The sequence below is a fragment of the Ochotona princeps genome, chromosome 23, assembly GCF_030435755.1.
Source record: "Ochotona princeps isolate mOchPri1 chromosome 23, mOchPri1.hap1, whole genome shotgun sequence".
Lineage (NCBI taxonomy): Eukaryota > Metazoa > Chordata > Mammalia > Lagomorpha > Ochotonidae > Ochotona > Ochotona princeps.
This window is the reverse complement of record NC_080854.1, coordinates 37,353,557-37,497,735: the sequence shown is the minus strand read 5'-3', so window position 1 is coordinate 37,497,735 and position 144,179 is coordinate 37,353,557. Positions and strand designations below refer to the sequence as shown.

Below are 144,179 nucleotides of genomic sequence, written 5' to 3'. Positions count from 1 at the left end.
GGCTGGTCTATACTATGCACTAAAAGTATAAGTCAATTTCCAGTAGACTGAAATTAATTGAATTGGTTAAAGGAATGATAATAAAAACTACAATTTTTTAAAACTACTTATTTCAAAAAGCCTAGTATTTGTGAAGCATAATATTAATTATGTGGATGTGATTAACCACTCACTGGTAATTTCTAGTTAATTGTTTTCATCTATTTTAGAACAAGGGTTAGGATTACGATTAAGGTTAGGATTAGGGTCTTTGAGTCTTCTACAAATCTTCAGTAAAATTCATGACATTCTATATATCCGGAGCAAGAATTAGTAATGGGGAGCTTTCTATGTGTCTTCTGTTCACTGGTGCCTTAGTCCTTCTGGTTACTGTGCAGAAGACTGGGTCTTCACTCCTTACAAGGGCTCGTCTCCTTTCTGAGGACCCCAACCTGCCAAGTCCCCAACTCCTGATACAATTACAATAAGGGCTAGAATTCCAACATATGGGATTTAGAAAAAGGCCACAAGCACTTAGACTATTCTTGTATGTCATATGTCATATTCTTGTATGCTTACCTCCCAAAGCGTTTTTCTTAGGATTAAATACACTGTGAGACTTTTTTCAAGGATTACAAAAGAGTCAACCTGTATTTTAATTTTTTGTTAGACCTATGAAAATTTATACAAGTATTTAAATAAAACCATTCGAAAAATAAAAAGGTAAACAGCAAAGTTGAAGGCATGGAAGCTAAAATCAAATAGAAAAGCAGTTGCTGGCAGTGTAATTGCTTACTTGGGGAAATAAACAAGATAACCAACCAGAAACCATTAGAATTAATGAAATTCTGAAGGGAAGTGAATCCACAAAAAAATCAGTTAATCAAAAAAAATCAACTTTTCTTTATTACCTCTAATCAGGATTTTTTTTTTCTTTTTCTCAAAAAATAACATTTTAAAAATCTTTAATCCACCTTATCAACAAAACACAAATTTCATTGAATTGGGTTTGGCAACACTTCTATAGAACTTCACGTCAGGAGCTATGGAGAGTGAGAACTCAATTTGCTTAGAAACGTTGGCAGTGATAAAAATTTTAAATTGTGATCTGCTCTGATCCATATAATGGCTGAACAGAAAACACACAAATGCTTGCCTTCTCTCTTAGGTCATTCCCTGAAATGAATGTCACTAGTTGGCATAGACCACTACCTCACATGGCCTCTATCTGCCATAGATGAAGCTGTGCTTTCAAACACCAAATGGAAACTAATGGTTTCTCCTTGCATCTGATTCTTGGGAAATTTTGTTTGTCGTTCCTTTTTGCTAGATAAGAGTTCTTCAGAAAGCACATGAAATGGATACAGCTTTGTGATCCATTGTTTTTCCACAGTCCTCATTTCCCATGAGCTTATTGAAGATCCCAGTTAAATCTCCATGCTAATGCTGCTCCAATTCTTAATTACCCTTTCAGCGTTAAACATGATCCCATCCTTTAGCTGGGGGAAGGTTTGAGGTTGACTTTCGCTGCTCTCTTTACTGCATGTAATTTGGCATCCGGTCTCCCATAAATGCCATGTCCATGCTTTATGGGATTTTAAAAAAGGTCAGGGAAGTATTTTGGACAGAGGACAGCCTACTGAATGAGAGTTGGATGAGGCCCCATGCCTGGCTAAAGCACCGGGGCCAAGACAAAGTCCAGAAATGATTCACAATGTGTTCACACTGTGTGGGGCTGGCAGCTCTCTCCCAACACCCGGAAACTCAGTTGCGAGCTACTCTCGGGCCACCAAGAAATGTCATCCCAGTGTCTCCTACAGAGCCATCCGCTGGGTATCAGACAGAGGAGCTGGTGCCAGCTCCCTGGGGGTCTCTTACGGACCACTTATCCTCATGGAGGCTTGTCTCTCTTCTCTTGACAATCAGTGACACTGCTCACTCCCTCCTCCCTCCGCCACAAGCATCCTGAGCAGCAGGAATAGGGCCTAGCCCAATTTAAAGGGAGCAGTTCCACTTGACGGCCATCCAGACTTCTTGCCTCTGCCACCTGCATGTTTGTCCCCCATGTTCAGAGCCAACGGGCAGCCTAACCTAGTCCCTCCTACACGCCCACCCTTCTGACCCACTGCTCCTCTATCTGCAGTAATTGATGTGACCCTAACCCCAACTGCAGAAGAAGGGTTCACTTGTAGCACCCACAGTGACTTCAAGAACCTGGGAGGTCATTTCCTCTCTCTCTGTGCCTTCTCTGTCTTATGCCCCTTCCTGTCCGAGTTGAAAAGCCACTGCTCTTGAACACACCCTACAGCCTTCTTTTACACCTTACAGGAGGGGTTTCATGCCCCAGTCCCAGGGAAGTAGCTTTCACATATCTATGTTAGTAAGAGGGAAGCACCAAGGTGTTCAATTAATGCCACTCCCTAATGGATCTCAACCTGACTCCTGTCGTCCTGACTTACATTACATCACGCAGAATTTCAGAGCCTTCTGTTTGCCATCTACCAAATGCTCAGCTCCTTCATGTCCATTTCATGTTTTCTCTTTGAGTAGCAGAGCGGCCACACTGGTGGTCACTTTAACATACCTTCTTCACGATAGTATTGGTGGCCAGTGATCATGCTGGGAGCAGCATCAGTGCATAGAAACGAAAGGAGGCCCAGCATTTTTTCCATGAATTTGCGAGTTACCGCAAGGTTTTTAAGCACACCTGACACATGAATTTACAATAAAAAGTAAACATGAGGAAATTCAGATTAAATTCACCTTATTTTGCAGCAAATCATCCCAAACAAGAGGCATCGTGAAGAGAGCCGGTGTCCTGGCCCGTCTGGGACTTACAGTACTGAAGTGACGAGGAGGTGCCACTGTTCTGTTACACAGGTGACCATCTGGGCTCCAGCAGGACCGGGTGACTTTCCCAGCACTCCCTAGACCAAAGCAGAGCAAGGACACAGCTTGCAGGAATTTCCAGCTCCTCATCTCCAGTCTTTGCCACTGCATCATTCAAAGGTTGAAGCTCCACTAACAGCCAAGGACACACTTTGCTCTCGACTTACATGTCTACTGAAATAAATGGAAACTACCTCCTGGGTGTCTGTTTCATGTGAGACAATGGTCGATAAAGTACTGGAGCCCCCTGTCAGGTCCAGTCATGGGGTACATATTCTTCTGATGTGCATTTGGTACCATGTGTGTCCTGAGCTGGGATGAGATACTTAGCTCGGGGGCCCTGGGAACTTCACACTCTTCCAAAGAGGCACAGAGGAGAGGGATTTGGAAGAACTGGGCCAGGAAAAGTCAGACACTGCAAAGCAACCCACAAAACAAGGCAGGGTCATGGGGACCATCAGTGGGGAGTCCCAGGGGGCTGGGCTCTGTGAGAAGGTCACTGATGAACCCTGAGTGGACCCTAAGCATATGGAAACCAGTGGCAGAATGAATGGTTGGCAGTCAGGACGATAGCTGACAAGCCGGGGGTGAGGTGCCCTGGTCAGCAGGAGGCATGGGAGTCCATACTGAGCTGCCGACACAGCAGCAAAGACCTGCTTGGGAAGTTACCAGCCAAGCCATCTGAGGGGGTAGGGAGGCTTTGAATTATATCCTGGGTAAATGAAGATAAAAACTGAAACACCTTTGAAGTATACATTCAGTCCTTGAATGAATGTTGCAGCACTTGGTGTTTTGAAGAAAGAGCTTTTTGAAAAACCATCAAGCTGAGTGCCAGCTAACTGGGACGGCTTATGGAATAGTGCAGGAAAATTGTGATACAGCCCTTGGGTAAAGCACTATCAGCCTCATACATGGCTACAAGTACCATTGTGCAATCCATGGAGCACATGATCTTCTCTGTTGTTCAGGAGGAAAGATGACATGGAAGAAACCTTGTCTGATGCTCAGAGAATGCTCCAGAAAGCGGGGTTATGGCTTAGCAGTAGCTTCAGACACAAGACAGAGTGCACAGTGAGCCTAGGATGCACCAGTGGGGCTTGTCAACTACAGGGCCAAGGTTGCATGTCCTCAGCATCCCTGGTCAGGGACAGTAGCTGTGGAGCAGAACCTACAGAGAAGACCGGCGGATGAGAACATTTGCAATGCAATAAACCTTTACATATATGGGGATAGGATCCAAATCTACTGGGGAGTAAAAGTTTATTTAGTTTTCATACACAGTAATCATTACAGTAAAACAGATACCTAATTTTATAAAACTACTTTGCAAAAGCAGAAATTCCACTAATTTTGACAGTTTCTTTTCTCTGTAAAATCAGAAACGAGTGAGTCACAGTCCTGAACCTCTACCCAATCTTCCTCTCTTGCTGACATGCTCTCCTCTGCCTGGGCCGAAGGGTACATTCCATCACACGAGGAACTACTTGTTTCTTCCCGGCTGTCTCCAAGCTTGGGTGATTCTCGTTTGATTCACTGTCCTACAAATGGATCCCCATGGAAAGATGCTATATAAAAACATGTGCTGTTTCATTACACTTCTGATTGTCAATGCATCTGACCTCATCTTTGGGGAACTGGTAACATAAATTTACAAGCTAGGCCTTTCAGTGAGACACATCTTGCCATGGCTGGGCCATCATCACCTTCCTTGTAAAACATGATATGGGCCCAGGGTGTGTGCTTCTGAGGCGTGTGCTGTTATTCTAGCCCTGATATTTATATGAACAAATACTCCACAGAGTGTTCTATGGCCTATAAAGCAATGTAAAGTAAGTGCTTAAATAAGACAGATAGACTAGAGATTTTAATTATGATAACCATAAATTAGAGACAAGTTCTATCAAAACTCCTGCAGCTTTTGGAAGGTAGTGAAATGGTTCAAAGCCAGCTGGGCAATTCAGAACTTGGGGAATTTTGGACCTGAGTAGAAAAGCCAGAGAATGATCTCTCACTGATGGACTCGGCAATAGAGCAGCAGCAGCTTTAATCATACATCCTTGAGAAGAATTAGAAGTCAGTTTAAGACAGCAGAGAACTCGGACGTGGCTCAAGGTGCACATGGTGGTTCAGTGTCTAATGAAGACAGAATCCAGAGGAAAGGTGAAGGCAGATGTATCAGATCACTTAGTAAGTCATTTAGGAACAATGTGCATCTAGAAAAAGACAATAGGCCAGCACTTGATAATTTTAATGATCATTTTGTGGAAGCTGGTATTTAATCTAGCTGTAAAGATGCCCACATGCCACACCTAAGTCCCTGGGTTTGATTCCCGGCTCTGACTCCTGGTTTCAGCTCCCTGCTGTCACAGTCCCCAGAAGGCAGCCATGACAGCTCACATCAATGAATTCCTGCCATCCACTTGGAAGATCTGCTGTGTGCTCCCAACTCCTTGCTGCAGCCTAGCCCATTCCCAACTACTGTGGGCATTTAGAGAGAGAGGTGGCAGATAGGAGCTCCGCATCTACCTATTTATCCATCTATCTATTTCCATCTCTCCATTCTTTCCTCTTAAATCAATGGATAGAAGCTAATATTGGATTGTGAAACTTGTTTGTTAACATTGGCAGTTATAGCAGGACACACAGGGAAAGCACAATGGAAAGGGGGGACTTCCTCTGATCAGAAGTCCAAGAAAACCATGGGTGTGTCCGCTGGTTGGAGGAAGTCAATGATGTGTGGATGAGGGAGGGGCTGTAGGCAAGCACGTGAGTGGGCATAAGGAGCGCACAAGGTGGAAGCCACCTTAGCACATGGTGCTTAATTTCTGCTGTGTTAACTTGAGCAATATACTTCTTACATGGGTTTCAAACTGTAGTATCTAAATAAATTTCCTATGATCTCTACAGACAAAAGCATTTCTTTTCTGAAATGCATAGGTTCGTTCTTGTTCAGAGACAAAGAAGGGCAGCTGGAGGGCTGCCTGTCTATTCTATGACATGGTCGTGGAAGCTGGATGCACAGCCTTGAACCCATGCAAACATCTCTAAGGATCATGCAAGTCAGCCCACGTTTAGACACTGTGTGCCAGCACAGGCCTGGAGAGACCATCACTTACCCTTCGTGCTTCTCAGAAGGTGGGCTCCCTGTCTCAGCCCTCCTGGGGACAAAGCAATGAAGTCTACCACTGTATTGTCAATAACTTCATGTTTTTGAATGCCTCAGTTGTCATCCTGGTTCACATCCTCTCTGCCAATCTTCTAGATAGAAAATTCTTCTGAAACTTAGGGCTGAGAAAACTTGGTTACATAAAATTTCACCGAATTTCTTCTTTCACTTAATTAGATTTCTGTGCATAATTTTATCTTCATTTTTGCCTAAGTTGTCAGGGAGCTCCTAAGAGATGCTTGAAGTTGATTCATGCTAAGTCTTATGGCTGATGTATCACATAAGCCTTTTTTGGGTGTTTCTTGCTTTATACTTGCATATGTACATAGTTCATGTACTGTAACAGGAATTCACTTTGTTACAAGCAGTGATAGCAAAAGAATCACACAAACTCGTGCGCTCCAGCACCTGTCTTTCGTGAACCATGCCTATGCAGAGTATGCCCAAGTGTTGCTAGCAATGTTAGAGTCACTGGGACGCTGAGTACATCACTTCTGGAGGAACAGATCCATTCCATAAATTCTTAACAAAACTTTGGTGGAGATTGCATGTTCTTTTATGAGCTTATCACGTTTATTTATTTGGAAAGCAGAGAGATAGAGAAAGAGTTCTTTCACGCTCTGGTTCACTCCCAAATGCCTGAAGCAGCTGAGATTGGGCCAGAAGACAGGAACTCCATCTGTGTCTGCCCATGAGTGGCAGGCACTCCGGGGCTTGGGCCATCTTTTACTGTCTCCTGAGGTGTGCAGTGGAGTGGACATTTGACCCTAAGCACACGGCTATGGGATGGGAGTATTCCAAGGGGTAGGTTCACCTCCTGTATTACAATACCCACCCTGTAAGAGATTTCTTGAATGACTCAAAGTCTTTGTAAATGTTTAACTCTCTGTATATGTGAAATTTGCTAAATATATGTTTTTTATACTTAAGAAAATAATTGCACAAATGACCATTGTACTGATTTTTTAAAAACTAGATCCTTTCAAAAATGTATTATTCTAGTTTTTAGCTGGCTCATTCAAATTACTTAATCAGTTAATCTGAAAACAATGATGACTCAAGTTTCTTCATCCCAGTGTTACTGGAAATACAAAGCACATTTGCTGTTCCCCACAGAAATACTATGGAGCCATCACACAGACACTAGAATTCAAATGAACTAACAAGGGATTGCATTTGCATTTAGGAAGCATGACCTTTGTGTTAGCAGAGGGCTGTGCTCAACACCTTGGCCCAGCCCTTGCTTGGCACTCCAGGGGGCACATCAGCTCTAGGTGGTGGGGAGCAGATGCCACATGATGTGCAGCTGCTTTCCCAAGCTCTTTAGTAGGGAGCTGGACCACAAGTGGCACAGCCAGGATTCGAACCATGTGTGGGATGTTGCTATTTCAGGTGGAAGCTTTACCCTGAATGCCCCAATGCCAGCCAGAGCTGTAGTACAAAGAGAGAGACACTGCTTCTTCGCTACACCTTGTTTTTAGATGATGAAGTCCGTTGGACTCTGCCTGAGCAATACCTACTTCTTTTCCCTCCCTCCCACTGCCGTTGAGCTGCACGTGGTTTACGACACAGCCGCTTTGCCTTCAGTTACAGGTTGGCCTTTACCCCAATCTGCTTTCTGTGTTCAGATTTTTTCCCAAAAATTGAACTCACTTTGCAGAGCTTCTGCCCAAAGACTTCTCTCCTTGAAGAGAAAGCTCTGCTCTCTCACCATGGTGCTACAGTGGTCACCACTGGGCCACAGTATGCAGCCAGTGTCCCTCTTCCCTGGAGAACCCATGCTCCTGTGGGACCAGCCTAGACGCTCAGCGAATGGAGCCCTGAATTACAGCGAAGTGAGATAAGATGCAGCCTACCTCAATTTCAGGTTCTGAATCTGAGTTGTTCTTCTTGCTTCGAAAAGAAAATTTAAGATGAGTCACAAGCTAGAAGCAGAAAAAACAATTTCCTACAAAATTATGGATTTGGAGAGAGGCAAAAATCACACTGTTAGAGCTCTTCTTCTGCCCTGTTTTGGAAAGAACAATGACACCATTGCCATAAATTGTATTAACAGTTTTAATATCCTGAGTGAATTTGTGCTCTTATGGAAATAACAAAACAAAAATAGAAGCCAATATAAATAATAAGTGCATCTGCCTCTATTGAACTCGGTTCAGAAATGAAAGCTGAACCTGATGGATCATGTCATAAATCTACTGAGCGGAGAGGTTTTGGAATGTAGAGTGAGAACCCTCCTTCCCTCACCCCTGACGTCACTGTCACCTTTAACCTCGGCTTCCTCACTTCTTGCGTGGACTGGAGGTGCGTCTTCCAAGAACCCTAAACTGTGCCCATTTTCCGAGAGGGACCCCCTTGCTGGTCTTTAAGCTTCCTCCCTTGGGCCGCCAGGACTCTGATTTCTACACCTACCATCCCTGCAGGTGAGACAGCTGGCTGACACAGCCACACACCATGAGTCCTGATGAAGCTCTCAGCATCCTGGGGTGAGACAAGCAAGCTCAGACTCTCACTCCCCTTCTAGTGTGGGAAAGAATGAACAGGAGGGGAATATTGCTGGAAGTTTTGAGGATGCTACAACAGATGGGAGAAAACAGAAATGAAGTGACAACTACAAAGGAATAATGGAAGTCATGCCAACAGGCTGCTGCCTGGCAGGTGCCGTGTTGAGTCCTGCTTTACCCAAGGCTCCTATGAGCAGGAAGGGGCCAGCACCCCAAAAGAACCAGATGGAAGTGTCTCTCAAGAGTCTTCCCTGCTGATCCACCTCCTGCTGCCTGTTAGCAGTCATGTGCATTGTGCAGCCAGTTCCTTAGCCCAAAACCTGTGACAGGACCACAGCTCTAGTGCATAGCCCCCTGGTGCAGGCCAAAGAGCCTCCTGAGCTCATGAGAGCAGTGCTTTGTTTCAGAAGCACTTTGCAGATGGGATGCAAGTCGAGGACTTTGACAGGATTCTGCTTGGCCAAGGCAGAAGTAGTGTGAGAGACATGTGAACAGGGAGGCAAGGTCGGGTAAATGCTGGGCTGCTGGCTTGTGTCGGAAGGAAGACACCGTGCACAAAGGCATGTGGATCACTCCCAGAAACTGGAAAAGCTGAGGCTGCTGGAGTGACCCAGAGCTCACAGAAAGGCATACTGACTCTACCAGCACCCAGGGTTGTAACTGGTTTGTAATTGGTTATAATACAAACATTACATTCTGTGGCTCACTTTTCCTACTTTACAAAGTGAGCATTGTTACTATATTCTTCACCAAGTGTTGCTGCTACGACCCATCTTCCTGAGGCCTGTGTCTGAGCTTCCACTGGCCCCAGCTGACTTTGGGTAGGTGTCAGTGTCCAAAGGAGGCACACAGGAAGTGTAGGTAGGACAGGTGCTGGCAGATGAAGCATGCGGGTGGCAAGGGTTCTGTGAAGTTTAGCCAAAGTCTTGATTCATTTTAACCACAGAAATTGGTTTTCCTTTTCACACTTATGGTAACACAATCACACCCATTTTAGCAGAAAAACCTAAGTGTGAATAAGCTAACCATGAAAGAGTGTGTGCACTTGATGCAGATGGCAGCCTAACAGAGATGAGCTAGAGGAAGTTTGTGGGAGCAACCAAACTGGGATGGGTTTGATGTCTCTGCTCGAAGTTAAGCAATTTTCTGTGAAAAAAGGTGACATATCAAAGCAGAAGAAGAAAACTTGGAGCCAAAGGTAGAGAGCTCATGATAGCATAAGGAAGCAATTTCAAACATTAGCAAGGCAAGTTTAGAAAGAGGAAGAATTCCTTCCCAGGGAAGGCAACAAGATTGCGAAGCTCATGACTCCTAAAGTTCACAACCATACGAAGTACAAAAATAAGTGAAGTATTTTGGCTAAAATAGTGAAAAATAGCTCCACAAATGAACCCTAGAGGTCACCGTTAGGCTCAGTCAGTAGCCCACCCCACTGTGTGCCCTTGGAGAACTTTGCTGGCATTCCTGCTGAGGGTTCCACGGACCCCAGTTCCCACGAGAGGGGTAGCTCCTCCCCTCCACTTGGGCTAAAGCAAGAGCAGCTCTCTAGATGATGAATTCAGTGTTGGAAAACTGCAACTGATATCATAACGGATGTACAGATAAGACTTTTTAATTGAAACTATGAAATTAATATTCATCACATAAAAATCTGTTACAAACCCAGTAAAGAAGTGATCCCTAAATGAAAATGAAAAAAATTCTCACACAACGCCTGGCTGAACTATCAAACAGAAGGAGCTTGGGAAATTGATGTCTGCAGAATTGTTACAGAGTTCTGCGATGTGAACGGAAAACTGGGTAACTCAGGGTGCTTATCTTGAACTTCACTCTTGAGAAAACTGACCCATCTGAACAAGAATGCGGTGTAAATTCCCATGCTTCAGTGGCAGCGTGCTCACTGGGAAAGTTCAACAAAGACCAACTCATGCTTCAGCATGAGCCGCAGTTCGTGAGCGCATTCTGGAGTGGCCTGTCACCCAGGATTTCTGTGACCCTGGACAGCTGCAGACAGCAGGAGGCCTTCTGCTGCCATGCGATCCCATCCCACCTCCTGGGGGACTGCCAGGCTGGCTGTCGGGGAAAGCACGCATGCTGGAGCAGTGGTTGTGAGTGCATCGGCCTAGCCCATGTTTGTACTGTTTCTATACTTTCTGACCCTGCATGATTGCTGCTGAAAGAGAGCCCTGATTGTACCTAAGGTGTGTAGCGAACAGAACTCAAAGACAAGTTTGTTTCAGTCCAAAACAGGGTTTTTTTTTAAGTCATGCATATGTTTTTCATAATATGTATTTTCTCATAAACTTTTTGAAGACCCTCTCTATATGTAGACTTCAAAAATTTTCACATGGAGGGCCTGCCGTGATTGCCTAGTGGCTAAATCCTTGCCTTGCATCCACTGGAATCCCAAACGGGTGCCACTTTATATCCTGCCTGCTCCGCTTCCCATTTAGCTCCCTGATTGTAGACTGGGAAAACAGTAGAACACAGGACCCTGCACCTGCATGGGAGACCCAGAAGAAGCTTCTGACTCCTGTTTTCAGAACAGGTCAGCTTCAGCCATTGCAGCCACTTGGGGAATGAACCAGCGGGTGTTTTGTAAAAATTTTACATTGAACTAAGTTTGTTTGAATTTGTTTTTCTATAAACCTTTAAAAATGATTTGTTTTTATTTGAGAGGCAAATTTACAGAGACAAGAAGAGACACCAGAGAGAGAGAAAGAGAAATCCTCCATCTGCTAGTTCACTCCTCAAATATCCGCAACAGTTGGAGCTGAGCCGATCTGATGCTTAGGAGCTTCTTCCAGGTCTCCCGCACAGGTGCGTGAGTTCAAGAACTTGAGCCATGCGCTGCTGCTTTCCCAGTCCATAAGCATGGAGCTGCATTGGAAATAGAACAGCCAGAATCAACCAGCATCCATATGGGAGGCCAGTACTGCAAGCACAGAATTAGTGTGCTAAGTCACCATACTTAACACTCCATAAACCTTTTGAAGGGCCTTCATATATTAATCTTTTAAGAAAGTAATTACTGACTCATAATCTGTCAAAAGAATATATCTTACATATTCTTGCCAAAACATATGAAAAGAAAAAGAGAATTGGGCACTGCATCTTCGGAGGTTGCCAACCCTGGGGCGTTCTGTAGAACACAGCTCCCATCTTTATCATTTTTCTCTCTGCATAAGTAGTTTGCATTTCAGACAGGGCTACACACGGAAGGGACGTGGCTCACACGTGGGCTTCTTGCTCAGCCATTCCTTTGGATGGTGAAGAGAGGTGGGCAGCAGGGTTATCTCGAGCTGAGGGAGGAGCTCTACTGTCATGCCTAAAACTCTAAGTAGCACCTCCAGCAGAGCCCTGCTGCCCACTGCTGCACACCTGCTCCCGACTTAAGGGACAAGAGACCACATTCATGCTGCAGCTCTCGTCAGGTCCTCTGCTCAGGTTAGCAAGAAAAGAAAGAAAAAAAAGTGTGGAATTGAATGGTATATTGTCTGTCGGTAAAGGCGTAACTAGATTATTTTCATTTTTCTTGCATGAAAAGCCTAACAATGGTGGGTGATTTGAGAGAAGAGCTGAGACCCACTAACACTGGTATATGTTCTTAGCATAATTGTGTCTTGCTCTATTTCTTTGAGACAGACTTTTTTTTTTCTGAAAAGCTATCTTTTTAATCCCTTGGTTTGTGTCTGAAAATCCCAGTGGCCTGAGAACACAAAGGTAGTTGACTCAAAGACTTTGGAAAACTTTGCAAAGAGACACTCACTGGACCTGTTTCCTTTGTCAAGGGTCGGAATCTGATCTCGGCCGGTGAAGCGGGTGAGGGGGCACCACGGGTGCACTTGATCCAGGCCTTTTCAACCCTGCCCATGAGCGAGCATTAGAACAACCACTCCCACGCTCAAATCCATGACTGTGGTGGGGAGAATTGGTCCTATGGTTTCTCTTCAGCCCTTCGTAGCTGAACCTTCTGGTCAGCCAAGTAGCTCTGAAATATCCCTGAGACCAAATGGTTTCCACAAAGACAATTCAATCTTAACTCAGCCAGAAAACAGTCGGGTTCTTCTGAATTCCCTACAGACATGTTTCCAACCCATAACTGTACAGATCCATCAGGAGGGAAGGTCTGTATGCATCCAGCTGAAAAGGCACTTTGCAAATGTCAACGTGTCACAAAGGCTGGTGCTCCCCACTCCCGGTTTGGATGTGCGATTTCCACAGAACTGAGAGCTGACAGTGTTAAACCAGACCATTGCTCTCCAGGGATTTAACCCCCCCAAAGGGAAAGACATGGATTCTGTAGTGTAGTTCTAGAACACAAGCAGAGAGTTGCAACAGAGGAGTTTCAAAAAGTGATCACTGGATTTCTTCTTGACCTGCCCTCATAGGAAAAACTCCGGCTGTATGGGTCATGCAGCCACAAGTGTGTCAAAAAGTGAAACAATTGCTGTGGGAGCTGGAGGCAGAGCAGATGTTTCTGTGAAAGAACCATCACCTCTGCAGGAGCCCCGCCTTCATCCGCATGAGCACCAGCCTTCATGGTTGCTTCACATGCCAGGGCCTTGAGAACAAGCTCCAGTAAGAGGGGTGAGCTTTGGACCCTGTGCCCACCCAAGGGGACAAGTAGCCACCTGGAAGACACAACTGCCAGTCCCCTAAAGGGAGGCACGGGTTGTCGCTGTCCCGCAGCGATGGACTTGGTGCACGGAGCCGATAATAACACGCGTGGACCCCTGACTGATGGTCAAAAGCCGAGGTTTATTAGTAGCATCAGACTTTATACTCTGAGGGTCATATAGGATAAGGGAGGAAGTGCTGAGCTTATCAACAAAACCATTAATGCTTGTTTGGAACTCCTTTTGTCTTGTATATTCCACCAGGTGTTCTCATATACATATGCAGATGATATCCAATAAGGTATACAAAAGGTAGCCATTTGGTTATTCTCCTCCAAATATTATCCAACCAACTGTAGTCCTGTGCTCACTGACCTTTTCGGGTCACAATGTCCTCCTACAACGGGTGACAGGCTGCACATCTTTTTCCTCCACACGCTGAAACGGGCAGCACTACCTCTGCCTGTGTTCCTGCCAGGGGGTGTCCTTTGGGAAGCCCCTCACACACCAGGCTGATGACGCTCCAGTCCCACCTGCCCTGTGGTGTTTCTACATCTCAGAATCAGCTCTCTCACATTCCCCATCTTCCTCAGTCCAGCAGATGTCCTTCCACCGGGTGCCCTTCTGCTCCCAGCTTTCTCCTCTGGCATCCCTCACCACACGGGGCTCTGGCCACCAGTCTCATGACCATGTGCCTCTCTGCTCCCGGTGTCATCCGACTGGTCATCACAACCCAGTCTGTCGCTTCATCGGGCCCAGGAGGGAGCCAAGCAGAAGCACCTGAGGAGAAGCAGATGGTAGCTGCTGGCAAATGAGCACACAGCGTCCCCAGAAAGGAGCAGTCATCAGTCACAAGTGCTTTATGCTGGGGGGACAGGCCACTCCATCATTTCTGTGATCTCTAGGACCTTGACAAAGCTACAGCAGTCATTCTAGTGCTCATACTGTGACAGTGAAGGGAAGAGCTACCAAAGCCAGGCCAGGCCTGCACATGGGGAAGTACCCTCTGTCTGTGGCTGCCCAGGTGCCGTGCAGGTCACTGTGACCCCTCACATTAATCCTTCCATGCAGATATTGTCACCAACCCATGTGATAAAGCAAACAAGCAACAACAACAACAATGAAAACCGCTTGCCTTTCCCACTGGCTGAATGACCAAGGCAGAGCTAGACCTGGGAACCAGATTTCCCTCAAGTTCTGACGGCTGCTGACACTAACATCACCCCCTCTTGCCAACTTCTCTTCCCTTTCTTAGAAAACTGCTCTGTAGTTCATTCTGTTTGTGCAGAGGTCTTTGAGACGATCCTGTGAGCTGTTCCCTGATGAAGCACCGAGCCTGCTGTGGTTGCCATCTGTAGTCTCCGCCCTATCATTACACAGTCTGTCCCGTCTGCCCCGCCATCCTCAAGGACACAGCCATGTCTTCTGTTGTCAGGACTATCAGCAGTTAATACAAGATAACTGATATGACAGATCGCCTGCAGTTTATAAAAAGACAGGCTCAAAAGTTTATTTTGGTCTAAACATTTTTTTAAATGAATGTATTTTTGTAATATGCAGTTTCTGCAGACTTTAGGAACAGCCTTCACATACATGTATTTGAAAAAGAATTGTAGGGCCCAGCGTGTTAGCTTAATGGTTAAAGTCCTCGCCTTGAACATGCCAGAATCCCATATGGGTGCCAGTCCTAATCCTGGCAGCTCCACTTCCCATCCAGCTCCCTGCTTGTGTCCTAGGAAAGCAGTCAAGGATGGCCCAAAGCCTTAGGACCCTGCACCCACATGGGAGGCCCGGGTGAGGCTCCTGGCTTCAGATCAGCTCAGTTCCAGGTAGATGGTAATCTTTCTCTCTGTCTCTTCTTCTCTCTGTATATCTGCCTTTCCAATAAAAACAAATGTAGCTTTTAAAAAGGAACTGTACAAAATAAACATATCATCACTTTCTTTGGAAATGGAAGCACCCCTGTATGCATTTAACAAAAAGATAAAAAATTGGAAAGAAAAGAGAAGCAAGGAAGGGAGGAAGGGATGAAGGGAGAGAAGAAGGAAGGAAGAAAGTGAAATGTGAAGTAGCAAAAAAACAAACAAAAAATTACCCTACTGTAGAAAGAAAAACCCTACTACAAGAATTTTTCATTTCTTTAAGTCTGTCAAATACTCCTTCCCAGGGCTTGCTGTATTCCTCATCCTGAGTTGATGTTTTGACTTCATGGGAGTAAACCAGCCTCCGTTGCATTCAAGAGGCAAGTATGTGTTCTTGTCTCCAGAAATCATCATGTTGAACAAGCATGAATGAGGCTGTGTCGAGAACCCAGAGACTGTAAAAGCAGACACCTGTGGAGTCCTTGGTGAAGGTCCAGGCAGAGGTCCCTCCATCATGCCCAGCCTTGGCCATCCAGCACTGTCTGCCGTGGTGCCCACGGAGTAGCACAGGCTCTGCTGGAACAACCCTGCTGCCTCCTCGGGCACCCTCCAGAGATGGCTCCCTGCCCTCTGTGCATGCTCTGACGCGCTCAGGTGCTGAATCACTAACTTTTCTGCTTCAGCTTCCCAGACTGATTTGTAATGTATAATGCAAAAATCCTCAACGGTATTAGGCACAGTGAAGAAAATCTAATTTCACCATGAAATAATTGATTCAAGCTGAACTCTTCATTGGATGAAAAAAAAAACAGGTGGATATAAGTTTGAGAAGCAGGGCATTGTGGCACTGTGCACTCAGCTGCTGCCTGTAGCACCAACACTCTACCAAGGTGCTGGCTAAAGTTCTAGCCACTCCACTTCTGATCCAGCTCCCTGCTAATGCTCCTGGGAGAGCAGTAGAGGATGGCCCAAAGCCTTGGGCCCCTGCACCCACGTGGGAGACCTGGAGGAGTTTTCTGGCTCCTAGCTTTGGATCGGCACAGCAGCAGCCATTGCAGTCACTTGGGGAGTGAATCATCAGATGGAAGATCTTCCTCTCTATCTATCCTCCTCTATGTATATCTGACTTTTCAATAAAAATAAATAAATCTTTTTTTAAAAAAATGCCACATAAAACACAATAAGTGAACAGGACACCTTGAAAATCTTCTGTTATTTAGTGAAGGAGTGGAGCTGTGAATCAATTATTACTGGCTGGTAGTGGTTGTGATGTTGAGAAACATTCTGAATTTCTGTTGGGTACAATAAGAAAGATGTCATAAGAAATTAGAGCTATCCTCCAGGAGATAAGTCATGACTTTCAGTTAAATATCATCATGGGATCATTTAATATTAAAAAATAAAGCTTGCATGCCCTTGGAATGTCCATTTTTCTGCAAGGAAAACATAACCAGCTTGGCTTACTTAGCTGTGGAGCGATCTCCCTAACTCCTGGAGAAAATTATTCTGATTCTTGAATTTTGCACAAAATCAATCCTCATACATTTCCAATGGCCAAAATGCATAAGTTTAAAGGTTAAATGAAGAAAGAACATAGAAAATATATGATCCAATTTCTACATTAACTGTCAAACAGTGATCATTAAACAAAAAACTCAACAAAAACAAAAATATGGCATGAAAGAACATGTGGAATAGGGCAAGGCATCTGTTTAATGGAAGCCACTTTGTTTATTTTTGAAGCTTAATGCAAAGATTAAGAAAAGTTTCCTGTACTATCCTTCAAATCTGCATCAAATATGTGATATTATTTCATCATAAAATCAGATAGTCGTGCAAATAAAGAAAGAATACTCATCCAAGATACACTCATTCATTGTCGAGGCATACAGACTCAATTCTATCTTCTTTCTGAAATGTCATCCTGGAGGTTGACACCTGGCAGGGTGCATTGGACACCCACCCCCCGTCAGACAGCCATGGGTTCCAGGTTCTGCTTCTCACTAGTGCACACCCAAACAGGATGGCTCAAGCATGCCGTCCTCGACCCCCAGCTCCGTCTCCACCTGCCTGCCTTTTAGATAAACACACATTTTAGAATGTCCATGTAAATTTTCTGAGTGGAGAATTACTTTAAAATTGCCTCCAGAAGCAGCTGGAAGTGATAGTTGTGTGGAGTGCAAAGTAAGGAAGAGGGTCTTGGAGTGCAGAGGAGCAGTGGGCGGGAGCACAGCTTGGGCACCACCAGGAGGGTTTTCTGATGGTTCCTTTCCTTCTAGAGACTTTTTCTGGCATAATTCTCTTGTTTATTTGAAAGGCAGGGCAACAGCACGGGGTGGGTAAAGACAAAGAGAGACATTCCTGATCTGCTGGTTCACTTTCCGAAAGTCCATGGTTTAGCCAGGCCAACATTATGGATTATGTTCTTCACGTGATGCCAGGGACTCTGGCACTTTGGTCATCATCTGCCACGTTCTGAACACATTTCCAACAGGAAGTTGGATCAGAAGCCGAGTGGCCAGGACTTGAACCATATGCTCTGCCGTGGACGTGGGTATCCCAAGTGGTGGCTCACCCAGTCTCAGGATTCTTGCTGGACCTCTTGGCTGAAGAAAAAAACCATCCAGGTAGTCACCCCTCGTCTCTGTGCTTCTTGCCTGCAGTGAAAGGGAACCTTTTCTCACACTACAGCCAGTGTGAATTTTAAGGGCTTCTTTCAAAGGTGTGTTTAGTGTAAGTGCATCAATGACAAGAAGTAAAAGAGTCTAATTTCTTCTCCCCAAGAAAAATATTTCTGCCTTTTTGTATGTGTCCATATGTACTCATCCAGACTGTTTGTGCCAATTTACAGAGGCCAGACATAAAAACCCGATCCAACAACCTAGAGTGAAATTAAGTTAAGAAAGTGTGGTTGTGAATGACAAACAATTTAATCTTAATTCAATATAGTATTTGTTCACCCAACAGCAATGACCCTGGGTTATATTTGCAGAAAGTAGATGGGAAACAGACTCATTATAAATATTGAGAAGAGGAAGTTTTTCTTTCTAAATCAAAGATGCTTATAGATTTCCTGGAGGCTGACGATACTCTGAGCTTCAGGCTCAGCGCAACTGGCAACACGCCCGGCTAACTTCTGAGGACCAACAGGAATTACTTGTATTTGATCAGCAAGAGACGGGGTTTGGGGGAAAGATGCTGTCATTTCTGGCTCCCCAGAGGACACTGCTAAATCCCCCGGTGTGTTGAGGTGGAAAAGCAGAGGGCACCACAGTGCCAGGATGCTAAAAGTAACACAATTGACAACTAAAAACCCTGGAGAACTACAAATTAGAAGTTTCTCTCTAGCACACATTTTTTTTAGAGTTACAACTAAAAAATAAAAAATTGTTCTGCAAACAAAATTCAAAAACCCTCCGTTTTCCATTCTAATACATATGATGCGAATTTGCAAACTCTGTGAATGCAGTCCTGACTAAGCGTCAGTGCCTGTGCGCACACATTGGCACAAAAAAAGGACCCCAGTAGGGCCCTGGAAACCTGCCCCGAGAAAGAAGACCTTGAGAAGAAGATGTGGGCCATGGGCCATGGGCAGCGTGGGCCAAGGGTAGTCAGGACGGATGCCACAGCTAGTGCTGGGCTGCAGCATGTTGGTCGGCTTAGGACTGAAGACTGAACTTACAGTCCTACTGGATAGACCACCATTTATCTTACTACAATGGTGAACTGTAACGTGAAAGAAGGCTTTTTCTGATCTCAGCTGAGGCCCCCATGTACAGAGCTAGTGTCGACGGTGCTGACTCTTGGTGAGGGGCCTATGCAGCAAGTCACTCACTCACACGCACAGCAAGTCACAGCGAGACACACACTGAGACCTCACCAAGCAAAGTATGAGAGTATGCTGCATGTCTTTCCCACCTCAAAACAAGCCAGGGCTTCGGAGAGACAAGGCTGAGATCCAAGATTCCCTACATGAGTAGAACCCCATATGTTCCCCTGACATCCCCACAGGGACTGTCTGGAAAGAGAATTCATTGTCCCTGGAAGTGTGCAGGAGACCAAATGAATACAGAACTCTCCAGACAAGAGCAGCATTGAAGGGCAGGAGGAGCAGCTCCTAGGGCCCCAGGGAGGAAGAACAGCCCAGCAGTCAGGGCCTGGTGACCTTTCCCAAGGCCAGAGAAGAGCCTTGCACACAAGCAACTGAACTTGAGAATCGCAGCAGGCAACCCTGCTGGCAGGAAGCCGCTCCAGAAGAAAGAGGCCTTAAGGTAACCTGGAATGTAAACCAAGAGTTGCCACCAGCAGACCTGAGAGCACAGGGAACTGCAGGCTGGAGAGAGCATGTCTTCTGGGCATCTCTAAGCAGATAGACACACAGAGAGAAAAAGAGAATGAAAGAGACAGAGACAATGAGTAACACACAGAGACTGGTGCTGGGGCTGCCAAGGGCAGGACTGTAACTCCAGACCACAACAGCCACTCAGCCACAGGGGAGTCTCTCCTCTCTCCCAGGTCCAAGTGCACTCCCCTCTCCAGGAGGAGCAGGGAGGCTGGGTCAGCTGCCCATGTTAGCCCCTTCTGCAAGGCAGGATGGATGCTTGGGAGGCAGGGAGAAACTGACAGCAAACACCTCAGCTTTCCAAACAGCTACGGAGGAAAACAGCCTACTGCAGATAGGGGGAGACACAGCCCTTCAGGGGACAGAAAGGTGATAGCAGAAACAGTGGAATGAAAGAAGTTCAAATTTCCCTTTATAATCGGAAGTAACAGGTGTACAATGTGCATTCTTTCATGAATGGTGGTTAATCCCGGGGTGTCTGGGGTCCCTAAGCATGGCCCTTCCAGGTAGCACTGCATGTTCTGACAGCCTGGGAGCTGCCTGTCCTTGAAGATCGGGCACTCAGAGTGAGGAACACAGGAGAAGGGCACTCATCACCCAAACACCTTGTGCAATCCATGCACTGTGCAAGGCAGAAGATGATGACTGTGGCCTCCGAGCCCCTGCCAAGCCAATGGGTGAGGACTGAAGAGAAGAACAAAGAAATACGGCCCAGGACTGAGGTGGTAGTGACACAGCAGTAACACAGCAGAAACATGGAGAGGGCTGGAGAGGCCCCTGATGACACTGGACTTCTACACAGTGGCTGGTGTGCCAGGAGCCCTGATCAATGCTGTCAGTTGAAGAACTGAGGGTGAGTTCCAGGATGAAGGAGGCAGAACCCTATACTTGATCCATACAGGCCACTCATAGTGACCAGAAACAGGGGAGCCTTCCCGAGCTTACATCTTATTTGACAGGAAAAAAAAGTGTGACTCATCCTAATGTGTCAGGTGCAATAAATGTGAAAAAAAAAAATGCTACAGGAGCACAAATGACTGACAGACTGCTTCCAGGTGGACATGTATTCATGCAACAATCACCGTCCTTTCCCCTAACTTGTAATTGACTCTTAGCATGATACCCCTGCCCTCATAAAATCTCTCCCTGGGGATAGCAATGCCACCACTGTGGCCGTCCTGTTCTTCCCCATAAGCGACCAGGGAAGACCCTCCTCTGACACTGGCTGAAGGTGACAATCTACAGAACAAACCCAGTGAGATTTGATACAGTCAAATAGTATAAGACAGGCTGTGGTCTCCAGGGAATCAGGGAAAGGTAATGGATGTGGCTGTAGATGCTGTCAGACCCTCCACAGGGACTCAGTGGCCACAAGCTGTGTCCACGTCCAACTGTTGCCATTAAGTCATCAGGTGTACCACACATAACATGTGCTTGCATGTGTTCATAATAATGGAGCTGGAGAGGAGATGAGAACATGGGGACTCTCAGAATGGTGGCATTTTTCTGGGTCTAAAACTGACATAAAAATAATTTTTCATTTAAAATGGACCATCCACACATTCAGCTATCAGTCTAGCTACTTCATCAAATGTGTTGCTCTTTGCTGACAATCCTTTCTTTCTTCTGAACTTTTTCATTTCTCACACCAGTCCTGCCTATAATTTTGCATTGTGCCTTTTTTCTACCACATTCTCTGCTCACTCATGCTTCATGCATATCCCCAGCCAACCGATCTCAGAAAGTATTGCCTGCCACAGGCCACAGCATGCGCGCGCACGCGCGCACACACACACACACACACACACACACACACACACACACTATCCTTGGCCATGTCTGAGGCAAGTAAATGGAAAAACTCAACGACTGGTAGGAGGTGGGGTTCCAAAAAATACACGACAAAAACCAGATGAGAGCTGTGTCTGTGACCCTTCAGACAATAATGCAGCTATCACAGAATGTGGAAAGGCATGCTAATTGAGTGTATTTTCAGCCTATTCAACTAGAATCGTGAAAAAGAATATGTAATGGCTGTTGCTGTATGCTCCTAACACAATAGAGACAGAAGTGAGCTTTCTACAGGATTCCACATTTCATACTTGACAAAATCATGAATGGTCTCCCAGCAAAGGCTCCACAGTCTCAACTCTCCCTCAAGTCTCTCTGTTCTGCTCTAGAGTGGAATCTGGCCCAACATGTCACTGTCAGTACTGCCTCCCGATCCTGCCACCTGCAGAGTCCTCTGGCATCCTGCCACCTGCAGAGTCCTCTGGCATCCTGCCACCTGCAGTTGACACAAGGGTTCAACTGTGGTATGTCACATCAAAGTTGAGGGTCTGCTCCCTTGCAAAGATGTCATGGCAGGACAACAGGACAGGGAATTCTGTGACTTGACCAAATTCTGGATGTTGGACAGGCACAGCCAGAACACTGGTGGGGTAAGCAATAACCTGAAATCACAGAATTAAGAAAAGGCAAGAAGTTCTGACTAAAGGTTATAGGTTTTGTCCAGTGGGAACAAAGGCAGAATGCCAGATGACAGTGGACTTGAAGGTGGAGAAGACCGTTGAGATATTTTTAAAACAGCTCTGAGTGTTTTTTTGTCTGTGATGGGAAATGTACATCTTGCTCCAGGGATGGAAGAGAGATGCAAACCACCCCAGTCAGTTCCCAACACAGCTGCTCCTGCAAAGACCTGATTCTCAGCCCTGACACGTGCTGATTCTCATGACCACTGGCTTTTCATTGACTGTCCTGGTATTACCCAATGTAGCCAAAGATGCATTGTCTTCAGTAAGCTCACCCAGACAAGGAGACAGGGAGAAAGGAAGCTGTCCTGGAGCACAATGGCATTCCAGAGGGGCAGGAATTCCACCAGAGGCGAGGAAATCCCCAGCATTCTAGCATGGACCTGGACTCAATATCTCTTGTGTGCATAGACAACAATGGCTTGCATTGTAATACGTTTGCAGACACGTTTTTCTCAAAGCAGAAACTTGGCTGGCTGGGGCTATATAAACCCAGCAGGATGTTTTTATTTTTTCATGGAAGGCGTTTTTCTCCTTGAATCACAAAACCCAACAATCTGCCTTCTCTGCAGCACTTGTGTCCCCCAACCTTCAACCTGCCCACATGAAGATTACAAGTGTGCAAGGCATTGCTTCTTCATGTCTCCCCTGCCACCCCTTGTCAGTCTACTCAAACGTTCTTCTCCCATTTCCCTCTGTATCCTTTGCACTTTACTTCTAGGTTGCTTCTTGGCCTGATTTAATTATTGTCACTTTAATTCTGTTATGAAGTTAAGGCTCTTGAGAACTGCAAGGAAAGGCAGGAAAACTGGGCTACTGGGCCCTGTTTGGGATTCCATTCTCACTTTGCACTTTCCTGTGTCTGTGATTTACTGTTAGGCCAAACACGCGGAGAATTCACTCTAAAACAAAACCAGGGCCCGCTGAAAGCCAGTAGGAGCTACAGGACCTCCAAAGATAACTGGGCCCTGTAAGCTACTGTCGGACAGTGAGAGGTCCTGGTCCCTAGGCCATGGGCGTGTCCTGGGGACATCATCCAGCCACACAGAGGCACTGTCTCTGAGACCCACCAGATGGGAAATGGACAGTTTACACATCAGCACACTCAGCATGTGTCAAACACCAGAGCAAGTGTCATCTTGGCTCGCTCCAGTGCCCTTGTGCTCACACTGCTGTTGAGGCACAGGGCCCCAACAATGAGGCTGCCCTTCTCAGGGCCCCTGAAAGCCTAGCCATCTTCTCTACTAGCACAGGAACCGCCTGTCCCAGATGCTGCCTTGCCAGAGCAAGGGCAGCTGAATAATCCAACTGGTCACTTCCCAAAATGCCCACTCTGACATCAAGCAGTCACTCCCTATTTTCTCCTCGCCTCCAGCCATTACTGACCCCAATCTGTATTCTGTCTCTAGGTTTTACCCTTTACGGTGTTTCACACAAATGGAATCATGCCCAGCACATTGGCTCAGTGGCTCAATTCTTACCTTGCATGCGCTGGGACCCCATATGGGTACTGCTTTGTGTCCTGGCTGCTCTATTTCCTATCCAGCTCCGTGCCTGTGGCCTGAGAAGGCAGTGGAGGATAACCCAAAGCCTTGGGGCCCTGCACCCACATGGGAGACCCAGAGGACACTCCTGCCTCCTGGCTTTGGATCGGCTAAGCCCTGGCCATTGCGGCCACTTGGGGAGTAAACCAACAGAAGATCTTTCTCTTTATCTCTCCTTCCGTCAGTAAATCTGCCTTTCTAATAAAAATAAATCTTAAAAAATAAGCAAATGGAATTGGACACATCTCTTGTGTTGGAATATTATTTCCTTGTGAGAACCTAGCAATTGGGTTCCCCACTCATCCACTGACGGACATCTCTGTGCTCTGTGTCCTTTGAGGCTGCTGTAAAGAATGCCACTATGATCCAGCTCCCTGCCTGTGGCCTGAGAAGACAATGGAGGATGACTCAAAGCCTTGGGGCCCTGCACCCGCCAATGCCACTATGATCATACATGCTCAGTCTCTGGGTGTGCACTTTGGCTTGGTAAATCTTACCCTCTGCTAACCTTTATCAACATCCCATCCTCAACTTCTCTCATGCGTCAGACACAAGAACTTTGGCCCCTGGTGACAGTTTGCAGCAAGACATTCTAGTTCAACCTTTCCTTCTAGAGCTCATTTGATGGTAATTTCCTTTGATGAAGAAGCAGCAGTTACAATCACAGCATCACAGCTGGATGGGGGCAGAAATGAGGGTATAGGGGAGTTTTGGGGGCAGAGTAGAACTTAACTGCCACAGATGGTAGCCAAAGATATCAAAGTGTGTGTGTGTGTGTGTGTGTGTGTGTGTGTGTGTGTGTTTAAATATTTGGACGTAAACAGGCTTAAAAAGGCACGCAAACACAATGAAGACTTGTGCCAAAGCTTGGTCACGGGAGAGTTCTTGAAAGTTAGTTGTAAGAGCTGCCCAGGAACACAGCATCGATATCTCCAGGCCCCTTTCTGTGATGTGGTCAAGATGAGGAAGATGGCAATCATTCCTCAGCTCACCCTCCAGACAGAGGGGAACCTTGCCCAGAAGCGGTAGGGGAAAAGTTGGGTGTTACACCAAAAAGCCATGTGCAAACATGTAACACACGTTTGCAGAGGGCTAATGTTTTCATTGGCGACCTAAGCTGCATTTTTTAATGCACTGAAGGGAAGCCAGACTGAACTATGGCAGTTCCTTTGCATTTCCTCATTCCTTAGCAGAAAAGAGACCACAAGCTAAGCCACGTGTTCAGCCTGGGAAGCCACTGCTAAGGGCCCCCGCCCTGCCAATATCCCTCCCATGTGGCTAGGGTGCTCATTGACAGAGCACTGCCAGTCGAGTGGCATGGGACGGGTGGACATCATCAGGAAAACCGCCTGCTCTTCTACCAATAGACCCGGGCTGTCAGCACATCCAGGTCAGCCATGGCTGGAGTGAACTGGGACGGGACCAGATGTCAGCCCCACTGCCTGGCAGCCATGGAGGCCAGCCTTGGTGGAGACGACAGTTCTCAGAAAGCCATCCGGTCAGCAGTCAGGAGCAATGCGCCAAGCAGACTCCTCCACAGGGAGCAGGATACTCCATCCAGACCCCTCCACTAGGGCCAAGGCAAAGTTCTATGGCTCCGATAGGGAGGAACTGTGGGCAGAGGGCTTGACAACCACTCTTTTGGGTTTTGAGCCCTCTTCCGCAGGAAGTAGGGACTTCTGTCCATGCAGTTAGATCCTTGCCCAGTGCCTGAGCTGAGAAAAAGAACAGGGAAACATGGCAAGAGACTTCAGTTCGGGGCATCGGGGAACCCTGTGGACAGGGCAGTCTGACATCATGGGAACCTGAAGGATTTCCTTCTGCCTCCCCTGCTCTGCCCCTCCCCTCTCCTCTTCTCCTCTCCAACTCCCTCTTTCCTTGCATTGTTTCTGGGCATCTTCTGGAGTGAGGAGGCCTGAACCTGCTCAGGGAGGACGCCACAGCACTCCGAGCAATGGCCCCTGCCAGCTTTTGGACAGATGAGCTAGATTTGTCCTGAGACGCTCGCCAGGTCCTCAGTGCTGTGCCACACTCCTGGGATGAAGGCTTTTGCTCCGTGTGCCAGAGGCATGGATCTCTGGGCTGAAAGGAAACTGTAGCTCAACGCAGTCCACCGCTGGGAGGCCCAGGAAGACTAGGAAGGACTGTGGAGCGACTTCCGTGTTAACCGCAGGTACTCGGTGATGAGGGCAGTGGCTGGAACACTACAAAAAATGACTCAAGGTCAAGAGTAAGTTACATGAAGAATGAACTATTAAACGAAGGCAAGGGGTCCTGGGAGCACCACAGCCTCTCTGCCCAAATCATGTTCTGAGACAGAAGTCAGTGCCAGATCAGGTAGGAGTGCCCACACATGCTCTGTGGCTGCTCATCACACCAAAGGCAGGGTATCTCATTTCTCACCACACTGGGATCCCTTCCCTGAGCCAAGTCCTATAAATGCCATATAGAGAATAGTACTGTGCAGAAGGACCAGGATATTCCAGCTGGCAGGTGCAGTCTGTATATTCCAGGTCAGGAAAAGTCAGCCATAGTGGTTTAGAGACTTGTCAGAGCGGAATAGCAAGCACTCAAAGCAGCTGCAGCTCACTGTGAGAACAACAAAAACCATGTGGACTTATTCCCCAAGGGAGAATGTGTACATCAATAAAACACCACTGAAGAATAAATCGGGACTCACCCTATTTCTAGGGCTGAAAGGGGGCCCACACATCTCTTCTCTGTGGATTCAGAATCTCCTGTCCCCACTGTCTCTTTGAGTGCCCATCCTTCCTTCTGTTAAACAGAGGCTTAGTCTCCCTCAGGAGTGTGGCCTACAGGATAGGTAGGTAGCTTTCGCCACTACCTCTGAGGGACAGGTTGGAGTCCAGCAAGAGCACTTGTGTCTCTCTCTGGTGAAGTCTGGGAAGATGTTGGAGGGCTGGAGGGCTCCCTAGTATTGCCAGAGGTTCCCGCTCTGGTGGCAACGCCAGCTGTAGCACACAGCTGCACCTCGGTGCCTGAGATTACCGTCACTACTCCAGCCACTGAGTCCGTTTTCCTGCCAGTAGGAAGGAGAAATAAGGAGTGAACACTCCCACACTGACTTCAAAAAGAGCCCCAGGGAAGTGGATATGTGACTTCTGCTTGCTTACCACTAGGAGAGCAACCGTTGGGAAAGTGGTGTTGAGTGGGCATGACCCTGTGCCCAGGGACGAACAACTTGATCCCACTGACCAGAGAGCCTGGCAGGGGCACGGTTTGGAGGTCACCTGCCTCCTAGACCCTGGTGATTCTCCCTATGACACAGGAAGATGGTGACTGGGGTGACCAGGATGCATTTATCACACAGTACACATCTCTCTTCTACTTCAGGATGCCCCCCACACACACACACATACACACGGCTTTCCTTCTCTCTGGCACCTGAATTACCCATGAATACACCATGTCCCAGTGAGTGCTGGGACATGCTTCCACTCTGCCTTCCACCACCATGACCTTTGCCCAGGTGCAGGGATCACTTGGTGTGGATGAGCGGCCTGCGAGGAGTGAGCCTTTGGCGAGAGCCTTCTGTGGCAGCAGTCCCTGGCTCCTACACAGCCCAGTCCATGAGTGAGCCACAAGCCTTTGCCATCTCTGGGCTGCCCAGGGGCTCCCCACATGCTGCAGTCCAGTCTGGAAAACAGGGTGACCCTCCATTTCCACTGGGAAATCCTAGAGCTTTCTGCCCTGCAGTTTGCACTCGGGGCACCTCTACAGTGCATCTAGTAGTTTTTCTTGCAAACTCTACAGATGGATAGATTATCCAATTCCCTTTCTCAAGTCAGGAAAGTGAGGCTCCATGGTGGTTAAGTACCATACCTGAGTTCACAGAGTTCTTGAGTAGTTAGAGGTGTTGACTGACCACAGTGGGTAAGGGGCCTTCAACATCATAGCTGTGCACCCCATGCCACCCTGTAAGACTGGTACACACCCTGGCATCATCATTTTGACTAACAAGGAGTTTGGGGCCATAAGTATGGCATAGCAGTTAGCATACTGCTGGGGAATTGAGCTTCTTGCAAGGCATGCCTGGGAGGCAGCAGGTCCAAGTACCAGTCTGCCATCCTCAGTACGAGCATGGGTTGGAGTCCCCGGCTCTTGGTTCTGGCCCAGGCTAGCCTTAATGGTTGCAAGCATTTGGGGGAGTGAACCAGGAAACAGAAGGTCACTCTCTCTGTCTCAGCCACTCAAATAAAATGAAAAATAAATATTCAAAACCTGATGTCTCAGGGGGCTCAACGGCTTAGACAAGAGTAACGATGCAGAGTCAGCCAGCAGCATATTGGCCGTTCTAGACGGATGAATCTGAATGAACCCTGTCCTCTGATGTCTCACAGAAAGCAGGCTGGCAAATCGAAAGCTCCACAAGCATTGCTGAGAAAACGCGAGACAATTACACTGCTACGAGTTACAGTCTGATCAGTAGATCCGTGCCCATCACAAAAGACCAAGGACCAGGTTCCCACTTGAAAGCATCACATCCTATCTCATGTGCCCAGGCTTGTACCCAGGAGTGGCAGGGCTGGTACGACACCTCAAGTCCACCCTCCCCAGCACACACACTCACGTGCTCCCCAGCACCCATGGGGAAACGCTGGGAGAACATGGAGAACAGTGGTTACAGCACCAAGAAACCAGCAGCTCTAGCCAGGGTGCTCAGCCTACTGGTCCACCGACTTTGTCACCTCACAGATGCAGGTCAGCCAGGGACTCTGTGTGCTGAGAAATTATCTGCAGCACCATGAGAATTCTGCTTCCTCTTGCCAGGATGAATTTCTTAAGAATGATTCTTTCAGTGGCTATAACCTCCCAGAAGACCTTGAAAATAAATCATTTCTAACTGCATTCTCCCTAATCTGGGGCCTGAGTGGGGGGCTCTGAGACGCACTCATATGTTCACCATCAACCTCCTTGGGTTTGGGATTTTTCATTCTTTCACTTCTCCCCACCTCCTTAAAAGTTTCTATAAGATTAATTTAAATACATCAAGAATTTTTAATGCATGTAGTTTTCAACCAAGTTCTTTGATTTTTTTATTTGGTTCATGCTTATTACTTCACATGTGTGCTTTAAATACTTCTCCATGTTTAAAAAACTGCCAAAAATACTGCTGGAATTCAGTTTTGAAAGAGGAGCAGAAACAGGATCCAGTTCTGCCAAGCAGGCGTGTGCCAATGTGCACTGCCAAACCTGGCACCCAGAGAGTCGGGCCTTGCCCCGCTCGCACCATGTCTGCCAGCCCAGCGCTGCCAGGGCCTAGCCTCAGCGCTGACCCAATGCCTGCTGCCTCAGAGAAGCTTTTCCAGAGAATTCCTTCTCCCACATGAAGAAAGACTCCTTGTGATGAAGATGTCTGCATCCCAGAACTTCGTTCCCCTTGAAGTTGAATCCGTTGGCAAGACGTGCTGTGTGGTTCTCCTCTTGGAACAAGGAAGTCCATGAGCAGAGGCAGGTGGCTTTTCTGTCTCAAACCACTGATTAAAAAAAAAGTTTCCATCCCTTCCAGCTGAGAATCACACCCTCTCTGTGTCTGTGCAGCTGTCCTGGGGATGGCCAGGTGCAAGCATTTAGCATTTGCTCCTCATTTAGCTGCATAAACACGAGCATGTCCTAGGATCTTCCTGAACATTGATGCACCTGTAAGATTGCAAAACTGTGAATATGGCTCATCCTCCTGCACCCCAGCAGAACAAAATCCTCTGCTAACATCTAAGAGGGTGGATGTGACAGCTTTATCCACGCACAAGGTTCAGGCGGGAGACTATGGGGAGAGGGTAATTGGGACTAAATCCTTTAAGGTACAATTTCTGGAGGTCAATTATACCTCAGTAAACCTATTTGAAAAATTGGAACCAGAAGCCATGGCACCCCAGCAGACAATAACACAGTGATGACTTGGATCTTGGTTTCCAACACCATTCTTCTAGTAAATGGATGCAGGGTTCTGGGGGGAAATAAAAGGCTCAATCCGGATGAGCCAAAAGTCAGTAAATAGACAGAAAACAGGAAGATGCAGACACGGTCGGGGATCAAGAAAGCCCTGTCTGAAACTCCTCTGAATGGCCAAAGCTGACACAACCTGAGTGACAACACAAATAACAGAACATGGCATCAGAACCCAAGGATCAAGTAAACATCCATGAGTCACACATGGACATAAACAAAAGGAAGGAAAACAAACAACTCTCCCATGCAAAGCAATTCTCAATGGTGTATATAATCACTTCTCCATTAGGGAAGTCAAGCTTCACCACCCCTCCCTTGCGGGAAGCTGCAATGTACTTCCAAGGAGTGCAGCGCAGAGGGTAGAGCAGACAGCAACATTGGAGAGGACACATTAGCCAGATGACAGACTCACAACATCCATGAAACATCACGTTGATAATATGACTTCATGGATTCAAACATCTATTTTTAAGAAAACAAATTTATCTTTTGATCTTTTCCACAACCTTTGGAAGTATCCATGTGCAGCAGTGTTATGAAGGCTGTGAAGGGCTCGTCATCTTCCTCAAAATACATGGATGGCTATGGCTAAGACAGAGTCCAGAAAAGGCAACCCAGACCAACGGCATTCTATGACGCACCCAGCCAGGCCTCTGCAAAGCCACCCAAGTCATCAGAGAAGATAAGGAACATGACCCAGACAAGAGCTATCCACCGAGACACGATGCCCAAATATAACACAGAATCCTCAGTGGGATCCTAGAACAACAAATGACCATTGGATGAAATCAAGGGAATCTAAGTAATGTGCAGGGCTTGATTAACTATGTGGCATCACTATTGGAAGAGCTGTGACAATCTGAGAGGCACTCATGCAAAGTATCCCCTAATAGGAACCTGGATAAAAGACCCAGGGACATGCTCTGAACTCTCTTTGCAACTTTCCTGTAACTCTAAACAAATGCCAAAATAACTGTACTTATTTCGTGCAGATATTTTACAAAATATAAACAAAACTTGACTCTAAAAAGTGATAAGGACAAAAATTAGCCATACATGAGAAGGATCTAAACTGGCTACAAATAATTAATGAATGGGAGAATCATGCTGAAGCCAGAGTGAAACGATAGTAATGATAATCAAAATAGGAAAGTAGCAAGCAGAAATGGCAGTTGGATAAGCAAGTATAGAGATTATAAAATACAATTTTAAGAAGTAGCTAAGAAGTGTGGAGTGGAGGTGTGTGGTGCGGTGGGTTAAACTGCTTATTGGGACTTCCAGGTAACCCATATCACAGTGTATGGACTGAGTGTTTCAGATTCAGCCTTCTGGTGGGGCACCTGGAGGCAGCAGGTGGAGACCTGAGTTGTTGGGATCCTGCACCCTCACAGGACACCCTGCCAGTTTCTGCCCTTTAGGCATCTGGGAGTGAACTAACAGATGGAAGTACTCTCCCTTCTCACCTTCTCCCACTTCCTCTCCTCTCCATCTGTATGTTTGTCACTGCCTTTTGATTCAATAAACCATTAAACTGGTTTTTTTTTTTTTTTTTTAAAGAGAGCTACATACAGGACAGTTGAGAAATGTAAGCTCAGGTGTGAGCAGGACTTTTGAAAGAGGATGGCAACATGTGCCGGAAAGTAAATGCTAAAGTCAGAGACGTCTAACAGGGGTGAAATCCCAGATTCCAGTTGCAGCATAAATTTAAAATATCACTTTTTGGAAACCTTGCAAGCTTAAAGCCTGCTTCCTGTGCCCCTGCTGCAGGTAGCTGCTTTGTGTCGGCAGCTCTGAGTTTGAAGTGAACACGGGCAGCCATGTGTTATGGTCCTTCCAGAATTTGTTGCATGCTTCTCCTAGTGGTTGCTATATGGAGAAAACCCATGCAGTCACCATCGTACTCTGCGTCCATGAGTTTGGCCGTTTTAGGTTGTGCATGCACACAAGATGACACAGTGGCTGGCTGATTCCACTTAACACAACACCATCTGTGCTTGTCTGTACTGCTTCCAGTGGCAGGCTTTCCTTCCCTTTGAAGATCTGATAGTACCCCATTGTGTACATAGAGCCAGTTTCCTCAAGCTCTTGTGGGTGGCCCATAGGTGACCTCCATCTTTGGCTTACTGTGGGTAAAACTGCAATGGATGTGGCAGTGCAGGTAATGTGTTACCATACTGATCTCAATTCCTTGGAATAAATACTCAAAAGTGAGATCATTGGATTATGTGTAACTAAAGGTTTATTTATTTTTTAAATTTAGAGGAAACTCCATATTGCTTTCCATAATGACTGTACTAATTTACATTCCCGCTAGTGGTATGGAAGTCCATATTCTCATTAATATTTACAATTCCATTTTTATAATAGCCATTCTAACAGATGTGAGGCAAGATTCCACTGTTTATAATTAGTGATGTTGAATACCTTTACATATATCTGCTGAGTATTTGCATGAATTCCTTGGGGAAATATCTAGTAAGCTTCTTTGTTCACTTTCTAATTGGATTTTTATTGTCAGTGTTGAGTCGCAGGAGTTTCGTGTGCTTTGGACATTAACTTTCTGACAGACACAGGTTGAGCGCATGCTCTCTCCATCCCATTGGTTTGTGCCTCCGTGTTTCTAGATTGTTTCTTTGCTAGGCACGAGCTTTTTTAGTTTGCTGCAATTAGATTTATCTATTTTTTTATTTCTTGCCTGTATTTTGATGTCAAATCCATGAAGTTCCTTCCAAGCCCAATGTCAGAAGCTTTTCCTCAATCTTTCTTCTAGAACTCATGGTTTCAGCCCCTCCATTTGAAGTTTTCATATATTTTGAGTTGTTCTTTTCTATGAATAATGTCAGATTGGAGTCCAGTTTCCTTCTTTTGTTTGTGGATACTTGATTTTTCCAACATCATTTAGTGACAGCTCTACCTTTTGTCCATTGTCTATTCTGCAATGCTTGTTGAAGATCACTTGCTTGATCATGAATGGGTAGTTTCATTTCCGAATTCTCTATTCCATTGCATTGGTAATGCCAGTGCCACATTGTCTCAATTACAGTAGCTCTGTAATCTATTTTGGAACCAAGGAGTCTGATGACTCCAGCTTTGTTCTTTTACGACTGTTTGTGATCTAGTTTCAATCAATAGTTGGAATGCTTTTCTGTTCACCTAATGCTTTAATGCCAACAACCTTTATCATTTTGTTGTTTTTTCCCGATATCATCAGTTTTGTTTTTCTAACTTTTAACTTATTAAGGTTCTTCACTAAGTCTTCCTATTATTCGTATGTAGTGTTTCTTTCTCACGATAACATTGAATAGGGACAATGGAACCCATCTAGGTGATTGGAACATATGCATGGCTCTTTCTGGCAAAGGAGTAGAAGAAACTGAGTTATCTCAGGAAGGGTTGAGGGAGAGACATGGAGGTCTGGTGCTCCCTCAAAACATCACAGACAGTCTCTTATTTTAATCAGAGGTGCCGGTTTTCCATGGAGAGTAATTGATTCTCAAGGACAAGTCCACAGTCAGAGGGCAGGAGGGCCTGAACTGAAACATCCCAGCCTGCACTTGCCCTCCTAAGAGCAAGAGCAGTAACATTTCAGGCTTCTTTCTCCTATGAAATTTCCTCCTATGTACTTCACCTCTCATTTCCTATTATTATTAGGATTTAAATATTTGCTTTTGTGAAACAGAACAAAAAGAAACCAGACTATAAGCTCCGAGTTCCCTTTCTGTACTTGCCACTCCTAAATGATAAACCAATGCTTTCTGGTTGTAGATTCCTGGGGTTTACTCTATGAATGGGAAGCAACAGCCACACTCCAGATAGGAATTAGCTTTGGTAACAGGTGACGCTCCATGGCCACATCCAAGTCTGGAAACCTCATGGGGCTGCTTAAACTTACCTCAGGAGCAAATGACAGCTCTGGATGTGAGAAACACGCTCCCCTCTGAGCCTAGACATAGCAGTCAAAGTATTCCATGGGTCAAATTTAGATCCATTCGTTGGGTGACGAAACTCCTCTGTGTCTGCCAATGGTTTTCTTCAGACAGAGAACTGGTAATAAAGGATGACAAAGGACGTTCCTCCCTCTGCATGGCTGTGAAGAAAAAGAAAGAAATAGATCAAGGGCCTAGAGCAAGCCTGCGTCCAGCATCTGAAGTCCAACACCAGTACTGGATCAGAAGGAAGAGGAGACTGAGCCTGGATATGAAACAAAAGCAGTCATAAAATACAATAGTCAGATATGTCTGTTGACTTACACAATCTGGCCAAACACTCGTTTATGTATTGGCACATTCAAACTCCATAGCAGTCTCATAAAAAGAACTACAAACCTTTTTGCTTGTATGCTTTTTATTTTATTTTTGAAAGGCAGAGGGAAAGAGGGAGAGAAGAAGGAAGAGTAGGAGAAAGGAAGAGACAGAAGTGAAGGTAGCAGTAGGGAGGGAGGGAAGGAGGGAGGGAGGGAGAGAGGGAAGGAGGGAGGGAGGGAGAGAGGGAAGGAGGGGGGAGGGAGGGAGGGAAGGAGGGAGGGAGGGAGAGAGGGAGGGAGGGAGGGAGGGAAAGAGGGAGGGAACGAGAGAGGGAGGGAAAGAGGGAGGGAAGGAGGGAGGGAGGGAAAGAGGGAGGGAACGAGGGAGGGAGGAATAGAGGGAGAGAGGGAGGGAGGGAGGGAGGGAGGGAGGGAAGGAGGGAGGGAGAGAGGGAAGGAGGGGAGGAGGGAAGGAGGGAGGGAGGGAAAGAGGGAGGGAACGAGGGAGGGAGGAATAGAGGGAGAGAGGGAGGGAGGGAGGAATAGAGGGAGAGAGGGAGGGAGGGAGGGAGGGAGGGAAGGAGGGATAAAGGTCCACTGGTCACTATCTAAATGCCTGTAACAGTTGAGGTTGGGACAGACAAAAGTCAGGAGCTAGAAACTTAATCCACATCCAGAAAGTGGGATCTGGCATCTGCTTCTGATTTGCTCTGGACTGCCTGCCTGAGGCTCCAGAACATATCTGCCACTTTGCCACTCTGGACTTAGGCACCATGTGCTGAAAACAGGAAATCACCTGACTTAGAATCTGTTCTTAAAAGAATAAGAATGCAGAAACACAATTTAGCTAGAAAACTTAAGAAAGGCTCTTGTATCTGGCAAGCAAGATGACACAAGTGACCCTCACCAAGGAGGCTCTGGGATCCTTTGAAAATGCAGAGTTATTCAGGAGGAAATGCTCAGGATAGTCACAGGAGGCAAGCTCGGAGTGTGGTGTCAGAAAGAACACAGGCACATTAGACAGGAAAAATGAAAGATGCAAAAGGGAGACCACGAAGATGCTCAATGGGATGGTGACTAAAAGCAGAGAGCAAGGGAGCAGAGGCTGAGCCTGGATGGAAGAAGACACTGATAAAAGGAGGATCCCTTTTCCATGAGAGAGGCTGAGCCAGGGCACTGCAGGCAGCACTGCCCTTGCTCCAGCAGGGTGTGCCTGAAGCTCACTTCACAGATACTTGTATTGAGCTCCCAGCATGGATTGGCAGACCCAGGGGAGCATCACAGCACATCTGTGTCCATATGGGAACAACTCACTTGGCATCATTAGTCCGATGTTGTGGAGAGCTCTACCGAAGGCATAAACTGTGTATTCCTGAAAGTTCAAAGACATGTCTGGACCATGTCCCAAGTCAGACCAGATGACCAGCTTCCAAAAGCTGTTGTCAGCATTTGGTGTTAACGTCTCCTGGCCAGCTCTCAGCTCACATGTGAACGCTAACAAGTGTCGTGTGTTTATGTTGCTTTGATGTTGTTAAATGGAGATAGATCATTAGATTAACACATACCGTTCAAAGTCTATTATCCTGCAAGTTCCCCGCTGAGCCACAGAGGCTTCTGCAAATCTGATTTGAAAGATTGGTTTGAAGCGAAGCTGTGGCAACCTTCCCAGTGCCATGTGGTTTTCTGTGCCCCTGACCTGGCTTTCACCTCCTAGAATCACCTGGGCAAAGTGAGCAGAACCACCAAGTCCAAGCCGAGGAGTAGCTTAAGATTACATCTCCAGATTCCACATGCCACCATGAAGAAATGAGATGGCAACCTGTGTATTCACATCTGTATCTGTAAATAGATGCACCTGTTTAGGTCAAAATTATTTAGCCGGAAAAGCTGCAGGCACAGTCACTGTCCTTGACTTGAGAGAGAGGATTCTAGAAGCTACTCAAATGGAAACAGACAAATAAATAACAGATCAAAGAAAAGTGTTGTCCAGAAAGATTCTACCCTTCTATCCCAATATGAAAGACTAGCCCTTCTGCATTTTGCAAAGTCTACTTTAGGGATCCAGTGCTGTATGTAGAAGATAGCACATATTGGTGGACCTCTGAAAGCAGGATGGAAATAGTGGGTTATTGTTTAGAGAGATGAGAATGTGAAAGAAAGGAAAACAACACAGTGACTCGATTGGCCAATCCCCCCTTCAAATGTTGGGATCCCATAAGGGTGCCAGTTTGTATCCTGACTGTTCCATTTCCCTTCCAGCAATCTGCTTATGTTCTGGGAAAGCAGTGGAGGACAGCCCAAAGCCTTGGGACCCTGCACCCATGTGGGAGGCCAAGAAGAAGCACCTGGCTCCTGGCTTCAAATCCGCTCAGCTCTGGCTGCTGAGGCCACTTGGGGAGTGAATGAGCGGATAGACAATCTTTCTGTATGCCTCTCCTTTTCTCTGTACATCTTCTTTCCAACAGAAATAAATAAACCTTAAAGAAAAAGCAAAGCCAAGCAAGAGGCAGAAGTCGTGGATGATCCTGTAGAGGTCAGTTGGAGGGCAGTGCATAGACAAGGATGAGCATTCCCTGACATTTTACTAACTGCTCACGGAAACAATGCCAACCCACCCCTTCTCAGCTCTACTCCCTCCTCTCAGCACACCTCAAGGAAAACGCATGTTGCCTGCCTTCTGAGTAGCAAATATTCATTGTATACTTAGAATACCATGCTAGTAGATGCTGCAAGATGCATAAAATTGGAGGAGTCAACTTTTTATTAAGGATTTTACCAAGTTGGTTGAGTCAGCTAACCAGTAAGCATCTGCAGTAGAGTGTAAATGCCAAGGGAACAAGAGTACTCATCTGTCATTTTACTTTCTGTGCTTTCCTCAGATGCTTTGATATTTGCAGCCTTATTAACTTGGGAAGATTGCCCTGCTTGGAAAAAGTTATGCCAAAAACCAGTAAAGGCCTGGCATGTAAGCACCCCTTCCACATGCCAGGCCCATCCACCAGCCCTTTTATTTGGCAGAGTCGAGCCATTAGTTTCCTGCAATGATCCCACAGGACAAAGGGCCAGATCACTCCTCTGTGCTCCCAAGCTGGCCAGATCTACAAGCCATCCTACACCCAGCCACCCTGGCCCAGGCTGCTCTTTCCCATGGAGACCACAATCAACACCGACCAACCGTGTCCCTCACTGCCTGAGCCTCCTGATGAACCAACCCTAGTGCTTTTCTCTGTGGTCCTCCATAGCACAGCATGCTCTCTGCTCTGAGACCTACAAATAACACCTATCAAAGACAGTGGTCTCCTGGTGTGTTGTCCCCACCACACCGAATCATACTCATCACATAACAAGCTTCAAACCAAAGGCAGCAATGATGAAGAAACAGAGAGATGAAGTGCACAAGTCGGCTTCAAGGAGGGTGCAGCAGCCAGTCCATAAAACAGCAGGTGTCGGTCGGAAAGGCAGAGCGGAGAGTGCTGCGCCAGCAGCATCACCTGGAGAGCCAGGCTGAAGTCAGTGGAACTCAAAGCAAGAACAGGGCAGACCTGAGCTGTGGAAGGCTTTGTGTTAGACAAGAGAATAATGCTACTTCAGAAGAATTCAAAGACCAGCGATTTTAGTCTAACCTAAGTTATCTATAGGTTCTAACAGGAAGTTCTGATATCCAGTGACCAAAGGATATTTTTATTATATATTTGTACTAAGTGTGACAAAAAAGTGAATATCATCAGTTTATAAAGCCTTGTAAACAGCATTAACATACACAAAGTCCCAACAGCCACAGAGTGTTAAGACAAAGGCCAACGGTAAGTTGCTGCAGATACATGAATGGGCAGCCCAAACGTAAAACACTTCCTGCTGTGGTCGACAAGGGTGTCAGAGGCAGAGTATGGCTGACCCTTTGCCACCAGCGCACCTTCCTCTTGGCCTGGGGGTGAAGGAATGTCTCATTGACCCCCGCAGGAGTGCTTCCCAAGTGCTTTTCCTCTCCATATCACAGAATTCCTGTAAGTCATCATGGGGTAGATGTGCCCTCATTTCCCTTCTGAGTGAGTTCTTGAAGACCAGGGTCCCGTTTGTGGTCTGGTGGGTTGCCCTGGCTTCCTCCTAGTTCTCTTTGCACTCAGGCTCTGGGCTCCCTAAACTGGAAGACCCACCACAGCCTCTCTCCACTTGCCTAAACAGGTCAGTGGCACGCATATCCCCATGGACATCCCCTATAGGGATGTGTACTTTGTCTCCCAAAGTCCTGATAAATTTTTAAAATGTCATTGATTCACACTGATTTCATTTGAATGGTGGGGTTGGGGGAGGAGGAGGAGAGAGAAATGCCTATAATAGCTAAGAATGGGTGGGTTTAAGCCAACAGCTCAGAACTCAGTCTGGATACCCCCTGTTGATGACAGGGGCCAAAGTATTGGAGTAACCATCCACCACCTCCAAGCGTGTACATTTGCAACAAGCTGGAATCAGGAGCAGAGCCTGGCCTTGAACCCAGGCACTTTGGAATGGGTTGCAGAGTCCCAAGCAGCGCAGTGGGGTAATACCACTCAGAACACCAGTGGTACTCCATGGGTTAGTTTCCTGGGTGTCCATATGTGGCTTTTGAAAGTATTCTTGGCAATTTGGGTTCTGGATATCTTTAGTAGTCATTTTTTCAATAGTACCACCCCATATTTTGTTCTTGAAACTGATATGCCTTCATTGGTACCTCTAGGCTGACTTCATTTATTCTGATTTCTATTGTAGCATCTTTTCTCTGCTGCTGATACCGGGAGAGTTGCTCAGTTTGAAAGAACACTGATTTACTCTCTGTCATGCATTTCTTCCTCTCATTATTTTGTTTTAATAAAATGTTTTACTAAAATATGTTTTTCAAATATTTGTCACAAGTACATTCCTATTGAGCTAGGCTGCACATTTTACTTGTTCCATAACTTAATCTTCTTGATTCTTAATTATTGTCTGTGCCATTACTGCTTTTAATACCTGTAAATTAATTTTAAGGTCTAGCACAGGTGATCAGTTGGATCCTTGTGTTTTGTTGAGCTCTTCTGGGTAATATTAGACTTGCAAATCAATGTATGCTTCTCATTTCTGAGCTCATGTTCAATTGAGAAGCTCTCTGATTTTTTTTTTTTTTAATTATTTATTATTTAACTTCAGTAATTACATTGTATTATGTGACACAGTTACATAGATACTTGGGTTCTCCCCACCCCTCCCCAAACCCTCCCACCATGGTGGATTCCTCCACCTTATTGCATAACCACAGCTCAAGTTCAGTTGAGATTTCCCCATTGCAAGCGTATACCAAACATAGAGTCCAGCATCTTATTGTCCCGTCAAGTTCAACGGTTTCTTAGGTATACCCTCTCTGGTCTGATGACATAGCCAGCAGAGTATCATCCCAGTCAATTGAAAGCTCCAACATACCATCAGCAAAAATTTACATCATTATGGAATTAATTGACATAGTAATGAGTAACCAATATGTTAAAAGTAAATGCGGGTTCCCAGCCACCTTCTGTGACCACCTCACCTATACTTCAATTTTCGTTTATACACAACATATAACATTCAAAACATAACATGTTATACATAACATCATATCATCTTAAATTAAGGCAAACATGTGGTATTTAACCTTTTGGGATTGGCTCATTTCCCTTAGCATTATGGTTTCCAGTTTGGCCCATTTGGCCACAAAGAACTGCATTTTGTTTTTTTTAATAGCTGAGTAGTATTCCATGGAGTAGATGAACCATAGCTTTCTTATCCAATCCTCTGTTGATGGGCATTTTGGTTGTTTCCATCTTTTTGCAATTACTGATTGTGCTGCTATGAACATAGGAGTGCATGTTGGTTTCTCATAGAACAAGTGTTCTGGATATATTCCTAGGAGTGCTATTGCTGGATCATACGGTATGTTGAATTTGAGTTGTTTGAATATTCTCCATACTGATTTCCATAGAGGCTGTACCAGCCTGCAGCCCCACCAGCAGTGGAGTAGGGTTCCCTTTTCCCCGCAACCTCGCCAACAAGTGTCGTTGGTGCTTTTATTCATGTGGGCCAGTCTTACTGGCGTTAGGTGGTACCTCATTGATGTTTTAATTTGGATTTCCCTTATTGCCAGGGAACTTGAGCATTTTTTCATATGTTTATTTGCCATTTGGGTTTGTTCCTTTGTGAAGTGTCTGCCCATTTCCCGTGCCCATTTCTTGAGTGGCTTGTTTGTTTTGACATTTTGGTTGTTTTGTAGCTCTTTGTATATTCTGGATATTAGCCCTCTATCACCTATGTCGTGTGCGAAGATCTTCTCCCATTCTGTGGGTTGCCTTTTTACTTTGTTGATTGTTTCTCTAGCTGTACAGAAGCTTCTTAGTTTGATGAGGTCCCAATTGTTTATTTTGGTCTTGATTTCTATTGCATCTGGAGTCTTTTTTAGGAAGTGAGGGCCTACCCCTAAGTGTTCCAGTGTGTTTCCAACATTTTCTTCCAAAAGTTTGAAGGTTTCTGGATGTAGGTTTAGATCTGTTATCCATTTAGATCTGATCTTAGTGTATGGTGAGAGATGTGGATCTATTTTTTTGTTTCTGCAGGCTATCAACCAGTTGTCCCAGCAGCATTTATTGAACAGACCTTCCCATTTGCCTGGGTTGTCGTTTGTCTTTTTGTCAAAGATTATTTGGCTGTATCTGTGTGGGTTTCCTTCTGGCATTTCTATTCTGCTCCATTGATCTTCCTCTCTATCTTTGTGCCAGTACCACGCTGTTTTGATAACCACTGCCCTATAGTATGTCCAGAGGTCCGGAACTGTGATTCCCCCTGCTAACTTCCTGTTCTTCAGGATAGTTCTAGCTATCCGTGGTTTTTTGTGCTTCCAGATGAACCTTTGGATCATTGTTTCCAGATCTGTGAAGAATGTTTTGGGCAATTTGATTGGGATTGCGTTGAATGTATATATTGCTTTTGGCAGTATAGACATTTTAATGATATTGATTTTACCTATCCAGGAGCATGGGATATTACTCCATCTTTTGAGGTCTTGTTCAATTTCTTTTTTAAGCAGATTGTAGTTTTCTTCAAATAAGTCTTCTACATTTTTGGTTAGATTTATTCCCAGATATTTCATACTTTTCTCTGTTATTTTGAATGGTATCTTGCTGGTTAAGTCTTTTTCCATCTTGGGGCTGTTCGCATACACTATGGCTGTTGATTTTTGTTCATTAATTTTGTACCCTGCCACTCTACCAAACTCTCGTACAAGTTCTAGCAGTCTCTGTATTGAGTCTCTTGGCTCTTCTACATAAAGAATCATATCATCTGCGTATAGTGAGAGCTTGACTTCTTCGTTTCCCATTTGGATTCCTCTGATTTCTTTTTCTTGTCTTATGGCCTCAGCGAGTACCTCTAGGACTATGTTGAATAGTAGTGGAGAAAGTGGACATCCCTGTCTTGTTCCAGATCTCAGTGGGAAGGGTTCCAGCTTTTCTCCATTCAGTATGATGCTGGCGTTGGGTTTTTCATATATTGCTTTAATTATGTTGTGGATTTTTCCATCTATGCCTACCTTGGTTAGGGTTTTTAGTAGGAAGTGATGTTGGATTTTGTCGAAAGCTTTTTCCGCATCTATTGATACTATCATGTGATTCTTGTTTTTCAGTTTTTGGATGTGGTGTATCACATTTATAGATTTTCGAATGTTGAACCATCCCTGCATTCCAGGGATGAATCCTACTTGATCTGGATGAATGATCTGTCTGATGTGTTTTTGAATTCTGTTGGCTAGGATTTTGTTGAGAATCTTAGCATCAATGTTCATCAAAGAGATAGGTCTGTAGTTTTCCTTCTCTGTTAGTTCTCTGTCTGGTTTTGGGATTAAGGTAATGTTGGCTTCATAGAATGAGTTTGGAAGGGTTGCCTCTTTTTCTATTGTTTTGAAGAGTTTGTAGAGGATTGGGGTCAGCTCTGTTCGGAATGTTTTGTAGAATTCTGGAGTGAAGCCGTCTGGGCCTGGGCTTTTCCTTGTTGGGAGGTCTTTAATCACTGATTCAATCTCTACTTCAGTTATGGGTTTGTTCAGGTCGTTTGTTGCCTCTGGGCTAAGTTTTGGCAAGTGGTAGAAGTCTAAGAACTTTTCCATTTCTTGGTGATCTTCTGATTTGTTGGAGTACAGTGCTTTGTAGTAATTTCTGATTATGGCCTTAATGGATGCGGTGTCTGTTGTTATGTTGCCTTTTTCATCTTTGATGCTGTTAATTCTTGCCTTCTCTTGTTTTTTCTTTGTCAGTCGGGCCAGTGGAGTGTCTATCTTGTTTATCTTCTCAAAAAACCAGCTTTTTGATTCATTGATTTTGTGTATGGTTTTTTTTATTTCTATCTGGTTGATTTCCTCCCTTGTTTTGATGATTTCTTGTTTCCTATTGTGTGTGGGGCTCTTCTGCTGTTGTTTTTCCAGTTCCTGGAGGTGTGTGTTTAGTTCCTGTATTTGGCGCCTCTCTTGGGCCTTGACATGAGCTCCAATTGCGATGAGTTTACCCCGTAGCACTGCTTTGGCAGTGTCCCACAAATTTTGGAATGTTGTGTCAGAGTTTTCATTGGTTTCCATAAATTTTTTGATCTCATCTTTAATTTCTTCTCTGATCCATTGTTCGTTTAGTAGCATATTGTTCAGCCTCCAAGAGTTTCTGTATTTCCTGGGGCATTTTGAATTGCTGATTTCCAGCTTCATTCCGTGGTGGTCTGAGAGGGTACATGGTATGATTCCTATCTTTTTGAAGTTATTTAGGTTTGCTTTGTGTCCTATCATGTGGTCGATCCTGGAGAAGGTGCCATGTACTGCTGAAAAAAATGTATAATCTGTGGCCTTAGGGTAAAAAATTCTATAAATGTCAACCAAGTCCAGTTGTTCTATTGTTTGTATGAGTTCTGTTGTTTCTTTGTTGAGTTTTTGTTTTGTTGATCTGTCTATAGTTGTTAGTGGGGTGTTAAGATCACCCACTATTATTGTGTGCATATCTATGTCTCCCCTTAAGTCCGTGAGTAATTGCTTCACGTAGCTAGGTGCGTTTGAATTTGGTGCATATATGTTCACAATGGTAATTACTTCCTGATGGATCAGTCCCTTCACCAATATATAATGTCCTTCCCTGTCCTTTTTGATGTGTGTCAGATTGAAGTCCACATCATCTGAAATTAAGACAGCTACCCCAGCCTTTTTTTCTCGTCCATTGGCATGAAATATCTGTTTCCAACCTTTCACTTTCAGCTTCTTTGAATCTCTTCTGGTTAGATGTGTCTCTTGTAGGCAACAGATAGTTGGGTGCTGTTTGATAATCCATTCTGTTAATCTATGCCTTTTGATTGGTGAGTTCAGGCCATTTGTGTTGAGAGTTAAAATTGAGAGGTTGTGATTTTGCCCTGCCATACTTGTTTTTGTGGGTGTTGATATCTGTGTTATTGCCCTTCCTTGTGTGGACTTTAGTGGGGAGACCTTCCTGTTTGCCATCTTTGCTTATGATTCACCTCCTTTTTTTCTGGAATTAGTGCATTTCTAAGGAGATTTTGTAGAGCTGGTTTTGTGCTGGCATATTCTTCTAATTTCTCTTTGCTGTGGAAGTATTTGATTTCGTTCTCAAATACGAATGAGATCTTTGCTGGGTACAATATTCTTGGTTGACAGTTGTTCTGATTCAGGATTTGGAAGATCTTTGTCCATTCTCTTCTTGCTTGTAAGGTCTCTTCAGAAAAGTCAGCCGTGATCCTGATTGGTTTTCCCCGGTATGTGATCTTTTCTCTGCTTCGTACTTGTCTCAGGATTCTTTCTTTGTCTTCGTTGGAGTGGAACTTGAGCACCATATGTCTGGGTGAAGATCGCTTTGGGTCATATCTGCTGGGAGTCCTCTGACCGTCCTGGATTTGAGCTGGATTCATGTTCCAAGTGTTTTGAAAGTTTTCCTGTATAATTTCGTCGAGCACCATTTGCATTCCTGATTCTTTTTCCGCTCCTTCAGGAAGGCCAATAATCCTAATATTTGATTTTCTGAGGTTGTCTTTCATTTCTTGTATGGTCTTATTGGCTTTGTTCAGACTTGTCTCCAGCTGTTTCATGAACTGGGTGTGTTCGTTTTGTGTGTCTTCCGTTTCAGAGATCCTCTCTTCTGCTGTATTTGTTCTGTTGGTTAGGCTCTCAATTTTGTGCTCTAAGTCAAGGATTTTACTTTTCATTTGTTGTATTTCTGAGGCTATGTGGTTCTTGAATTCCTTGAAGTCCTCCCAATTCTTCTCATTGTCTCTGACATATTTTAACATTATTTTTTTGAATTCCTTGTCTGGTAGATCTTCTATGTCTTCATCTCGCATCTCCGAAATAGACATTGGCTTTCGATCCTTTATTGGTAGGGTGTTGGCACTCTCATCTGGATCATTACCTTTTCTGGTATTTCTTCCCATTGTGTTAGTGTTTCTTTTTTGAGAGACCTAGGCACCAGTGTGCTGAGGGGTCTCCAAGCACTATCCTGTAGAGATCGGAGTCTGCAGGCGTGGAGTAGCAGGGTGTGGGAATTTTCAAGGCACTTTTGGTGCGTCTCCAGAACACTGGACCTCAGGGCGCCTCTTCCAGGGCCCAGCGGATTCAAAGCACACTCTCAGCTCGTCCCCTACAGGTATGCTACCACAGGGCGTGGGGGAGTGAAGGCACTCTCTGTGCGCGCACCCTGTTTACTGGATCACAGGGCTCGGAGCAAGGGACTATAGGGCGTGTTCCAGGTGCTCTCTGGAAACGCCTCCTGCGCAGGTCCGCCCACCCCAGCTCTTGCAGGGGACCGACCGCCCCTGCGCTAGCAGGGAACTGCCCAGCCCAGAGGCGTGCTTGGGTTCCTGTGGGATAGCACCGCCCAGCTGAGTGCCACACCGCAAAGGCACAGGGGAGTATCCAGTGTGCCTTTTGCCTTTCTCCCAGACACAGTTTTGGCAGTCTCAAGGCACTCGCCCTGTGTCTCTAGAGGCTGGAGCCTGGGGGGGGGGAGGGGCGGGGAGGCCAATTGTGTTCAGGCTCTGTCCGTGCCCCTGGGGGGCCAACTCCCGAAGCCTCCAACCCACCACTGTCCCCACCCAACTCACTCAAACCTCAGGTTCTTGCAGTCTGCCTCTTCCTCTGGTGGGAATCCTGGCCGCCAGTGCGTCTCCCGACTGCTGCGTCCGTTGCTGGTCTCCGCGCGGGTTGCGATGGAGCCTGGAGGCTGCGGCTGGTGCAGGTCCCGGGGGTTGGCGACCAGGGTGGGCAGATGCCGGCGGGTCCCGGTGATTCAGGGTCCTGGTGTCCGCAGCGGGGCAGGTCCTGGCGAGTCCTGGTGACCAGGGTGAGCAGATGCCAGCGGGTCCCAATCACCTCCGGTCCTCACGGCCACAGCGTCTTCAGGTCGGTCTTTGGGTGGGTTCGGCGGCTTTCAGCGTCTGCCCTCAGAGGTGACTCAGCAGGTCAGGAGCGGAAAGTCGTCTTCCCTGTCCTTTGCTTTGTTTTTCCCTGGTTGCTCTTCCGAGTTGTGTGGATTTTTTTGGCTCCACACTGTCCAGGGAACTTCACGTTCTTCTCCCTGTAGTTCTATGCTGCTCCACTTACGCTTTTGTCGCGTTCTAGCCCTCTCTGTCTGTGAGCTCTCTCACAGTCTTCCTCCTATGTCGGCCATCTTGCGAGTCTCTCCGAGAAGCTCTCTGATTAAAGAATTCTCCCTTCTTCACTGGAAATCTGTGGACAACCCCAGATGCTGTCCTGTGCGCATTTGCAGCACCCAGCCATTCAGAAAAATCATGTGGTATGGCTGACATTTTTTTTAAGATCCACTCTACTAACTTGAAACAGTGAGAGAGAGGGGGAGAGACACATGGAGAGAGGATCTTCCACTTACAGGCTCAGTCCCCAACCGGCTACACTAGCCAGGACTGGGCAAGGCTGAAGTCTGGAAGCATGAGCTTCATCTGGGTCACCATGGAGATCCAGGGGCACAAGCACTTGGGCCACACTTCACTGTTTTGCCAGATGCATTAGCAGGGAGCTAGATTGGGCATCCGGGATTTGAACTGGCAAACCTAAGAGGCCCTTGTGTTGCAGCTCACAGCTTGATCCATTGTACAACACTGGCCCCGTGACTCCCGTTTGGCCTGCGCTTTGAGTCTGTGCTCTCTGATGACAATTTTGACATGCTCTGATAGGATTAGCAAAAGAGCTCATAATTCTCAGCCAAAGGCATTTTGGCTTTTGAGATCATATTAAAAATAATCAACATGCTGACCAGGTGGAACAAACCACTGTTGAACTTCTAAAGCTTGAACGGGATTTTAGAGCAGTTGTATTTTGGACTGTATCCACTTTCTGTGTCTGCAATCAGAAGGACATCAATTTTCACTCTCACTGTCAGGTGTGTGGAAAGAGGACAGAGACGGCTTTTGTTTTCTGAAGACTCCACTCTGCCTGTGCTGTTGGAAATGTCCCGAGTCAATTAAGGTAATCTCAGCCACATCAAGACGTGTATGGCTCTAAGCCACGGACAGATGCTAATGGTGACGTGCCTTGGAATGATCCGCTCGGTGCCCTGCTGTGGGTTGCTGTGCTTGCTTGGGGATCCCCATGCTGTCCCCTGCCCTCTCCCTGTGTCCATCTCTGCTCCCACAACAGAGACTTCCTTCTCGCGCTTCCACCACTGAAGTCCCAGCTCCAGGTCCTGCAGTGTCCAATGTTTGCTGAGTAGTGGCCCTGGCCTGCAGGTGACTGCTTTTCACTCTGTCCTCACACAGTGGAGGAAGAGCAGGGGAAGGAGGGAAGCCAACCCCAACCTCTGGCATTCCCCTTCTTTTTGTAAGGGCACCTGCCCTATTAATTTAGGGTCTCACCCTTACGACTACATTTACCCTTTGCCTCCACCTCACAGGCCCTAAATTTTGGGGTACATATTCTATCCTTAGCATTCCACCCATGGCTCCCAAAATGTGTGCCTTTCTTGCAAGCAACATTCATTCATTCCATTGCAACAGCCTCCAGAGTCTTCACTAATTCCAGCATCAAATCTGAACTCCCAAGCCTCAAATCCTCTGAACAGGGCAGGACTGGGTCTCCAGGTGTGACTCACTCCGCTACAGCTTTGCCCCAGTGGAGACAGACAGGCTAAGCACTTCCAGAACATGACAGCAGTGTAAACAAGAGGGGTGTTCCCATTCCAAAGGGGGCTTTCAGGAGGAAGGCAACATGGATCCCAAGAATGTCCAAAGCCTCACAAGGCTCTGTGCCCTTCCCTCTGGTCCTGGGCCCTTATCAACAACATGTGATAAAACCTTCTGGGGCCCTGGAATTGGGAGCCACCTGAACGGCTTTTTAGGTTTTTCTTCAGAAGTTGAGGGATTTTTTTTCGTCCTCAGATCAATCCCTGCTTTTTAACCCAATAAAATCAAAACTTTCTGCCTTGCCCATGTGCTGCTCAGACTAATACCTGTGTATCCACTTCCCAAAGGGTAGCAGGGGAGAACCCGAGCAGGAAGTGGAAGACAAGTCCAGCATGTCCCGGAAATCAACTCTGAACTCCCCTGTGAGCAGCCCAGGGGCCAAGAGCAGCAGGGTCTCCAGGCACAGTCCACATGGCCGCAGATCACCACGGGTAAGGGTGGATGACTGATGCTTCTGCTCACCAGTCAGGGCCAGTAGAGCCCTACACAGTCCCCACTGGACACTGGTCTCCAGGTCTTAGGGATGGGCGCAGAAGGCCACGTTTCCTAAGAATCACCAAATCTTCCTTTACTTATTCTCTCTGAGATGGGTGGACTCTAGGGTGCTCAGTGGCACAGTCAGCAGCCTACTGCTGACCCCAGGCTGCTAAAGGACCTGAGAGGGTGGGAGGCGCTGGCATGGAAGCCTGGAGCTGGCATGGATGAGGGCTCCCTTCCGTACAAGTCTTCTCTCACTCTTAGGTCAGTAGAGCAGCTTTGCAGGGCAGGCAGGGGGAGGTCTGGGGTAGAGTCTCTGTCTCCAGCCCACCAGGAGGGACAAGATGAGTCCCCAGGCCTGAGGCTACACAGCTATTTGACACTACATGTATGTTTTGGGTAAGTAGCTGGGTGCTTTCCATGACACGCATAAGGAAAGAGCAGCATCTTCAGAGAACATGAACTGCACAAGTTTCCAGAAGATTCCTCAGGCTGTTCCACTCTTGCCATCAAGGGTCCACACACAGGGCCAGCACACCAGTCCGAAAGACAAAGAACAAAGTCACAAACGATCATCCAGAACCTTCCTGCCGCACACGTCCACCCGTCCTCCCACCAGCTGTGGGCCTATGGCCTGCGTACAGGTGATAAGCCCTCTCCACTGCATTGCTTTTAGAAACAGGGCCCTGGCAAAGTTTGAGCTTTCTAATCTCAAATGGCATATCCTTCCACAGGAGAAAGAGCCTCAGGTCCACATGTGGGGGACCGCAGCTACAAGGATCTTCCAGGCACTTTGTGAAGAATTGAGAGAAAAAAGCCTGAGCCATTGATTCAAGACCTGAAGATCTGCAAGGACCCCAAGGTGAGGTCCCAAAGCTGGAAGCCAAGAGCTGGGTCTCCCACTGTTCCCTCTCAGAATCTGTGTGACAGGTGAACTGGAACAACAGCCAGGGATACTGGACTACACACGCAGCTCCAGACCACACCTCCTGAGTAAGGGCCATCTGCCATCAGGGGAGGCAAGGGTTAAGGTGGTGTCAAAAGGCTTCCTCAGAGAACCAGAGGTAAAGCTTCCAGTGAAGGGTGGCGAGGATTCAGTTCCACCATGGTGAAAGCAGCCTTAGAGAACACGTAAATAAATGGGCCGTGTTCCAATAAAACTTTATTTACAAAAGTAGGCAGCATTCCAGATTGGGTCCCAAGCTGTACTTTTCCAATCCTGGCTCTAAAAATATTATAATAAAACTACCCTCCTTTTCTTTCATCTCAAAATTCAGAATGATAAGGCTTCAGAAAGCTGCAAATGTATGGAATTTCGGGCTGGCTGCTTGTTTGAAACTTTGCAATATTTATTCTTGAGGTTATTTTGGTGGGACATTTTCTTTTTGAAATTGTGTGTGTGTGTGTGTGTGTGTAGGGAGAGATGGAGAGAAAAGGGCAGACAGACAGAGAGGGATGAGGCAGGGAAGAGCACCTTCCACCTGCCAGTTCACAACACCCAGAACGGACCAACCTGCAGCCGGGAGCCTGGGCTCCATCTGAGTCTCCCACCATGTGGCAGGGTCCCAAGCCCTGGAGCTGTCTTCCACTGTTTTCCCAGGTGCATTAGCAGAAAACTGGATTAAAGCAGAGGAGCCGAGATTTGAACCGGCACTACTATATGGGACTCTGAAATCAGCCCAGCAGAACCTAAGATCAGCCTTAACCATTCCAAAAGGAAAGAAGTTACACAAAGCTGTATCTCCACCTACTCTTTGAGACAGGCATATCTGGAACAATCCTTGTTACTGTGCAGCCAAACAAGTGGACAGCTGCTGATGCAATTCAGCCTGGTCCCCTCCTGAAGTTCACCCAGGTCCCCTCCTCTCCCTGCCGCCCCTCTCCTGAAGTTTACCCTAGCCCCTCCTCTCTCTGCTGCCCCTCCCCTGAGGTTCACCCTGGTCCCCTCCTCTCCCTGGCACCCCTCTCCTGAGGTTCACCCTGGTCCCCTCCTCTCTGGCACCCCTCCCCTGAGGTTCACCCTAGCCCCTCCTCTCCCTGGCACCCCTCTCCTGAGGTTCACCCTGGTCCCCTCCTCTCCCTGGCACCCCTCTCCTGAGGTTCACCCTGGTCTCCTCCTCTCCCTGGCACCCCTCCCCTGAGGCCTAGGGGCAGCTTGAGGTGCTATGCCATGTTTTGTGGCCTTCCATACACTCAGCCTGCCAGGCTCACTGACCTCAGCTCCGTGTGTCCCATCCCGAAGGCTGGAGTTTGCTTTGGTCTTCACCGGTGTTATCTGGGGATGTTGAACCTGGGTGCAGTGGCCAGCTGAGGAGCTAGAGTGCCCGTGGTCCTCCACCTCCAGCATGCGGAGGGAATCATTAAACACCATCTGCTCTTATTCTTTCAACACAATCCCAAGAATTCTTCTACATCCATTGCTCTTTCATTCCATTTGTCTGAACTAAAAACAGCACGTCTGTGTGATAGAAAGACCCGGAAAATCTGATTCCTCTCCTGTCACATGGGGTACAAGCACATGCACATATATACATGATAGATGAGACCCCCACGTATCAAGCTCACGGTGCCCTGTGGTGGAGGGAATAGCAAAGTCGGTCTTGCCTGTAGCACACTCAGGATATCTCTGCTCCAGTTCCAATGCCACCTGTTCCAGGCAAGGGTAACCCCCCAAGATACAATCTGAGGCAGCCCCTTGCCAGCCGCCAGGGAAGGGGACGTGACAGCGAGTTTAAAGCCACCTCCAATATAAGCCTTCACAAAGAAGTACTTGCAGTCTTGAGAAGCGGTTTCCCAAAGTGAATGTCAGGGAGTGCATGTGCGCATGTGCTTGTTACCATACTGAGTCAGCTGATGCACAGCCAGGCTGTCGGTCAGTCTTGTCCAGTCTAGCCGCTTCTGAATGGATAAAGGCAAGAGGTCCAGGGTGAGCTCCTGGGGCCACCTACAGTTCAGGCTGCCTGGACAAAAGGAGGCCAGAGACCCTTCTCAGAGTCTGTGGTGCAAATCTCCTGAGCTGGGCAAACAGGCAACTTCAGGTCATACAGGCATGGGGACAGGAGTGTAGCTGCGTCTGACCACAGCATGAAGGGTCTGGGAGGTGGGGAGCAGCCAGAGCAGGGCTCCATCAGGGTGCTCACAGAGCCCAGTGGGCATGTGAAAGCCTGCAGGACCAATGGCTGTGCATGCACACTGTCACTCCCACCTGCCACTTCCACCCACAGTCAGACCTTGCTCTGTTAACCTGGGGGCCAAGTGCTGCCGACCCCTGGGGGCCCAAGGCACCAAGTCCAGACTCCTTACACCCCAGAACTCTCATCCCTTCTCAAGTCCAACAGCCTGGGACATTCCTCCATACCCACCCAGGTCCCCGCGAATCGCAGCGTTCTGGCGCCCTCTTGTCTGCACCCGGCTATCTTCTTGGGTGGGAGGCCAACTCTGGTGTGATGTGGGCAGGTGCTGCGCATCCCATTTATACGGCCCCGCACCTTTGGCTGCGCAGCGGAGGTCCATAATCACGTGAACAATGCAAACTCCCAGTGGCCAACAAGGCGCCCAATCTGGCCTCCTTAGTCCCTGCCTCCTCCCAGGACTGCACCTAAAACTAACACCACAGACACTTGGTCCTCCAACTGCTGTCCTTGTCTCTTCCGCCCCCCACCCCTCCTCCTCTCCGGTCCTCTGGGCCCCGCTCCATCCTCTCACCCCCTCCTGCCCTCTGCCCTCCCTGCAGCGAGCTCCCACAGTTCGGGCGGGTACTGGGTCGCCGCCCCCGCAGCCACGGCTGCCACTCCGCCCCCCGCGCCGCGCAGAGCGGCTGTAATAACCCGGGCGCGGGCAGCGGAGCCACTGTGGGGAAGCCTGAGCTGCCGGTTGGGTCGGTGCCTCCTGCCCACCTGCGCCCTGCCCGACCAGGGATCAGCACCCTTCCGAGCGTCCCTACATGACACCCTGCCTGCCCGGCTCAGAACCGCAGTGCGAGCAGCTGGTGCAGGGCGCACGGGGCAGCGGGGCCATGCGGACGCGGGGCTGCGCGGTGCTCTGGGTGCTACTGCTGGCTCAGGTGGGTGGGCAGGTGAGTCCCCCGCGCTCCCGGCCACCGCGCGCCACGTGCCGTCCCACCTGGTCCGCAGCCCCCGCCGCCTCACCGAAGCATGGCCGCCTTTTCCTGCAGGCACCTGCGTGCGCCGTGGGACCCGCACCGGCGGCGCCTGGGAACCCGAGCGATCCGCACCGTCCTCCTCCGGCGGAGCGCCGGGACCTAGCGGAAGAGGGCGGTAAGTCTGTGAGATGGGGAGTTCTAATCCTTGCAGCTTCACGGCTCGTAAAGCCCCGCAGCTGTGGGCTGCGGTGAGCTGCAGGCTGCGGTACACCGGGAGCCTCCTGGCCCGGTGACCCTGCCCTGCTCCACTGTCGGAGCGAACACCTGAGTGAATTTGATCAGGAATGCAAGCCACCGCTGGCCGGTTGTTACCGTAACCTTAGAAAAGGGGCAGGGGTGCACTAACCTGAGGAGCTCAGTAAGAATCAAACCCCTTTAGAAGCCGGTGATCTCAGCTTCCCCCAGGCCCTCCCGCTTCTATCCTGTAAGATTGGACCCCAGGGGAGGGAGGATTATGGTTTTTTTCCTGCCTGCTTCTCATCTTTGTATCAAAGCTAATAAACACCACTAGAATATGGTTGCTCCCAGGCGGCCGAGCAGCCTGCCGTGGCCTGGGCAGCGTCCAGGTCCCCAGCCGTGAGTACGAGTCTGGCGCAGCATGGTTTCACCTGCCCACCTGGTGGACTCTGTTCAGCCGAGGTTTCAGGTGTGTGGCATTGTCTGCAAGCCGACTTTTGATGGAACTCATCCGAATCTCATCCTTTCCAATAACAAATTCCCATCTCCAATTTTAACAGTATTGACCTTGAGAGAAATAGCTAGGTCTGACAGATCCCAAGTATTTTCATAAAATCTAGAAAGAATAAATCATTTAAAATTCTTCAATTAATTTCATCTTGGTAAGATAATGTAAAACCCTTTTCAGGTGTTGCTGGGTCAGCGTAGCTCAGATAGATGCTCTGCCGCAGGACCTCCAGGATGACCACCAGAGAGCGCTAGAAGCAAATGATAGAAAACCTTGACTGTGTTCGGGGCACGAAGTACAAAGCACACTGAGAGCTTCCCTTGTGGGGCTGCCTGGTCCCCGCGCTATTCCAGTGCATTCTGCAGTGGAGTTATTCATATCGGAAGCTGATTGTCTTCACCTGGCTTCAAAGTTTTTTGTCTGTTTATTTGTTTTACTTTTAGCTTCATAAAATCATGAACATTCCAGAGGGACTTGTTTCCTCAGCAAAGCCAAGCCACGGTTTGCAGCCCCAGTGTGTTTTTCTCTTGCGCCCAAAGGCTTGCTTCTTTCTCCTACAAGCACAGTGTTGAAAGCTGCTCTGACCACTTGGCTCCGGAGCAGGTGTCCCCAAGCACAGTGTTTCCATTGACAACAAGTCAGTTGGTGGATTTGGTGGGGGGTGGGATCCGTCCTTGCTGAAGTTCTGGGTTAGCCAACACCTCAGCCCTCACCGTCCAGGAAAGGGTGAGTGGACAACGGAGCCATCAGGTGAAAGCCCCCTCCTCCGTCCGCAGAACGGCCTGTAGGATGTGCAATGGAGGAGCTCTGGGATCATCTCTCATTTGGATGTCTGGGTATTTGTGATAAAAGTGTGTTTGAAATCGCTGCTTTGACCATGATTTTTGTTTACCCCGTGGTGCGAGCTGCATGTTTACATTCTGTGGTGGTCAGAAGCAATAGGAAAAAGATCTCCTTTTCTTTTTGAGGCAATAATGGATAACTAGATTGAGATAAATTCAGGCACAAAGAACACCAATGTTCCCTTGGCTGACTCGACGCAGCTTTTCCGATTCTGTATGAGACGTGAGTGCCTTTCCTCCAGATGGACCTGGACAGCAGAGTCACACTGGAGCCTGTCCAGTCAGGCTCTGAATGAAGGCACCGAGCAGAGCTGTGCAACACAGTGCAGAGTGCGCTGTGCTCTGCTGCGGCGGCCAGCTGCTGCACGTGCACAGCTGGGCCTGCATGCAATCATTTCCAGGGCAGGAGCTTCCAGACTTGATGCCCATGGTCATGAAAACCGCTGGCATCCCATAACTCAGGGTCATGAAAAACCACCGGGATCACGTAGTGCAGGGTAATGACTTCAGCAGTCAGCTGTCACATTTTCTCCTAGAAAAAAAAAAAGCCTCACATACAACCAAGGTCTTATTTAAAGAGATAAAGGGATCTCAAAGATGAGAAGTCACACTTTAAAAAGTGTTTTGGGGAATTCCAATCACTTGAAGTTAACATGCCCAGCATACGGCAGTTTAGTTTCTACTACCCTCCATAGGGTTGCTGTGTGGCAAGACACTGCTCATCTTTAGAATTCTCTGGTGGGGACCTCTTTTCCACACTCAGTTACACCTGACTTGCAGTGCTTATCATTCTCAGGATGACTTCTGAGACTCAGCCAGCATCATTCCCCCGTACAGCCGTGGTGCTTGCTTGGGGATCAGCCCTGTACTTTGTAGACGTTTAACAGTAGCCTTGCGTTCTACCCTATAGCTTCCAGCTACACCACTCTCCAATTCCTTTTCTGAGACAACCCTAAATACCTCCAGACATTGCCAAGTAAAGTTCCAAGATAGGACAGAGACACAAGAGTGAGCTCCAACATTCCGCAGCACATGGGCGAACGTCGTGCGCAGCAGCTTGCGTTCTATAAAGCTCTGAAGGAGTTTGTGGCTTCGCAGCACAAAGAAATCATAATATTTAAGGAGACAGAAATGCTACAGCTACTGGTTGGATCCTCAAATACTGTATACATGTATCAGATCTCACCAGCTGTTATGGGCAGAATTCACCTTCAGGCGGGATCGCTCTTTCTGTCTCTCAAATAAATAAGTGTAAGTTAAAACAAAGAAACAGATAACTCCAGGTTAAGAATGTGGTAGCAGAGAAGCCCTGGCCCTTTTGCTAGCCCACTCCTGCCCCAAGTCTTCCCTGCACATGGACAAGCAACTTCCACTAAACTCTCGGCAGCATAGATTGTATGATAGATAGTGGTGATGAATCAATCTTGATTAAAAATATGGAAGTCAATTATAGTCCTCCAGAAGAAGTGGAAATTTCTTTGAAAGGACAACTGCAGTGTTTGCAGCGTCTGCGCCCACTCCTGAGACCCTTGTTGGAGCTTTCAGGGTTCTCCATGACCTTTTGCAGAAGGCACTGGGTCTCCGGATGCAGAGCTGGAGTGCTGCCTGCGCCCTCAGCCCGTGGGCCTGCACACGTGTCATGAAGGCTGATAGATTCTTGGGATTTTGTTCTATTTAGAAATAAAATAGCTACACTTTAGACCAGGGTTCTTTAAATTCTGATGGGAAGAAGAGTAGCATGTAAGGCTTTCGCAAGCAGACCTGCCCGTGTCCCGGCAGCCAGTGCCGAGGCAAGCAGACCTGCCCGTGTCCCGGCAGCCAGTGCCGAGGCAAGCAGACCTGCCCGTGTCCCGGCAGCCAGTGCCGAGGCAAGCGTGGAGGCAGAGCCGTGCACTCCGCAGGGAGCATCCAGGGAGCCAACACTGCAAGCACATTCTTCAGGGTCCCTGGATTTGCAGGTCAATGAGTGCTCATCGTAGTTTCAGCTGTTTCCTGAACATGTACCGTGTCAATTCAATGAAGGTCTTGGTGGAAACCATTTACTAAAGAGCTGCTTTAGAATTATAAGCACAATTATATATCCTAGCAAATTTTGTGCAATAGAAACCCCAAAGTCTAGCTTTAGTTTTATTTTGTGTGTCTTCCCTCTGAAGTTCCTTCATAGAATCTGTTGAGTTGGTCGTCACAGACTACAAAAGCAGCAGTGGCTTTAGCCAAAGGCCACTTTTAAGATTTTCCCTTTGATTGCACATGCATATGTCTCACAAGTTGATTTTGAGAATGAGAAGGGGTTGACTTTTCCTGCAACAGTGTAAGCAACGATGTCATGGTGTAAGAGTTTCCCTTTGTAAGGCTTCTTGCTTGTTACTCAGCCAATCTTTTCTCTGCACTGCAGAGTATGCCCTGGTGTGGGCCTACGAGGTGGACCCACTGGGAGACTACATGTCCCGTGAGCTCACGCATCGCCAGCGGCAGCGGAGGGCAGTGGCACCGGGAGGGAGCGACTCTCTCCACCTCCGGCTGAAGGGCTCCGGACACGATTTCCACTTGGATTTGAAAAGTTCTGGTCACCTTGTGGCCCCTGGATTTACCGTGCAGACCTTTGGGAAGGGAGGTACCAGATCTGTGCAGACCTTCCCATCAGAAGACTTCTGTTTCTACCAAGGCTCCTCACGGTCCCACAGAAATTCCTCCGTGGCCCTTTCCACCTGCCAAGGCTTGGTGAGTACAGGCGTGTGATGAGAGACATGTGCTGGGATTTCCTTCCAAGCATCTCCACGTGCCTTCTGTTATTATAGGGCAGATTTTTGTGGTCTGTAAAAGCAGAACAAACAGTGCCAATTGGTGCTTCCTGTAATGGGCTGGCTGGGCTGGGCTCATTTGCAATAGTGTGCCCAGTCGCTTCCCTGAGGGCAGTTCAGGGTGAAGCCTGCACAGTGGGACTGTGGCCTGAGCTTGGGAGATGTTCTCACTTTAACTTACTGGGCCATGTGTCACAACCTGGAAAAATGTCATTATTTTGAATTGAGTGCCAGTACTTGATGGATTGGTTATATTGGATATTTGATCAGATGCTTGAAAGATATTGAGTACTTTCCTTTTGTCATTCTGGATAGCAGGTTTAGCAGGCAGGGAATTCATTTACAGTAGGACAATGCTGGCTTTTACCAGACTCATGAGGCTATGGTGCACATGCCACTTTTGGAATATCTGATCTCCACACAGCATGGCCACTCTGCTCTGCTTTGCAGGGACCGTTGGTGAGGAGCACTTGCCAACCTGTCGCTCCACCTGCGCCTCTCAGGTTTACCAAGGCATCATCTCTGTGGCCCACCTTTATTTATTTGTTTGTTTGTTTGTTTGTTTGTTTATTAGAGATCTCCATAAGTTGGAGAAATGATTAGAAGATGCTTAGATGCCTGGCACAGATTAATCACGGAGACGCCCATGAGTGAAGGTGCCTTTCTGGGGTTTGGGCCGTGAGGAAGGCTGGATCCTCGGCTGTTTTTGCACAGTGACCTCAGTCAGTCCTAAATGTCCTTCCCTCTTGGAAAAGACGATTCAAGCCTGGGTCCTAAGTGTTTCTGTATGTGCGTGCAAGACTATTGGCTACTGAAAGGACACTCCTAACCAATTCCCTAAGATGCAAAATGTATGCAAATGCAAACATCTTATATTTTTAAAAATATTAACATCCTGCTTTCAGAGAGAATTTGATATGAGCTGATCTCATCTCTCCTTTCATTTACACAAGCTCTTGGTTTGTGAGCGGCCACAGCGAACGTTGCCAGGGAGAGGGTGTTGGTAGTTTGGCATGCTCATTGAGCATGAAGACAGTGCAGCTGATTCCGCCCACGGACTTCTAAGAAAAAATAGGTCTTTCCTAATTAATGGACTAGAACGCTTCACGTAATGCACAAAATGAAGATATCTTTGCTTGGCTTCTCTCCACAAGGGCTTACCCAGAGATGGAAGCCAGCTGGGTGGCGAGTATGCCAGACCGTGCCAAGTGGATGGATGTTCCCATTGACCTAGTGGGAATGTATGCTCATTGGTGATGTGTTGGTCTGTGGGAACTTGAGCTCTCCCAGGAAAGGTGAGGTTGGTCCTGGTATCTGTCCCATGGATCAAGTTCATTGGCAGCAGTGTGGAATTGATGGCTGTCTTTGGATTTGGTGGTGGTTAACAATACAAGTTGTAAGAGGACAGTTGCATAAAAGAAAGGGGGGATTAAAAAGGTTTCTCTGGATAAGAAACACTGGACTCTGGGGCCGCTGGACTGGAGGTATGCACACCTGGAGCGGGGTCTTCCGGACAGACCAGCTCCATCCTCACTACTGTTGCTGCTACAGGTGCTTGTTACAAAGTGACCTTAGTTGAACTCAGTGTAACTTCACATTTATTATGTAGGTTTGCTTGAAGATATCTAAGAAGTGTTATTTTAAATGAGCCTTTGTTGAGACACGATTCATGTAACAGTTTCTCTACGTTAAAATGTCGTGTTCAGTGGTTCTTAGTAGACACACAGTTTTCTGGGTGTCACAGAATACAGTTGGAGGCTTGTAGACATCTCAAACAGAATCTTCCTGGAGCTGATCTCACGGCCAAGCTCCTGCCCACTCCTAGACACCCACTAAGGGACTTTCTTACTCTCTCCATAGATTTGCTTTCTCTGTGTATTTATTATAAATAGTGGTATACAAGAGGTATTCTTCTGCGATTAGCTGCTTTCAGTTAGCACATGTTTAAGCCCCATCCATGATGAAGCATATATGAGTTCTTTATTCCTTCTCAATTTCTAAAAGAAGCTCAATGGCATCCTTATGCCATTTATTATTTATGTATCTACTTATCAACTGATGGGAGGTATTTAGACACAGTAATAGTGTTATTACTGCAAAAACACTATTATGGACATCTGTATACAAGCTTCAAGTGGACATGTGTTTTCATTTTTTTGTTTGTATTCCTAAAAGTGTAATTACCAGACGATATGAAAACTATACTTCACAAATTTGTAGACTTTTCCCACAGTGACTGCACCATCATGCACTCGTCCAGCGCCGGGTGGTGGCTCTGGTCTCTCCACATTGCTGCCATCCTTGCGAACATCTGTTCCCTTAGTACGGTCATTGTAGTGAAAGTGAAGGGGCATCACACTGTGCTTTGATTTGCTTGGTGTGGGTTATTTATTTGTGGTGTAGGTCATTGTGCCTTGATGGCCAATTTGTCTGAGAAAATTCCTCACACATATTAGTTACATGAAATAACTTTGTTACTTACAAATAGCAAGAAGCTATCAAGCTATATACTTCCAGGAACAGGTTTTTTTTTTTTTTTTTTTAAGAAATGGGGACTCTAGATTTTATTAATAAGCTACTTTTAGAAAATCCACTGAATAATATTTCTAAAAAAGTTTCATTTGGAAATGTTTTCTCTTGCATATTATCCTAATGAATTCTCCCAAGAGATTTCCTGTTAAGTTCTGTACTTGGATTAACACTTTTGGTGAAGAAGAAAAACATACCATTTGCCATCTGATTTTGGTTTAAAATTTACATGCAGCACAGCTCATCCTGCATAAATTGTGATACTTGTTAAGGTTTTAACTTGTAAGACCAATATTACTTCTAAAAATTCAATCATTCCTTAGTCTTCAAAAATGTTGTAAGCTTTGTAAATGCTGGGATGGTCAGTTATGCTTAAACGTCTCACTCGGTGGACTTACTCAGGGCCTTTTTCTGTCCTGGGTTTTATTTCCAGCCACAAGCTTCAGGGATTCCCTGGAAACTCATGTCACCAAGAGGTTTTTCTAAAGCTCCCAATAAATCCTGGGAAGCTGTCTGGGATACTGCCAAATGTCCACTTGATTTTGAAAAATGTCCTTGCACCAGGAAAATAAAATGGGAGTTTTTTTAAAAAGTCAATATTGAAGATGGCCAGAAGAGATAATGGGAGATTTGAAAGATAAGTGTCACTCTCTGAGAAAAGTGAGGTGGCCTGAGCAGATGTAAAAGTTGGTCCTGGGAGGCATTTGGAAGGCTTGCAGTGAAGTCGGGGTCTGGACAGAGAATGTTGACATGTGGAGATGGTTAGAAATGTAAAAGGTAGTTGTGCAGAACCAACTGAAAATATTGTCAGTTTCATAACTTGGACATTGATAGGAATGATATCTTACCAATGGCAGCACCAAAATGAAATTTTCTAAGATAACCTCTGTATTTGAAATTGACACAGATCTTTCCATCAATTTTCATTAATTGTAAAGCCCCCCAAAATAGACTAGAAAAGTTTAGCTATAAAAGCTATGTTTGTTTATTTGCTTGTTTGTTTGTTTTCTGCTTCTCACAGTTTAGAAGTCATGAAGGGTGGAGTGGCTCACAGCAGCACAAAGCTCAGCATTCGGGCAGGTGTCGGAATGGAGCGCTCAGGCTCAGCCCGTGCACATCTTCCTCCCCCAGTGGCAGGCCGTTCTTACCAGGTCTTAAGTCTCATCTAACATCAGGCCTCCTGTGGGGTCGGTGTTTCCTCAGATGCTTGAACGTGTGTTTCCTGATGCATCCAGGAGTGCATTGGCACTCAGCAGCCTGTGTGTGCTTGACTCTAACTCACTCCTGCCAGCCCATGTACCAGATTCCTACACTCAGCAGAGCCCTGTCTTTGCTCACCGCGGCCAAGCTGTGCTCAGCCACCTGGGACGCCTAGTGCCGTGAGACTCCGAGTGGAGGTGGCCACTGTCATCGCTATGGCTCCTCTGATGATTCTTCTCTTTCCGGTTATTCAGGGCATCTGCCTTTTTCTGGATGGGTTCCTTGGTGTGACTCAGCATCTACCCTTAGCCATTGTGTTAATTAGGAGTGGGGAAGTAAGAATACCATGTATCCTAAAAGCATTGCCAGATAAAGTATAGGATTTAAATGTAGTATCAAAATCAGGGCTAATTTGTATCTCTTTCCCCTACTCTCAGTGAAATTATAAGAAACTAAATTAAAATACCTGGTTTGAAAAGTAGCAGTCTGAAGTCCTTGCCTTTCACCTTTTATTGACTATAAATGCATATAACCAACAAGACATGTACTATCATCACATAAAATTTTAGCAGTATTGAAATAAAACTCAACCTAAACTATGAAAACACTGTAAAAACTGACACACTGATTACTCATCAACTTATATAGACCATACTATGTTCCGTTGCCCTTAGTTTTTTAATTGTATTCAGTTAACATGAAGCTTCAATAGCTTAACAAAATGTGATACGACTGATTACCCTAATTTCCTGATTCTGACAAATTTTATGTCCATCCGTTCAGATATTAGAGATTTGAAGCAAGCATGTAAAGAAAAGCGTGTTTAAGCAACTTTTAAATCCTTCCCATCTGGAAGAAAAACCTTTCCCAATAACCTTGGAGTCATTTCACTTAGTCATGATTTAAAGTTGCATGTGAGTGTAGTATCTTTTCTTCTGAGATAAAAATAAAAATGGCTTATTCCTTAGATGTGGTAAATCAAAAACAGGTCTCAGTTTTATTTGGTTTGTCTTCGTTTAAGTTCAAGTTGGGCCCAGCAGCATTGCAGAACCTGACCTTTAGTGTCACCCAGCACAGACGCCTTCCAGTCCTGCTCTCCACCTTCAGCAAAGGAGACCCCTAAGGTTTTCATTCATTAACAATTTTATTTCTTTAGCAGTACAAGTTTTGGGTTATTATAAGGATAAAAATGGTTAAAATTGACATGATCAAGTATTATCCAATGCATTTTTTTTCTTTTGTGAAGTCTTTCATTTTCTATTTAATTGTGGAAGACTATAAGAAAGGGCAGGACTTTAGTCCAAAATAAATAAATATGAGATAAAAGAGAAAGCTGTTGAAATAGCTGCAGGAAGTGCAGAGGAGCCGAGCCTGGGCCTCCTCTTCTCCTCGCCCCTTCGACCTCCCTGAGGACAGCGGAAGGCAGCGCCGACCTCACCAATCACTGCCCTTGCGCTCTGGGTGAACCTATGTGTTCAACGTGGGTGTGCTTCCTTACTAAGAAACTCTCCAGCTTGGGTCATGCCCAGGTGCTGCAGGTTCTGAGTTCCTCACGCCCTCAGAGCCTCGGCAGGCTCCATTGCCCCTGCAGCCCCCTGGTTCAACTACTGCCCTCTTTGTCCCTTTCAGAATCTCCCCTGTAACAACACTCCTCTTACGGCCCAAACCAGAGCCAATTTCCTCCTCATGTATTCACACCTCACCTTCCTCTTCTCCTTAACAAGCTTCCCTGGTTTAACTTCTGTTCTGGTTATCTCGCCATGTGGGTAACACCCTGTTGTCACGGCCCCTATGGTCCCAGCAGCCCCTGGCAGTGTTCCAGGCCCATGGAACCCACTTGACACATTGTGGATGTGGGTGGAGTGCAGGCAGAAGGAGGGTAAGTGGATGGAAGGAGATGTCCACTCTAGTCACACCCAACCTACAGAGTGGGCGCAGGGACTGCAGTAAGCCCTGTTGACAGAGGTCTGCATCAAGGGTAGAAAGCATACATTAGGGAAAACGTCCAACCAGGTTTTTATATTACCAATAAAACATTATAATTTTACTTTTTAATATATATTTTCTTTTTTTCTTTTGGTTTTTCTTTTTTTTAATTTTATTGTTTTGTTCTATGACTCACTTTAATAGGCACTGGGGTTTCCCCTCCCCATGTTCCCACCCCTCCCCACTGATTTCCCCTCTAGTTTTACAATGGGTGTCTTTCGTGAACTTTTGCAAGTCCATCATGCTGCCCCTGAGGTGTCTCCCAACAATGTAGGCATGGACAGTGTTGGAGGATCCAACATCCAACCGTCAGGATGGTACCAGCCATTGCTGTGAGTCCATGGTGACACACTACTCTGTCTCCACCTACGAACACATTAATTTCTGCTGCCCCTCCATTATGCATCCCTATAAATACAGAGCCGGTGTACACAGTCTGCCCACTTCCCATCTAGCTCCCTGCTAGAGACCTGGGAAAGCAGTCGAGGACGGCCCAAAGCCTTGGGACCCTGCACCCGTGTGGGAGACCTGGAGGAAGTTCCTGGCTCCTGGCTTCACATCAATGCTACACCAGCCTTTGTAGTCACTTGGGGAGCGAATCATCTGACAGAAGATCTTGCTCTCTGTCTCTCCTCTTCTCTGTATATCCGACTTTGCAATAAAAAAAAAAAAACAATAAATCTTAGGGGAAAAAAAAGGACAGTTCAAGTAACTAAGTGGGTGTTCCCAGTCCTCGGCCTCTGCACCTGCTCTTTGAGCATAGAGACTTTGCAGTTTTGTTCCTGGGCCTCTTGGACCTCTGTCTTCTTTAACGCCAAGCTTATAACAAGGATGAGTTACCTCATGCATATCAGCATCGCAAAGAAGAGGTTTTCTTACCTCTCAGAATCCTCCATGTAAAGCGATGCAGTAAGGGATAAAGCCACCAGCTTGACATCACCATGCTACAGGGGCACCAGTTCAAGTCCTGGTCGCTCCTCTTCCAATCCAGCCTCCTGCTGATATGCCTGGGAAAGCAGGGGGAGATGATCCAAATTCCTGGATCCCTGCATTCACATGGGAGACCGGGAAGTAACTCCTGGCTCCTTGTCAGTCCTGGACATTGTGTTCATCTGGAGAGTCTCATCAGATGGAAGGTCTCTCTTTCTCTCTCTCTGCCTCCATAACTCTGCCCTTCATACAAATCTTCGGGAAAAAAGAAAAGTGATGCTGCAAGCTTGTTTTGAACCAACATTCAGGAATGACAAGTTGGCACTTGACCTTGTCTTGTGTTTACTATAGCTGGGTAAGATAAATTACAAAGTGAACAATCTGTAATCAAACTCCAGAACAGGAGTCAGGATGCGTTTCGGAGCATCTACAACGTAATCACTGCAGGAATTATCCTTGAGAGCAAATGAACTGAGGAGCACAAGTTCTCCATGCAAAACAAAACCATGGGCTAGACGTTCATGTGAGGATCACAATACAAGGGCTGAAGATGAGTGACCTAACCAGAAAGCTTAATGAAGTCGCATGCCTTTGGGGTCAGGCAGGGCTTGGTCAAATCTGACACTCTCATCAGATGGTTGCCCTCCTGCACTCCGGTCGCCACCAATGGTAGCTAAATTGGGCTAGAGAGGGCTGTATGAGTTAAACAGTATGCACCCAGGAAAGCTCTTCACCCAGGCTTGGATGCAGAGAAACTGGTGAGTGTTTGTTCCCCTGAGCCTCTCCAAGTATTCCTAAGCTATGGAACACAAATGAAATGCCTCCAGAAAAGAAGTTTGCAGCTTGTCATGCAAGCAAGTTCAATCAGGTAAGGTGCCAGGAAGAAAAGTTATGCTGACCTGCGTGGAAGTTTGATAGATGGAATGGGGAAAAACTCCACATGTATGTATTTTTTAACACTAGACCTTTGGAATGACTTGTTGGAAGCAATTAGGAAGCTAGAGAGACATTGGGGCTTTGAAATGTTAAGATTTATACCATTTTTAGAACCATTACCTTTGCCCTCATTTTCGGAAACAAGCTGTTCTTCCAACACCTGGGAGATCACTTTGTGCTAAACAGGGAATGATCGATGAGGAGGGTGCCAGAATAGTTCACGTTTTGACTGTGTATTCCCCTGCAGCAGCCAAAGCAGCCATAAACTGTGTTTATTTGCAGAGGTTATCTAACTGAAGCTAGGGGAATTCTAACCAGCCCCTATGTGGATCATCATTAGCTAATAAAATGCAGGGTGATGGACTGCAGAATGAAGAGCCAGAAGAGTAACAAGGCATTTATTGCACAGTTGTAGTTCTCATTGCAATGGAGGAGTGTATGTGGAGGACTTGAGAGGGTGAGCAGTGATCTTTAAGAAAGCTGCCTTAATCACAGTGCCGACTAAGCATGTATGTGTATTTGTACAAGTGAAAATCTCTTCTTTAGAAGGCTGGTAGTACAATTTATACTTTTTACCAGTCAGTATTATTATTCTAAATTCATAATATTTTTATGTAGCATAATTACATGTTCACCACTTTTAAACTTTGGAGGGTGTCATGTCCATCGTAATTTCCTGCTTCTCCTCCAGTTATCCAATGTGTAACCCCACTGGGAAATAACATGTAGGCTCTGGATTCTAATAAAATGGGGCTCGCTGATCCCCAATTGCTGAAGTTTTTGCTACTGCCCTTCTGAAAGGATGAGTGATATGTTTTGTTTTTAGTGGAATTTTTCCAAGGATTTCCTGTGCCTACCTATTTGAAATGGTTGCAAGCCTAACCCCAGGCTGTGAAGGGACTTCAACGGGAAAGCAATTTCCTTGGAATTTGTGTTCTAATTTATTTACTGAATCATGCAAGGTTTTACTTTTATCTAAACTTGTGAAGCCTCCTTTCATTGATTCAAAACTTAAAAGCAAACGAACGCCAGCCTGATTCCTGTGTGCCGTGAATGAGAACAGACCAGGCTGGTTCCAGGCCTGTCAGGAAGGTGAGAGCCCCGGGAGCATGTGCGCTCAGATACACAGAGGACTTGGCGCTTGAAACATTTGTGTGCTTTTGTCTACAGATGTGAAGGAAGACAGTGAGAACAATGTGTTCTCATAGAGTGCAATTTCTGAAGTAAAACTATCTTGAAATTCTTTTCTCAATAGTTGCATTACTGAGTTATAACCCTTGGTTGTGCATATATTAGTCTAATGCATATTTGTATATATATAATATGCATATAGCATTATCTATATTGTGCATATCTGCACCGTGTTTTCAGGAGAAAACATCCATTCTACCCAGCCTTCATGTACAAGCATATGAATTACACTTTGACACCTTACCCCTCTCCATGGTAGAAATCGAGTTAATCCTCTATTATTCACAGTGTAGAATTCACCTTCATCTCACATACTCTGAAATGCATTAGACTTGGGGACTTCCACAAGATCATTTTTGTTTGATCTTGGTTTCCATTCAACCCCAACCAACTTCTCTGTTAGAGTTGAGGCTTTCATCTCTGCTTTGTCAAAGGGGCAGCCCCTGGTGGTCTCTTTCATGGAGCAGAGTAGCCATGACAGGCTCTCACAGATGCAGCCCACATGTGTGCAAAACTGTAGAATCCACTTGATTGTTTAAACAAATATTAAACAACTGTTTAATAATTCCTCTGATTGTTTAATATTAAGTCTTCCTTCTCTTTGACAAAACATAGAGACGTGTAGCAACTGGTGGACACTGGTGGATATTGGTGGACATTGGTCGACATTGGTGGATATTGTTGCGAGGCCTAGTTGGATGCAGGTTGGAGAATTCTTTCGGTGTTGGGATGGATTTCTGAATTGCCATAGTGCTTCAGTTTGCCTTCCATGCCCTCTTTCATGTTCATGTTTTGTAGTTCATAGTCACAGTCCTGCAGATGCACAAGATGGCACTTGGCTCTGTTACCACGGCAGACCCATTCTCGGGCTTTGGCTGGCCTCAGTTCTGACCACGTCTCAGGAGTGATTCCTCTCTTCACTGTGGCTCCAGTGGGAGAACTGCGAAGGTTCGATGCCAAGAGCATTTATCTCGGGTTCCTTGTTTTTTCCAGCTACCTACTGTTCAACTCCTAAACCAGAGCATTGGGGCTCTCGTTACGCTTTGTGTGTCCAAGTACTGATGAGTCTTGCTGAGCTTTTTGGGAATTCCTCTCTCTGAGTGAGGAGTGAAAATCATATTCTATCCGTTCAGGTTAGCAAAGGTAACTTAAACGATTTCACAGTGGTGTACAGAAATGACCAGTAGGTAACAGAAAGGGATTGAGCATAGCATCATTTCTTTTCATTGCTCATTGGTTTTAATTTCTGTTTTAGTTTATCTTTTGCTCTCTTTTCCTCTGTAAGTAGTGAACTGTCTCCTGCTAAAGTCTGTTTGCAATGTCTGCGCAATGATAACCTTGATTCGTATGAATTGATGGCCCAGCTGTTGACAATGCTTTATTTATACAAAAACAGGATGATGTTTGCTTGTTAAATTCTTGATATTAACTTACTGCGAAGACACTCTGAAACAGGCTATTACAGATAACTATTGCCACATCATGTGATGGTTATCCAGTTTGACCGAGCAGCCTGGAAATAAAATCAGACAAAACTTTTCCAGTCCTCTTGAAATTTAATCCTAAGAGTACATGCAGTCATGTATATAACTGACTCTGGAGTTTATGAATGGTCAAACTTGGTATCCATAGCAACAGATGTTTGAATATCTGCCTAAGATATATGGTAATGGAAGTCAAGCAGAACACAGTGTTGGTACAAATGACCATCCCTGGGCCCTCTGGTACAAAGGCCATGTTTCAAATCTATTCCACTTAACTTAAAAGAGAATCCTTGCAATTGGTACTGATTTTTATATTTATCAAGTTACCATCAGAAAATATGGTACCTAATATCAATTTTATGCAAGGTAAGACAATTTCAGTTTTACTGAAGTCCTGAGAAAGTCTTTTAACATAGGACAGAAGGCAATAGGACTGTATTTCTCCACAAAGGGGAATGTCTTTCCTGCTCTCTGATAGTGGTTGTGGGAAGAGAGGAGGGGAAAGAAGGGTAGGGGAGGAGAGAGGAGAGGGGAGAGCAGGGGAGGGGAGGGGAGGGAGAGAAGCGGAGGGGAGAAGAAAAGAGGGGAAGGAAGAGGAAGAGGGGGGAGGGATGGAAAAAGAAGGGAGGAGACAGAAGGAGATGGACAAGAGAGGGGAGGGGAGGGAGAGCAGGGGAGGGGAGGGAGAGACGGGGAGGGGAGGGAGAGAAGGGGACGGGAGCGGAGGGGAGGGGAGAGAAAGAGAGGGGAAGGAAGGGGAAGAGAGGGGAGGGGCGGAAAAAGAAGGGAGGAGACAGAAGGAGATGGACAAAAGAGGGGAGGGGAGGGAGAGCAGGGGAGGGGAGGGAGAGAAGCGGAGGGGAGAAGAAAAGAGGGGAAGGAAGGGGAAGAGGGGGAGGGGCGGAATAAGAAGGGAGGAGACAGGAGGGGATTGACGGAAGAGGGGAGGGGAGAGGAGGGGAAGGAAGGGAAGGGAGGGGAGTGGGCAAAGCGGAAGGCACAGAGGACGGTTGTGCAGGGCCTGGCCTCCATGATATGCAGCATGTCTGGGTATGAACCTTATTAAACAGGCACATTGTCATGCCCTCCCCAGGACCTGCTGACTTGGAATAGCTGGGGTCAGGAGGAGCTTCTGAGATGACTCTTGTGACAGGAAGTTTTGTAGTGACCAATGGGCATGTGGAAAGCGGCCGGATCTCTGGAAGTCCTTCGAGTGTGTCAAGCCCCACCTTCAGGACTGTTCCTATTGGGCGCCTGTAGCTGGAGACTCACACATGAGCACATGTCATCACCTTCGCTTTCAGGTGGCCCAGATGGGTGGCGGTGTGGAGGCTATGGGGAGACAGCTGATTTCAAATCTCAAGCTGTGTTTACAGCTTCTTCTACATAACCCTGCAACATTCCCCCTAAGCCAGAGAGGAAGGGGGTTGGGTGCGAGCCACACTCCTGGGGCTGGAGGCAGGCTGTTGCTTTTAGTCTGTGTCTTTTTGTGAGATATCTGACCTTCCCATTAGCCTTCCAGTGTGTGCTAGTCGACTTCGTCATCTGCCACAGACACTTCCCAGAATGACAGCACAACCGAGCTGTGTGCTAAGGAAGCAGAACAAGAATGGCTGTAGCGGGGCCCACTAGTCTCGAACCTGTGACACGCTGGTCTCATTCCCCGAGCCTGACTTGGTTGTATTTCCTAATGCTGTTGAGAATAAATTTACCAAAACAAATCAGTTCAGTTTAGTTTAAGTTAGTGCAATCCAATACTTTTATAATAAGTACATAGAGTTGATCAATGATCTGAACCACCCAATTACAGACCAGTTCTGTCATGTCAGTAAGAACCCTCGTGCCATCTGTGGTCACTCACTGTCCCTATGCCAGCCAAAGCAGACACAAGTCTGCCTGCTGCGTCTAGAATTTTATTTTATGGACATCTCATAGAAATGGATTCACATGTTTTTGGGTGGTTCTTTCCCTCAGCTTCCTATTCTGGGGTTCATTCATGTTGTAGTGTTAGTTAAAATGTTACACCATTCCATTGCTGAGAGGCATTCTGTTGTATGGATACACCACATTTTCTTCATCCATTTGGCCATTGATGGGTGCTTGGCTTGTTCAAGCCTTGATTTCTTTTCCTACAGAAATACAGCTGCTAATCTCTACCTTGAGAATCCGTCCCAAGGACAGTGGAAAAGGAATGGACATGTGAGGTGGTCACTGGATGAATGCAGTCACTATGAATATGACGAGTGGGAACGTGTGACTGTCCTGGAGCTTGTATCCGAGAAAGTACTATTCTGAAAGACCAGATTTTAATACGATGGTCAGTCAGAAAGAGAAGGATCTCCAGGGGCCAAATGAAATAGAGAAAACAGCTGATTCGTGAGCTAAGTGTCAGCTGGATGAACTCAGCACAGATTTTACCTCAGGCCGGCAGCTGGCCTCAACCAGAGGGAAGGGGAGCGTTGGCGTGGACACTGGGATGGGTTGAGCGTGTATGGGAAAACATGGATGATTTCAGCAATGGCGTGTAGACTTAGGCGACAACACCCTGGAGACCCATGGCCTCTGATGAGAAACACATGCTCTGCCGGCTTCCTCCTGGCTCCGCCTTGCCGCAGTGGCTGACCGCTCGGCCACGGCAGCCCCGGCGATAGCTGTGACTCCCACAGTGTCCGGTCTTTCGACATCACGCACAGACTTCTGCACAGTTCTCTCACCTCTCCTCACGTTTATTTTCCTCATTTTTAGTCAGCAATGCATTCAGGATGTAGAATTTCCCCATGTCTAATATCTTAAGGGGCTCTTAGAAGGACTTTGAAAAGCAAGGATCATTTGTGTATCAGACAAGTGTTTTGAAAACAAGGTTTTTTTCTTCTTTAGTTTGTTTCATTGGTGTTTTGAAAAAGCTATTTGGCAATTACACAAAATTAAAGGCATTGATGAGGATTTATGCTGGTACTGGCTTAGTTCAAATGCAAAAAGGATGAAACCAAACTAACTTTAGCTATTATTTCATTCCAAACTTAGCTATTCGTGGTAGAACTATAAAATGTGCTGTATTGTTGCCCCTCCTTTAATTGGTAGCTTTAGGTCAGAAACACGGCCCAGTCTTTGCTGTAGAGCACAGCATGGAAGGCTGCCTGTCTCCCTCCCCCTCCACCTAGGACATAAATTCCAAGTATTCACTTTCTCATTGCTGATGGTATCCGGGCCCCAGGAGGTCCACCCCCATGGTGCTGATGGCTTCTCTGATAGCTTACCCTCCCTTCCCTGCTGCCAGCAGCAATGGACCAGCCTTTGTGCCTGTCTCTTCTACTTGCCTTTCCTAGCCCTCCTTTCTCCCAGGGTTGCCTTTGGCTACGCGCCCAGGTCACAGACATGCTTCTCTGAAGAGTCATCCTACAGTACACAAAGACTCCCTCTCCACAGCCGAGGCCTCAGCAAGCATGCAAGCCTTGCATCCAGGGACGTCTCCCCCTCAGGTCACCAAGGAGAGTCAGAGGGGCTCCAAAAGCAGAGCCAGATTACAGCAAGCATCCCAGGAATTAATGAGTGTGGAACTCGGTATATTAAGTGTCCAAATGCCTTTGAAGAAGCTTGGCACAACCTTGATAGCTGGGCTCTAAATGATCCTTAGTTGTTCTTTCGGCCTCCGTATGGTATCATTTCGGCAGTGTTTAATAACATTGACAAGGTTTTAAAGGTTCACTGTAATGCTACACCCCAACAATGCCACTTAACGAATGGATGAACAGACTTTTAATAGTTGAATCATGCAGAAAGCTGTAAAACTGAAGTGAAATTTCCCAATTTGCACCCCTTCTCCTTGATTTTCTGTCCTGGAAAACAATTTGCCATCAATAATTTTTCATCAACCCTCCTGGAAAATTCGGTGTCGACATACAATTTTTAAAGTGGATATGATTGGAATTCCACTGCATACTCTGTTATTGACCTTAAAAATGTAACCCTTTCAGAAAGCCTTTGTAAGCACACTGAGCTTCAGGTCCTGTGGTTGTGTTCATTTTGTTCAGCCCTGACATTATTTGCAAGCCCATGACCCTGCAAATGTGACTTTAGCAGCCCATCTCTCTCTTTCTGAACCTGCCAGTAATTCTCGATTCCTGCAGTCACTGAGGATGGTAAATATGCTGTGTATGGAAAATATGGACCGCAGTCTCAGGAACTAAGAAAGATCATAATGGCACCTGTGATTATATGGATATATAACTGGTCAATATTTAATGATCTCCTACTCTTCAATTCATATGGCTATACTCTAAAAAATTACCTGAGCTCATTTCCATTGCTGCTGCTTTTTATTTCATGTATTAATTGCTGTTTTTTTTTTTATTATAATTCATGTTATAATCTATAGTCACATGCATTGATCAATATGGAAGCAGTGCTGACAGATGCTTCAACAGGGATCCAGACAAGCTAAATTCTTAGAACTCAGCTCTGCCCTGGCCCGTGCCCCAAGAGTGGGTTCAGCTGTGCTCTGGCCCGTGCCCCTGAGGGTGGGCTCAGCTGTGCCCTGGCCCGTGCCCCGAGAGTGGACTCAGCTGTGCCCTGGCCTGTGCCCCAAGAGTGGGCTCAGCTGTGCCCACAAGCAAGAGTGTAACCCTGTCTCCCTTGCTCTGTGCTCCCTCCAGTCAGGCATGATCCGGACGGAAGATGCAGATTACTTCCTCAAGCCTCTGCCTCCACACCTGGCCGGCCAGGCCAGCAGTTCTGCCGAGGGCCGTCCTCCCTCCCACGTACTGTACAAGAGATCCTTGTCCCCAGCTCCCAGGTCCAGCCAGGTGCCGTTGAGCACCAGCGGCTGGGAGCCGCCCAGTCCGCACTCACGCAGCCTTCACCTGGGGCTCCCTGGAAAGCAGCATTTCTGTGGAAGACGCAAGAAATGTATGTAAGGGTGATTTTCTGTGTGTGTTGAATGATCTGGATGGTTTTCTAAGCCAGTGGGAGATACTTGGTTCTCTGGTTCTCTAGTCCATGTGGGCTGCTAAGGTGAGACTTGGGGTCACTGCTAAGTTCCAGTAGTGACCTGAAAAGGGCCACTGACCGAGTTCAGTGCCCAGCACCCTGCGTGGTGGATGACAGACCGACAGCACTAGACCATCTTGGGTTTTTTTCTTTTTTTCCTTCAAGGTCTGTTCCCTGGGCAGATGAAATGACTCTACTCGGAGGCACAGAGGGCCTTGGCACCTCTGCCCAGTAGTCCTGTATTTGGGGATCCTGCTGAGGTCATTTATTTAGATGCGTGTTTATGTCCTTCACCACATCAAAAGGGCAGAGTAGGCGTGACTTAGCTGATCCATCATTTATCACCAGGATCTCATGAAAGTCTTTTTTGTGTCATGGTCCCTGAGTTTTTATTTGTGTTTTATGATCTGTGTTTTCTGCGCTTGCCCCCAGGCATTCCTGGGCTGTACCTGCCCCCAAGGAGCCTGTCTGTCACCCCCAATGCCCTTGCAAGCAGTGGGAGTGATGCCTCTCAGGAACTTGGTGATCAAGAGAGTGTGGGAAATTGTTTGGTCTTTAATCTTTGCTTGTTAGGCTACCAATCGGTTATCAGTGTTCATGTGGTATCTGAACACATGCCACTGCCTAAGTCAAAACTGTGTGCTCATAAGTACAGAGTCTAAGTTGGTAGAACAAGGACAATGGGCCACCGTTACTGCAGGCTCCTAGGCTCCCTTGCACATTTCTGTGTTGCCCTGGGATTCCTGCGCTTCATCCTGATGGGGCTCACAATCACAAACGTTCTTCCCTGCTGGAGTCTCTCTTGCACAAAATGAGCCCGGCTCCCTGTGTTCAGTTGAGCATCTGTGAACAGGGGCCAGCAGAGGCAGACCCGGTCATCTTGAGGTCTGTGCTGAGGCTGGGCCTTGGGCTGATGTCTGCACCTGCAGCTGCCCAGTTGCTGGATGGAGCCAGTGTCTCAGGCCAGTGTTGCAAGCACCACATGCAGGGCAAGCAGCGTGCTCTACGGCACCTGGGAGCTCTGCACCCATCAGTACTGCTGCCTTCTGCACCCGGCCCCGAGCACCTGGGACTGCTATATTCCAGAGTCCCATTTCCCTTGTGCACAGGTTTTTCCGCCAAGTGTGTGGAACTATCCATCCAGATCTGAAACTATCTACAGCACTTTCTGGGGATGGACAGTGAGCAGCCACTGTCCCTCACCCTCAGCACTCTTACCTGGGCTGGTCCAGAGACCGAGTGAGGCCCACAGGACTGTGTGTCCATGTAAACCGCATGGCTGTCAGCAGCAAGTGAGAATGCTCTACAAACATGAGGCAGTGTTACTTGTTCACTGAATGTTCAGTTAGCTGTGGAAGTGTAGTAGCAAAGAGGGAGGAAAGATGTTGTATGTGAGTCCCTCTCAAACAGAACAGCATCCACTAGCTGTGTGTTCTGTGGATGTGATTGTCATGGCTTGGGGTGTACACCATCTAAATGTGAGTTATTGGAGGCCAAATTTCCCATGTAACAACTCTAACCACTTTTTCAAAGGCATCTGCTGTACCTAATGGCTCACTTTAGGACTAGGAAATTCCAAAATATTTGTAAATGGTTACTCCAAGAGGATAGACTATTTTCTGTTCTCTAATTGGATTAAGTAAATATGTATGGTGCTTACAAGGAAACAGAGCTGAAGGGGACCTGCTTCAGACAGTTGATGATCCACTTGAAATAATGCACAAACTGGGAATCAGCTCTGAAAACCGTCTGGCCGTCAGAGGTCATCGATGCCAAGACGTGCCAGCCGCCGTTGCTCTCTCCTGAGGTCATCAGCTTCCTTGCTTTCTCGTGAGCTTACGTGACTTGGATCAGGAGCACTGGGTTTTGAGACCGAGCCTCTGAGGGGTATGTCACCCCACGGGTTCTGTGTGGTGGCATTTGCTCTAACTTGCTCTTTGTCTCCCGTAGATATGCCCCAGCCTCCCAGAGAAGACCTGTTCATCTTGCCTGATGAGTATAGCTCTTGCTTACGGCACAAACGCTCTCTCTTGAAGTCCCATAAAAATGAAGAACTGAACGTGGAGACATTGGTGGTGGTTGACAAGAGGATGATGGAAAACCATGGCCATGAAAATATCACTACCTATGTGCTAACAATACTTAACATGGTAGGCCCGCCTTCTTGCTAATGGAATGTGTGTGCACGCACATGGGCCAGCCTTCTTGCTGGAGCCACCTGTGTCACTACCTAGCATTGAATGTGTGTGCACACGTGTGCCTGTTTCACATTCTACTTTTTACCCGCAGATTCAGGTCTCAGGTAAAAAATATTAGTAATAATTTTGGTTTTACTACATCCAAACCAAAAGAGCTGTTTTTAGAAGTTTAAAGAATGAGAGAGAAAATACCAATCTGACCATTTCTGTCAGTTTCTGTGAGCTTGTGAGATGCTCTAAGTTTACAGGTGTCTTCATTCACTGGAAGTCTTTCAGAAGATGCAGGGAGTGGGAGAAGCTCATCTGTTATCAGCATCACACATTCTAGATGCCAATATGCAAATTCTCAGCATCTGGGGAACATGTCTTCACCAATGTTGAATCCAAGTCATGTTAATCTAGAAAACTAGTTCAACCCTCCGGAATGTCACCTCAGATAAAATGTTTCCTATCTCAGTGGGCAGCTGAAGAGTTACTGAAGAGTGTGGCAAGACATGTAAGATAAATTTCAGGCAGACAAAATGTAGATGGTAGAAGAGACTCTTGAGTCACAAGGGGGGTTTAAAAATAGTTTTGGCCCCAGCGTGGTAGCCTGGTGGCTAAAATCCTCTCCTTGCATGCACCCGTATGGGTGCTGGTTCATGTCCTGGCAGCCCTGCTTTCCTTCCAGGTCCTTGCTTGTGGCCTGGGAAAGCAGTCAAGGACAGCCCAAAGCCTTGGGATCCTGCACCCATGTGGGAGACCCAGAAGAGGCTCCTGGCTCCTGGCTTCTGAGCGACTCAGCTCCAGCCATTGCAGCCACTTGGGGAGTGAATCAGTGGATGGAAGATCTTCCTCTCTGCTTCTCCTCCTTTCTGTATATCTGACTTGCTTATAAAAACAAATAAATCTTTTGGGAATAGTTTTAATGGCAATAATTTAAATCCTAAGTTACTTTTAGTTATTCAAGAGGCTGAGAGAGCTCCAAGCAGCAGTTCACATCCCCAAACCCGGAGCATCCGGGCTGAGTCATGTTGAAGACAGCCAAGCGCTCACTAAGTGGGTGGCAGGAACCCAAACATTTCATGCGTCACTGCCACCTCTCAGGGTGCACATTCATTGAAGCCGGGACTGGGCACAGAATGGACTCTAACTCAGTGACTCTGATATGGGGAATGGGAGTGGGCTGGGCATTCCACGTGGTGTCCTAACAGCTAGGCCACATGGTGTCACCGATGGCAATATTTTTAAAAGAAGTTTGGCATTCTTTTACCTCAGCATACCAGAGTTCACAAACCCCAGTTAACTGGGAGTAGGTGACATGCAGCTACCCACCAGCACCAGGGGTTGAGGCCTCCCCGAGTGGGAGTCGCAGGGCCTGGGCCACCTTGGCTTGTGCTTGGTTGGTTCTGAGCAGGTGCTCCTTGCACGCCTGGTTGTCACTCACCATGCTCAATGTCATGCTAGTCACTCCTTTCCATTTCTGTGAGCCAGGTCCTCCGTCTTTGTCTTTCCTCATCATCTTCTGAGCACATTTTCCCTTCTCTCTCGTTTCCTCTTTTTCCCAAGCATTTCTCTTGTACTTCTAGAATTCCTTGCTAGAAGAGCTTGGAGCTTGCTCAGCTTGTGTAGTTACTACTAAGAGTAAAAGCCCAGAAAATTCTCTGTATGTTCCAGCAAGGACAGCTCTTAGACAGAAACCTTACAATGCTGTCACTGCTGTTTGAGCATCAGAGATGGATCCCATCAGTCGCGGAAAATCAGCATCTTATACCCAGGCCCCCAAGAGCTTGGTGGTGGCTGTACCTGGTCATCCAGAAGTCCTCCATCTCTGACAGGCAAGAGGACTCTAGGCCTTATCAGTGGGCAGGGAAAACATTGTGACACACAGGTCATCTAGCAGTCCTCCATCCCTGAAGGCCAAGAGGACTCCTGGCCTCAGCAGTGGGCAGGGAAAACGTTGTCACACACAGGGCTGACGTGGGTCTGGTCTGTTTCAGGTGTCGGCTTTATTCAAGGATGGGACGATAGGAGGGAACATCAACATTGCAATTGTAGGCCTGATTCTTCTGGAAGATGAACAGGTATTCTGTCCTGGAAACCAATAGTTTTGTGCACGGTTTTGCATTTTTCCTTTTAATGTGTTTACTCTTGATTCTCCTGTTTTGGAAGACAAAATGATTTCAAATTTTGTGGTTCATGCTATGAATTTCTTTTTCATTTTTAAAAATTATATTCTATCAAAGATAGTAAGAAATTGGTGGCTTATGCAGAAGTGGGGATGGAGAAGTGGCCTTCCTTCTGTGTGTGGCAAACATACCAACAGCCCTAATGTATCTTCTGTCACCGCCAGGTGCAGGATGCTTGTTGCTAGTTATGTGTTTGTGGTTAGAAACCACGTGTTGGCCTTGCACTCCTGTCCTGCTGTCTCCCACTCCTCGAGCGGATGGCACTGGCCCTGAAACCCCTGTTCTGTTGCCTCCCACTCCTCAAACAGATGGCATTGGCCCTCAGTGCCTTCCTTCTCAGGTTTTTATGTTTTGTAGACATTTTAGAATGTTGGTCATTCCACTCTCTCTGCAGACCAAGACCCAATTATGATCTTGGTGGCAGGAGTTACCTCCATTTTAGACCTCCCATGGTAGAGGGTGGCAGAAACACCCCTCAGTGCACAGGGAGGTTGAGTGTGGGCCATTCAGTGCAGCAGGAATGGGGGCGGTGGGCAACCCTGCTGGGGATTTCCCTGCTGTGCAGCCCAGAGCTGGTCACCAATGGTGGGCGGTGGACTCTGGTTGGGTGCCTACATTCACTTCCACCCTGGCTAACATCTTCTGAGAGCCCTATCAGCCAGAGATTTCTTCTTTATAACAAAGCACTTGTAGATGATAACTGAACTTTTTGATAAGAATTAGCATAGGCGTAGACACTGTGGGATGCCACTCTTTCTGTATGCAGGTGCAGATGGGCACGGGCAGGACTCTTCCTCGCCTCACTGGTCAGGGGAGCTCTTCACTCATTGTCTTTTGTGTGAGTGTGTGGTTGGGACAGGGTGCCTCGCAAGTAGGACATCTCAGGTGACAGGTTAATTATTCCTTGTATTAAAATGCTTTCACCCTGGAATTCATCCAACCTGCAAAGAATAAGCGAGGCTACCGTTTGATCGTACACCTGTGTTAGCTTTAATTAATGCAGTTTTCCTGGAGATTTCCAGCTGCGGAATGTAAGGCATGCTTGGTGTTTAAATCCAGCCTTTGGCTTAGGTGTATCTGACTCTCTGGAACTGGCAGAATGCACGCTGAGCAGGAGACAAACATTTAAGTAGACACACTAGCAGAAAATACCTTTAAAGAAGTGAGACTCTGAAGTTGAGCTGTTCCCCTCTTCTTCTCTGACAATCCATGGACAAGTCCAGCGTTCCTGCCAGCAAGGCCTGAACAACACAGCATGGGCCTTTCTGGTGGCTGTTCTGCCACACCCCGAACCCCTGTGTTCCCAAGGACTCTGAGGTTCCCCATCTGCTATGTCACTTCACAGTTGCTCAGTCAGAGCTTGGTCTATAAGGTGAAGTTTGGGATTTTCTGTGCTGGTTTCTTCAAGTTGGCTTTCACTTTCTAGAGATAAAGCTTTACAAACTGGATGGAAACTTAACACTGGATAAGAAATATTGAGAGAAGCATTCATTGAAAATTCCAGTTGTCCAGTTTGATTCTGCAAGGAATGTGTCTAGATATATTTATGTTCATGCAAAACCATCTATGAATGATTGCTGCCTTATTTAATTTGAAAATTTTCACTTAAAAACAGATTGTATGAATAAAATATCATTATTGAGTCATTGAACATCCAATCGAAGTCAGATGCATCCCAATTGTTTACACAGAGAGCTGGAGAAGACATGAATGTGTCCACATGTACTAATGATACACCCTCCATTGAATTTTCACCCATAAAATGGACATATCAGCTTATGTGCTTCCAAGTCCATGTCTGTCTTTGAAGTTCGTCAGTGACAGTTCCTGCGGTGACAATGCCTTGTGACATGCTTTTATTCCCTTCCCACGGGGCCGCGGTCTGTTCACAGCCAGGACTCGTGATAACTCATCACGCAGACCAGACTTTGAGTAGCTTCTGTCAGTGGCAATCTGGATTGATGGGGAAAGACGGGACGCGACATGATCATGCCATCTTGCTGACTGGCCTGGACATATGTTCCTGGAAGAATGAGCCCTGTGACACCCTGGGTAAGAGCCTGCAGGGAGTTTTGAGGGCTGCGTGTGGGGTGTGCCCCTCTAGTGGGTGGTATTTTTTCTGTTGTTCAATAATCACAATAAGTTGCTGAAGCTGAAGATTTGTAAAGCACAGACTCACCCCCGCGTGAACTTTAAGCCTGCGAGTTAACTTTGTTCATCAGAAGTGAATACTGAGCAAGGAAAACATCCACACAATTCAAGAACTGCTATTTCATAGAGCATGAAGATAATTCTTTTGTTCAATTTTTTCTAGCATTTATGCGAATGGGATAGATGGGCTTAAGTGTGTCTCACTGTGTGGCAAAATAGTACAAGCATTAATGTGCAGAAATACAACATTGCCGCTTTTGTCATCTCCCAGTAGATATCTCACCCCTGGTGTTCAGGATGTTGAAGAGCTGTGCACATCTGAGGGACAACAATGTAAAACATTTTGGTACCTCCCAGTACTCAGATGGCCATTTTTTTTCCTAACTTTTTATTTCTCTACAATTTCTTGGGAATTTTTTTTTATCATAAAAACTTTCCTTTAGGAATTCATTTAGCAGAGGTCAGTCTTATTGTACAAGACAAAGTTAACAGCACCCTGGCTGCTTGACCTTGGAAGGCTTGATGGCAAGTCTGGCTCTTGGCTGGCCTCTGCACACTCAGAATCCCAGCCTCAAAGAAGTGCCTTGTCTGCCTAAACTATCTGTTAAGCAGCAAAATTGAACCTAATCACCTGTTTTCCTTCCAAGAGACTGGAGTTTGGGGGATGCTGGGCAAACGAGGCCTATGTGGTCAGCCTGCAGTGAAAGACTGGACAGTGAGTCTCTTGGAAGCATCTGTGATAGCCAGCATCCCACGCTCACTGTCACAGCTTATGTGGGGAAGTGAGTCAGCCCTGCATGACTCAGCTGGAAGAAGATAGTTAGCAGCTTCTGCCTACTTTCCCTGGGGGTCTCCTCATGTGTGTTTTCCATTGGCTGACTTTTCTCTATTAAATCGTGGCTGGGGGTCTCATCAATACTCACAGTTAAAAATGTGATGTGGGAGATGAGTTTGAAATCTCCCCGAATGACCATAAATCATGCCTGGAACACTGGTTAGTGTTCACAGTGACAAATGTGGCTAGTTTCACTCTAGGTTAGAAGCTAAATCTGCAATTCCCTCTTGATTGTATTGTACCAACACTGCACATCCTTTTTGGTCCTTATTTCCCATAGGATTTGCACCCATAAGCGGAATGTGTAGTAAATATCGCAGCTGCACCATTAATGAAGATACAGGTCTTGGGCTGGCTTTTACCATCGCTCACGAGTCAGGACACAAGTAAGTAAAACTCTGCAGAGGGTGGGTCCCAGGTCCCTTCTGATGAGAGTGATCACATAGTCAGGTCTGCAGAGGTAGCTCATGTATTTTGAACGAACGAATCAGGATCAACTAATGTCGCTGTGTGGACCATTGTTACAGCCACAGCAGCCCAAGTGTTTGCTCTGTTCTGCTCTTCCATCTCACTGGGCTCAGTGATGTCTGCAACTGCTCCTCCGCCTGCCTGTGCCAGTGCTTGGTGAAGAGGGCTGGGCTCCTTCCCGGTGAGCAGCCGTCAAGGGGCTCAGAATGACTGAAGACTCCAACCTGCCCTCCAAGTGGCAATTGTTGTGACTCTCAAGTTTGGATTCTTATGCATTTTTTTGTAGTTTGTGGACATGGTGTTGTTTGATTGGTTTTCTACATGACTTAGGAGAATATGGGTATTGGCGAGGGACGGAGCTTGGCAGAAAGCGGTTTGCTCCCCACTTTCCACCCATGACTCTGGCATTATTGAGGAAGCAGCACAGAATGGCACTCAGCATGGGCCGCGCCAGTCTTGGCAGTAGCTGTCAGCAGTGGGCAGACTGATGTTGACATATTGCTTTCATGAAAAGCTCACATTTGTACCTGTAGAATAAAAAGCTCTTAGCAATGATTTTTGAATCACAGATAAGATTCCTTAGGTTAATAATTCTATAAGCTATGTTACTAACAGCACTGCCTTAAAATATGCTTTCGAAGAGCTCACTTACACTCCAAGACTTCCCGCAGGTGCCCTGACTAATGTGAAAGTCAACAGCAGTAATGAATCTGGACTTGAAATTTCTCTTAGAAAATGTACAATTAGGGGTTATGGTTTTTCTACTGCTTGTTACTTTCATCCTGGTTTCAGTGGCAAAGGGAAAACAAAAGCTGTGATTGTGATTTGTATTTTCCAAAACCAACTTCTCCATCTTCTATTGAGCGATGCACTGAAATTGCAGGCCCCTGTCCTCTGTACCTGTCCAAAGAATCTGTGTGTGCCTGTGTGTGTGTGCATGTGTATGTGCATACGTGTATGCATGTGTGTGCGTGTGTGTGCGTGTATGTGCATACGTGTATACATGTGTGTGTGCATGTGTGCACATGCCTACGCTAAGCAGAGTCCCACTGAGGCCCTGCAGGTCCTGCCTCTGTGAACTGATGACCCCAACATGAATCTTTTTATCCCATTACTGATCCCTTTGCCGTTACAGGTAATGATTGACCATTTCATTGCTTAGAAAATTACACCTACACTTTATAAATCTTTCAGTTAAAACGTGATTGTATTTTTAATAGTCTGCTAGAGTCAGAACTTCAAGAACTCTCATTATTGTAACAACATGAGACTTTTCTGTCCTCTGAACCATACCTGACTTTAATTAAACAATCAAGGCAAGAAATATTTCAGTCACCAGGGGCTGAGCCAGTCAGCATTTGATAAGCAGTTGAGATATGAGTATTGGCAGCACCAACCATTGCAGGTGGCAAGCTTAGCTGAAGTTAACAAATGCAAGCATTTGCACTTACTTTTCTTGGAAGTCAATTATTAATGCTTCCTTTCCTCACTCAGACAGGGTATAGATGTAAAAATAATTTCCTCCAAAGAAGAGAAATCATGTGTTTTTACTTGTGGCTGTGTTTATACACGGGCAATGGTAAAAAAAAAAAAAAAAGAAGAAGAAGAAGAAGAAGAAAAAAAAAGGAGCCTACAAGGAAAGCAGCCTTGCGGCTCAAGGCTTAGCCTGTAGAAATGAGGTGAGCCTTGCCGTGCAGCTGTCTTGGTGTTAGATACCAAAGACTGGGGGCTGTGACTCAGCAGCGATCAAGTGGGAAGACAGGACATGAAGTCACAAACCACAAGGACACCATGCCAGGTAGCCATGGCTAGCACAGGTAACGGATCCCCTAATATGTCCACTAGTGGCATCACAATGGTGTTAGTTGGTGTGACTTCTGTGATGTTTGCCTAATGTGATAATGCATCCCCTGTTGTGCAAAACGTGACTCTGTGTGCACAAAATGTTACTGTGTCTGAGAATGGATGTAATGACATGGCAGAGGTGACTGTGGCGCCTCTTGTTAGGGGAGCACTTTTGGAAGGTTTGTCATGTGATCACACATGTAGTTCCAACAGAAAAGCCCAGCCAGAGCGAGCCCTGTGTTGCCTTCAGTGGCTTGGGTCAGGCGGAGTGTTCAGCAAATGTACAAAAGTGGAATGCAAAGAATGAGTGAGCTAGGGTGTGTGTGTGAATATTTCATGCCAGTATTGGCGATACCAAGTACTTGCATCGAGAAAGGTTGTGACACATACAACTCAGAAATAAGACACCAAGAATTTTAGGTGACTTGAAGGCAAACACTTGCTCAGTTCATGCATTCAGTAAATAAGTAGTGTGTCTTGAAGAGGGAATTGTAGAGTCAATTCATGGGTCAGGCATTGTAACATGAACTGCATGCTTTTCTTTTACAACTAGGCCCTGGCCATCATGGTTTATAGAAAAAAAATTATTACCTCACCTTCTAGATTAAAAAAAAAAACAAGACTCCATGGATAAAGAATGTCCTTGTATCAAAGAGCTTGTGAATGACAGAACCAAGATGCTAACTAAGGTCGTCCTGTCCGCAACACCTGCTCACTCCAGCTGCTGCCATGCTTGCATGTCCCTCTCTCTCCCTCTTTCTCGCTTTCTTCCTCTCTCTCCCTCTTCCTCTCTCTCTCTCCCTCCCTCTCTCTCTCCCTCCCTCTCTCTCCCTCTCTCCTGGTCTCTCTCCCTCTCCCTCCCTGTCTCTCCCTCTTTCCCTCTCTCTCCCTCTCTCATGGTCTCTCTCTCTCTCTTTCCCTCTCTCTCTCTTCCTCTCTCTGCCTCTATCACTCTGCCTTTCCAATAATGAATAAATCATAAAGCTCAAGCACTTGTAGAGACTTGTCTCAGCTGTTGATTTCACTGGCATGTGTGTGGCAATGAGCTCTCAAAAGAGCATCTCCCTCAGCAGTTTGTACATTAGCAAAACATGGAGAGCAAAAAGGACCGTTATCTCCACATACAGGAAATGATCACCTTAAACAAGGTGCTGTGGTGTGAAGGAACCAAAATTGTCTGGCACGTATGAATCGAACACTAGTTACACTTTGTAGTTGCCGATACCAGCCTTACTTTTCAGATGTGTTCTGTCCATTCATTCATGACTTTATTCATGTCACTGTTGCTGTGACACTCTGTGGGCGTTTGTTACCTTGCAACTGTGACTGTGGGTAGATGGAGGCTGAAACTTGACAGGCACCAGAATTCCCCAGGATTGTCTGGGATACCCCCAAGGCTGGATAATCTCCAGGATGCCCTCTGGAGGGCCCTAGCTGTGCCACTTCATTAGCAAAGCTTGACACCTGAAACTCAAGGAACCACCGAAATCACATGAGATGAAAAGTTGGAGACCAGACATCCTTAGTTCCAGGACACTGAGCCTCTGAAGACCATAGTGCATCTTGCTTGCAGGTGGGTCACCGACAGCCCAGACACAGCCGGCTTAGTGTTCCTTCCAACTCTTTGTCTCCACCGCAGCTTGCCATCTGGGATTTCAGCTTGACTCATTTTCACAGCCCTGACAGGTTTCCTCTTCCATATGGTGGCCCTGGCCTTGACTAATTGTCTTTAATAGAACTTCAGAGAATGGGTGGAGACTGCAGTGACCACATCAATATCACCCTTGGTACCCATCAGGAATTTTGCAGAAACTCAACTTCCTTGCAGGCCAGATTTCCTTGGCTCAACCCTTGCATCACGCTCAGGTTACACTGCTGCCCGGGTCTCGCCTGGGCCTTCACACTGGCTCTGGTCTTGACTCTGAAGGCCTGGACAGCTGCTTGTTCTCTCTCTCTTTTTTCTGAGAAAAGAGAATGGAGATTCTTTGCTTATGTTAAATGCGGAGTTGATGTATTATCAAGATTCCAGTGAGTTCTCCTCTCCAACCCACTTTTATGTAATCAGAGCGTCCGCCTCAGCAGGCTTCTGGGCAGTGCTTGGGTGAGAGAGCAGTGCACACCTATAGTTTGTTGGATGGACTCTGAAAGCAGTCCGGAAGCACTGAGCACTCTCCACAATGTTGTTTTCATCCTCAATGCAGAGGTAGGAGAGTCCTCACAGGCTCAACTTGGACTAGAGAGTGTTAGAGCCTTTAATTCGCTCTTCGTTGACAAGGAAACATCCCCCTCTCTTTCTCTCCCTCCTAGCTTTGGCATGGTCCATGATGGAGAAGGAAATGCATGCAGAAAGTCTGAGGGCAACATCATGTCTCCTACATTGGCAGGACGCAACGGGGTCTTCTCCTGGTCACCCTGCAGCCGCCAGTATCTGCACCAGTTTTTAAGGTATGGATTCCTTGAGCTTGTGGTGTGAGTCCCTAAGGCACTGTGTGCTCTCTGCCCAGGGTGGCTGCCTTAAATGGGCCCTTTGAAGATACTTCGAGCCAGATATTAGATCAAACATTTGCTAAATATCCCAGAGCAGGACGGCTGACTTAATCCGCTGTTCACCTGCAGGCTCAAAAATAGACACTGTGCTAACCAACCCAGAGTGTCCAGTAGCACAGTAATCACCCACAGTCAACTCTGTTGTGTTGTTTTTAAAATAAACTACTCATTCGGTGAAAAAAAATATACACACACATATATATGTAAGCCTTAACCCAGCTCTAAGTTTGTTGACTTTGAACCCAATTGTTTAGAAAATAATATAACAACAGAATCCGTTTAAGGGTACAAAACAGGAGGTAGTAGGGTTTGGCTCTTGAAAAAGAAGCAGTCTGTTTATTGCCATTGTTGCTGTTGTTGTAACAGTGTTGGTGCTGTTGGTGCTGTTGTTTTCATAATGGTGCTGTGGTTTCGGTTGTTATTATTGTTGCTGTTGCAATAGTGTTGTGATGGTTTCGTTGCTGTTGTTACTATTGTAAGAGTGTTGTTGTTACTATTGTTGTAATGGTATTAGTGCTGTTGTTACTGTTGTTTTTGTAATGGTGTTTGGTTTCTGTTGTTGCTATTGTTAGTACTGTTGTTGTGGTGGTGTTGTTGCTGTTGTTGCTATTGTTAGTACTGTTGTTGTGATGGTGTTGTTGCTGTTGTTGCTATTGTTGCTGGGGTAATGAAGTTGAGGAAGGCATTAAGCACTGTGACCCTGTAAACTGCTCTGACAGTTTGGAAAGTGCGAAGGTACAAATGTGGATGTGTGGTGAGATTCAACATGATGGAATCCCAAAGTTTTGAGATGCCAAGAAATATGGAGAGCCTCATGGAGAGAAAACAGTTACATGCTTGAAGAATTATTCTGAGCACATTGAAAATGGGTTGTAATCTTCCAATCAGAATATGACACTAGAAATGATGACTAAGTTTCTGGAATCGAAAGCAACTTTTGTTCTATGATCCTAGGGTGGCTAAAATACAGACTGAAGTAAACTAACTTGGCTTGGTGCTAATGACTAAAAACACTTCTATGGCATTTCAATAGTAAACCTTTATTTTCAGGAACTCTTGCAATTTCCTTTGACCACATGACTATGAACAAATATGTAAGGCTGTATATGTCCACTTATCTGTCTTATCGAAAAATTAAATTTTTTCGTGAAAATCTCATCAAACTCACTGTTTACTTGAAGATCAATTGCAATTAGACAGTTCAATCATGTGTTAAACCTTGATTTTTTTCAGCGATGTGATAAATCTGATGCTGTCTTCTGTGACACATTTTCTGACTTCCTAATTTCCAGCTACTCAGTCAACTGGTTATACTCTCCACTAGTTAGGTGACTGTTTGGCTTTGTCCCCAACAGTGAGTAATGACTGACTCTTACAATGTCCCTGCCCTCATTCATTAGCCGGCTAGCAGTTGGTACATGGAGAGCTCAATTGGCTGAGGTTGTCAGCACCACTTTTCTCTATTCTTAGTGGTCTTGAAGGACAGATACTCATTTGCAGTAAACTCATTGAGTTAGTAAGGTTGTGTGTCATTCCATGTTAATAGACACAAACCACATTACAAGATTACTCATGTCTGCCTCTGGGAGGCCTATCCATTGGGAAATGTTAGCTCATGATTCTGAGTTTAGTGACAGCATGGACTCAGCTTCAATTTAAAGCCTTCAATCCTGTCCTACGGCACAGTGGCTGTGCCTCCCTCTGACTGCCTGGGTTCTCATTCATCCATGCACAAGGGCAGGGACCAGCACAGGAAACTGGCAGTCAGAAAGCCTGATGAGCCAAGGGCCTCTGGAGTGTGTGCTTGTATGGCATTGGTTGCTGTGTTTCAAGTCACATCTTGCTCTGCCGTGTGATGCTCAACTTAAGAGCAAAATAATGGCTGACTCTTGATTGCACAATGCCCAGGGATGTGACTTTGTAAGTGGCAGTCTCAGTGAATAAGACTTCCTGCCCGTCACATGCATTGCAGCGTTGGTATTGTCAGTGTTTAATTTTGCTCATTCACGTGTAGTGACACTTCACTGGTGGTTTAATGTGTGCTTCCCTAATGACTTTTCAGGCTGTTTCATTTACATTTTGTTATCTGTATGTGTGTTGTTTGATAAGGTACCTATTGAGAGATTGACATTTTGATATTTATTTTCTTATGGTTGATCTCTAAGTGGTATCTAGATATTTCATATTATACTCCTTTATCAGAGCCATCTTTTTTTTTACAAATGTTATCTCTCAATCTGCAGATTTCCTATTCATTTTCTTATTAATGTATTCCACAAAGTGGAAGATTTTACTTTTGAGGCAATTCAGTTTGTCAGTTCTTTCTTTTGTTGATTGTGCATTTAATGTTGTGTCTAAAAAGCCATTGCCATACCCAGAGTCATTTAGATTTTCTCCTATGTTATTTTCTAAATCTATAGGTTTAAGTTTTATATTTACACATATGAGTCCTTTTGAGTAAATGGATCTGTGTCTATATTCCTTTTCCGTTGCAAATCTCTTTTCAATTAGTCAAATATAGTTTGATGAAAGAACTATAAATTTTCCATTGTACTGCCTTTGCTCTTTGTCAGACTTTATTTGCTAAATGTGGATCTATTTTGTGGCTCCTTTATCTGTGTCATGTTGTATTTATCCATTGTTTTGTTTTGTTAATACTGTGCTGTTTTATCTTCTGTAGCTTCAAACTTAGTGTCAGCCTTTCAGCTTTGTTGTTTTTCTTCAATACTTTCTGGATTATTCTGCATTTTCTGCTTTCTCTAACCAGCTCAGAATCAGTTTTCCTATGTGTGAAGGATGACTTGCTTGACTTTTGATTGCAATTTCATTACAGCTCTGGATGGAGATGGGAAAACTGGCTGTTTGACAACACTTACATTGGCTGCCTCTCCATTTATTTAGCTTTTCTTTGATTTGTTTCATCAAAGATGCTTAGTTTTACTCCTAAATATTTGTGTGTGTACTTTGCTAGATTTATATCCATGTACCTCTTTATATGAGCTATTTTTGTGAGATTTTAAATAAATTGCACTTCTCATTGCTACTATATAGGATGAAAATTGGCATTTGAATGGTGTTCTGTTATCCTGCAACCCGGCTATAATTGTTTATTAATTCAAGAACTTTCTTCATATATTCTTCTGAATTTCCTACATGCATATCATGTCATATGAAGGAGTATTATTTCTTCTTTCTCAATGTGTGCCTTTTATTTCCTGCACTTGGCTTAGTAGATTAGTTAGGCCCACCAGTACAATGTTGAAAAGACAAGATACCTTGTCTTGTTTGTGATCTATGTGGTAAATCTCTAGTTTTTCTCCATTAAATATGATGGATTTTCAAAGTTTTTACTCATTTTTATTGGCGATAAAGATTTACAGAGATAAGGAAAGAGAGAAGGAAAAAGATCTTCCAAACACTGGTTCACTCCCCAAATGGCCGCAGTGGCCGGAAATGAGCTTGTCTGAAGCCAGGAGCCCATGCAGGCACAGGAGCCCATGCAGGCACAGGACCTCAAGGTTCCATGACATCTTCCACTGCATTCCCAGGCCACAGAAAGGGAGGTGGATGGAAGGTGAAGCAGTTTGTAAAAGAGCTGGCACCCATTGGAATGCTGGTGTTTGAAGGCAGAAGGTTAGCCTATGGAGTCATTGTGCCAGCCCCGGTGTATGAGATCAGCTGTAGATTTTTGTAGAAGTTGTTTTTCAAATTGTAGGAATTTCTTACATTCTAATTTTGCTGGGAGATCTCATGACAATAGGTGTTGGATTTTGTCAAATACTTTATCTATTTATGTGACCAGGTGACTTTCTTAAGCTAGTGATACAATTGTACAGATGTCTCCAAACTAGAAGAAAATGAAATGAGAAGGATGGAAGGAAATGATGAAGGAGGGAGAAAGAGAGGAAAAGAAGTATGGGAAGGAAGGGAGGAAGGAAGAAAGGAAGGAAGGAAGGAAGGAAGGAAGGAAGGAAGGAAGGAAGGAAGGAAGGAAGAAGGCAGGCAGGCACTAGTATTGGAGATGGACTGTTTTTATTTTGGTTTTACAGTGTTCATTTCCAACTTTTGATTGTTTCTGGCAAGAAGTATACAGAAAAGGATCTGGAATACAGGTTTTTCTCACTTTGGACATCTGGTTGTAATTGTTAACTTTCGCTTTTCCCCATGATAAGTTGGAAGGATCAAATGAAGAACAAATTGTGTTGCCTGAAAAGGGCTAAAATGTATAATGAGCCATTTCAGAAAATGTGGCCCCTGTATTCAATGCAATTATAAGATGAATGTCACATTTGGACATCACAAGAAAAATCTACCTTCTCCCCAGGCAGGATGTGCTATAAAATTTCCTAAGTGGAAAAGGCATAATGAAGGGTAACACATCCTATGAGACCTCGGCAGTCACTGGTCACCCCAACTCCTCTCTGTTTCAGCACTGCTCAAGCTGTGTGTCTGGCTGACCAGCCCAAGCCTGTGAAGGAATACAAGTACCCTGAGAAGCTGCCGGGAGAGCTGTATGATGCAGACACACAGTGCAAGTGGCAGTTTGGAGAGAAGGCCAAGCTGTGCATGCTGGACTTTAAGAAGGCGAGTGCTTATTGGCAAACAATCAGGGCACAGGATTCGTGAAATCGTTTCATTGAGTGTAACCGACAGTGATATATTGTACATTTATTGGGTACCTACCAAATGTCAAATCCTGTATGTTGGGGTTGGTCATATATAACAGGAAACACATGTTTTACTGTGTGCAGAGAGGATGATGGTAGAGGCCATTGTGGATATCAGTTTTCATTTGAGAACTGACTTGGCCTGTGAGGTCAGATCTCTGTCCCTGATTTATCATGTGGGAGCTCCGCTTATGACAGCATTAGTTGGCAAATTAATACTCTACATTCTTTTTCAAATGGTGTTAATAAAACAATGTGCCGTCTCTGTCCTCCTGTTATAATTTATTATAAAGCAGCAAACTACCTAGGGCTTCTGAATATTGAACTCCCAAAGAAAGTATTTATAGTCCCTCATAGAAGGCAGTATGTGCTGCATCAGCCCACGGACATCACCAGAGTCATTTCCTACATAAACTCCTCGGAGAACACGGAATCTGCTTTTGCTAGTCAGGGGAAATCCAGATTTAGGAACTTGGCCTGCTGAACCACACGAAAAGCTGCCCATAAATTAAATGAAAGTAACTATTTTTGAGGTTTCTCTTATTCTAGTTTTTAATGAAATCAAGAGAAAAATAGACCATCTATACCATGGGCTATAAGCAGTGGAGTATTTCTGAAAGCCCTGGGAATTCTCCCAACTTCTATTTAACATGATAATCTTCTTTCTTCTAAATTCAAGGAGAGCTTCCCCAAAGATCAATTACAGCTGTGGGCCAGAACTGGCCTCTTATCTCCTCCATGGGTAATGTCAGCTTGGAACAAGAACAATAAATCAGTCTCCATCTGCCTATATTCCTGCTGTTACCTTTTCCATGGACGAGAGAGAGAGAGAGAGAGAGAGAGAGAGAGAGAGAGAGAGAGAGAGAGACAGAGAGAGACAGAGAGACAGAGAGACAGAGACAGAGAGACAGATAGAGAGTTGCTGTCTCCTGATTGTGAAGAAAAGGGGGCAGAAGGTAAAGTTTTCTTTAACAGTGAATGTGTCTAGATCACACCTCCGGCTTCCACATTGTTTGGTGCTGCAGCGACCATGTTGGAAAATGCAGATAACAGTGAGTTAAGGACACAATGTCTTGTCATTGAGCATGCCCAGTGAGGGGCATTCATTTTAAGTATACAGTTTTATTTCAAAAGCCTTGGTCACCCATGTTTCCAGCATCCTAACCGAGACCCAGCTATTGCCAGATCATATCCTAAGTTTATCCCAAACTCCCTCCCCTGAGAAGGATTTCTTCCAGTCTTAGGGTTCCTATCATCATAGTGACACTTGGCCTTGTCCTGAGACTCACAGTTACCTGAATCCATGTGTTACAGCTCAGCTGTATAGCATTTCACCTTTCGGTTTGATAGCTGCTCTTGGTCCGCCCAGATACCCTGCAGCAAACCAAGCAACTTTCTTTCTAATGCCAAGGTGCTGACATGCTTTCTCACATGTTGAATTTTATCAATTTGTGAATACTGTTATGTTGTTTTCTCCTCTGTTGTGTCCATGTGATACATTGTTTTTGGTGGCTTTGGCCTTGCTTTTCGTTGCTTTTTGAATGTTGAACCTTCGTTCCTGCGGTCACCCCACATGGCGGTAGCCTATGCCTCATTTTGTATTCTACATGTTTGATGTGCAGATGTTCCTCATGATGTGGCCCTGTGGTCCTGAGTGTCGGTCTTGTCTCGTGCCACCCCAGGCCTTGCTGTCTGTGTTCTGTTGACCTCCTGACTCTTCTGTGATGCTCTGGATGTTGATAGAGGTTGTGGAAGGTTGGGCTTGTTTCTCTATGAGATGTTTCTTACCTTTCACCAATGGGTGTTATCTGTGCTAAGTTGTCTAACGACTGCTTCAACCGTGCTAACCGAAGAAATCCTTAGCTTAACTGAAAATCCACTGGAAAAGGTGTCCCACATGTCTCTAGTTTATGAATGTTGTTGGATATTTTCCAAATATTGTCTGCCACACTCTCACTTATTCTTTAATTATTGGAAAATATTTCTTCTATGTATCTTCCCTTTTTTCCTAATGGTGGCAATTTTTATTTTAATTTTTCCTCCTTGATCAACCAGGCTAGGAGTTAATCAGATTAATTAAGCCTTTTAAAAATATCTAGGTTTGACAGTATTAACATTTTATTTTTGTTGGATCTATCAAATTTTGTTTTGTCTTTATTATGCCTCAGTACTTACTGAGACTTTCTTTTTAAAACTTTAAAAAGGAGAAACTTGGATCACTTACTGAAGTAAACATTAAATTTGCTCAAAGCTGTTAGTTCCTTTCTAAATACTACATTGGCTATAGCCTGAAAAATTTTACATTCAGTTCTTAATATTATCAGTTATGACATTTTTTTCGAAGTAACTCTTTCTTCTTTAACTCCTGTGTTATTTAAAAGTGCATTAATTTGGGGCCAGCGCAGTAGCCTAGTGGCTAAAGTCTCCAGCTTGTACACGCTGGGATCCCATATGGGCACTGGTTCTAATCCTGTTGGCCCTACTTCCCATCCAGCTCCCTGCTTATGATATTAATACAGCTATCAGCTGATGGAAGAATGCTTTCTGTCTACTATCTTTTGCCATCCTGATATTTTTCATTTATTTGTAAATGTGCTTGTACTTTTTGTAAAATTTAATTTTTCAATTGGCTGTGCCTTTTGTTGTAAAGATATTTTTATTTTGTTTTGCTTTTCTGTCCAGTTAAACAGTTTAGAACCCTAACCCAGAGTGTTTAAACCATTTAATTACTGGTAGACTTTAACCTGCATTTTGCTATTTGATTTCTGTTAGTTTCATGACTTTCCTTTTCATTTCTTTTTAATGTCTTCTTTTGGATTGAACTTCAAGCAAATCACCCAGACCCAGATCAGGCATTATAGTTACCTTTAAAAATGTGTTCCTGTGCTTCCTAACCTATCTCATAAAATATGTGACACTTATTCATTTCTATAAGTAAATAGAGTTAGTTAAAAAATGATGTGCTAATCTGGGTGACAGATGAGTGGCATTTTAGAACAAGAAACCTGTTTTAAAAATCTTATGCTATTTATCATTTGAAAAGTTAGCAGATAACACCGATACAAATGCATCCTTCTTTTGGGCAAATGAATGTGTCTTTGGTATATATGTAGATATGCATGCATATTTGCATATAAATTCACACGAATCTATGACAATGATCTCTGTCCACTAATATATAATGTCAGCAGAGTTATTGATCAAAGTTTCCCGTTGCTTGGTAAATGAGTGACTGTGATATGTTATATATCCTGCTACAGCATCATTAGTAATTGTCTCCTTAGCCTGCGTTTCTGAAAACCTCAGACAGAATAGGTTGAACCTAATGGAGCCCTAGTCACGTTACTGATGTGCCTCAGTGAATCTCCAAGCCAGCCTTTTGAAATACTGGTTTCCCTGGAGGCATTATTCGGTGATGTGAAACATAACCAAGTTGAGCTTGATGAGCAGAGTTCTTTAAGTATGTGTTGGAGGAGTAGATGAGAATCTTCATTAGCCATGGCAGCCCTTAGTTATAAAGATCAAAGCAAGGTTGAGCTGTCTACACAAAAGACTTTGACTCTTTCTATCCAGTTTTAACATATTCTGCTTCCTCAACACGGTTGGTGACCTGACTTTGCAGACTGAAATAGAAATGACCAGAATTGCTTTGAAATATGATCACCTCAGTATTCTGGCCATTGCTGCTGAATTGGGAGCTCCTCACCCCACCCTCACAGACCCAGCAAGTCTTCCCTTCCAACCCTGGACTCCAGAACTGTGATTTAATGGGATCTTTGTTCCAAGAGGACTTGGAAGTTTCAATAAGGATATAATGACATCCATCGGCAATCTTTAATACAGCTGTTGCAGTGTGTCCAGAAGTTAGTTAAGTCAGTGTGTGATAAAAGTGAGCAGACCTGTTAAGTTCAAGCTGTTCATTTGTGATTCAGTGTTTGATCATCTAACTCCTTAAAACATTGGAGTTTCTATGTGTCCAGAACTGAGTGCTGTGTTTTTATGGCAGATAGCTACAGCTGTCAAGGACCGAGGTCTCAAATGCTTTTTGATACGTTGAAAGACAGCAACATGAATTGTTTGAGAATTCAAGGTTGTCCTGACTCTGTGACTTCTGCTCCCCTGGAGGGCTAGAATTGTGAGTTGAGCAGGTAGTAGAAGGAGGCTGGTATACACAGTTGGCATGAGCCAGGGCACAGACTGAGTTACTGAGCTGCATGCTTCAGTTCTGAGCTGGCATCAGCATCCCACATCTCTGGGACGTTTACAGCCAAAAGTGTGGTAGATCTGGGTGGTAGTCTAGACTAAGTGTTTTCCTATCAAAAAAATTGTCCTCCTAAGTCGTCTCAAACTTTCCCGTGATTACAGTCCCCTAGTATCTATTAGCTTCATAATAGACCAAAATTGCCCTGCTCGTGCTATCATTGGTTTCCAGCAGGACAAATTTGCACAATGTTCAGCTTACTCAGAAGACATTTGCTAAAGAGCACTTAGGTACCAAACTCCAGCCAAGCAGTGATGATGAGTCCATTACAATCATCCAAGGGTTCAGCATGCAGTGTAATAGTGAAGTTGCTGCCTGAAGTGCCCACAGTCCATGTTGGCATCACTGGGTTCATGCCCTTGCTTCTGATTGGGATCCCAGCTTCTTGCAGCTGTGCCTGAGGGGCAGGAGGTGATGCCTAGCATTGGAGTCACTGTCTCCCTCGTGGAGAGCCAGACTGCATTCCCTGCTCCTAGCTGTGGCCTGGATCAGCCCCTGCTGTCTCAGGAATTTAGGAAGTGAACCAGTGGATGGTTCTCTCTGCCTTCCAAATATATAAAAAGAACAACATGTTAGAACAGCATTTACCATGCGCATATTGTCTTGGAAAGTCTTGGACAAAGCCTTGTGAACAAATACCCTAGTTTCTAAAAAACAACCACAGACCAGAGGCATGAATGCAGACTGTGGTCTGCGGTTATGCTGGCCTCTCCTCCAGCTCTGTAAGTGGCAAAGGAAGTGCACAGTGGTTCAGTGCCAGTTAAGTGCCAGATCCTGGGCTGGGCACATTACCTACAACCACTTAGACCTGGAGCAAAACACTGCTTGGTGGTGTCACTTGCACAGTGAGGCTACCAGGCTGTGCAGCCTCCAGCCATGTCTGTGTAGGAGCTGCCCATCTTCCTTGAAAGCCCAAGCTCTCTGCCAGACCAGTCTCTCCAGGTGATGAAACCGCAGGTGGGTGTATCTGCTGAATTGGAGATACTTCCCATCCTTCCAGCAAATCTGTCTGAGCCATCACTCCAGTGCAGGTACACCTGCTCCCTCCCTTCCTCCTGTCTGGTACTGATCCACTATGTCACCATCAGGTCCTCAGCCTAGGTTCACCTACCCTGCTTTCAAGGAAGAAACAGTTATATCCTTGTAGTCTGCCAACTGAAGTTCTCTAAAAAGTCTGGACTAAACATAGTTTTCTTTAATTTGTAAAGCATAATTTTTGCTACATGTATTACGAGTGAATATAAATAAATAAGACTTCAGGGTTAGCATTAAATGATACGTGCCTTCTGATTCCTCATCTATCATATGCAGCTGCTGCAAAGTAGATATTCACTGTTAATTAAAAATACTCCAATCAAGCTGTTAAATATAACTTGACACTAGAATGCTGGATTCTATGCCGTTCTCTATACCTACAATGCCAGGACACACTCAGCAGAATGCTGGACTTGTGACTGTTGTTCAGGGACTAATTTAGATGGAAACAGTGGTTGGAAGAAGGTAGGGGAGGATGGAAGGGGAAATCCCTGAGCCTAAGGATCTGTCTGTACCATGAAAAATAATTTATTTAAAAAAATGCAACTTAGGGATATGATCTATTACTTCTTTGTCTACTTATCTGAAAAGACAGTGAAAGAGGAAGACAGAAAGATCTTCCATGTACTGGTTCACTTCCCAAACAGCCATGGCAGGCAGCCCGAGCCACACCAAGACCAGGAAGCCAGAAGCACCTCTGGGTCTCTCTCCCACGTGGCAGCAGAGACTCAGACACTCAACCACCGCTTACTTTATCTCAAGGTATGCATTAGCAGAAAGCTGGTTGGAAAGTAGAGGTTGGAGGTAAACCCATTTACTTGAAAATGGGATGTGGGCATCCCAAACATGAGCTTAAATACAACATCACAGCTCTCACTGTCAGTGTTCATCAGTTGTTTTTCCCATAAGCTTGTCACAGGTGTGTGGGCCATGCGGACACTGATTGCCTTTTATTTCTACCCCTCTTCAGGACATCTGTAAGGCTCTATGGTGCCATCAGATTGGCAGAAAGTGTGAGACCAAATTTATGCCAGCTGCAGAGGGAACCCTCTGTGGGCCAAACATGGTAAGTGACTAACATTTGTGTGACCTCACACTCAAGTCTTCAGCTTTTTTCTCAGATGTCTTCCCTCCTCTTATATTGGTGTTTTTCATACCTGTATTTCTTATATACTTATACCATTGTCAAACTTTGTGCTTATTCTGTATGTGTCCTATGAAGAGAGCTCCTTTGATCATTATTGTGAGACTATAATTGAAGAGCTATCTGGACTCCATAGACACAGAAACCAGTCCATCTGGGAGCACAAATCTGCAGACTGCAGTTACCCACGTAAGCACCAGCATCACCCTGGGCTGTTAGAGAACCAGGGCCTCCATTTGAGGATGCCACAGCAGACAATGAGAACCGCTCACTGCTCCCTTGGGAAAAGAAAGAGAAGTGCATCAGATACGCTATGTAGTAGAGTATGGCAATTTTGTCATTAAAATGAAACAACAAATGATCTCAACACTCAAGAACAATACTCCAATACTTCAAAAATTTTCTCAGAATGCAGAATACTATTGGTGAAGACAGCAGCCATTTGAGCCATTTGTTAATGTATTTAATCTTTTAAGTGATTCTAACGGTTAAGGAAGAGGACTGCGTGTCTATAGGGCCTCAAATGAGGGGTACCCAAACATCCGGGAAAAGGATACTTTTTTCTAAGACCAATAAGGCAAGAAGCTATAAGAAAAAATAACATATCTTCAGTCTTTCAACACTCAAACACACTCAAAACCAGTCTCCCCAGGTGACGAAATGATTGTGGGTGGTTGCTGTGGTCAGTGGGGATGGCAAAGCTGATGGGATACTTTCCAGTCAGCAGAAAGCCTGGAACTGCCAATGCAGCATAAAGACGAAGTTCCACGCACTGGAAAGTGTTCTTGTGTGCATATTAAGAGCTGCCATGGGACAGTCTTACCAGAAGCTCAGCCAGGAAGCTAGCCAAGAGCCTAGACTCAACTGTTTGGTGGCAGCCAATCCAGGCGCACCTGTGCGAACAGCCAGCCAGGTTGAGGGGGTGGCAGACCTGGCCAGAAGCAAAAGTGGACGGAGGGCAATAGAAGGGTGAGAGACACAAGAGCCAGGTGAGCCAGGCTCTGGTTGGATATCTGACGATACTGATGTAAAAGAGATGTTGTGGCTTGATGTCCTTCATTTCAGGAACACTTAGCAAAGTAGTTTTGAAGGAATGATGTAACATCTGGAAGTCATAACTGGGAAAAGTGACGGTGGACAGGGGGTGGGGCAAGTGAGATTGGACCCAACTGGAGACTGTAGAAGACATGTGCTGGTTTCATGAGGGTCCTGTCCTATTTACTTGTGTTGGTCTTTATAGTTTGAGTGTGTATGGATTTTAAGGTCAGTGGAAGCTGTTAAAGTCTCACTGTTTTTCTTTTTTTGAGTCTGTGGACTTCACAGATAATAGCAGCAAAGCAGCAATGATGTTGTGTTTGACAGTGTGACCTCAGACTCTGAGAGCTGACACTCTTGCCTTGGAGGACAGTGTGGCTCTCAGTTTCCTGGCTCCCTTCTGCAGCTCCACATTTGCTACTGACTTTCCTGAAAGCATTTTCCTTTAAAAAAGAGGTGTATTTACTTTGGAAATACAGATGTACAGAGAAAAGACAAGACATAGAGAAAGATCTTACATCCATTGGTTCGTTCTCCAAATGACCACAATGGCCGTAGCTGAGTCAATCCAAAGTCAGGCATCAGGAGCTTCTTCCAGATCTCCAGGCAGGGCAGAGTCCCAAGGCTTTAGGCCATTCTCTGTTGCTTTGCCAGGCCACAAGCAACAATCTGGATGGGATGTGGAGCAACCAGGACTCGAACCAAAACCCATTTGGGATCCCAGTGTGTGCAAGGCGAGGGTTTAGCCACTGAGCCATCATGCTGGGCCCCAAAAGTATTTTCCGGGTTATAGAATTTGTTGGTGCTTTCTTTCAGGCTTGCCATGCTCTGTGTTAGAAAGCTATAAGCAGAAGCATTTGAAAATCAGAATAAACAGTAACAAGGTATCGTCCTGACTTCTGCAGTGCAGGGAGACCTTATTCTGTCACCCAGGCTGTGGGCAAGTGATGATGGAAGAGACATCGTTTTTTTTTTTTTTTTTTTTTTTTTTTTTTTTGCTCATAAGAGAAGAGGAATTATTAACATTTTAAAATTCAACTGTTCTTTGTTAAAAGTGGCTTTAATTGGGTCATTCAAAATTGGCATTCCTGTATGTCAGCCATGGTCAAATATCTGGGCTCTATTGTGCTTTATTTAACCTAGCACAACAATTGGTAATGGAAATACTGGGTTTTTTTCTATTATAGAAGTGGCACATTTTTTTTGCTCAGTACTATGCTGTGGCTGTTATCTGGGAGAGAAAAAAATTCAGCCTCACTTTGCCCAGTTCACAGGTCATGCTCTGACCGCTTCCAACAGGCCAGTGGTTGGTGGCCAGCATCTTCCCTCCTCTCTCAACAAACAGCCTGGAGCACTAGCTTTCTGAAGTGGACACCACACCAGATGGGTGACCAAGGCCATGGTACACTGTGCTGTGGTGAAGAAGTGATGTCTCCATGAGAATTACAATGACCGAGTGTTTCATTTGGGAAGAAAGCACTGGCTATCCAGTACTCATAAGGGCAAGTGGGATTCCACAAGCACCATTTCCTCCTTGCAAAGCTATGTGGTGTCCTACATACTAGATGATTGCGATCGCTGAGCCCAGGTGGCGTGCTGTGGAAGGGCCAGCCAGGAATGATACGGTGCTGAGTCCATTGGAGCCCCCACTGCACTCTGCCACTAGGGCTCCTTTGTCTGAAAATGAACTATGAAAAGCACCTTGTTCAGAAAGGCCATGGTGCACAAAGGTAGGCGCACTGAGCCTTGATGAAGCCTAACCCATTTCGGAGCTCAGACATTGGGAAAGGATTTCTCTGTTCATCTTTCCCACGTGTGTGTTTACAGAACGATGCTGGATTTGGTGGAGAAAGGGAGGCAGCAGGTAATGTATTTTTATGGGGTGCCACTCAGGGGTGAGGGTGCCAATATCTGCTTATTTTACAATGAACAAATGACTGCTGTTAATCCATGAGTCATGTGAGCTGTTTTATCTTATTTTATTATTACAATGTGTAGTGGTGCCGTGGAGGGCAGTGTGTGAAGTACGGCGATGAAGGCCCCAAACCCACTCATGGAAAGTGGTCCTCTTGGTCGGCTTGGTCCCCTTGTTCCAGGACCTGTGGGGGAGGGGTGTCCCACAGAGACCGCCTCTGCACCAATCCCAGGTAGGGAGCCTTGTCACCCTCCCCCGTGACTTGGGGAGTCTGCTTTACTTAGGGTGGGGGTTTACCCATCACTTCTTCGGACTGGAGCAGACCCCAGGATGGAGCAGTCATTCACCCATCCACTTCCCAGACGATTGCTCTTTCTGTCTTAAGCTTTGACCACAGTGAAGCTAAGGAGCCCAATCAATGGCTGTATTGGGTTTGGGTTTTAAGCACATGCTGCTGAAATATCAGAGATCAACTTAAAACAAACAAAATCATTTTAAAAAAATTACATAGAAGCCAAATGAATGAGAAGCAATCAGAACAATCATTTCATGCAGATACAAGGGTGATAGAGTCCCAACCCCTGCCCCCGCCCATGGAGGGAAGAGGCTCTCACAGCCTCCCCCTGCTGCTGGCATGTCCAAGACTGAATGACACTCCGTGTTATTCTGGTCCCCCGGAAGGGTGAGCCCAGCCTACCTGTTGTGTCATGTGGTCTCAGTCAGGCCCGTTGTGGATTCCATGGGGTTGAGCAGGCAGCACTGGCCATCAGAGCCCACCAGGAACAGCCGCTGCTCCTTCTGACTCAGTCCAACTGCCCAGCCTTGCCACCAGCAGGCCGGTGATGGAAAGGAGTTGCGACATGGTTGGGTTTCAGTTTCCCTCGTGCTTTCCCTCTGTGTCTGTCTGGGGAAGTAGCAGCTGCTCCTGCCAAGCCGTGAGGACTCTGCTGTCCCTTTCAGAGGGGTGTTGGCCCATAGCAATGGGCCAACTCACAGGAACCCTCTGCCCAATCCCAACCTGTCCCACCAGGGTTGCACATGACATGTTCAGTGGAGAAAGGAAGATCAGCCAGACCATGCACACCTAGGAGTGCACCAATGGCTCCTTAGACATGTGCTCTTCTTCACTGTCTGCTCTGTGTACATTAGCATCATCTGCCCCCTTGTCTCCCAGGAAGCTCCTGAGACACAGGGTTTCTAACTGAGCTCCACATTGCAGCCCATCCCATGGAGGGAAGTTTTGCGAGGGCTCCACTCGCACCCTGAAGCTTTGCAACCGTCAGCAGTGCCCCCTCGGCAGCATGGACTTCCGTGCTGTTCAGTGTGCCGAGTACAACAGCAAGAGGTTCCGTGGCTGGCACTACAAGTGGAAGCCTTACACACAAGTGGAAGGTAACTCCTAAATCTCACTCTCTGGAGTTAGCCCAGTGCTTTTATATCTTAACTTTTTGAAAAATAGCATGATTAGTCAATAGCATTCAGATAAACCAATTATTACTCCATGAGGTCAAGTTCACGTACCTTTTCCTGGGGTTGATTTGATGGGGCCATCCCTACCATAATGGAAACTTACCTAAACTTGATTGGCACTATGGTCAGAACTACGGTCAGACATCAACCTAACTTCTAAAAATCAAACTGATAAGAAGCACACCAATACACAGGAGGGGAGTGCAGAGCAAAATTAACTTTGAAAAACTGGGCTCCAAAACTGTGTGGTACCCCTGCCTCTGCTGGTTTCTGGAAGATATATTGATTAAACGTAGATGTGCCACATACTAAATTGGATTCTTAGAATTTTGTTGCAGTGTCTCTTATAATAATGAGGGCCACATCTGTAAATGCATCTCAGGGCTGTGGGGATTACTAAGGCAGACAGAATTCCATCAGTCTCTGTCCCTTCTTTACTAAGAGGGAACAAAAGAACAAAAGGGATTTCTGCTAAAGTTCAAATTAACTGCGTAAGTGGATGATCTTGGGAAGAACTGTGGAGAGACGAAGAGAGCTTTCTTAAGATCTTTCTTAACCAGCAATCTTTTCCTGTAAAAAAGACATTGTTCCATAGAGATTTCAGCTAAATTTTATTTTTATCAGTTTCAATGTTTTATATATTTTAGCAAATGCATTACAAAACTTGGTGACTGTCTTAATTCTTTAATTATATTCTGGTAAGAATTTTGTGTAATTCTACAAAATGGAGTAACTTTTTTGCATTTCTATAAGAGGATAGCTAAGTATACTAGTAAAACAGTAAAATACTGTGGTTAAGTAAACAAATATCTATTGAATGCCTACTATGTGCCAAACACTATGTCAATAAGAATTACCGAGGGACAGTATCACACAGAAGCATTGGAAAGTTATAACAAATTTAAAAGGAAAATGCAAAGTTAATGAGGCAACTGTAAGGTGCCTTTGTAAGATGTTACTGTGTGGAAGCTGTTTTATGGGGAGAAAAGAAAATTTATCTAAAATGCAGAGCAAAAATGATCAGAGCTTAAGTATCTTTCTTATTTGTGTTTGTGTGTGTATTTCTTTTTAAGATCAGGACTTATGCAAACTCTACTGTATCGCAGAAGGATTTGATTTCTTCTTTTCTTTGTCAAATAAAGTCAAAGATGGGACTCCATGCTCGGAGGATAGCCGTAATGTTTGTGTAGATGGGATATGTGAGGTAATAATGTTCATTCATTCAACAAACGTCTCCAGACACTCTGCTTCATGTCAGGCTTCCTGCAGGGACTTAGACAAGATGGGTGGCAGGAGCCCCTTCTCCCAGTCCCAGTCCAGTGGGGGCAAGGCAGAACACACGCGGGTGACACAGCGGTGTCACCGCTTAGCCTGAGCAGAGGGACCGAACTACTTCCCAGATCTCAGTTAGGAACACCTGCCGACTCCCAGCCCTGTAGCTAAGTGATGCAGGAACCTTGTGCACAGAGAGGAAACGGGGAGAAGAGAGGCTTTCAAAGCCCTGACTGCCAGTGTGGGGAGCAGGGATTGCCAGCCTGTGTCCTGAGGGGCAGGCTCTGGGTGTGGGCACAGTGCAGCCCTGTGATTAGGTGGCAGATTCCTGGCATCTGTGAGGAGGGTAAGGGAAGGCAGCGGTAGCTGAAATCCCAGGGCACTCAGCGGCTCTTGGAGTATCTCAGTCATTCCTAAAGTTAGAAGGGGTAATGATGTGACTGCCTGGTAGGCAGGAAGTGAAAGACAGGCTGAGCAAGACTGGCAGCTAATTGAACAGCAAGTGACCGACCATCTTGTGGCTGCCACAGAAGGAAGGGGTGGAAGAACATGCATTCTGCTGTGTCCGACACATCGCATGTGAGCAGCAGGCTCCTTAGGAAGAAACGCTTCCACCTGCTGTTCTGCTGTCATCATTCTGATGACCTCTGAGTTGTGTGACACCACCCAGGATGATCCTTCACATACAGCCTGAGGGCCTCACTTTAGGGTGTGTTAGACCACATGGTTCCAGAAAGGTCTTGTACCACTTCCCACACTCCTGCTTGCCCCCATCGTCAGTTGATTTTTCAAATATTGTATGATATTTTTGTTCTGATATGGTATCACAAAGCCTGGAATCCAAACATTGTGAAATTTCAGGGAGGCTTTAATTTGGTTGCATAACTTTCCTGAATTGGTGCAAGACTATTGATTGATTCATGCCACAAGCTGTAAATAGGTATGTCTTTTGCCATAGAAATACTATTGTGTTTCATCACTGGTTGTCACCTTATTTCTTCCTTGGACTCCTAAATGCACCACTTAATGCAAGACAGGTTTTATCTTTCTCAAATTCATAAATCTCTGAGCTCTGACAGCCATCTGGCCTCAAGCATCTGGAGCAAGGGATTGTAACTTAAGAGTTATCCAGTTCCTGAATGGACGTACACTTGCAAACTGTACTCTAGGAAATGTAAAACAAGCAACATTGTGGAAATGTCAGGCAGCCCCTAAAATTCTAAGATAATAAACAAGTAACTCGCTTTGTATTATCTATTTACACGGAGAATTTCCATGTGGCCTGTATTAATGCTCTGCCATGGTGGGTACCATATGTCATGTGGCAAATGCCAGTGGAACCTCGTGGTGGTGACACTTCTCCTTATGCTAAGTGCTTTACACCCACCTGAAGCTCACCTGGGGCTCCAGTATGATGCCCTGTGGGTTAAACTCAGGGCTCAGGACATCACAGGCATGTAGCCGTAACTGCAGACTGGGTATGCCTCACACGTGAAGGCTTCCCAAACAGATATGAAGAGCAGAATTACATCCTCACTGTGCACATATTGGGTATCCAATAAATATTCGTTAAGCACCCTGTGGCACTGGAATGTTGTACGACAGTGAGGAAGGGGTTCTTGCACAAGATGGTAGCATTGCCTCTGTTGTTCTTTCTTGCATGGATGACACACGACCTCGTTGATCCCACAGAGAGTTGGGTGTGACAACATCCTGGGATCCAATGCTACTGAAGACTCATGTGGGGTGTGCAAGGGAAATAACTCAAACTGCACTACTCACAGGGGCCTACACACCGCGCACCACCACACCAACCGTGAGTACTACAGAGCAGCTCTCTGGCAGATGTAGCTTAACCTGAAATTCCTTAGCAGGAGGAGGCCAAGGTGACAGAGGATAGCCACTGTGCATCACTGTGAACCACACTGCTGCAGGTGACCCTTGGCTTTCCAAGCATTTTGTTGGGACCGGAGGTGGTGGCAGGTTCCCTGGATTCAAACGGCCATTAGGAATAGTGAAGACAGCCAGCTCTCTATTCCAACTGGGCAAGAAGAATATACTGTGCCCATGAATTGCAAAACAGACACCCCAGTTTCAGATGTTCTTAGGGGTTTTGACATGACATTACTGATGAAATAACCTGGCTCTCCCTGTTTTCCTCCATCCAGGGTACTATCACGTGGTCACGATACCCTCTGGAGCCCGGAGTATTCGCATCTGTGAAGTGAACATATCTGCATCCTACATTTCTGTGCGCAATGACCTCCAACGGTACTACCTGAATGGCCACTGGACTGTGGACTGGCCTGGCCGATACAAGTTTTCAGGCACCACCTTCAACTACAGGCGCCCCTTGAATGAGCCGGAGAGCCTAACCTCCGTTGGACCAACAAACGAAACCCTGATTGTGGAGGTAGAGGTGTTTCTAGCCATGCGTTTCCAGAAAAGCCTTCTCACTGAACCCAAAGAAAAGCTAAGTGTTCCACATGACCGGGTTTCAGAACAGAAGCTGTAGAGCTTAGTCGTGTTGCATGCGTTAAGCTGTGACTCATGGGTTGCTCAGCCTGAGTAATCTCACTTACTAATAAAATACCATAGTCTCTGGACTTGGCAGTACCCGTCAGTGGGCAATGGCCCCTGCTTCCTCTCAGTCAAAAACATCCTAACTTAGCTTTGAGCAGGCGCTGGTAACAAAGTGTTCACTAGAAAGCGTAATGAGTTCTTTGGGTATCACCTTCTGATTCACCAAGATGCAGAAGTTTTAAGGGAATCCCACAGAAAGGGGAGCAAGGAAGATTATCCAGTACTTGTGTTTGATCACTCAGGTCTTGAACACAGAGGAATGTACCGGGTGTAAGGTGACAGAACAGAGTGACCACACATTTTCCTAGCTGCCCTTGAGCCTGGTTGGAGTTATTCCCACATAGGAGCATGGTCTGGATTTTGAAGGATGGACAATGCTTATTCTATCCTTACAAGCGGATTTTTGTTCAGATTATTGCTGTTCAGGTAGGCTAGTGCAACTATCACCATTTTGCTTCATCTCATTTTCCCCCTTTCTTCTTTTGCAGCTTCTGTTTCAGGGAAGGAACCTGGGCATTGCCTGGGAATATTCGGTGCCTCCCTTGGGGGCCAAAAAGCAGCCAGCTGCCCCACCCAGCTACAGTTACACATGGGCCATAGTACACTCCGAGTGCTCTGCCACCTGTGGAGCGGGTAGGTCCTTCTCTCCAGCTCCTGGGCTGGGGCTCAGCCCCCTTCCTCACCTAATAAGTGTGCCAAAGATCTGACCCTTCTGAGAATTGAGGATGCACTTCCCTCATTTAAGTGTTGCCTGAAGAGCGAGGTCCTAGACATCAACTTATAAGAATTCTGAGTCTTTCTTTCCTACCTTGGGTCATCTTTGGGCTGATACACCAAAGATGTCTCCTGTGTCTGTCTGGGACTTTAGAAATCACACAGTGATCCACCTTCCAGCCCCGTGCCCCCAAAAAAGCAGAATGGAGAAAAGCAAAGCTGTCTCCTGGGAATAGTGGGCCTGCTCCCCACCGTGTGCTCACAGGTCCAGGGAAGATCGGGAGACCACAACCTACCTCGCCCCAACTCCTTTACTATTGCCAGAGCCTCTCCAGGCTCAGGGAATACCAGAGAGTCGAGTCAACTGTACCTCAGGCCTCCCGTCCCCCAATATTCCCGTGGTGGTCTTGGCCAGCAACTCTGCTCACTGTTGTGGGGTGCACGTATGCACAGGGGTGTCAAGCCTACAATGCTGGTATCTCAGTCATAACTGCTGACCTCGAGACGTGCTGTGGGTCTTTCTGGCTTTCTTAGGGCAGTTGATGGCTAAGTGGCTGTCACCACCACCCTTTGGGCTCAGGTGCTCTTTAGACTGCCACGTGCCAGGCAGATCTGCCATTGAGAAATGCCTGGGATCATTCAGCACCCAGGCAGCTCCCAGAGATCACCTGCACTGGGTGCCTTTCGTCCCCAGGCTCTGTGCCTGACGTCCCCAGCCTCTGTGTCACCCATTGTCAGTACCCACACTGGGTGCCTGACGTCTATTGTCAGTGGTGTTCACAGCCCTCATGATAGCAGGAGTGTAAGGTTCTCGTGAGAACCACTGCACTCATTTACTGCTGGTTTCCCAGTTTTCTGTCTTCTTTTTGCTTGCAGGGTTTCTTCTTTGTCTCCTTCTGTTTTTTCAAACTATATAAAAGAAGAGTAAAGCTTTAGATAACAGCTGGAATTTATTCTACAGTCAGAATTATTGAAAACACAGAGGCCCTTTGATAAAATCATGGCCTTTAAGACTGAATGCTCTGCTTTCAGTTACTTTGGCAAAGTATGAAGATTTTTAAGTGCTTTCCAAAGAACTGGCCAGAGTTGGTCTCTGTAAAAAGATGAAAGTAGCACATTGCTCATTGAAGTCACCACCTCCTGTGGCCAGGATCCATCGCACCTCAGCTAATGGGTTGCTCTCTCAGAATGCCTTACTGTAGTCTCTGCATTTTATCCTCTGCCCCTCTCTTATCTGTTCATATGGGTCATCTTGAAAAGTTGGCCAGCATGAATTTGGCATCCTCGTGGATGGTGTGATTTTTCTTCCTGACAGTTAAGTGAGCACCACCAACATCAAGAAATCACCTTCAGATGTGCCATTAGGTAGAGAATAAAACTCGACTCTCGGTTAGTGTATAGTCAGTGCTGAAGAGACCCCACCACATCTGGGAAGCTCATTTGAAAACATGCTTATTCACAAGCTGATGTAAAAACTGACCTTGGGAAACACAAACACCATCATACATGTGGCTGTTTATGTATATTTGTATAATCTCATCATATTCAGATCTGTGGAAACAAGGAAACATTCAAATTCACTTTTACATGGTTTATTGTTTGTTTAGAAGCGGCAGTGACAGAGAAAGGGGAAAAAACATTTGGTTCACTCTGCAGATGGTGACAAAAGCCAAGGTTAGGCCAGGTCAAAGGCAGGAGCCTGGAACTCCAGCCAGGGCTCCCACATGGGTAGCAGGTGCTCAAACAGTCAAATCTACTGCCTTCTCAGACTTTTTAGGATAAGGCTAAGCCAGAAATGAAGTGCCAGTGACACAATTCAATGCTCCATTGTGGCCTAGAGTGATACAGGTGCCAGTGACCCAATCCAATGCTCCGTTGTGGCCTAGAGTGACACAGGTGCCAGTGACCCAATCCAGTGCTCCGTTGTGGCCTAGAGTGACACAGGTGCCAGTGACCCAATCCAGTGCTCCATTGTGGCCTAGAGTGACACAGGTGCCAGTGACCCAATCCAATGCTCCGTTGTGGCCTAGAGTGACACAGGTGCCAGTGACCCAATCCAGTGCTCCGTTGTGGCCTAGAGTGACACAGGTGCCAGTGACCCAATCCAATGCTCCATTGTGGCCTAGAGTGATACAGATGACGGCCTGATGCACTGTCCTACAACACAGGTCCCTACAGTCATTTTATATTAGCATTGTTTATACTGATTGGCATGTTATTTGAGATTCTCCAAAATGGAACCAAAATAAGATGTATTTTTAATGGACAGTTAGTATTCTTAAAGAAAAATATCTAATGATAATTGATTCGTGCTTTTCGCAGGCTGTAAGCAGTGAATGCTTTTATAGCTTCCAGATTTCCTTAGAAATTGCAAATGGTGACTCCATGTTTTACAGAGAACAGTTCAAAGGGGTGTTTTCTCAGTCTAAAACCTGTTCTTTGGAAAAATACTGCCTACAATACCTATATGTGTCACATGTTCACATACAGTACACCTTTTACACCTAGTACATGGGCAGAAGCTCTGAGGTGGAATAGCACAGGTTTTCATTTCCTCTTCATAAGCACCAGGTGCCTACTAGCTGAAGATCAAGGAACTGGGTGCTATTGCTGTGATGGAACCCCAGGCTGTAGCATCAACATCACTGGGGAACTTGTTGGAAATGCAGATTCTTGGACCCCAGCCCAATGCTGCTAGATCAGAACCCAGTGAAGGGAACAGTGCTTATAGCAAGTGGAAGGCCATGACCCAAGAGCCTGTTTCCTCTGTGTTTTCATAGCAGGATTTCTTAGTAAGCATGTTCTACGCAGAAATGTCCTAGTCCCTGCCTTTACTCCAGGAAGCTTCAGGAGAGATACCTGCAACTCCTTGGGTATAGGAATCATCAAGGAATACCATTGCCCTGGGCAAACACTGGTTTTAATGGAATAACAGAACCTTCCCTGAACACAGAGGTTTGGTGTCAGGTGGCTACCATTATCAGATTTCCACCTGGGTCCAGCATGGTGGTTCAACTGGCTAATCCTCCACCTCCAACCCTAAAATGCTGTCTCCCCTTCCTTTCATGATCCCCCTTCCTTTTCTCCTTGCAGTGTGAAACTTTCCGAACAGCCATGGACATTTCCTCCCTCTATTCCCACCAAGGTTTCACCCGTGCTTCACTAAGGAGTCCTGGCTGGACAACCTTCCCATCAGATCCCTACCCGCTGAGCAGCGCTCTCAGGCTTGCTCTTAGCCCCTCCTCCTAGACCTCTGCAACACTCAGCTGTGGACCACTCATTCCTTGAAGCCACTTAACCTCTTTTGTTTCCAAAGCTCTAGATGAATAACCCAATTTCGCTCCTCTTCCAATATCTTACCAGTAAGTGCTGATGTCTGCACATCTTTGTCCATCACCGCTGCCCATGGGTGGCCATGCACCTCTGTGTCGAGAGCACCTTTACCTGGATTTGTTCCCAGCACAGCTGTCAGCTGTTACATACCTCAAGGCTCTTCCTGTCTCTTTAAATCATGCTTGGTGTTTTGTTTCCCCAGTTAACAGATCCCTCTTGATACCTACTCTCTTAGATGCGATTATATGTGCACGTGTGTGTGTATGAAATTGTTCAGAAAGTTTATGGAAAATATTTATGAGAGAATAGTATGCAGAGATTTAAATTTTGCACTAAAATAAACACACACACACACACCTTTCCAATGTACTACTTGATCCTACCCTTATGTTTTAAATATTTTTCACAGTAGTACTTTTCGATATTATTGACATACAGCTTTCTTTTGTGTGCTCAAAGGTATTCAATGTCTTTCAGTTCTGGAAACCTTTTTCTTTTGCTCTAGAGAATTTAAATGGTGTTGATGCCATTTTTAACATCTGGATTTGCTGCCTTCTGAGTTAGAGCTTTGATAAATACTATAAATGCTTATAGTACTGTGACAATTAGATTGCTTAAATTTGCTTTTCTTTTTGGAGTTAGTTTTTTGGAGTTAGTTTTTTCTATAGAATATAAAAGTTTATGTGTTTGTAGTACTCCATTAGATTAGTTTCCATTTTTTACATTTGAATGTTGTCTAATTCCCACTTCCTCTGTATTTTCACCTATTTTCTTTATTGAATAAATACATGAGGAACAGCTTAGCCAGTCAAGATGCTTCAAGCAGCAAGTCTTCGTGTGTTTACTGGACAGTCCTGTAGGTGAGAGCTGAGGTCAAATAGATGGGTTCCACATGGCTGTCGGAGTCTCTGACTTCTAACAAGCCAGGAAATGATAGAAAGTTTGAGAAATACTGAAGTGAAGGTGCCAGCCCAGTCAGTGCTGGTGCGGGTGATTCCCAGGAAAATGCTGCAGACAGAATGAGAAATCTTCCCACTGGTCAGGGCCTGGGCTTGTGTCCACTGCCCCCAGAGACATGCTGTTGGCTTCTCACTGTCTTGAGTCTGGGGGTGCCTCTCGTGGGTGAGAGTTCACTCACAGGCAAGGGTTTAGAACATGCAGTGAGACATCTAGTCCCTCAAATGCAGGGAAGAGCAGATGGTTGTTTCTTATGTTTGTGTCAAACATACTGACTTGTTTCTCTACCAATTCCCTGCTTTCTTCTCCCTGAGGCTTCCCTTTCTAACATCCTAACTAGATATTTGGTTCACTTCCTTCCATTCTTCTTTTAAAAAGATTGATTTTAATTTGAAACAGCAGAGTTGCAGATAGAGGACAGACAAAATTTCCCATCAGCTGATTCAACCCCCAAATAGTGGCAATGGCCGGGGCTGGGCTGAACCAAAGCCAGGAGCTGCTTCTGGCTCTCCCACGTGAGTGCAGGGATCCAAGGCCTTTGACCATCTGCTGCCTCTTTCCCAGACCATTAGGATGGTGCTGAACAGGAAATGGAACAAGTGAGACTTGAAGCAGCACCCATACGGGATGCTGATGCCCCAGGAGGACTCTTAGCATGCTGCACCACAGTGCTAGTCCAACACTTACTTCCATACTTATTCTTGTATCAATACGTAAGCATTTAAGATCATGGTTTGTCTTCTTCATATTGCTTTAACTGTATCCTCAGATTCTGTTTTGCAGTATTTTCATCATTATTTTCTTAAGAAAATATTATTTTGAACCTGCTAACCTGCTTCTTGCTCCATTTCTGTTAACTGCTAAAACTTATAAGAGGGTACATTCTATCTTATTTTTCCAGTTGTATACTTTCTTCTTTATCTGCTTGTGGGCTGTAAATGTTTCAACAAAAAAGTTTACAGTTCCTTTTAAGAGACCTATGAAAACCTGTGGATGGTTGTTAGTTGCCATGATGAGTGGGGGCAGGATGGTTCGGACACGATGGATGGGAAATGTGAAAAATAGGGAATGCCATTGCCTAAAACGCCTACAGTATTCAGTTAAGATGGCTGGAAGTTCTTCAGAGTCACAGCTTAAAAATAACTAGCAGAGTCAGAACTTGGCACGTTGTTTGGACAACTCGAAAGTTTTTCCCTAAGATAAGCATGTGTAAATATAATTACTTCATAATTACTGCACCTGATTGTGCCCTTAGCCAGTTTACAGGTAAGAATTTGGATCAGGAGTTGGCTGACCCTGAGACAGGTCAGCAGTGAAGCCAAGCAAGTGTCTCCAACAGCAAAGAAAAATAAGAACATTAATAAAATCAACATCTGTTTCTATTTCAAAGCAAAGCCAATTCTTAGTTATCTAGTTGAGGGGCTGTCCCTTCTATAGGATCATCAGTGGTGGCAAAGCCAGGATTCTGTGTTGAGACTTGAAGGGAAGGCTTGAAATCCACATGTTTTTAATTTCAAAACAGGAAACCAAGCTAAAGTTGCTATTTGTAGAATCCCACCTCCTAAAATGCCTTAAGAGTTTAGCCAAAGGATTTTTTAAAATGGACTTTGAACTTGAAACACAAGCAGAGGAACATGTTAACTTTTCTTCTGTCTTCATTAGAGTCTTCTAGTCATTATGTACTTACTCAGCATGTTCCTCATTTGAACTGGATTACTAGGGTTATTAGACTTACAAAATCCGTAAGACTCTCTGCAGAACAGTTTTAAAAACACATCTCTCTCTTTTTTTCTAATTTAATGGTCTCTTGTTTCTAGTTAATGAGTAAAACCATCTGAGCATTAATCCATGGGCAAGTCATGAAAACTCTGCTGTGGTTCATCTAAGTAACGTCCAAAAGCTATAGATGTTTATGTACTCTTACTTGGATGATTATTTTGGCTAAGTATTAGTTCAACCTGTTATTAACTCACATGAGCTTAAAAGTTACTGAGCATAAAAAAAAATGGCTCATGGCTCAGAAACTGCTAAATGAGTGAAAGAACAAATTAATCCATGCAAGCTACTGAAATTAGAGAAATGAACAACACATGTTCTCCACCCTCCAGGAGGTTGTTCCAATGGATGACACACTCATTCAGCAAACTTTGTAATTAGAGCCATCACGTCACGCATTACCAAACCCAGATGCTTGCAGAGGAAGGATTTTACTATTATCATTTTCTAGGACAAGTGGTCATAAGCCTGATTTTATCTGGCTGGGCACTAACAACATTATGACAGTCAGTGGATGTGTGGAGGATTTTTTCATTTTTCACTTTTTCTGTTCTGTTCTCCTTCTCTCTGGATGCCCAGTGGGAATCCTACCATGGAACTCTGCCCATGACTCCTCAGCATCAGGCCACAGGTGTGAGGGCACAGTATCCTTTACTGCCATTCCAGATGTCAGCCCTAGGGTGGGGTACCAAAGGTTCCCATACTTGTGTCGTGTCCAACAATCTGCTAGAATTGCTCATGGGACTCAAGGAGCCTGTTTCCTGTAGCAGGTTTATCTGTAGGATGCAAGCAGTATGACACAGGGCTGCAGATCTTGAGGGATCACAAGAATAGGAGCTTCACGTCCTGTCACACTTGGGCTCAGTGAGACTTACAAGTCTTGGCTTCTAATTTTGCCTAGAGCTGTAGTTTTCAGAGTATGGGCAGCATTTCATGGTGCCTGGGCGCTTCTTAGAAATCCAAAGATGCTTGGCCTCATCCAAGACCACCTAAATTCAAAACTCTAGGCTGAGGCCCAACAGTCCAGATCTTAAACAAGTCTTCTGAGGGTATTCTGGTGCTCACCCAGGTTTGAGAAGCAGAGAAGAATTTGGCTCTGATCCAAAGGAACGGAGGGCAATCTTCCAGGCAAGCCCAGGTCAGGGCAGAAAGGACAGCAGGTGGCTGGACTTGGAGAGTCCTGGACAGGGAGACATTCCACGGCTTCACAGCATGGGAAGGGCAAGATAGCAAGTCCAAAGGTCAGAAAGAAGAGAAAAAGTAGGCTTTGGACTGGGAGTGGCTGAGTGTGTGTGTGTGTGTGTGCGCGTGTGCACATGCAAGGATGTTCACTTACAGGAAAAGGGAGGCTGGCCTAGAACACAATGCTCCTTTCCCCCCTTGAGATCCTCTGCAGGACCTGAAAGGCACTGGAGGACCCTCATCATCGCTGCCTGTGCTGGGCAACAGGCTGGGCACAAGGCCACTGGATGGGGGGTCTCTGGATTGTCACTCCCCTTCACAGCGCATTCAGGTGTGAGCCCCATGCGGCTGTCACATACTCCCTCTGTCTCCGCACTGCCAGCTCAGCTCCTGCAGGTACTCCTCTGAGCCCCACCCCCTTGACTCACCTGTGGAAAAGGCCCATGATGCCCTCTCAAACCACTCAATTCGGAATCCCCTTCAGTAGCCATCTCTGTTGCTTTTCTAGTTCCTTGTGGAATCCACGTTCAACGTTAATGGATGCCAACAGGACCATCTTATCTTTATTAAGGGACATGATATGTGACTTAAATCTTGTTCTTCCATAGACAGACCTCCAAGAGTCTCAGCACACGTAAAGGCATCTTCTTCCATTTTTGCTGAGTGCTATATGACCTTTAACAAAGCCACTTTTTAAAAAAAAAATTCCTGATCAGAAGAAATAATTACAGAATTCACAATAAAGAAGCAACTTTCCTTGACTAAATAGATAATTCTGTCAACAGGCAATGGAATATTCTTCTTTTTTTGGACAAGATTTATTTATTTTTATGGGAAAGGCAGGTAGATCTTATTTAGAGAGAAGAGAGACAGAGATAAAAATCTTCTGTCCTCTACTTCACTCTCCAAATGGCTACAATGGCAGGAGCTGAGCTGATCTGAAACCTGGAACCAGAAGCTTCTTCCAGGTCTCTCACATGAGGGCAGGGTCTACATGGGCCATGCTCTATTGGTTTCCCAGGCCACAAGTAGGAAGCTGGACAGGAAGTGGAGCAGCCAGGACACAGCAGGTTTCCATATGGGATCCCAGTGCTTTTCAAGGTGACAATTTAGCTACTGAGCCATCGTGCCAGGGTCTTCTCATAGCCTGTGCCTCCTTCATCAGCGGCAGGTAATGTGACTGGTGCTCAACTCTGGGAGCTCCCACGTTTCTCTTTGCATTGAGTCCAGCAGCACTTCCTCCTGCTGAGTCACCTCACTCCTTTTGACCCAGCCATGCCAATTGTCAAACGTGTTTTCAATGTGTGTAAGAGACTTTTAATGTCCTTTAAGAAGGGTTTGGCTGTCTAAGAAGCAGTCGGTGCACAGCCTGCTGCTTGGCTGCTCTGAAACCCTGTCCTCACTGGGTGCGAGGAGTCAAGGTGGCCAGCACACTGCTCAGTCAGTCTGAGACACTGTGCGAACAGTGAGGTCCTTCATCAATATTCCCAAGACCACTGAATCATGCCTCCGTCTTCACACACCTAGCTGTGCTCATTTTGCTTTACTTGTTTAAAGTTCATTTATTCCTTTGAAAGAGTTACACAGAGAAAGATCTCCCTTATTCTGGTTCACTCTCTGGCCAAGAACTCAAACTCACCCAGCATACTGAAGTCCGAGGTGGCAGCTTAACATGCAGTGTCACCTGAGCCCCAGCTGTGCTCGTTTTAAACTGGCACGAGTGCGGTTCTTTTTCTCTGTTTCTGTCCTTTTAAAGAATGACATCTTTAATCCACTCTTCAAAAGTATGTATCTGTAGTCCTTTTTTATTATTACAAAATATACATTGCATAAACCTCGTCATTTTTAACCACTTTCTGAGTAGACAATTCAGTGGCATTAAGCACATTGCGCAGCTGTCAACCTCACTCATCCCTGAAAATATTCATCTTACAGAGCTGAAACCCTTCTTCAATGATAACCCCATGCTCCTGCCCCCAGAGCCTGACCACAACATCTTACTTTCTGTCGATGATCTTGACTTCTTGAACTCAGTGGGAGTCATAGTTCCTTTGGTGGCAAATTTAATGATGGGAATAGTGGTCACATTTGCTGACTTTTCATAGCGCCTTCAACAGCGTTTAGGAAGTAGATGCGGGGCTGAGAATCAAGTCCACTTGGCTCCCCACCGACTTGGCTCATTAGAATGTGTAAGTCATGGTTGTAGAAAGTTTCTGTTAAGAACATGACCAAGGCAATAATTAGCTCTCTATCAGCAAACTGGCCATTATTTTGTTTCCTTTATTTCTTGATGACGTACTACTAGTTTTCAGTTCTCTCAGACAGAAGCATGGGAGAGATCCACTGAATATTGGTGTTTCTTTTGGAAAGAAAGATATTCCCATCCGAAGACACAACTAGCATATTTTATCCAATGCAAAAGTGGCTTCAGTTGCAGGACACATGTTAATTTTAAACATGTTAAAATGTTGAGGTGTACATCTTAGAATTAATGAAATTGACAAATTAAAAATCATGAATACAGGTCAAACAAATACAGTATCAATAGTTGGCTATCAACTCAAGGATGTACAAGGACATTTATGACATTTGAAAACTGTTTACCTACCCTCCATCTGCTTCTCCCGATGGGCATGTCTGCGAGTCTGTGATGCCTTCTACCTTTTCCCACAGGCCAGATGACCACCAGGGTCGGCTGCTACAGAGACCTAAGAGTTCCAGTGAATGCATCCTTCTGCAATCCCCAGACTCGACCTGCTGCAGGGCTGGTGTCTTGCAAAGTCTCTGCCTGTCCTCCCAGGTAAGAGGTGCCCTGTCCAACTGAGTAGGTTTCTCGGCTTTTCAGTTCATTCATTGAGTCTTTCAGTTCCTGATTTTGGAGAGTGAGTGTGAATGACCATCACATGATTGATAATGGTGAAGAGGCACAGGGAGCCAGAGCTGCCCCAACGGGGAACCACAGAAGTGTATTTAGCCTGAAGAGAATCTACAGGTTGTCGCTTCTCTGGGCAGCTTTGCTAATGACATCCTTTTGTTTTCGCTTTCCCTTGACCTGTAGCAGGCTGGCACGAGTGGCACATGTTCTGTGCATAGATGGTGGCACATCCTCTTTGAGCCTGTGGTCCCACTCATACCCAATGAAACATGCAAGAGTGACTTGGGCCCAAAGCTAGCCAAGTTCACAGGGGTTTCTGGATTGCTGAAGTGCCTTACAACCCATGCAGGACAAAGCCACAGAAGTCAGCACTCTGGTCATCCCTGTTCTGCCCACAGTCCAGACACACACGGAGGCCCTGGGAGGCAGCGTGGCCCTGCTCCTCCCTCAGTTTAGCCTCGTTTACATTGACCCCTTGCCTCGTCTTTACATGCACACTCATCAGTGAGTAGTGAAGATCACCCAAGATAGTGTACTTAAGACAGGACGTTCTACCTCAGTGAGACCCTGCAGCCTGCCTACAACAGATAGTAAGTTGCCTTGGAAACCATCCGTTTTCTCAGGCAAATACTCTAACGGGGATTTAGGTCATCCCAGGCTTCGAGGTCTCAAGCTGTCCTGGCCTTTACGATCCTCGTTTGAGGCCTAGTCAAAAGGAGGGGAAGAAGACCCAGGTCACTGTCTGGCCAAGGAACCGCATTGCCATGAGAAGTGGGCGTGACAGCAGGTGTTTCAGTTGGTGCTGACATCACTGCTCCTATCAGCAGGACTGAAGAACCACGCCGCCTTGAGATGTGGGTGTCGGGGAGCAGTGTACTGAGACTCTTGGAGGTCTGTCTATGGAAGAACAAGATTTAAGTCACATATCATGTCCCTTAATAAAGATAAGATGGTCCTGTTGGCATCCATTAACGCTGAACCTGGATTCCACAAGAAACTAGAAAAGCAACTGCACATGGGAGGCAGTGACTCCCCTGTAAAAAAGATGGCTACAGAATTGCATGGTCACTCAAAGATGGAACACATCCTTCCACCCAGATGGGTTAATTTGCTTCCTAACCCTTCCCCTATGACACTGGTTTATGTTCCTTTCAATGTTCCTTCTGCTGTCCCACACTCCAGCTAGACCTCAGAAATAGAATTGGTTAAGCACTGACCTCTCCCACGGCCAGTGACTGACCTGTGCTGCCACCCTCTGTTCCTGTCACAGTGGGCAACCTATGCTGATGCACTCTGCTTTCCTCTCTCCATCATGCTTACTTATTCCTTCAAAGAAATATTTTAGAGTGAATGGTGGATTTTTCTTTATGGCCTGTTATGAAAATTGTACACACATACAACACACGTAGAGAGTCACTCAGAGTTTAACGACAAGAGATATGGCCTGAAAACTATTGTTAGATCTCTTGATAATCTCATTGCTATTCAAGCATCATGCAGTGTACATTAACCAGCCTCAGTGGCCCAGGTCAACCACTGGGTGTGGCAACTGGGGGCAGTGAGCATAAGCTGTATAAGGCTGCTGCCAGCTGTTTTGCAGGAAACTTGTTTTTATATAAGTGGGAGTATACTCTAACATCACAGTACAATGGGTAGTAACTGCATGAACCAGTGTCTTGTTTATTGATTATTAGGGTTAATATTACATCCTGAACATAATTTTTGTGCTATACTTTTATACAGCCGGTAGTGCCATGTGCTTGTATGCACAAGCATTACACAAGCGTCACCCTACAACCTGAAGGATGCTAAGATGTCAGCAGGACTCTTTCAGCTGCATGGTGATCTCAAGGGACTCCTGTGGTCCACGTGGCTCATCACTGAGCACAGCAGGATCCTGGGACACATGCCCCTGTGTACATGTTCAGGGCTGTGTCTACATTAGCATGTGCTTGTCATCTCCTCAGCAGTTACCTGGTCGTTAGTTAGCGTCGGTCTGGCTAGTTGAATCCTCTTTGCCTTCCTACACTTTGTCTTTCTGGTAATGAGGGATTCAGAGCCAAAGACATTTCTGGGTTCATCTGCATCCCGTGTTCTATACTTAACTAATTTAGATGTAATTGAAAATTCGATTCTGTCAAGAGCATTGCATATTGAGAGAAGGCGGGAAAAGGACCATTCTAGAGGAAGTTTCAATTGATACACTTGGGCAGCGTGGAGGAGACGGGGGGTTGAGCCTACCCCAAATTCACATAGAAAAATTCCAGTGACCTCTCTTGCAGCTAGCTGATTGATGTTGACATCCCACATCTCAGAATATTAGCCCTGTCCTCTAAAAGCGAACTTCCAGGATTAATGCAAAATCTTCATGATAGGCACAAGGCCATGGTTTCCTGGCTGGGAGATCCTTGAAGAGGACAAAAGTGGTGTACGCCTGTTCCTGCCACAGCACAGGTCGCAAGTAGCAAGGGGCAAGAAGCAGTGGACTTGTTAGGGTTCTCTTCTGTGGGTGAGGCACAATATCCAGACCCACTTCCCACAGCTCTCTTTTCTCCAAGGGCTCTTTGGATGGAGATCCTGGGTAGGGGTGTGAGGGTGAGACAGGCCCATGGGCAGCAGTGGTGGTGCCTGCCTCACAGGGTGGAGGGGCACACTGAGGTGAGGCACACAACACACCAGAAGTCCGTTCACACCTGTTGTCGGTTTAGTCTTAGTCTGTACAGCAAAATTATCAAGAACAAAACACAGAGCCCTGAAGCTACAGTACACATGCCAATTCTTGTGGGTTATTGTAGCATTTTCCTTTAACAGTTGAGATAGGAGAATAGATTTTCATTTGAAATATGGCTTTGTTTTTCCTATGAAATGTGAGCTAGTCATCCTTTTTATCCAGAATGCTGACAACGAGTTGTACCCAAGTAAATGGGCAGAAAGCTCCAGTTCTGCTTTTCCAGCATTGATACCATGCCCTCCCTTGTCAGACCCAGGGTCCCTGGGTGGCTCTTGCAGCCCTCTCCAAACTATGGGTGCTGCATTGGATGAGTAAGGAGGGCCCACCCTTCCCCACAGGACAGTGCTGGCCAACTGGATGGCAGAATGTGGGCCAGGAGAGTGGACGATTCCTGTTGAACTTGAGCAGGATCCTAAAAGACTTAGGAGTGGGAGCTTTCAAACATCTTAATCCACTTCCTCTCACTTGTAATCTCCATGAAAAGTGGCCCTGCTCTGCTGCTTGCTAACCTGCCTGGGCAGGGGTCTGTGCCCTCACAGTTGGATGACAGTCAAGCTGCTGGTCCCTAGCCAGCTAGAACCTCCACCCTGAGTCATAAACATCTGCAGAGACCCGGGTGTTGGGGCCCAGATTATCTGAACGGGCGTCCTGGCTACATGCTGGCACGAACAGTCCCACCACTCCTCTGCGCTGGAGAGCAGCCTGTGTACAGCCTCCATTCTTCTTCCTCGTCCTCCTACTCCTCCTCCTCCTTTTACTCCTGTTCCTCCTCCTCGTCTTTCTCCTGCCTCTACTCACCAACCCCCTTTTTCTGGCTGGCAACAGACAGCCCCAAGCAGCCCCCATGGTTCTCCTGCTTGCCTCTGTCTGAACCAACCACTCTTATCACTTCTTTTGAAAAAGGAGTTATAAATCACAGAAGCGTTTAATTCCTTTCTGTTTCTCAGTTTATCTAAGTGGAGGGGCTGTCTTAGCCATCCAGTTTGGTAACTTCAACAGTAACAGCACAGCTTCCTGGAGATACTTTCCAGATGCTAAAGGCGCACTGTCCCTTCTTTTGCACTGCTCTGCAATGCACAGTACTTTGGGGAAACGCGCAGTTCTCATGTTCCTCTGAGACGTCTGCATAGCTGTGGCCTCATCTCTACTTGCTGTGTGGCTGTTCACATCACTTTTGGCCATACCACAGCAGCTTCTTACCAGACCAGTAGAAGAAAGAAAGAAGGAAAGAAAGGAAGGAAGGAAGGAAGGAAGGAAGGAAGGAAGGAAGGAAGGAAGGAAGGAAGAAAGAAAGAAAGAAAGAAAGAAAGAAAGAAAGAAAGAAAGAAAGAAAGAAAGCTAGCTAGCTAGCTAGCTGTAAACCTGTCTGTAAGGTCCCTTTATATTAATGAGCACTGCTACAATTGTTTTTTGAATGCTAGAAGCTTCACCCAGAATAAGGATTTTTGTGAGAAGACCATAAAATATTGTTTATAGAATGCTCTAGGTATGGCTGTACTTTCAGATTTGTGAATTACTGAGTATCACACTTCATTGTTTCTGAGTTTATGCAAACTTTAGAGGAGCTTTCTGTTATTTTAGATGTTCTTGCATTCAGATCAAAGCAGCTAAAATTATCTCATTTTTGGCATTTTTGAGACTTCCTTTAGGGCTTTGGAATGGAAGTCTAATAAATATTTCCTGTGGGAAAGAGGGGATGTATGTGCCAGACTGCAGTGGGGCTGTTTGTGTGACCGTGTGATCAGGATCCCTGGAATTTGGTTCAGTTGCTTCCACTTTGATGCTATCCACCTTACATAGCAGTTTCTGAGAGAAATGGACTAAAATATCACATTGTGTTTGGTTATTACTAAGGGCCTTCTATCAAGTGTGCTTCATAGCTAACTTTCAAAGCTGCTTTGATTCAGTAAGCTAGAGTTGTGGAGTTGGCAGAGACCACCATATTTTCTCATGTGGCCTCTGACCCAACACCTGCTTTATCTAACATCACCGTGTGGCACCTGCTGCCACTTACTTGGCTTGACTGGGCTTAGACTCCTAAATTCCCTTTATTTTAAATGTGTATGTCATTAGTTGTTTTGGTTTTGTGTGTTTGTTTTTGGACCTAGAGCAAATATTATTCTGCTAGATTTTTATTATATAAGCTTAATCCGTTTATGTGAATTATGGCCGTGGTTGTTTGGATCTGACCTCTCAGCGGCCTGTGTGTCTTTTCTGCACCGTGCCTTCTCTTTGTGTCTTGTAGTTTCATACCTGTACTATTCGCCAAAGGGTTTGTAGAATTCTCCTTTTTATTTTCTGTTCCTGTTGATCCTATAAAGTATGTATTCTCCTTTGATGCAATGAATTGAAACTACGTAAAGGGGCTGGTATTGTGGCATAGCACCCTCTCTGTGCCAGTTCATGTCCTGTTTGTTCCACTTCTGACAGCTGCCTGATGAAAAGCAGGACAAAGCAGTGGACGATGGTCTACATGCCACTCATGCAGGAGCCCTGGGTGGCCCTGGGCTCCTTGTTTCAGACCTGCCCAGCTCTGGCCATTGCAGCCATTGGAGAATGACCCAGCAAGGGAAGACCCCCCTCTCTCTCAAATTCTTCCTTTCAAATAAATAAATAAACTTTAAAATACGTAGTTAAGTAAAACAGACCAAAGTAAAACTTACTGTGGTTTTAAAAATAACCAGGTTATTGACTATGATTATCACAAACAACAACAAATATATTGTTTACTTGGAATTTTGTCAATTTACGTATTATCATTATGTTAATTAGCATAAACATCTTTAAAATGGTAACGTATTTTGGAAGCTGACAGCTACGATGAAAAAAAGGGAAAAAGCAGAACCAAGTCAAGGAGATGAGACTGGCAAGAGAAGAGGTGTGGTTTGATAAGCAGATTGTGTCCACAGGGGTCGGCAGGAAGGGGGCCTAGAAAGGTGGAAGTGCAGACTGGGTAGGTGGGGCATCGGAGGTAGAAACGCAGATCAGGGAGCCAGGCACAGTAGCCTAGCGGCCGAAGTCCTCACCTTGCACGTGCTGGGATCCCATATGGGCACCAGTTCGTGTCCCAGCAGCTCTGCTTCCCTTCCAGCTCCCTGCTTGTGGCCTGGGAAACCAATAGAGGACAGCCCAAAACCTTGGGAACCTGTACCCATGTGGGAGACCCAGAAGAGGCTCCGGGCTCTTGGCTTCAGATAGGCACAGCTCTGGCCATGGCAATTACTTGGGGAGTAAATCAATGAATGGAAGATCTTCCTCTCTGTATATCTGCCTTTCCGATGAAAAAAACAATAAAGCTATTTTTTTTAAAGATTTATTTTTTTATTGGAAAGGCAGATATACAGAGAGGAGGAGAGACAGAGAGGAAGATCTCCCATCCAATGGTTCACTCCCCAAGCGGCAACAACAGCTGGAGCTGAGCCGATCCGAAGCCAGGAGCTTCTTCTGGGTCTCCCACATGGGTGCAGGGTCCCAAAGCAATCCTTAACTGCTTTTCCAGGCCACAGGCAGGGAGCTGGATGGGAAGCAGGGCAGCCAGGTTAGAACCAGTACCCTTATGGTATCCTGGCACATTCAAGGTGAGGACTTTAATGCTACGCTATCACATTGGGCCCAATAAAACAAATCTTAAAACCAAAGTACAGACCTGGAAGATTGCCTGGAGAAAAGGCCATTTGGACAAGGATTAGGAGGAAGTGAGGATGTCCAACGCAGTTGGTGGCATTTTGCATACTGCCCAGCCTAGCAGAATCTCTCTGTAGTCTTTATCAACCAGCTTCCCGTTGCTGGTGCCCACCATCACCTGCTACTAACTGTCACATCCAGGAGCTTCTCAAGTGTTTCTACCTTGGAGATAAACTGTCTCTCGGATGTTGGGCCCATCTATCTTATGAATCCCATTCTTCCCACTGGGGAAAAAGAACCTCTTGCAGTCTCCTGAAAAAGACTTCCGGGGAGTTGAGTTTTGCAAGGCTTTGCAGATGACAAATCAAGAACACACTCCTGAGGTAGAAGTCTCTCTTCCTGGGGTTTTCTTAGCACAGCGTGACATCCTGGTGTTCCACCTCTTGCCCTGGCTTCCAAGAAGCTCATAGCTACTCTGATTCTCAGTCACTTATTCGGAAATTGGTCTTTATGTTTCTGGAAGCTGTAAGGAACTGTCATTCAGCCCAGGTTTCCAGTACGCTTTAATGGCATTGTGTTTTCAATCTCTTGCTGAAGCCACTGTAGTTTCTTTCTGCTTGGCAGGGAGGTGGGGGAATTTAACAGTAATCCCCTGTATTGGTCATATATCCTTACACAGGGGACCAAAGCTCTAATGTAATTAGGCTGTTTTTTCAGACCCCCTTCACCTTCTTCATTCTGGGTTTCTTTGATCTTATCTTCCATTGATAGATGGAGCAGGTTTCAACACAGGCCCCCAGCTCTTGTCACTAGCCCTCCACTTGCAGCCAGGGTTCCAAGCATTGTTGGGTCTTCCATGCCTGGGCCTGAGAACTCTAACGACACCTTTTACCAGGGGCTGCTCAGAAAGTCGGTGTATTTGAAGGAATTCATGGCTATAAACACTTTCAACCACCCAAAGCACATGGCAGGACGTTGTATGCCTGAAAAATGAGTCATAGCTGAGCATCAGGGCCTGGGCCCTCAGCTGGATGCACTGGCCATCCCTGCCCACACCACTTAGGTGGCCCTCCCGTGCTGTGCTGTTGATAAATAACGGTGTCAGTCTCATTCTTTTGTTCACTGATAAAGAAAGAGAAGGTTATCTTGGTGCTCACCTGGCTTTTGCACATCCTGCCGAGACCAACCCAGCTAGGCTGCCATCTAATTCAGTCCTACCTGGGGCTTTTTTTCTCACATGCTGGTATATCTGAAGCCGACTGAATAAGCCTCCTGCTATCCCTTGAAGATCTGCAAATATTTGCAGAAACGTCAGGGTTACTCTGTGGGTTTGTGGGCTTGTTGGGAATGACCCCCTTGGATGGGATTCTCCCGTTGATCCATTCAGGTGCACCCAAAATGGGGAGCAAATCCAGGAGAGCAAATTCCTGTGTGTCTGTGTGTCTGCCCTGCAAGGGGCCTTGGGTGCTTAGCCTCAAACCTCTACAACCCTCTACTAAGATATCTGACAGTTTCTGAGCACCAAACTGCAGTTCCAGGAAAAATGAGTGTCTTATCTACCACTTTGGTTTGCAAGCCACAGTCAGTGCTGCTGTTATCACAGCATGGGGCTCCAGGTGGTACAGAGAAGTTCAGCCTGGGCTTTCTGCTGCTGTAATGTCAGCATCTTCCAGAGCCATCTAGATGATGTATGTATGTATGTTTGTATGTAGATATGTATGTAGATATGTAGGTAGGTATGTAGGTATGCATGTAGGTAGGTAGATAGGTAGGTAGGTATATATATATATATATATATGTATGTATATATTTTGTGTACAACCTTTAAATATTTGTTTTTATTTGAAAAGCAGAGTTACACAAAGAAAAAGTGAGAGTGATGTCTTCCATCTGCTGATTCACTTCCCAAATGGCTGCAGTGGCCAGAGGGGGCCAGGCCAGAGCCAGCAGCCAGGAGCTTCATCCAGGTCTCTCACAGGAGTGCGAGGGCCCAAGTGCCATCTTCTGCTGCTTTTTCAGGCCATTGGCAGGGAGCTGGGTGGAAAGTGGAGCAGCTGGGACTCAAGCCAGCACCCGCATGTGTTGCTGGTGCCCCAGGCAGAGGGTTAGTCTGCTATGCCATGGTGCTGGTTCCTTCCTCCGTTCTATCTTTTCATCCTCCCCTTCTGTTTCCCCCATCCTTCCTTCCTTCACTCTTTCTTCCCTGCCTCTCTCCCCTTCTCTCCCACCTTCTTCTTTCTTTTCTCTGTTTTTCTTTCCTCTATCCTTCCCTTCCCTCCTTTCTGCATTCCTCCCTTCCTTTCATCATTCCTCCTTTCTTCCCTTCCTTCCTTTTTTAATATGTAAGATAAGGTTTTTAATTTATACAATGGAAGCCTTCTGGCACATAAGGACAGAGCAGGAGCTCCCGGCGTGCCACCATTTTCTAGTTATTTTTTAATTTATAAGATGGAATTCCTTCCATAAGTATTTTTTGGATGACAGCAGAAGAAACATTCCTAGCTCAATGGGTGTGAAATTAGCCCAGGGTTCATTGTTTCTCCCTGCTTGCCTCTGATTCCTTCCAGTCAAGACAGGGGTACTGCTCCAAAGGAGTGCTCCAGCTCCTGCTTGCTCTTCTCTGTCACTCAGCTGTCTCCCTTATTCTTCTGCGTCGTGAGACCCCATCAATTGAAGTTGACTCTTGCCATCCTTGACGACAGCTTCTCCTTTGAAATCCTCTCAGAAACCAGGGCCTGTGAGCAGATGTGGGCTTATTGCCTTGAAGGGACTGAAGCCATTGGACAGCCAAGCTTCAGCCGGCCCTGAAAATAGGGGCATCTTCCTTTCCTTCTCGGTGATGTCCCCATGACTTTACAGTTAGTCTCTCTTATTTCAAACTACTGCCAAGTCAGATTGCACATATGGGCAGGACTGAGAGCCTCAGTTGAAGTCCTAGATTCTCTGTCATGGCCATGAGTTGTTCCTTCTGTAGAATTCCACTCCAGAACACTTGGGACTCCTCACCCAGCAGGCCTTTGTGAAGGCAGGTGGGTGGCTACAGCAGATTGGCAGGGGTGAGCCCTGTGCCCCAGAAAAAACAGTCACACGGGAGTTGACAGAGCAGCAGGTGTGCGTGTATCAGCACTGGAAGGGCTCGTTCCCAACACCAGGGCAGAGACCAGCTTGACCATGGCAGACCCAGAAGCAAAGGGGCAGTTAGGAGGCAATTTGCACAAGAAATTAGAAGAAACTACTCCAGGTCCACAGACTCAACAGTGTGTGTGTGTGTGCAGGTGCGCATGCACATACACAGGAACAGCTCCCATGGCTGTGGAAAGTCTGCAGGGTAGGCTAGCAGACAGAGACCCAAAGCAAAGCTACCATTCTGTGGTTCAAATCCAAATTCCACCTGCTGGCACAAAACTCTCCTCCTTAGGGGGTCTCAGTCTTTGTCTACCCAGACCCCACCCACATTATGGAGCATCAACTGCCTTTCTCAATCACTGCTGACCTAAATGTCAATCTCATTCCCCCAAAAAATACCTTCACAGTTGTATCTAGAGTCATGATTCTAACAGGATCTAGCTAACACTCTGGTCTCTTTGGCCTGGTCCAGTTGGGACATGAAGTACCACAGCACAGGACCCAGCCAATGTGACCTGCACACATGCAAGGGGGAGAGAAGTAGAAGCTGCTGACTGTTGGGTGGTAAGGAGGCAGAAGCCGGGACAGCCCGTCCCTGTGCAGGTGACTGGGAAGGCAACGAGGACCAGGCTGGCGACTGCTGGGAGAGCAGCAGCACACAGCTGATGAGCTCTAAAAGCAGGCCTTGGGGTCACTGCCAAATACAAGAGGGCTGTCTTACTCATCCCACTGGTGAAAACAAATCAGTGAGGAAATCATCGTAAAACACATACACACACATACCTTGGACATTCATTTTTACTTCAAATGTATAAATGCCCATTACTCTGCTAATTTTTTCTAATTAAAACCACAACAGAATCTGCCTATTGAAGTCTAAGTTGATCATTTGCAAAAAAAAAAAAAAAGCTTACTGCCTATGATTTCCAACTTTTTAAGAACTTTAAGACATTTATTTTTAAAAGGGTGAAACTGGTCATTCATTTGAGTGCAAAATTGCTTTAGAGTTTGTATTTGTTCTCCATATTTCACTTCTGTCTCAGCCACACCTAACTCGACAGCAGTTCCATGTAATAGCTGGTGTCTTCTGAGTCATCCAAAGGCTCGGCTGTGTTTTCATAGAAACATGCTTCTCTGTTTTCATGCTCTTGTTTCATGGAGTGACACCAAATCTAATTATATTACACAATTCCAATAACAAGCTCAGCTGGCATAAACGTATCTAAGGGCAGACTCAGCATGTTGCATGGAGTCCCACTGGTTGCTGGTGGAACAGAAGGCTGTTGGTGCAGCATGGGTAGCTCTTTACCAGAGGGTCTTACTGCTGGTGCAGGCTGAGGGCCAAATGGCATCCAGGGCCTGGAAGTGAACCAGAGGACAGAGAGGACTCCATACCATAGTGCGTCTAGTGTCCAGAGAAGATTGGAGTCAGAAAGAAGCTGATCCAAAAGAACAGATTGCATCACTGCTTTGCAGAAAAGGGAGAAGTCTCACGCACCAAGTAATATTGGCCCTGCCCAGTGGAAACCCCTGGTGTGTATGTATGTGTGGGTGGTAAAATTGTGTAAGAAGAGTCCTGGCAATATGAGCCGTGTCCCCAGCTGGGAACACAACTGCTATCACCACCTTCCAGGTCCAAGCCCAACAGAAGGTGATAAAGACCTTCACCGTAGGGCTACCCTTGGCTGCCATTGGCTCCCTAAGCTTCTGCTCCTCCAGGAAGCAGCTGTGGTTCGTCCTAACTTGTAAGCCACTCAGGCTGTCAGAAAGTTCTTCTAAGGAGAGGAACTTCCATATCCTTGTGGCTGCTGAGTGGCTGGCACACTGGGAGTTGCAGAAGAGCCTTCCAAGCCAATGGGAGAGCTGTGAGAGCCTGTGCAGATGGCTCTGGAAGAAGCTGGGTCCATGAGGCTTCCTCCCAGTTCTTCCTGACACACCTTGGTTCCTATGTCAATCAACGCAGCTGGCAAGGGGATGGCTCTGGCTCAGACCTGCAGGGCCAAGGTGGATCCTGCATCTCTTCTGGCGTGGGCCTGTGTCCCAGGGTGAGGGATAGAGGGCTCCACCTGCCCATTGCCCCCTGGAAAGTTAGGACCCTCACATCCCCTTTGACCTATCCTTGGCCATGAGAATTTTGGAAGCCAAGTCTAGCAAAGCGAAGCATGCCATCTACTACATCAGCACGTGGTTAGTTTGCTTACTTCCAGGGAGTTTCTAGCCCAGTAGTTTTTTAGTTGCTAACAAAATACTCCTACTGAAGAATATGGAAGATGGACAGGAGGGGCTGTCCACCCCAAGTTGGAACTCGAAGCTAGGAAAAGACTCTCTTTTCTGTTTAGCACGACAGGGAGGAGTACTGGCCCCAGGATGTTTGGGAACAGGGCTGCCACTGACATGCGTGTCCTCTTCAGTTTACCTGATTGACTGTTGCCTTGCCTGCCTTGCTTCTGTGGGCTCTGGGTCTCCATAGGAAAGCCGTGGTAGCCCTCTTTCAAGTCCTTCCCAGCTCTAACATCTTTTCTTCCAGTCTTCAGGAAAAGTGGATTAAGGGGCAGCCTTGCCAAGAGGCAGAGGTTCACCTCCATTGGCGTTTTAATGGCTTCCCCTTGAATTTTTATAAGGCAAGGTTCAGGGGAATGGAACACAAATATTCCCAGTGTTAGCAGAAAAACCCTCAGATGAAGAGATCTTGTTGAAACTAGGAAAGAGTAAGGGCATTTTGCACAGCATGGGGTGGTTCTTCGGTCTGTGCCCACAGTTCTTTGCCCCTGCCCTTCATTGTGTGAGCAGAGCTGCGATTCCTTTGAAGATAAGATCTGATGACAGGATATTGAGACAGGAAAACCAGGAGAAGCCAAGTGTTGGCTCCTGAGCAGTGAAAGGTCATGTGCCTTTGGCTCACAGTTCATAAACTTCACACCCATAGTGCCTCTCCCCAAGTCTTTTGCTCTGCCTTTTGGGAGCCTCACAGACATGCTGTTTTTAAAGAAAAACTGCCTCTCGGTCTGTGCCTGGTATGTTACAAATGTCCCCTGTAGTTCCATAAGTCCAGCAAGGTAGTTTGACTTGGTGAGGCCAATGAAAAAGTAACCATCACGTCACAAGCTTGCCTGTGGCCCAGGGCCATGCTCTTCCATGCCAGCCTTGCAATGCAGTTTCTGTTGTGACAACAGAACTTGGCCCAGACCCTGGTGTTAGCACCTGGAAGGACCTGTTTTAAGGGATATCCTGAGAAGCCTATCCCTCCCAGAGAGGTGGCCAGCACATCCATGCAAGCTCTCAGTATCCCTGGAGGGATGGGAGGACGCACAGCACACTGCTGTCATTTTTGATGTCCTCACAGCTGGACATGGGAAGGACTCGGGGACTTGTCCCAGAAGTGAGCAGATGGGAGCACAGTGTGGTCTCTCCAGTAACTGTGCCTCCATCCATGGAGCTGCCTCATACCTTGGGTTGCCAAGGGCAGTGGAGCCTCTCTGAACCTGCTGGCACCACATGACACCAAGCAGACACCCTCTGCCACGGACCACATCCTGAGTGCCTTCCTGGGTTGGCGAAAGAAGAGGGCAAGCTTAGGAAGCGGTTCCCTTTCTTCACCATTCTCTAAGTTCTCCTGACCTTGGCTGCTGCCCTGGCAGTGTGTAGTCTGGCTTCCCTCTTTAAATTGCTAACTTATTTTTTGTTCCTATGCAAAGGCAGATTTTTAAACAGGCATATTTATTGTTGAATGTGAAATGTTATGTTTAAAACATTTCATTTAAAAGTAAAGTGTGGTGAATCTCGAATTACTTACACATGTGATGAATATGTGGCTTGGCGGTGGAGACCAAGTCCTGGTGTCTTTGCAAGTCACACGATCCCCATCCTGTGGGACCACACTGGCAGCTATCCTGACCTCCAGGTTGTGCAGGCTTCAGTGTTGTCTGTCTTGTTGCAGAGCTCATTCAGAGCCCGTTTGAGAGTTTTGAGAGTCCCCAGCATGTGAAAGTCAAGTGCATCCAAGTCTGACTGTGTATGAGGCTGGAATAGCTCCTCGCCCTAAATCCATCCATGTGCTGTATTCTTAGAGCTGTGCCTCACTGAAGCCAGGGTGTGGTCCCCAGGAGCCCAGTCCACCTGGCAGGGACTGACGTCATCGCAGCCTTGCGCACACTGTGGCAGGGCCTCTGTCCTATCGCTATTCTAGTTCTCTCTAATGAGCAGACTCCTGGAACAGAGCAGCAGAGTGCTTGCTCCAAAGCTTCGCCAAGAGGCGGCAGAAGAAAAGGACTGGAGCCAATGAACAGGCAGAGGCACTGGCTGTACGCTCTCTGAAGCCTTACTGGCCTCCTGTCTGCACGCACACTGCCGATGAGGGCCAGGTCAACGCTGGCCTCCAGCTCTTGGCCGGATCTGTGGCACACTGACCGATGCTGTGGTGGTGCTTCCTGACAAGGGGTCTCCCTGAACCCTCGTGAGGAATTTCTAACATCAGATGAGTCCCTACATCACTAAAACGAATGGGTTATGTGTGGCTGTGGGTATGTGTGTGCGTGTGTGTTTAAATGAAAAGCACAGGCCTAAAGGACATCACTGCTGGAGTCTGCCAAATATTAAGAAGAACTAATACAAATTCTGCTTCATTCTTCCCAAAATGGGAGGAGACGCATCCTATGAGTCCAGCATTACCGCGATAAGGTGCAACATGAAACACAAAACTTTGCTTCTCCCATCCAAGTACTAACCAGGCCCAACTACTTAGCTTTCGAGATCAGATGAGACCAGGCACATTCAGGGTGGCAGGACCGTAGACTACAGCTGTAGGTCGATATACCTAGTGCACATAGATGCCAAACTGGGGACAGACATCTCAAAAATACATACTGCCTATTGACCGTTAGGGATACTGAGTGTTGAATGTGCCAGGAATCCCTAGATAGATGCATGGGTGAAAGCTATAGACCTCTGTACCTCTCCTGGCTGCACAGGTACCCTGGTAAGTGGGAGTGCCTTTACGACCAAGACAGAAAAAGATGGCTTTGAGAGACAATGCTATTGAACATCCACAGCTGCTCTCAGAATAAAGTGATGATTAGACAATAGAGGCCACCCATTGGAGGAAACATGTCATTTATTAAATGGTCACGCTAAAGATGCACTATACCTGAATTACACAAAGCCTCCAACTGAAACATGACTCAGTGACAGGAAAGAAGACAGAGGGACCTGTCCAGTGACACCACAGAGGTGTCCTGTGTAACACTGCAACCCACAGAATCAGCTGTGGGCAACTCAGAAACCAACACCAGCATCAACCACATGAAGGAGGAGCCTGCAGAGTTGAGAAGAGAGATCCACCCTCTGCAGCGTGCGGACTGTGCCTAGATTCTGAATCACGCGTGCAGATAAAATTCTGACATTTAGGGCACAGCTGGGAATTGGAACACTGACCCTGTAGTGATTCTGAGGAATTCACGTTAACGTCTAGACATCGTAATGGCTTTGTGGCTTCATCCCGAAAAAGACAAGAAAGACCCTTTATCTCTGAGTGATGGACACCGAGACACTGGCGTGTTTGGAATTTGCTCAGAACGCCCTGTGGATGGGGACCTGAATGGCTCGCTGCCAAAGCTGGGTGCTTGGGAAACACATAGGGTCTCTATTCTTATATGGGTTTTTTGTTTGAAATAAGAAAATGGAAATTCTCTTGAGGTAGACTATTTTCAAGAGTTAGGGGCCACAAAATCCAGGAGGCCAAGACGGAGCACTGCGGGTGGAGCAGAGATGTGGAGGGGAGACATGGAGGGGAGACATGGAAGGCAGGGGTGCTGCTCTGTGCACACACTGCACATGTGCACATGCTCGCTGGGTAACCTCAGGGGGAGAGAGCATCATCCCTCACCCAGCTCCCTCTGTCCTCTCCCAGCTGGTCCATGGGAAACTGGAGCACCTGCAGCTGCACATGTGGAGGGGGTACCCAGAGCCGGCTTGTGCAGTGCACCCGGCGTGCCCACCACGGCACAGAGCCTGTTGAGGCTATCCTCTGTCCACAGCCCATGCCTCCCACCTGGCAAGCCTGCAACACCCAGAGCTGCCCACCTGCGTGGAGCACCGGACCCTGGGCAGAGGTAACTGTGCACTGGGGACGGCAGCTGGGTCACCTTCTGTGGACTGCAGTTGGGGTAGGGCCAGGCCTGGGGCCCCAGTTGAGGCCACCCTCATTCTTGTGTGCAGTGTTCCAGGACATGCGGGAAGGGCTGGTGGAGGAGGACTGTGACCTGCAAGAGCACCAACCCCACGGCCAGAGCCAAGTTGCTGCCTGAGGCTGTCTGCAGTGCACAGCCCAAGCCCAGGTCTCAGGGTGCCTGCCTGCTCCAGAGGTGCCACAAGCCTAGCAAGCTGCAGTGGCTGGTGTCCACCTGGTCCCAGGTAGGTCCCCGGGGATAGGGACCACCAGCTGCCTCACTGCTTCCTCTCCCACTTCCACTGCCTCCTGCCCATGGGCCAGTCTTGTCTAGCAAGTTTCTTCCCCATTCCCCCTACACCAACCCCTGGGCTTCCATCAGCCGCGAGACCCTAAAGGTAAAGACGCTGTTTCCTGCTAAAGTGACAAGCTAGGGAAGAGCTCCATGCCTCCTTTCCCCCGGCATGCAGGAGCACCTGCATCCCTTGGGGCTGCAGGGCAACTGCTAGACTCTTCTGGAAGCCAGTCCCATGGAGAGCAGGTGACCTGAGTAGTGTCATGGACACACACACAGACACCTGCTCTCTAAGACACAGCCCTGCAGGCAGTCCTTCCAACTGAGTCTCCATCTTGGCACTGAGGTTCACGGAAGGCACACCTGTGGGCCTAAGCATGAGAGTGCAACACCTGGGCTCCTTGGCCCAGGAGTCCTAAGACTCAGCAGCACCGCCACCCCGCCTCCTGAGCACAGTCCAGCCGGACGGGCTGGGCCAGGACCTTTGTGCATGCCTGGTACTCGACGGCCCTCCCTGGGGGCTGATGTTTCAGTCTCCCTCCCGGCCTGCGGATTTCCAGGTGCCAAGACATTCTGACTCATCCAGTTAGCAAAAAGAAAAGGCATCTATCACTCAGCCCTTTCCTTCTCTTATGTCAGTGTTCTGTGTCATGTGAAAGAGGGACCCAGAAAAGATTCTTCAAATGTGCAGAAAAATACATTTCTGGCAAGTACCGAGAGCTGGCCACCAAGAAGTGCCTGCACCTGCCGAAGCCCAGGCTGCAGCTGGAACGTACCTGCAGCCTGCCTCCCTGCCCCAGGCACCCACTGTTTGCTGCTGCCGGGCCCTCAAGGAGCAGCTGGTTTACATCACCCTGGTCTCAGGTAGGGGACCTGCTTCTGGGGTTGGTGTCTGTTTATATGGGGCAGTTTCTTCCCAGAGCTGGCGTAGGTTTGGAGTAGGTGTGGCTTTCTGTCAACTGTCCAGGCATCTCTGGGTCTCTCAGAGCACTTGTGTTCATTTCTAAATTGCCGTGGACTTAGTGTAAGGAAATGTAATGCTTTGGGTAAATTCGGGGCAGAATCCCCCAAAGATGGGTCTGACTGGGGAAGAAATCTAAGCTCCAGGCTCAGTAGAAAATCAATTGACAGGTGACACACAAAACAAATAGTGCACACAAGTGCAGAACCAGCCTGGCAGCCACCCTTCCTGCATGAGCCCTTGAACTGGGCCAGCCTAGGTCAGGGTCTGCAGGAAGCATCTCGAGGATGGCCCACGCCTCCCAACCCCCTCCTCCTGCGCATCCTTCAATGCCAAAGAAGAATTGGGCTGGGACTATTTTGCACTCACTTGGTGTCTGCCCACACCTACTCTCACCCTGGGGCCTGGCTCCTCAGCCCCTTAGTTTCTGGATGCCTCCTTATCTCAAGATCATACCTTTGCTCGTTGCACTCCTGCCCATCTCCCTGCTCAGTCCACATGGGCCTAGGACTCTGGCATGGCTCCTGCTGTGCTGACCAGCTGGAGTCTGGACCAGGATGTGGGTCTGCCCTTGACCATCCCAGATCTCCTAGTCTGTTCAGGGCCAACTGGTCTCTGTCTAAGGCACAGCAACAGAGAAACAGAGATAGAAGGAAAAGAGAGACAGATGTGTGTGATGGGCCTCTTCTGTTATGAGCAGCAGCAAACGTCCCCCAGCTGAGTTGCATCACTGCCAGGTGAGCCAGCAGGCGTGCAGCCAGGCTGAGCTTTTGCTTATAGATGCTTTTGTCCCAGAGAAATGTGGACTGGGGACACAGAGGGAACAGGGTCCTGGATTGATCCTGACTCCACACTGTGCCTGCCAAGCCAGCATCTACTCCACTCTGCCCAACACAGACAGGCTGGGCAAATTTTACAAAAAGAACAGTTGAAGTGGCTTTTATTTAAACACAGGCCTAAAGTGCATGTGTAATAGCTTTCTCTGGTGCAAGATACACGGCTTGCTTTTCATCTGAAGTCGACTGAGGTTTCCATCCAACGTGATTCATTTCTGGTGTTCTGAGACGGTCACTTGTGGGGTAGTCATAATTCAAGGACTGTGTCTGCCAGGAGCATTGGTATGCTCAGCTCTGCACTCTAACTGTGGGAAATTGTCAGGCGGTAATGGATGGCCAGAGCCCGGCTGGGCCTTGCAACAGCTTCCAGGAGCGCTGTTCCAGTTTTAATTGGTGTGTGGGATTTACGTTGACTTCCATGTCTTTGTGCACCAGCACATTCCACAGCATGCTGTGTGTAAGACTGTCGTCTTTAGACTCACTGAGCTTGGCATCGTCAGTGCATGTGGCCTGGGAGTGGCCGCAGCACCACCAGCACCTGTTTGACCCCTGTGTAACTGCGTGTCAGGAGCAGGTGTGTGGTCACTGCTGGGCATTGTGGGAGACTGGCTGCTCTGAGAGCCGTTCCCAGAATGATACAGATTGACCCAGGAAACCCGCAGGCTCTGAGAGGCAAGGAATCACACCATCAATTTAGTTTTCCACCTATTAAGATTGCAATGGAGAACCAAGTACATGCACAGAGGCCGACTGGGTGGATGGTGCAGTCACCAGGGTGTGATTGTCCCTTGCCCTGACCCCTCCCTCCAGCAGCCACCCCTATTCTGTTCCCACCTCCTCCCAAACTGGTAAGTAGCACATGGAAAAATGAGACCACCAGGCTGCCGTAGGTGGACCAGGTTCCATGTGCACCCCCTGAGGTTGAGGAGTGAATTGATACAGAAATCCTCAGCCTTATCCATGCTTGCCACAGAGCTTGTCACACAGCCGCACCCTGAGTAGAGGGGACACTGGTCCCTGGCAGAGCAGGAGAAGCTACAGCAGACAGAATAGGCAGAGGCAGGTGCAAGCCGAAGTCCCAGTGGAATGCTGGAGAGCGTCCTCTACCTGCACCCTCGGGAGGCTGCTCAGCCAATGAGCTTGGCCTTCCAGCTGCACGGTCCAGGCCCTTTGTATTGAACAGTCTTTCCCCAGAGGTGTCATGTCACGTGACTTGCCCACCACACCCACCAGCCCGGGGATCTCCTGGCAGCTCAGTCCCCACCACATCCACCAGCCTGGGGGTCTCCTGGCAACTCAGTCCCCACCACAAAAGGCTAGGAGGACATAAGAGGCAGCAGGTGTTATAACAGACCCACTGGACGCTCTGGAATGTAAAGTCTAAACAGAGAAAACAGTTCTCATTCACATGTCCACTCGCCAAACACCCCCAATAACAGAGCCCAAACCTCAGAGCGGGAGCTCCATCCAGGTCTCCCACGTGGGAGCCAGGAACCCATTGCTTGAGTCCCGCCTCTCAGGGGTCACATGAGCAGGAAGCAGGAGCTTGGAGCTAGAGCCAGGCCTGGAACCTGGGTCCTGTGGTTCAGCCTTTGTGCCTGGGATGCAGAGCACCGAGCTGCACTGGTTTCCCAGCCAGGAGGAGCGAGAGGATGGCACCCGTTTCTCCTCTTGCATCACCACCTGTGTCAGTTCAAAGTGGTTTCAAGGTCTGCAGCTGAGCAGCATCATGGCGCGGGGAGTGAGGCGAGCCTGGAGGACTTTGAAGGTTTTTGTTTCTTGCAGGGCAAGTCCCCTTATCCCTCCGTCTGTCCCTTGCTTCGCCTCCAGTTTCTCCCCAAGGGTCCTGTTTGTGTTTCTGGGGCTGTGTTGAGAGCTGTCTCCTTTCTGCACCTCCCCTCCTAGTGCTACTTGGGGTCCTAGAGTGTCAGTTTCTACGCAGCACCCGCAGATTGTGGCTAAATGAGCCATGGGAACCTGTGAACTCAGGTTGTGGGCAGGGCTCAGCCTCCCCAGTCTCCGATGCCTGGTAAGAGCACCACTGGCTCATTCAAGAACAGTCTGGATGTCAGAGCACTCTCTCCTCTTCTGTACAGAGACTATCTTAAAGAACTAGGTGGGGAGAGAGTCGGAGTAGCATAGAGGAGACGAGGAGGCTGCCACAAGCAGGGGTGGCAGGGTAGATTCCCCAGAAGAACAAGGCAAGCACACAGGTGGCCCTGGACTGTAGGCCTGGGTAGTAACCTCTGCAACTTGGTTCTTTGAAGTGGGTGAAGTTAAAGCCACAGAGGGGGGATGTATTGGAAAGAACACATTTTGCTCTTAGAACCACCTGTAACTGGAGGAGAAAACTCCCCATCCCATGAGCATCAGGTTTGTTCTGTCTTTAAGACTCAGGATACTTACTCTGCACCAAAAAAAGCAGTGTCAGGAATCTCTGGGTGAGGCTGCAGTACCAAGGCCCGGCCTGAGTAAGTACCCACCACCCAGGCCACAGCACAGGCAGTGGCAACCACATTGTCGGTGGTGCTAGAACACTCTGGGCTGGCTCAGGCATGATTTCCACCCTCAGAGCAGCAGAGTAGATGCCCCTGCCTGTGCAGAGGTCTCCCTGAAGATGCCCTTCTTCAGCCAGCCTGGGCAGTGGGCAGGGACACCAACAGCGCCAGCAGCTGGGTGACTGTCTTGCTTCCACAGTGCACGGCCAGCTGTGGGGGTGGTGTCCAGACGAGGCTTGTGCGTTGCCTAGCAGCCGGCCGGCCATCCTCAAGCTGCTTCTCCCACCAGAAGCCCATAGCCGCCCAGGCCTGCAACACTCGCTTCTGCCCCGTCACAGAAAAGAAAGGTGAGTGCTGGAGGCTCTGGGCTTGACCTGGGCACCTAGGGTGGGTGTCAGGCATTGGGGACCTAGAGGGTTGGAGGATGTGGGTACAGAGGCAACAAGTTTGTTTGGCCTCATACTCCTGGAGAGGTACAGTCCACACAGGCCGTTGTGAACCACAGTCCTTAACTGTCTCCTGTGGCTCCTCTCCTTTCCCTGATGAAACCACCAGAATCCAACCATGGGGAACCCATGCTAACACCCAGTCATGTCCTAAATACCCCTCTTCAACAAGCACCAGGGTGATGTCCCACCCTTTTAACACTCACCTAAGGCTTTGGGAACTGGACACCTGTGTGAGTTTCCAACCGCTGCAGCTGGCATGCAGTGCTAAAGCCATCTGCTCCTTTTCAGATGCATTCTGCAAAGACCACTTCCCCTGGTGCTACTTGGTGCCCCAGCACGGGCTGTGCAGCCATGAGTTCTACAGCAAACAGTGTTGCAAGGCCTGCTCCACATCCAAACTGTGAGCTGGGACAGTCCCGCCTGCAAAGAAGGCTGACCCAGATGAGCTGCTGCAGCCTGCTCAGGAAGCAAGGAGCCTGTGCTAGGTTCTTGGGCTTGGAGGAGTGCTGGCACTTTGCTGTGAGCCTTCCTGTGGGCATAGCAGGTGCAGCCCCGGCCCCATGGGACTGAACAGAGAAGCTTATGATTCTGCTAATGCAAGTTGGTAGGGCAGGCTGAGCTGAGCTTGCCAATGCCAAGCAGCTGGTGCTTCCTACAAAGAAACAAAGCACATGGCAAGAAGAGAAAGAGCCAACTGCCTGCTACCAAGCATGGCAGCGCTCTACCCTACCACACCTCAGAAGCCCCTGAGCCACCAGGAATGACCTCCCTGGAATAGAGGAACAGGTGCTGGGGGAGCCCCAGGGTGGCCTGGGATCCTCCTCCCACCCCAGCACCCCAGGCATCCCTGTTGTTCCTAAGGGCACCTGCTGGGACTTGGCTATGATATGGGACTCAGTTTTTGGGTTCTGGAAATCCCAGCTGGGGCTTGGACCCTTTCAGACCTAAGAGCTGGGGAGAGGTTATGAACATTTGATGCCTTATCTTTGTCAATTTCATACAAGCACATGTTCCTGGAGAACCATTTTTCTTGCTTTTATTTGTTCGATGGCAGAGGCACAGAGTACCCTTGGGATGCTGCTAGCCCACGGAGGGCGAGGCCTACACTGGCAGGTGCCAGGAGTGGCCTGTGGGTGTCCTGAGGTCTCTACGAGCTTGCTTGGAGGCTGATGGTGTTGGCACCACAGGTTCTTGATAAATGGGGGTGAGGACACTAGTGCAGAAAGCTGCCCCAAACCCTCCTTCCTGCAACTGGCCCTGCAGAACTGGTGCTGCCCTCTGCCTCCCTGCCCGTGGTGGTGCTCCATTCCCAAGAACCTCTGGATATTTAATGTGCTGGATTTTGATAATAAATTGTCTCTAGTATAGTGTGTTTCTGAGCTGATGAAGGAGTTTTATGTGGGATGCTTCGGAGCAGGCTGGCAGGTGGGCGGGCAGTGAGCCTCAAAGGGAACGACCTGGAGCTCCATCTGGGGCAGAGCTGGGTGTGCAAGGCTAGCCTGGGAACCCCAGAAAGGCAGAGGATGCTGACACAGGGAAGCCTCCTTGTCTAAGTCAGAGATCTCCAGGCCCAGCAAGCAGGCAAGTTGATTCCTAAGATTGTAGGGAACTCTGACATCCAAAGGGCAGAGCAGTGGGCCACAAGTTCAAGGAAGTGTTTGCCAAGACACAGCAGGCCAGAGAGCCGGAAGTGGTCTCCATGGTGCTGTCACAGGGTGTAGTCTTCCTCCCCAGGATGTCTGGCTGTTTGTCCTCAAGGCCCACGTCCAGCCACAGGAGGCCTCCCATACAACAGAGGAGCCGGACTTTCCTCCAACGCAATCACTTGTCAACAGTACCCTCAGCATGGAGTCCAGTGTGTGACCACCATCAGCTGAGCTGATGCAAACACATTCTCCACCACCCTGTTCGTGGCATTGCAGCAGCCAGCCTGGAGCTCCAGTTCCTGTCCACCGGCCTCTCCCCCTCAACACCCACCTGGCTGGCCCGGCACAGCAGCCTAGTGGCTAAAATCCTTGCCTTGCATATGCTGGTATCCCATATGGGCACTGGTTTGTGCCCTAAATGCTCCACTTCCCATCCAGCTCCCTGCTTGTGGCTGGGAAAGCAGTCAAGGACAGCCCAAAGCCTTGGGACTGTTCACTCACGTGGGAGACCCAGAGGAGGCTTCTGGCTCCTGGCTCCAGATCGTCTCAGCTCCAGCTGTTGCAGACACTTGGGGAATGAAGCAGCAGATAGAAGATCTTCCTCTCTGTCTCTCCTGCTGTCTTTATATCTGACTTTCCCATGAAAAATAAATAAATCTTAAAAAAAAAAAAAAAAGACCTGCCTGGCCACAGAGAACAGCACCGTTCTGAAAAGCAAATCAGCATGTCAGGCAAGGTGGAGTCTTCTACAGGACATGGCCAGCACGGTGGCCACCATTGCCCTCAGCTCTCCTTGTGGGGTCAGCCTGGCTGGGCTAGAGATGCCAAGGGGGCAATGTCTGCAAGAGATGGGCATTTGCATGGGCAGACATGGCAAAAATCTGCCCTCACCACTGGGGGTGGAAATCACCCCAGCTGCCGGATGCTGACATGGGGTGAATCAGCAGAAGTGCGGGCCAGCCCTGCTGTGGACCCCACACTCTGTCCTAGCTCTCAGGCCTCCCCACTACTGACCTTCACGCAGGCCCTCTCCACAACGGACCCGTTCCCTCCACCAGCTTCCCTGGCTTTCAGCTTACAGGGAAACCGTGCCTCCCCAGCCCCTTGGACCCTGGGGATCAATGCCCAGGATTAGCACTCCACATATACCTCTGGTCTGTATCTGTGTGTCCTGTTGATTCTGTTTCTTGGATTCCAGATAGGCCAGCTGGGTCTGCTGCTCTCCTATGCCCTAGAGTGTGACACTTGAGCAGAGGAGCTGGCCCCCTGGGAGGACAAGGGATCATTCACCACCAGGCCAAATCCCTCTCAGCTGAACAGAGTCAAGGAATCCTGAAGCCTGAAGCCAGACCCCAGCTTTGCCAGATCCTGCCAACACAAAGCTGAGAGGAGGGACTGGCACAGGGGGAGTGCTGCTCACTTTGCTGCCCATCTGGTCACCCGCAGCAGGTCACCACCTGACCCTGAACTCACGTGAGTGCCATGCCCCTTTGGGGCAGCAGGGGGTTCGAAGTTGCCCTCCCTGTAGCCAGGCATTCATCCAGCTCCCTGTGTAGCCAGGGGCTCTGGCGTGAGAGCTCCGCCTTCCCCAGCCCTGCTCACTCGGCAGGCAATGCAGCAGCTCTGGGAGGGTCCCATCACAATAGTGTTTGCCTGAAGCTGCCCTCCTGCCCCCTTGCAGATCCCAGAGGACTTGGTATCCCCTGGCCCCCAGCCCTACAGGTTCTGAGCTGATGTGTGTACCTTGATCTGGCAGAGCTGGGAGTGTGAGAAACCTCTTCACGCACCTTCCGCCAACACCACACACCGGCAGGAAAGCAAACACTGTCTTCTGGAAGGTTCTTAACTGTCTGGTGAGTTCATTTGACAGTGGAGGAGATCAGGAATGGCAGACAAGAAAGAATATACGCATGTGTCTGACCCCGATGCCTGGCAATGATGCAGTAGGGGTGAAGGTGGCAGGCAGACACAGTCTTCAGTCCAGGATTGTTCCAAAGCAGACGAGCAGACCCTGCCCTCATGTGCCCACGAGCCCACAGCCAGGGAGAGGGACGAGGCAGGGAGGCTGTGTGCTGGCCTTGGCCTGGAGGTGGCTCAGAGACAGGCCAGGGGCTCTATGCAATGAGGTCAGACTGTGTCAGGACAGGTGGTCTAAGTGCCATGCGTGAGTCATCAGGCAAGAGGCTCACCCATCTCTCTACCACTCCCCGGCCATCACAGGACAAGCCTTTACACAGCTCCTGCACTGTGTCTTGGGAACTCGGGGCCCTCTGAACAAGAGGCTGCTCCGAATACAGACACCCCCTCAGCCCGTGTGCCAGGAGTCCCCAACCCGGGGTCACCCTGAGTCCTGCTCTGCCTTGCTCCAGGCAGGGGACATGCTGCTGAGGCTCAGCAGTTCTGTCCTCAGCACCAAGACTGCGGTTTCCAGGGCCACGGGAGCCAAGGAGCTCCTCATCCCAAAACCTCCCCAGGAATCTTCGCCCACTCCTGCTTTTCTTTGCTTTCTTCCCTCCCTCTCCCTTCGCCTGTTTCCTCCACGTCTCCCCACATGGAGTCGTTTGAGACAGCCAAGCCTCAAGCACCAGTGACAGGAGTGTTTACACAGCGTGGTCCCCATGGTCACACAGGCTTAGAAACACACAGGCTCTGCAAGCATAGGGATTAGGCCAGGCACTCTAACTCACCAGAAGTTCCAGCTGTGCTCCTATTGTGTGGACCACACAGGGCCACCAGGGATGGTGGAACCAGGGAGGATGTAGTCCCAACTCAGGCCCTAAGCTGCTCCCTGACTTTGCAAGGAGAGGCTCAAGTAGGAATGTGCATCGGTGAACACAGACACAGCCGTACTGTTCTGGGGGAGGGAGAGAAAGAGGGGAGCTCGGCTGGAGAAGCTCAATGTCCCAGGTGCAGCACACTGCATTGCAGGGTTCCCGTGCAACCCCGAAACCACTGAAAACACATCTGGAGAAAAGCTCGCATGGGACCTCCACAGCAGTTACTCATGCTGGAGAGTTGGAGCACTCGCTGCGTGTCCTCTCCAAGCCTGAGAAGAGCCGGTTTCAACCCGGCAGAGCCGCCCTGGTGACTGGGGGCAAGCACCAGGCACATGCCTCTCCCAGATCTGCACCCAGCGAGGCGGTGCCTGGGGCAATCCTCCCACAAGCCCCCTTGAGCCCAGGGTGGCTGTGTCCCCATGTGCACCACCGGACTTGGCAAACCCAGGGCCCAGGGGCAGGACAGCTGCACCTGTCCCCTTTCCTGAGGGAAGCGGGAACCCCAACCACCATGCTGAAGTATTTTGAGGGCAGGGCTCTTTGTCCTCTGAGATTAGTTCCATGCTCTGTGCTCTTCCTTCCGCAGGAACATCCGCTTGGCAGACCCTCCCCAGGGCCTCTCTCCCTCTCCCCTGGCGGCCTGTGAGCCAGGGATGGTTGCCAGTGAGTTTCTCAGCAAGGGTGGCCAGGCAGGCAGGGAAGGAACTCAGAGGTAACAGGAAGGCAATGAACTTTGCGCTCCTCAGGGACCAAGGCTCCATGGTGAGGCGTGGAGAGGAGCCCGTGATGAGAAGCAAGGGAATTCCAGGAAGGAGGGTCCCGACCTCAGCACGCTCTTCCCAGACCTCCCACTTGCGGCCCCACACTCAGCCCCATGTGGCCTGGCCCAGCCCAGCCGCCCCGTGCTTAGCATGACTCATCTCCAGGCCACTCAGCCTTCACACGGCAAGGGACCCATTCAAGCCCCAGAGAGCCACTTGGGCGCCCAGCCCTGTCCTCCTCCCTGAAAAGGTCCTGCTGCCCACGTTTCTGTAGGTGGTACTTGCAGCATCTTCCTCCCTAGCTTTGCGTCTCTCTCTCCTCTCGCAATCAGCCAGACCTCATAGCCACGCATGTGCTCCTGCATACAGGCCCTGCACCCGGAACCATCACCCCTGCCTCCAGCCCTTGCAATGGGAAGAAGAGCTTGTGCAGAGGGACATAGCCCCTGACATGATGCATACAAAATCTGAACTGCAGAGTGCTGTAAAAAATGACCCAGCGACCCCAGGGTCCCCCGCTGCACCTCTGATTGTCCTGGGAGTGAAAGGAATGACAGACGGCAAGATAGCCCAGCACATGCAAAATGATGGAGGAGCCGGATGCAGCGGAAGAACCTCTCTGTGTCTTACTGCCTGTAGCCTTGGGAACAGCATGGGGCCTGCCCAGCAGTGCTCGTTGATACATAAGCTCCTGACCACATCCGCATCACCTTGTTTATCTGACTGCCTCCCAACAAGCCACTCTTCTCCATGCCCCAAGACAGCTCAGCTGGATCCAAGCCCTTTGCCCTGCCTTGCCTCGTCTTTCACTTGTGGCTTATCTTCCAGAGCCCCCCACCAAACGCGCGCACACACACACACACACACACACACCTATTACAACCCTGACGATATACCTTGACACACATCCCCACCAGGCTCCCAGGCTCCCAGCTGGAAACAGGCCATGTTGTAACCCAAGTGGTCAGCACTGGAAGCACGCCTAGGCCTGGGCCTACAGCTCCATCGCGATCTCAGATTCTGGCAGAGCCGGGCCAGGCCCAGCTCTGTGTGCTTCCTCTCTGGGTTGCTTGTCCACTGAGTCACTGGTGGGTGCTGCATGGCAGATGGCCTCCAGCATGCACACCGGACATGGCAGGCCATGCAGGGCACAGCCTTGCCTGCTGGAATCCTGCGTGTATTCGAGGACTGGGTATTTGTCAGCAGCCTGCAGCTCCTGCAGCTCCTGCAGCTCCTGCGGCTCACAGGCTATTGATGCACACTGCCTTCTTCCTCTTTATTTGCATGAACATGTCTTGTCTTGCAAATCATGGAATCCATCCTGCTACAATGCACACATCCTCCTGAGGTTTTGGTGGGCCAGCAAGCACCTATCATCTTCAAGAAAGACAGACAACACAAGAAAATGGTACAGGAAAGTGAAACAGGTGGATTCACTCTGTTTGGTATCTCTGAGAGGTTAATGTGCCAGCCCAGAATCAGGTGGAAAGCACAAGGGCAGAGTCCAGCAGTGCACTGCCTGTCCCTGCCTCCCGACACTAGGACTGGAGGTTCGGAGTGACCACCTGGCCCCCACAAAGCAGCTGCCTGGTGTTCCCCCTCTGCATTTGACATTCTCTGAGAATGTTGAGACGTGAGTGCAACTGAACTCCACATGAGGCCATTGGGGCTCACAACTATTGCTTCCATATTCAGGAGATTAAGAGCAAGCAAAATAAAAAATCATGCAGCCCACACATCCTGCCCAAGAAAAATTTAGTCATTGTTCTGCTGGAGCCACATCTTTACCACCCTCCACATTTGCACAGATTGCATTGCATCTGCCCAGCGAGGCCAGGTTTCTCATTACTACAGCAAGTCCTGGAGCGGCAAGAGTTTGTTTCCCTATTGCCAAGCCTGAGGGGGAAAGCAGGAAGTTAAAGCCAGTTCCTGGCACTCAACCACGTTGCATTTCATCCCTGCACACTGCTTGTCCCTTTTCTCAACTCAGCCAGGGACTCAGAAATATTTACCCAATGCCCGTAACCAGCAAGTGCTGTGCCTCAGTACATGCAGGTGAAACTCCTCTTCGTCCCCCACACCCCCTAGAGCGTGAGGCTCCCCATTGATCTTAGCTTGGTGGAGCTGTTAATAACACAGAAAGAAGCCACTTCTGGGGTTTTGCATATGTTAGGCGTCCCAGTCTCTGACCCATACCAGGGCTGAGATCAATCAAACTGTTTGAAGGTAAAAAGCCGGAGATGGGCACTGCAGGAAGTACATGGTGATCAAGGGGCCCACCCAGAAAGAAAGTCCCCAAAACCTCTGAGAGGGGGTGTCCCCAGTTCCTATGGGAAACACAGAACCAAGAGAAGTTTCCATGCAAATGTTCAGACAGTCATGTTGATTTTGATATTTAGGCAACATAAACCATCAGCAGGGTTAGATTACTCACAATTCTTGTTGGTAACAAACCACCAGCCATAAGCCAAGGAAAATGCTGAGTGTTTACCAGGAAGAATGCAGCATTTGTCAAACAGCACTAGCATCTTAATTTGTAGCAAGCGTGGCTGTAGGTTCCTGGGCCCCTTTGACCCAAAGCCAAGTCTGTGATCCTCACAGCTGCTCTTCGGAGAACAGCTATGGCTCCCTCTCTGCCTGTGAAATGCAGCCTGCTCCTTCCTCACGCCCTGCCCAGGGCTGCTCATGTTCCCTGGAATAGAACCAGAGTGCTGGGAGCATCCACTGAACCCTGATTGGACAAAAGACTTGCTTTGAGTTCAAATGGTGTAAAGGGGTTTCCATCACCGTCCTGTGTTCATTTATGCGAGGATGACTGTGGATGCAAAAAAAAAAAAAAAAAAAAAAACCCTCAAAGGTCTCTTTGGGCAGCATGTGAAAAGCTTCAAACTACAGATCCATGATTCCAAAAAGAGCCTCTAAGTGCATGTCACTTTGGATTCTCTCGTTATGTCTTTCCTTGCATTCCCAGGGTCCTGGCTGTCTCATTGTCAGACATCCAGCTGCATCTTGGTTTCCACTGTACCCCTTTTTTCTAACACCCTAGAAGGTTGCACTGCAGTGTCCACAGCTGACACAGGCCCAGCAAAATGGACAGGTCTGCATCTAGGAAATGTATACACTTTGACTGCATCCAATCAGGCTACATCTTAGTAGTCAAGGAAATACTTCCTCCATGGGGTGCAGATAGGATGTGGAAATTCTGGAAGATGCTGCCTGTTTTGTGTTCTGAGTTCTTCCAAAGGGGCGTCTGCCTCCACCATCCATCCTGAGAGATCAGGCCTATGCTTCCTCTCCAAGCCACAACACAGCCCACTGTTTTCAGGATGCCCTAAGCAGCAGTTAGGCACCCAGGTGTCAAGGTGAAAACTGGATGTGCAGGTCTCTGAGACAACAGCTGGGTGAGCTGCTGGCTTCCCTCACTGTTCACATGCATATGTACACACACACATGTAGAAAAAAAACAAGAATAGCACACTTAAAACTGGGGGGGGTCTGTAGTGTAACCAGCAAAGCTATAGCCCAAAACACTAGTGCCCCTGATTCTCAGCAGCTCCACTCCCCACCCAGCTCCCACTAATACACCTGAGAGACCTGGAAGAAGCTGCTGGTTTCCAGCTTTGCTCTGGCCCATCCGTGGCCATCGTGGCCATTTGGGGAGGGAATCAGCAGAAGGAAGCTCTCTTGTTCGCTCACTCACTTGCTCACTGGCTTGCTTCCGCTCTCACTCTTTTTCCCTGTGTAATTTGCCTTCTAAACAAATAAGATAGATTAAATGAGGCTATGGGAATGGTGATGCCCTGGGATGAGTCAGCTGACTGCGTTTGGAAAGAACCAGTGTCCTGTGGAAAGTCCTTGGAAGGAGAATGCAAACAGGCAACCCATCTCCTCTCTAGATCGGAAAACTGAGATTTCCCCCCCGAAAGTCAAGAGCAAAACAGAATTAGAGTTACTTCTGTCCTGCTTCTCTTATCTGTGGGTCCAGAAAATAACTTGTGTTTCCCCACCACATGCTTGAGAACCCCAAATTCCTGCAGTGGACACAAACCACAGAAAGGCCTATCCAAGAACCTCGCAAAGGGTGAAACAACGGGAGGGTGAAACAGATACCCAAGCGTGATCCCCACTTACTTAGCCCTTCTGCCCACTGAAAGTCAGGGCTGCCGCATGCAGTCGAGGCTTGGAGCATTCATGTGCGACTTCAATCCCAGACAGGGAAGCAGGGGGAGACACACTGGGAGTCATCCAGCACGGAAGGGGTAGATTGGGCCAAGAGTGGGCAGGGGCTCACATTAGAGCCCTTACTGGGGTCACAGCATCTCCAGCTGCGTGGGCTCTGGAGCCCAGGGTTGAAGACAGGAGAACAGTGGGAAGTGAGGCCATGGGGCCATGGAGGTGTCTGGTATCTCAGACAGCTGTGGACAAGGGCTGCCCCCTGGGTCTCCAGGGAACTGAAACTCTGCAACAGTTGCTGCCCAGGAAGCTGCCTTTGTCTTCACAGCCAGGGGCCTTTCCCCCTTTTATTTATGCCATGTTCCCATCCCCAGGTCCTGTAGACGCTCCCAGGTGCTGTGCTTTAAGAGCCTAGCGACAAGCTGTGGCTGCTGTCCAGATGAGTGACAGCTGTACTTCCACAGCCTTAATGAATCAGCACTAAATGTCTGGGCTGTGAGCATCTCGAGTCTTTTTCATGCTGCCAGGGTGACGGAAGCACTGTTTGTGTGCTCATGTGTCGTGTTCTTGCTGCTCATTCCCAGCTGGCCCTGGGGCAGGGGTGGTGGCTGCAGCTGGTGCCAGGGAAGGCTTTG

The 144,179-nt window shown here is 47.0% G+C and overlaps 1 protein-coding gene across 1 annotated transcript; it reads left to right on the top strand.

The window, feature by feature from the left end:
* The first annotated feature begins 51,216 nt into the window (after positions 1-51,216).
* On the top strand, positions 51,217-134,756 carry ADAMTS16 (ADAM metallopeptidase with thrombospondin type 1 motif 16). The gene is made up of 23 exons (XM_058680108.1): positions 51,217-51,416; positions 51,516-51,618; positions 55,426-55,751; positions 70,740-70,992; positions 73,024-73,223; positions 75,251-75,334; positions 77,332-77,491; positions 78,706-78,811; positions 83,046-83,183; positions 87,716-87,869; positions 94,219-94,314; positions 97,426-97,574; positions 98,562-98,734; positions 99,886-100,016; positions 101,777-101,900; positions 102,253-102,497; positions 103,156-103,300; positions 113,303-113,429; positions 128,891-129,092; positions 129,199-129,393; positions 130,083-130,307; positions 133,938-134,085; positions 134,476-134,756. The coding sequence occupies exons 1-23, from the start codon at positions 51,285-51,287 to the stop codon at positions 134,589-134,591; spliced, it is 3,732 nt and encodes a 1,243-aa protein (XP_058536091.1). The 5' UTR covers positions 51,217-51,284; the 3' UTR covers positions 134,592-134,756.
* Positions 134,757-144,179: the final 9,423 nt, after the last annotated feature.

Bases quoted from the DNA above. Each gene is read 5' to 3' on its own strand.
- ADAMTS16 (XM_058680108.1), top strand. From the start codon at position 51,285: ATGACACCCTGCCTGCCCGGCTCAGAACCGCAGTGCGAGCAGCTGGTG. The intron at 70,993-73,023 runs GTATGTAAGGGT...TGTCTCCCGTAG, and splicing joins CTGTGGAAGACGCAAGAAAT to ATATGCCCCAGCCTCCCAGA. The intron at 98,735-99,885 runs GTAACTCCTAAA...TTTCTTTTTAAG, and splicing joins GCCTTACACACAAGTGGAAG to ATCAGGACTTATGCAAACTC.